General features: G+C 43.4%; 1 protein-coding gene, 1 long non-coding RNA gene and 1 pseudogene across 6 annotated transcripts; all 3 read left to right on the forward strand.

The window, feature by feature from the left end:
* Positions 1-29,102: 29,102 nt before the first annotated feature.
* Positions 29,103-109,161, forward strand: LOC147445387 (putative protein phosphatase 2C 43). Its single transcript, XM_086524897.1, has 4 exons — positions 29,103-29,847; positions 31,142-31,503; positions 75,066-75,302; positions 108,686-109,161. Exons 1-4 carry the CDS (start codon positions 29,559-29,561, stop codon positions 108,884-108,886), a joined length of 1,089 nt encoding a protein of 362 aa, XP_086381023.1. The 5' UTR covers positions 29,103-29,558; the 3' UTR covers positions 108,887-109,161.
* Positions 52,474-61,728, forward strand: LOC147445388 (uncharacterized; annotated as a pseudogene).
* Positions 109,162-132,420: 23,259 nt separating the features above from the next.
* LOC147445389 (uncharacterized) lies at positions 132,421-135,937 on the forward strand. 5 transcript variants are annotated; one of them, XR_015189771.1, is made up of 4 exons: positions 132,421-132,615; positions 132,846-133,036; positions 134,108-135,023; positions 135,218-135,878. It is a non-coding gene; the product is annotated as an uncharacterized LOC147445389 (long non-coding RNA). The 5 variants fall into 5 exon arrangements; XR_015189770.1 differs by lacking the exon at positions 132,421-132,615 and having other exon boundaries at positions 132,673-133,036; positions 134,108-134,880; positions 134,963-135,146; positions 135,218-135,934; XR_015189769.1 differs by lacking the exon at positions 132,421-132,615 and having other exon boundaries at positions 132,676-133,036; positions 134,108-134,880; positions 134,963-135,023; positions 135,218-135,925.
* The last annotated feature ends 8,242 nt before the right edge of the window (positions 135,938-144,179 follow it).

Here is a 144,179-nt window from a genome sequence, read left to right on the forward strand (position 1 = left end):
CCATAGCGTGTCCCGGGATTTATCAAATCCGTCTAGCCACTCTCCAATGTACACTAGGGACTCTGATACCAACCAACCTTCTGCCATGCTACCCTCCGGACGTGCCTTTTGACGCACATATCCCTTAAGCGTTTTCATGAAACGCTCTAAGAAGAACATCCATCTGGAATGAACTGTGCCAGCTATTTCCACCTCATCAACTATGTGAACAAGAAGATGCACCTGAATGGTTAGCATTGTAGTAGGAAAATGTTTCTCAAACATGCACACAAGCTCCGCAACATTTAGTTTGGCGAATGGTATGGAGTCTACGTCGATCTCCTTTTGTGAGATCCATTGCACCAGCTTTGCAAGTTTGTAGATTGTGTTACGGATGTCGAGAGACAAACATCCCTCAATGGCAACCGGTAAGATAAACTGTAAAGTATGTGTAGCAATGATATTAAAGTCCACATTTTATGCAATGATATTAAAGTCCACTATGAACGTACCTGACACATTTTATGCCAATCGTGTGACTTCAAACCAGTAAGCTTTCCTTCTTTAGTAAAACACGTTCGGAGCGAGTGCATTACGCCAGTGGGGGTCCGCAAAGATCGAATGGCCTCTTTTACTTTGCGTTCTTGGGCTCCTGTGAAAATCCATGGTGCTTTAGGGAGTTTTATCGATCCATCAGATGCTGTTTGCGGCCAATATTGCTCCATACGATCCACATTTCTAAGGTCAACTCTGGCTCCCAAAGTATCTTTCTTGCCGGTCAAATGGTCCCATAGTAGATTACCCACATTCTTGAATATGTGCATTGGATCGAGCAAGTGATTGATCACGAGTCGGGGCCAGTATGGTAACTCGTACCATAGAGATAGTCTCTTCATCCCTGGAGGCAATCCGTCATCGCACATCTCCTTCTGCTCTAACCATGCTTGTGCAGACATCCTTGGTGGCTCTCTTCCCAAAAAGCCGTCGCGTAACACATGATTCTCTGGAAGATACGCTTGATGACCTTCGTAGATTTGCTTCTTCAGTGAGGGTGCCCTACGTGCATTCAGTCTAGGTCCACATGTGACACATGCTCTGTATCCGCTTGTTTGAAGCCCTGCATATATACACATGATAATAGATCAACTATGGGAAAAAACAAGATTTACAGTGTCTGAGTGAGGAGTGTCAATAGATCACCTGAGCATTCTGTTAGCCCGGGATAGTCATGCATGGTCCACATTAGAATACCTCTGATCAAAGCATTCCGTCGTCCTGTGTGTCGGCTCATATCCACCACCTCTATGCCAATCCACAATTGTTGTAGCTCTTCCAATAGTGGACGAAGATACACATCCATATTCCCCACTTTATATCGCCCTGGCACAATCAAGCTTAGCCATAGGTGCCCCTTCTTCGTAGTCAACCACGGGGGAATGTTGTAGTTGACGATGACAACGGGCCATACACTGTAAGATGTTGATCTTTGACCAAATGGATTTACGCCATCCATAGCCAGGCCTAAGCGCAAATTTCGAGCTTCCCTGGCAAAATCCGACCATGTTCCATCTATATGTTTCCAGGCTGCGCAATCTGCAAGAATTCGTAGCACACCATCCGAAGATTTATTCTCCTCATGCCATGATGCTAGGGCGGCCATGGACTTACATTCGAAGAAATGCTTGATGCGAGGAAGCAAAGGAAAATGTCACAAAACCTTTTGTGGAATTTTTGTCCCGTGGAGATCTACTCGATATCTTTCGGAATCACATTTCGGACACTTCTCCATGTCTGTGTATTCCCCTCTGAAAAGAATGCAGTCATTAGGACAAGCGTGGATAGAATTGTAATCCATCCCCAAGTTTCGCAAAATCTTTCTTGCTTCATCTCGGGAATCTGGCATCACATTGTCAGCTGGTAGTATGTGCTCTTTCAGCAATCTACACAACATAAAAATATGATACAGTCGTGTAAAAATCTATCAGATCATTATACATTTAGAGTTCTATTAAAGTAAACTAATTGTAATAGATCACCTGAAAAGCGCTGTGACGCTAGTGTCACTCCATCCAAACTTTGCCTGCATGTTGAGAAGAACCAGGAGTGCTTTCAATCTAGACATACGTGCTCCATTATACAATGACGTATCGGCTTCACTTTTCATATCATCATAGATAAGCCTTTCTGAATCCATGATCGTCTCGATCATTTCATCAATCTCGGGCTCAGACATTGCCTCGTTGGGAATGTGCTCTGCATGATCATCCCCCGAGCTGTCAGAGGCTACATCTTGTGGCCTCACATATGCTGCTTGACCAAAGCGCCTGCGAACACGTCTATTGGGTTGCAAGATTGCTGCTTGTTGGCCAGCGTCAGAGTCCGACGAGTTATAATTGGCAACAACTCGATCTATAATAGATGGATCGAACTCGCCAAATTCGCGAACGTGCTGCAAAGAAACACGTCTTGTCCGTCGCACAGCATGCTTGCATTGATTACAAGGACATAAGACCCTCGTTGAGAGATAGGTGTTTCGATTGGACGGTCCCACATCCTCGTCGCTACTCATAATGAGGATAAAAAACTTATAACCTGGACAACAAATTTAATATTCTATTGGCATTCTTCGTCTTATCTCTCTCTCTCTCTCTCTCTCTCTCTCTCTCTCTCTCTCTCTCTCTCTCTCTCTCTCTTTATCTCACATTCTCTAGTCATGTCCAATCCCCGCACACCTCGGTCTAGAGGTGCACGGAGATCAGAACCACCGGGTTATCATCTCGTCTTTATTGGTCAATACCTATATTTGTGGGTACAAGAAATCTACACACCCACGTCTACATGATACTGCATGTAGTGGACAAAATCCCTTTGCCTCTTCTCTAGCTGTAGCACTTCACTTCATCTTAACATCTTTTCACAGTAGATCTTTTCACTGTTCGTCTAACTCTAAACCCTAAACCGTAAGTAATTCTTGCGTGGACTCGATCTAACGTAAATAAGCGTAAATCTAAATAAACGTAAATCTAACTAAAAATAAAGCTAAATCTAATTTAACGTAAGTCTAATGACTAGAGGTTGTCTAGATGGTCATTGTGTCGGGGATGTAGTGACTCTTGCCGCCCTGAAGATCCACCTTCTTCCCTATCTTCTGAAGACATTTCACCAGTACTTTTGGATCGACGGAGCCCACCATGAGTGAAGACAGCAATACCCTATATTCCATTGAGGGCTTTCTTCACCCGCTTCATGTAGGCATCGCAGTCTATGGAGACCTAAATCTAATCTAATATAACATAAATCTAAATCTAGCTTAAATAAACGTAAATCTAGTTAAAAATAAACCTAAATCTAATTTAATGTAAGTCTACATATAACCTAATCTTTAACGTCTTTTAAGATAGTTTCCTACGACGTTATAACTCTCTTCTTCTTGTGTGTGTACGCGTGTGTGGATGTGTGTGCCAATAAAAAGAGATAAACGGTATAACCTTTCTATCACCCATGCCAAGTATGATAGATTGATTATGCCATTTCTCTCTTGAATAATAGGTCTTCAGTTCAACTCCTCGTCGGTTAGATCTTTAGGTCTTTTAATTTTAATTAGTTTCCTACGACGTTAAATTAGTTTCTCTCTCTTTCTCTTTCAATGTGTGTGCGTTTTTTTGGATCGTATGCATGTTTTCTCTCTCTTTTCCTCTCTCAATGTGTGCGTTTTTTGTTTATGCATGTTCTCTCTCTCTTTTCCTCTCTCAATGCGTGCGTTTTTTGTTTATGCATGCTCTCTCTCTCTTTTTCTCTCTCAATGTGTGTGCATTCTTTGTTTATGTATGTGTGTATGCGTTTTTGTTTTTGTATGTACTCTCTCTCTCTCTCTCTCTCTCTCTCTCTCTCTCTCTCTCTCTCTCTCTCTCTCTCTCTCTCACAAAACACTGTGTGTGTGTGTATGTGTGTGTGTGAGAGAGAAAGAGAGGGAGAGAGAAAGAGGGGAAGGGAACATGAGAATGAGGAGAGGGAAGGAGCATACCTGGCTCTCCTTCCTCTCCTCGTGTGTGTGTGTGTGTGTGTGTGTGTGTGTGTGTGTGTGTGTGGAGAAGAAAAAGAGAGAGAGTGAGGGAGAGCGTTACCTGCTCTTTGCTTGAGGGCGTCGAAAAACTCAGATCTGAGATCTGAGTTTTTGGGCGCGCTCGGTTATTTTTTTTACCCCAGCCGGCGTCGCTATGAGCGTCGCAAATTTACAAATAAATTTGCGACGCTCATAGCGACGCCGGGAAATTTTTTTTTTGAGCGTCGCTGTGTGAGCGTCGCTAATATGAAGAACCTCTTGTAGTGCTATTAGCCTCAATCTCCCTTTCTAGATCTTTGTAAATATTTTTAGCATCTTTATTTTCCTTCTGTAGATCTGTTTGTAGCCTTTGCTTATCCTTTTACAGACTGTCCACTAGCTGTTTAAGCTCTGCTATCTCTTGATTTTCTTTCGCCGTGGCAACTTTGGCCTCTTCTGCTTCTTTGATCCAAACCCCAGTCACCATTTTGTGAGAGTTGAATTTAAGTTCTAACATGTCGAGGGTCTCACAAAAATCAAACTTCTTTAGTGTCCTTAGGGCCACTTTCTCATCTATTGGCTGCAAAGGAGGAACATCTTTTGTCATCATCTCTTTCGTTTCTTGTGATTGGTTGGCATGTCCTTTTGGTTGTGGAGGAGATTTTGGTACGTTGGCAGCTTCGTCTTGTGTATGGTGATGCACTTCAAGATGAGAGGTTCTATATCGAGTCAATCTTGCATCTCTTCTTCATTTAGAGATTCCAAAATTTGCTACTATGATTTAATTTAAGCTTGGAAGTCAAGCTGTGTGGAAGCATGTCCTTCGTCGTGTCCAATTGTAGGTGGTGGAGAAGGTGTTTTGGGAGATGTGGTCTCCCCTATTCTCTCTACTACATTTGTTGTAGTTGCTATTTTTGGAATATCTCCTTATGTTGTGTAGGTGGACTATGAGGAGAATCCAAGATGGAATCTAATTCTATGGTCCATTGTCCACCTCTCTCTCATGATATCTGTGATTCAACACTGTATGGATTCTTTGTCTTACAGCGTCAACCAATTTGAGGCCGTTTTTCACAATCTTTCTTCTCTCTTCTTTGAAATTTTACAGCCTCACATCTAGTTGTGAGTCATCCAAATCTAAGGATGATGAAATATAATGTGTTGCCACATCTTTCTTTTGCTCTTCAGCTTTCTTTTCTAGCCTTTCGGCTCTCAACCCCATGGATCTTTCCATTTGCGTCCTTGGAATATGTTCTTTGTTACCATATACATGTGGTAGTGATGTGTGTGAACACACTCGGACCGCCGGGGCATTTTTTCCCTCTTTAGGAGGTTTTTTCCCCCGTGCATTGTATATACGCCCATCACTCTAGGGCTATCTATCTTTCCATTGCACACTAAGGAATACACTCTCTATTGTGTACCTTGAGCTTCCTTCGTCTTCTCCAAGCTGTGTGTGTTTCTCTGCAACCCTAATTCCAACAATTGGTATCAGAGCAGGTCACGTCCTCCCGGGCTTAGTCGCCAGCTGCTCCAGCACACGCCTGCTCACTTTCTCCGATTTCAGTGAGCTTTGGCAAGCGTTCGCAAGTCGACAAATATTTTGGGAGAGCTCGAAGAGCTCGGTCTGCTCAGAATTTTGATTTGGGCTCATTTCGGCTATGGCTGAAAATGTCTCAAAATGTACTATGGGCACCCTCCATTCCGATCGAGGGGGGGAGTATATGTCTCATGAATTTAATGCATTTCTGGCTAGTTGTGGGATAAAACACCAATGTACAGTGCCTTATACACCTCAGCAAAATGGTGTTGCTGAGAGGAAAAACAGGTCACTAACGGAAATGGCACGATGTATGGTCAAAAGTCAAGCTTTACCGCATTCTTTTTGGCTTGAGGCCATCATGTGTGCCACTTATGTACTTAACAGGTGTCCTACGAAAGCTTTGCAGTCTATTACTCCATATGAAGCATGGCATGATAGAAAACCTTCTATTGAGCACATGCGTGTTTTTGGCTGTTTGGCATATGCTTTGGTGCCACAAGTGCAGCGCAGAAAATTGGATGATAAGGCTGTCAAATGTATTTTTGTTGGTTATAGTGCTGAAAGCAAAGGTTACAGGTTGTATCATCCGCAAACAAAACGTATTTTGGTTTCACGGGATGTAGTGTTTGTGGAAGATTCTGTTCAACCCTTGCTGTCATGTACTAGAGACAGTAATGTAAGCTCACAGGACATTTATGACACTTTGTTGCCTCTTTTCAGTGGTGGAAATACGAATGTAAGTTCCAATGAGGCAAATGTACAGCCTATGGGGGTTTCTGAAAATGTTTTAGAACAGCCTATTACTGATGCAGATGTACATGATGTACTTGATGAGGAAAGGGCTGAAAATGAGCAGGCTAGAGGTATGCCAAAATGGCTGGTGCACACTTTGCGTGACAGTAAATTGGATGCACCTTTATCCAGTCGTACTCGTTCAGGCTCTCGCCATGCATCTTATGCATCAGATTGTTATGCTTTGGCTGTGTCTAGTTTACATGATGTTGAGGAGCCTCTCTCTTTTGATGAAGCACAGAATTCAGAAAATTGGATTGCTGCCATGAAATCAGAATATGATGCACTTATAGAGAATGACACATGGACTTTATGTGATTTGCCTCCTGGCAAAAAGGCCATTGGTACCAAGTGGGTTTATAAGTTGAAACGCAAGCCGGATGGTGAGATCGATCGCCATAAGGCTCGACTTGTTGCAAAGGGTTATGCACAACAAAAAGGCATAGATTATGAAGAGACTTTTGCTCCCACTTGTCGTATGACTACTGTGCGTTTTCTATGTGCATTGGCAGCTCATTTTGGTTGGGATGTACATCAATCAGACATTGTTACTGCTTTCTTGAATGGTGACATATTTGAGGAAGTTTATGTAACGCAGCCTCGCGGTTTTGTCATAAAAGGACAAGAGGACAAAGTGTGCAAATGTAAGAAGGCTTTGTATGGGTTGAAGCAATCTCCTCGTGCTTGGTATGAGAAAGCTGACACTCATTTGGTTAAACGAGGCTTTCGTAACAGTCCAACAGAAAGCACATTGTATGTAAAGCGTGAGGATGATGTATTTCTCATTGTGGTTCTTTATGTTGATGATTTGCTGATCACTGGACCAAATGAGAGACATATTGCTGAATTTAAGGCTGATTTGAATGCTACTTTCAAGATGAAAGATTTGGGGCTGTTGCATCATTACTTGGGTATACAGTTTAAGCAGTGTGATGGTGGTATTGCCTTGTGTCAGAAAAGTTACATAGAGACATTGCTATGTAAGTTTGGACTTGAGGATTGCAAACCTATTGCCACTCCCATGGAAACAGGTTTGAAGTTGAGTCTACATGATGCTGGCGATCCTGCTGATGTCACTCTTTACCAAACTGCTGTTGGCTGCCTCATTTATGTATGCAACACGAGGCCAGATATTCAGTTTGCAGTCTCGCAGGTCAGCAGATTTATGCATAGCCCAGGGTCTAAGCATTGGCAGGCTGTCAAGAGGATTTTCCGCTACCTTAGTGGCACTTTACATCTTGGCTTGTTTTATCCCAAGGGGGGATCATTGCCGCCAGACTTACATGCTTTTTCGGACTCAGATTGGGCTGGTTGTTTTGACACGCGAGTGTCCACAAGTGGTTTTTGTTTCATGCTTGGCAGTTCATGTATATCATGGTTGAGCAAGAAGCAACCTACTGTGGCCACTTCGAGTTGTGAGGCTGAGTACAGGGCAGTCTTCACAGCTACGGTTGAGTGTGTATGGCTCAGACGCCTTATGGCTGACTTGGGTGTTGGACAAGACACTGCCAACACTATCTACACTGACAGTCAGAGCGCATTGGTAGTTGCGAGGAACCCAGTTTTTCATGCTCGCACAAAGCACATTGAGGTGCATTACCACTATGTCAGGGAGAGGCTCTCAGCAGGAGAGATCAGCTTGGCTTATGTGCCAACACAGGACAACCTTGCAGATCTTTTCACAAAGGCATTGTCTCGTGAGAAGCTTGAAGCTTTCCGCAAAGCTTTGGGCTTACTCCCCTTTGTGGACTGATCCTGTCCTCAGGGCATGGCACTTCCCTTTACTCATGTGCCAGCTCTCGTTCACCGCATCACTCCAGGGGGGATTTGTTACCATATACATGTGGTAGTGATGTGTGTGAACACACTAGGACCGCCGGGGCATTTTTTCCCTCTTTAGGAGGTTTTTTCCCCCGTGCATTGTATATACGCCCATCACTCTAGGGCTATCTATCTTTCCATTGCACACTAAGGAATACACTCTCTATTGTGTACCTTGAGCTTCCTTCGTCTTCTCCAAGCTGTGTGTGTTTCTCTGCAACCCTAATTCCAACATTCTTCTTGTTGTGGTTTCTTCTTAAAAAGGAAATCTCTATTTCTTTTTCCTCTTCAATTGTTTGATACTCTGAAAGGGATATCCTCTTTCCTCATGATCTCTCCATGGAGCTCTTTGTTGAGGACTTCATGGCTTTGCTAATTGCGCTTGGTGCTTTCAAGCTAGATCCACGCATCTTTCTCTTTGTGGGCATTGTAGAAGCACTCCTCGCTGCTTGGACACTATCCTTTGACTTGTGTAGAAAGTCTAATTGGAAATCTGCTTCAAAAAGGTCCTCAATCATTTCAAGAGCCTGATAAGCAATGTGGGTGATCATCGGTTCAACATTCATGTAGCTCTTATTCTTTTTGTTGTTCTTTAAGCTAGCTTCGACCAAATTTTCTAGAATGTAGTTGTCCAAGTCTCAGTTGATGATAGGCCACTCTGATAAGCCAATGGCCATCACCACCGCCAAGTGTAAGAGTGGCTTGGTGTATTTGGGCAGCTTTTGCACTTTGAGATGTTGTGAGATGAGCTATAGTGAAAGATTTTCTTCTGAATAGATCAAGTCTTTATATGTAAGCTTGTGGCCCTTCGGCTTGATGAATCCTTTTTTGTTATCAATTGAATTTATCTTTAGCAGCAAGTTATGGTGGCATGCCGGCAAGTGGAGTGCTTGGCAAATGATCTCACCGGTGATCTTCACTTGCACTGCTACTCCATCTTTGTCTATGAGAGTTGCTTCTCCATTGTATTGGATGCTTGAATCGGTTCATGTGCTCTCTAAAATTTGGTACCCCGTAGTGGTAGGAAAAAAAATTGTTTAGTTGCAGGAATCTCGCACTATCCATCACTTCAAGCTTCTGGTGTAGAGTCCATAGCTCTTTTAGGAAAGATGGTCACCTTTACTTTGATTCCATCCACTACTTGGAACTTTCCAATGAAGATATTTGCCGGAATCTACTCCAAATCTTCATCTTTGATGTGGGCCTTCTCATTGGACAAGATGTCCACAATCTCATAAGGTGCAGCTCCACATTCCCTTGGTGCATGTCTGCTTGGCATCCTGCTAACAAAGTTTATCATTTTAATGCCAAAAATTTGGTCGAAAGCTTGTTAAAAACTCCGCTTTAGCATAAACTTGACCATAAACTGAAAATTGAGCATAACTTAAGCAAATGTGATCCAAATTTGACCAAACTTCACCAGCGTGTCTAAGATAACTACATGCACTAGGAAGAAATGGTTTATGTCAATTTTGGGTTAGAGGAGGTACATGGATCACCGATTCATGTTTGGAAGCTAAATTAAGTTTTCTTGGTACCATCAGGTCCGACATGATTGGTAGATGCTATGGTAGCAAACTTTTTGGATTTGGATGTTTGGTTTGTAGTCAATTTTTGCCTCCTTTTTTTTCAAACTTCAAGAAATTTAGGATTTTCACGAGGAATTTTGTATTCAAATAGCCTGAAACTTTGGGGTTGACCAATGATTATCATGTGGATCAAGATGGCTAGATTGTTAGCTTAGAAATCTAGGATGGATACATGGATCACAATTGTAATGGAAATGGCCTATTAACTTTGAGAGTAGCAGAAATTAGAGAAAGTACTTTTGTGAAATTACTTTGTGAGCATAGCCGGTGAACTTAATTGATGGTACCAACATAAACATAACATTTAGTTACCTTGGCATGAACAATACTTTTGCAAGAGAGAGAGTTTAGAAAACATGACAATAGTTGAGGACCGGATTTATGTAGAGCCGATCCCCCCTCCAATAGGTATTTGTATTATAGTTTCTCCCTTCAAGAGAGACTTGTTACAATACAATCTTTGGGTTCCTTGTGACCTAGGTGATGCAATGAAGATGGAAAGCTTCATGCATCACGAGCATAACATAAACTTTGTGGAAATCATTCACTATCCCAAGCCTCAGTCCCAAGGCCTCAAACACCTTCGAAGGTGGAGAGAGCTAGCAGGGAATGAAGGTAGGGAAGAGGCCCAGAAGAAACATTTCATAGGAGAAAGAATTAGTTCCTCACTTATCATCACTCTTCTTGCTAGCATACATAATAGCATAGTAATGAAGATGGAGAAGATGGTGAGCTTAAGCATTGAAGCATGGCTCTTGGTTGGATTTGCATTCCATAGCAAACAGTGTTGGTGTAGGCTCTCTACTTCTCTATTAGCTTGGAGAAAGAGATGGAGCTCTTGCACTTTGCACTTCACGCAATGAGGGTGTGTGTGAGTGTGTGTGGGAGAGTATACCCCTCAAGCAACCCCCTAGATTGCTTTGGTCGACCCCCCCTTGTAGCCCATGCTTCAGGCTCATTGGACCCCTCCATGCTTAGCCAATCACAAGCAAGAGGCATATCAAGCAAGCATGCTAGTCTTGGGACAAGTGTCCCCCGTTCCCCTTTGAGAGTGAGGACTTGATAAATGCAAAAACAATTAATTGAATTAACTAATTTATTATTGGACCCCTTGGGAGGCCAACCAATAGGCTTTAGGCACTCCATAGAGGGCAACATGAGGAGGAGCTTCCCTTTTGCTTTCTTTGTACCAAGCTTGCCTTGTGTGAGGGTGTGTGTGTTCTCTCTCATCCCCCCTCTTGTAGGGCTCGCCCCCTCCTTGTAGGGATAGTTGTTGAATTTTGCACACCTTACCCCCAAGCACCTTAGTCAGCAAGCATGACAAAGCACCCTAAGCCTGGGTAGTGTTCCCACAAGCACCTCATGCTCCCTTAGACGGTAAGCACGACAAGCACCTCAAGCATCTTAGTCATCAAGCATGACAAGCACCTCAAGCACCTTAGTCAACAAGCACCTCAAGCACCTTAGTCAGCAACAAGCACGATAAGTGCCTCAAGCTTGGACCGGGTTCCCACCTCAAGCTTAGTCCTAGCTTACCTAAGTCAAAGGACTTTTAACACTAACCTTTGGAGGTCTTTAATGAAGCTAACCCTAAGGTCTTTTAAGCTCCATTAGTTAACCTTGATCTTTGACAGATCATCTCTCATTTGGGCCCCTTTACCATTGGCCCCGTGTTGAGATAGACCCGAAAGCACATGTCTATACTCTAACCCTTGTTCCTGTCTATTCTCCCATATTAAAAGATCAGTCTAATATGAGAAAATCATTTGGGTTGGTTAGATATTAGACTTTATGACAGCAATCCATGTTTGTTAGATATTAGATTTTATGACAGCAATCCATGTTTGTTCATAGAATGAGTTAAGAATTGGGGGATGTGTCCTAATAGCTATTCCTAGCACACTGATGAAATCTTTTCAAATTCAGATCTAAATTTGCTAAGTTAACCCAATTTTCTAATTTATGGCCATATTTTTTTGACTTTCACCAAAGTTATTTCTTGGAGCGTTCCTGCTTTCAATTGTGTGGTTAGTAGGCGTTAGTTTTCCTTGATTTGTTGTATGAATCTTGTAGGATAGTATCTTGGCATGTTTCTACAGTCATTGGAAACCAACTTTTGGATTTTACACCAATTTTCCTTGCTTTGAGTCAAAATGACCATTTGGACCCCGAGTTTTTGCATTTTGGGATTTTGAAATTAAACTATGTCCCAATTCGCCCAAATTTGAGGAGGAACTTTCCGAAGCTATGCTCTAGGTACCTGCAAGATTTCCCCTAATTCTTAGAGAGTTGGGGACCTAGATTGCGATCCATGCTAGAACTTCTTTTTTCAATGTTATTGCTGAAGAGTATTGGCGCAAGGTAGGGAAGTCTCGTGCTGAAATCTTTTTGAAGTTTTGGTACTGGGGAATAAGGATTGCGATCCATGCTCCTCCTCCAAACTGGGAACTGATTATATAGCCTTGAAGTACATAACTTGTTGACCATTTTGCCCAACTCTTTTGGAGTTTGGACCTTTTTTAATCCTTCTATTAGCACTGAACTCTTTGGAAAAATTCGGATTCAATTTTGATTGATGTGATCTTTCTGGTGTTTTTTGTGTTGTGCAGACCACACAGACATGTCGAGTAAGAGATGTAGACCGTATCTATCGATTATGGTAAAGAGTGGTGGCCTCGGTGGCTCGTAGCAGTCATAAAAGTAGCACATGATCTAGGTCGCCAAAAGCTCGCTCTCTCTCTCTCTCTCTCTCTCTCTCTCTCTCTCTCACACACACACACACACACACACACACACACACACACACACACACACACAAATGCAAAGTTCTCTCTCTCTCTCTCACACACACACACACACAAATGCAAAGGAGGCCTATTTTTCCCTACTTTGGATATATGAAGTCAACTTACCTGGAACCCCGAGCATACTTTTAACTTCCTTGCCTTGATTGCTCATGTCATATCACTTGTGGCTCAAACGATGCGTAATTTGGATATCTTATCGTTGTTTGCCCTTAATTTTGTGGGTTTGATCAGTCATAAGTTTGTCAAAATTTTGATTTACACCAAATCTTTCGAAACTTGCTATGCTTAAAGCTCTTGTTATGCTGATTTGACGTTTGCTTTTACAACTCGATTTCGACTCTCTTGGATAATTTTTTTATTTTTTATTCTTATTATCTAAAAATAAAAAATATTTAAATTTATTATTATTTGGCTAAACATTAGCAAAAATTATTCCTTACACTCATATATACATACTCTCACTATAAGCATCATGATTGCTACAATTTGATCAATGTGGCTCATTAATACACTTGATAAGAGGTAAAAAACCAAATACAAAGTAAAAACTAAGCAGGAAAATACACTTTGTACATTGTACACATGAATACTCATCATCTTGGAGTAGCCATAGGATGCTACTCCCCCCTTTCCATTCTGAGTCATCTCAGACAAAAGGCTGTGCAATGTGCATGGGCTATAACGTTGTGTCTATGCAAAGCTATGTAATGTGGCCCTATTATGCCAATGAAATAAATGCATGGGGTAACACTATGATATGCAAGATGTGGATATTGAATTGTTTGTTTAGAGATCTTCGGTGTCGAGGCTTCATCTATGCTACTTTTGCCAAACAAAAGTGTTTGAAGATGTCACACTTTCTCTCTTATTATTGTGGGTTTTAAAAGTGCATGTGTTGTTATTGCATTTGTCTTCGGTTGCTTAGGCAACCACTTGAACTTGGTGGTTGTGGTTGGTGGAGACAACTGAGTTTGGTGTTGAGTCTGTAGTTTCGGTCTCCATTGCCTAGTTGTTTGCATTGGTTGGGGTTAGGTTTGTCTTTTCTTTGGAATCCATTAATACTGAGGTAGGCTTGCTTTGGATTTTGATGTCCATTTCGGCTGCCCCACTGCCAAGTACAACTACTTTGAGGTTGCCGAGATTTCGTAGGAGAACTCTACCATTTTGTTTTGGCTGGAGGCATGGACGTAAGCATCAAACTATACCTTTTAGATGGAGCGACAGAGGGCACACACGGACACTGGAGCAAGAGCCAATGTCATCAATTATTCAACATGCATGAAGATGACAAATGTACCATCATCAACAAATTAGATAGAGCTAAAGGTTGCAAATTGAGGGAAGATTGTCAACTTAGGCCAAGGCAATTTGTCAATCAGTATCGCGACGGCCATCAATCCCACATTGCTTTCATGTAAGGGTAGATACAAACCTCAATGAAGTAGTCATCCTAGGTGTTCCTTGAATGCACACATACAAAGAAACTATGGATTGGCAAGAGGATGCATTAAAGTTCATCATAAATGACACCTCTTAGATCCCTCCACTAGCTAAGAGTGATCATGACTGGGAAGTACATCCCATTTTTGCAGTTCCAAAGCAATTGATGACACCTATGCTTGTACGACTTTCCAACGAACAATCCACAAGGCAAGTATGGATGAAGAAATCCAAAGAAGAAGAGGCCAATTGACTCAAATTACAAAGATGACAGGAAAGAAAAGAAGCTCATATCCATGGACGGTTTAGTGCCGGATATGGTGGAGGGTAGGCCAAATTTTGGTGCCAGTGAGCTATGCACAACATTGGATAAAGTCAGGGATCAAACAACACTTATTTTCTTAGATTCGGGTGCAAAGACAAACTTTATCTCACTAGAGTTGGCTATCAAGTTGTATAATAAAGCTGAAGAGATGGGGCACAATGTTGAGGCAGGCTTGATATGCCCTGGCCATTTAGATTGTGTAACTCCCATCATTGGAAAGATGGGTCTACATATACAGACAGTCATATGTAGACACAGAAGAGTTTTATACCATGCCTTTGGAAGGGTGCGATAATTTGCTCAACGCTTCTCTAGACCTCGCCAATCAGAGCAACAAACCTGGTAGCCATGTCATCGACCTCCGTATACGGTTAGCGTAGCCCAACAATAAGAGATTATGAGCCAAGTAGAAGACCTGTTAAAAAAAAGGGTTGATTCAACCTAGTTCTTCACCCTTTTGATCTCCAATGCTCTTAGTGTATAAGACAGGTGGTTCTTGGTGCATGGGTATTGATTATTATGCATTGAATAAGAATACCATTAAGAACACGTTTTCTATTCCAAGGATTGATGATATTCTTGATCGCTTGGAGGGTGCTTAAGTGGATACCATCATATTCGTATCAGGCCACAATTTTTCTCTACTTGAATTGCTTCGATTTGAGGAGGTGCCATTTTTTTATGTGTCAAAATTTGCAAGTTGTTTCCGCATTCTTTGCACTTTAAAATCCGTAACTTAGCTTCCTCTTGAGCCTTTAATTTCTTAGCCTTGGCGTGCTTCTTCCTTTCAATAACTTCATGGATCTTCTCCAACATTTTAGTGGTTAGTGGCAAATGATACTTTTTTAACCTGCATCCACTAATCCAATTGGGCATCTCTTCTCCCGCAAATGTAGCAAGGTTTATGGCTCTAGTCTCTGACCCTGATTCCCAAATAACACTCATTATTTGGAAAGGTGCTATATCATATCTCTCTTCATCACAAGTCATGTTTGGTCAAGATTCTATGGAGGACAACTAGAGCGAAAAAGGTACCACAGTGCTACTACTTTCCTTCCCTAAATGTAGTGAGAAATTGTTACAGTTACCCCATACTACCAAGTTTTAATCTTACTTAATGCTACTCCTAATGGTGGTAGAGATCTCAACCATTGGGGAATGCAGGAGCACACCACAAGCACATGCAATGGTGGTCTCCTAGATGAACCTCGGTACTTACTCTTTGGCAACGACACTGAGAAAAGGTTGTGTAGTCATCATTGCATAGTGCTCACTACAATCCACTAAAAGTCAAAACTAGGAGCAAGTAAGCTAGCCCTAACCTACAATATAGAGACTATATAATCCTACTACCACTCAAGAGGTCCACCATACATTTGGGTGTGAGCTCAATCCCAACCTACTCCCTCAGAATGCAATGCAATGCAGTGCTTATTATCTCATATGTCCTATCCACTTGCTCTTTGTGTGGTTACCTCAACTCAACTAGATACCGAGGGTTTATCACTTCCTTGAATACCTAAGGAGTCAATGAACAAGCCCCAATGAAACCCCTCTTTCCTCTTCCACTTTAAACCTTATATGATGCATGCACATCCCAAAAAGAGCCTAAAAACAAGAGAATTTGCAAAGAATCTCAAGCACCTTGATTAACCAAACACACAAGCATGAACTTAGTGATTAAAAGCTTAACCAAGACTCATGAAAACATCAAATGACAAAAAAACATTGATTATTTATTATGCTTAACCACCATGCATTAAGGAGCATGTGGGAGATATTGAATACAAGTGACATGGTATAGAGAAGTGATGAGAGCTACATAATTTCCTTTGTGCTCATGAAACTCTTGGATCCATAGCATAAACTAGGTCTCATGAACTTTGAAACTCTAAAATGACAAGACGTTGGCTATGTATATTAATGAGGTGATAAAATTAGGGCTCACATTTAGTCGTCTGAAGCTAGTTAAACATAGTGTGGTCCTCTAGTTTTAGGCTTTATGAGCATGGATAAACTACATAAAAAGCATCCCAAGGCTTTGAACCATTCAAAATGTCTTTCTTATACATAAAGGAGAGTTTAATGAAACAATCATGGATAAACATGGTTCTCATAGCTATAACCACCTTGGGCAAAATAGTAGCTTTCGACCAAATTATGGCCAAATCCTCGTAACTCCACTTAGACCAAAGTGTCCCTTAAGTTCTTTTTCACTTTATCCTTTGATTCATATATTTTTTTCTCACTTTAGTTGTTGTTCCGTAGCTTTGGCATGCATATTTCCTTTTGTGTGCACTTGTGGACAAACATGTCTAGAAACAATGCTAAAAAATGCCTCTAGCTGGGCTAAAAATAGAGAGATTGGCCAAGCCACATAAATTGTTATTCTTAATAGATTTTGGAACATCCAAAGTCCACAAGGTAGTTTACTAGGCATTTTGGCAAGCCATTACGAGCGTAGAACAAACTAGAAAAGCCTTGAAATGTGACTTTCTCTCTCTAGAAGTGGTGGTCAAGGGAGCTGAGTGGTGATGCTAACAATGAGATAAACCACCAAATCTAACAAAATTTTAGCTGGATTCCAATAAGGCATTTTGTGACAAAAGGGGTGAAAATGGCCCCAAAAAGTGGTCATTTTCTCTCTCTAGCCGTACCCAAGAATGAGAAAACATGGTCTAGTAAGTAGATATGGGTGGAGATCAACATGGGTGATCATTCTTTGGTAGTGAAGTGCCCTAGATAGTGTTGATCAACCCCATAAAAAGAGGAGAAGAAGAAAAAAATTTAGCTTTAAAGAGATGATGGAACATGGCTTGCCACCTCATAGTCCTATCTTGCAAGAGTGAGGGCACCCTCTCTCAACTTTGGGTATGTCTAGGCTAAAGAATCTCTACCTAGGCTCCTAGAGAATTTAAGGCTTATATAGAATCTCTCCTCCTCCTCTGCTTAGTTAGCTCTCTCTCTTAGATTAACAATGCATCACATCCTCATTAAAATGTAATAATGATGATTAGTAATCATCCATAAGGATTACTAAAAGAATCAAGGGGAGCTCTGGGTGCTCTTCTCCAACCAACCACTTCCTTTTATAGGCCTCTTCACCTATCTTTAGGAAACATTTTGAGAGTCCCCCCCCCCCGCCGTTCTGCATTCGCTCACAAAATATTCTACGATTATTGGGCATTGCTCATTGTGACATCACGATCCACATCTCAAAAGACATCTTAACTTAGAATGCCTAGCCAGTCCTACTTAGGATCTGTGTCCTACCCTTGTCATGACATTCCTTGGTCCTACCCTTATCTTGACATTAATCCCCCTTTTAAGGAGCGTTTTTATACTAAAAAACATCAATGTAAAAAATCTTCTTAAGAACATGAATGTTTTCCTCGTTCATCTTAACTTGCATCAGGTAAACAAATCCACTTGCAAATCTAGTATTCATATGTCGAACTATTTGTTCAAAGAAAAGGTTGAAGAACGTTATAAAACTAAATGATTACGATCAAAATAACCCCTAAAGAGATTATCCCTTTGACCAAAAGGAACCTCTACCTCAGACTAATAGAAGATCCTACCTGAAGCGAGATGCTCTAATTGAGCAAAACATATTGCTCTTACTCTTGAAGAAATTCCTCTATGGAATGCTTAGTACTCATGTACAAATGCGGATTAATCAAGCAATTTATTATCATTTGGACATGCTTATGACACATAAGAAATTTTGGTGCATGGTGTTTAAGTCCATGGGTACATTTACTCTCCACATGTAAAGTAAATCCCAAAGGTGTTGTTCTCCAAAAAGAAGAAGAGCCTGTCGTGGACTACCTCTATTAAACTGAATGGGATCTCTAAAATATCTTAATTCCACAATCTGATGGATGTTATAGTGTGTTCAATCATGACAACATAAAAATTAAACCTACATACCTTTGCTTAAATGTGTGTGTGTGTGTGTAGGGCTGTACATTGCTTCTAGTTTGCATTGCCAAAGATAACCCCAGATGTGACCAAAGCTAACATCAATGTAGACACTTGTAAGGTGAAGCAATCCTATGGCTTTAACCTACACCCATCACTTCCATGCAATGTGCAAACTGCTCAAAGGTTAGGCTCTTCATGAGAGCATCCGCAGGGTTGTCATCCGTATGAACCTTGACTAACTCAATGCGCTTGCTAGCCAATATGTCACGTATCACATGATGATGAACTTCTATGTGTTTCGACTTGGGGCAAGATCTCCCACTAGGCCATCTACCCATGTGGCTTCCTTGCTAGCATAAAAAACTATCACATACTCTACCTTTGTGGTGGAAGATGACGTGTTGTTTTGGAGACATGATATCCATGACACACCTGCTCTAGAAAGTAGGAAAACATAGTTAGGCATGGATCTGCAACTATCCACACAACCTGCATAATCCACATGCGTGTTACCCACAATGGATGCATCATTAGTCCCAAAGCATAAACACTTGTTTGTTGTACCTTTCAGATAACTCAAAATGTGCTTCACTTCTTCCCAGTGCTTTCTGCCAAGTTTTGTCAATAAATTTGCTAACCACTCCTGCTGCAAAGGCAATGTCCCCGGTCTCGTGGCTACTATGGCATACATAAGGCTGTCAACTACTAAAGAATATGGCACCTCGGCCACTTTTTCTTTATGAGCATCAGACTTGGGAGCATCATTCTTGATAAGTTTTTCATATGCCTGCATTGGGGTACTCAATGTAGCCTTCCCCCCTGCAAATTAAAATGTTGCAAGACCTCGTGGACATATGTTTCCTGTGACAACTCAAGTATTCCACATTTTCTATCCCTCTAAATATGCATACCAAGAAAGTGGCTTGCATGTCCCGATTCCTTCATAGAAAACTGTGTGCTAAGTCACTTCTTCAAGATGGCAATCTCATCTTTAGACTTCCCAACGATGAGCATATCATCGACATAGAGTATCACAATGATAAGTGAAACTTCTTGGTATACAAGCAGTGATCTGTATGGATCCTTGCATAAGCTTGGGACTGCATGTACTTATCAAATTTCTTGTACCATTGCCTTGAGCCCTACTTTAGTCCATACAAAGAATGCTTTACACAATCTCCTAGGGAATCATGTAATGCAATGGTGTACTGGGAGATCTATTGATTATATGCATTGATGTCATAACAACTTCTCCCCAAGACTCTTGAGGTAAAATTTTCATAAATAGCATGGAGTGACTCTTTCCTGGATAGTTCTATTCATGCACTCAACAACTCCACTTGAAACAGGCATGTATAATGTAGTAAACTATCTTTCAACCCTTGTTTGGTACAAAAGTCCTTAAACTCGGCGGAGACATACTCTTCCCCATTTAGTGCGCAAAGCCTTCAACTTCTTGCTTGACTGGTTCTCAAGCATAGCTAATGCTATGAACTTTTGGAAAACACTAAAGACTTCATCTTTCCTCTTCAAGAGGTAGACCCCACAGCTTTCAAGTAGAGTCATCTATGAAAGGCAAGAAATATAATGCCCCCCCTCATAGACTTATGTGGCATAGGCCCACACAGATCACTATGAACCAAATCTAGAGGATTCCCTAACTTTCTATCTAATGGAAAAGTGGAAATCCTAGTATGTTTTTTGTTTATGCAATGTTCACATAAACAAAAATCAAAATAGTTTAACATTGGGATATATCCAAAACGTTGTGACTACTTCATTCCTTTTTTACTCATATGATCAAACCGGCTATACCATAACTCAGTAGAAGGCAGTTTAGCTACATAGATAGAATTTTCTTTTACAGAAGAGAAATGCAAGGAATATAATGAGCCATACTTTTGGCCTTTAAGCATGACCAAGTTACCTTTTCTTATTATCCACGAACCATTGCTAAACATTGTAGTGTATCCACGATTATCAAGCTATCATGTTGAAACCAAGCTCTTAGTTAGCTTTGGCACATGTCTAACACCTCGCAACATGAACTTGGTACCATTGCGCATACACAAACTTCACATCTCCAATGCCACTCAGCTTAACAAAACCATGTGTAGAAGCATAACTGAAGAACCACTCCGTGCGAGGAGTAACATGAAAATTGGCACCTGAGTTTATGATTCAATTTTGCACATAGCATTCATCAAGAGCTAATAATGCCTCTAGACTCAAATCAGAAGTGAAGACTAGTACATCTAATGGCTACTACATGTCAAGAGCAAAACATCAACATGTGGAGACTCAATGACATTGAGCTCCTCTATCTTCACACTACTCTTAAGAGGTGCAGGACCTCTGATAATGGCTTTACCCTTTTCTTTTTGCAACAAATGAAAATCCTTCTTTATGTGTCCTTTCTTATGACAATGGTAGCATTCAATGTTCTTCGTGTCACATCCATGATTCTTGCTACATGCATTCTTGCAATCCTAAGAACGGTCGTGATTACAACTGGCCTCTTTGCCATTGATGGTTTTTTTGGCTACTTCCACTAGCAATATATGCATCACCATGCCCACTAGTGTCCAAAGAGATTGACATCAAATCTCTTGCATGAGTAAAGCACTAGTAACATCACTAAAAACAAGCTTGCCTTAAGGAACATCAAAATTCAGCCCTTTAGAAGTAAACTGTGTGAAAACACTATTGAACTCGTTCAAATGCGAACTGACACTACTACCTTCTTTCATATTGAAACTCATAAGCTTCTTCATAAAAAAATGCTTTGCTAGAAGCACTCTTACCATCCCATTGTGATCATAATGACTCCCATAATTCCTTTGCAGTAGTCTTGTCCATAATCCTAAAGAAAATGGACTCACCAAGGTGTAGTTGAATGGTCCCCATAGCAAGAGCATCAAGCTCCTCACACTCATCATCAATAAAACACCCTCTTTATGCTCTTTCAATGGCATTGCAAGGTCTCATTGACCAAGACATCATGAATACATTGCTTTCATATCATGAAGTTTGTGCCATCAAACTTCTTGATATAATACTCTTCATTCTCAGAAGTTTCAGTCATTATTGACCAAAGAGAATGCATGAGAGTGAGACTAGGAATTTATGGTAAAATTTTTGCAAATTTTTTGACAGAGTCCCCTTTGTATAGAGATCAAAATCTCAACCAAAAACTAGCCAAAATCACTACGATGTTAATGCAAAAGAGTACTATAAGCAAGCTAGAGGAGATACATGAAAAATTCAACAGTCTCCTCTGTATGGAGATGAAAATCTCGAGCAAAACTCAAGACAAAACAATGCATAAAATATCACGTGTGGGCATAAACTGGCATGTATTGCTCAAAAGGATGGTCAACAAACAACTGCCAACTTGGCATCAAAGCACCTATACATGTCTATACATATCCTCTAGCAAGGCCACGAATAGGGATCTCCATCAACCTAATCCACCTCACATTGTGTAACTCGGCCCCCACTACTCGGCTTCAAAACCTAACCTCACGCAATAACCCTCACAAAAGGCGATGCAAACACGACTAGCCACAGTCTCAGAAAGGACTCTTCCAGACTGAATCTCGAAAATGGCCGGGACTGCCAAAACAAGCCAAAATCGGCTTCACAATGACTTACAATGGTAGTATTCGCAACACAACGTACATCCAAAATGTAGAATCGTCACTGCAGAACTGTAGAACACGTGCTCAAACAGACGCCAATGAGTATGCAAGCAAAAAGCACAAAACCAACCCCCTATAAGAAGTAAAATTCTCTCAACAGAGCACAAGTACTCTCGAGTTCTAGTGACACATACACCATCTGTATCCAAACTCCCACTGGAACTATAATGTCTATCACTGCTAAAGATGCTTACCAATCTGATGTGTCCAATAAACCTGTGATTGTCTTGTGTGTGACAAACCGTATTTGAGTGCTATCTCTGAGAAGCTATCAGCAGCTATACATAAGCAATACCACAAAGAACATACATCATGGACAAGCACGCATATGGAAATCCAAATCCACTCTTAGGAAATGCATAGAATTGCTGCTAACAACAATCTATAACATGTCTCCTTGTGTGCGTCTCTACAATGTTAGAGAAGAGGCACCTCACATGTGCATGTCGATGTCGGAGGAGAAGTCAAAGTTGCAAGCTGGGAAAACTGGTTGCCGATGTCAAGAGAGAGTGTGTGTATATGTGTCTTACTATGCACACAATCCCTCTCTCTTTCTGTCAAATCCGTTCTCTCTTCTTTGTCAAGAGTATGTGTATTCAAGGCCTTCAATGTTGAAGTTGAGATGAATCTATCTCTTTTTCTCTCTCCTCTCTTACTCAACTCAAATGCACAATCTGTCTTGCCAAAACAGCTTCCATCTTTTCGATTTTAGACATATCTTCACTTTGAACCGGTTGGCTACAAAGTCATAAACCTCAAAGAGATCTACGTTTTGATAAAAAGTTATGTAGCTCAAGTTATGAGCAAAAGAGTGACCTGGTACTATCACTCTTCCCTAACCTAAGCAAGTTGCTTCTCTTTCTCTCTCTCTTTGAGGTCATAGAAAGCTCAATTTCTCACCCCTTGTGGCTTGTAGAGTTTAGCCCCTTGCCACCTTGATGCATGAGCTCTATGTGTGGAGCTCACAATGTCTCCATAACCATGCAAGCTCCGAGATTCTATTTGTTATCGATGTGAAGCTCGCCCTGGAGGAAAACATTGAGAGAGAAGTAGCACTGGAACCTTCGCCACTTGAAGAGTGCATGGTGCATGTAGAGTACGAAGGAGAAGAAGAGCAGAAACAAAGTGTTGGTGGAGCTCTCATTGAGGGTTCGAATGCCTCACTACTCATTATTTTTCTATATGATCAAAAGAATAGATAAGGTTAGTATGGTCAATGTGATGTGTGTCCGGCCAATTGGCTGAACACCAACAATGCTAACAAGAAAACTCAAAATTAGCAACATAGTGCATACTTTCTCATAGCCATATAATTACATCATAATATTCTAAAACAGAAATACTAATGTGAAAATTTGAAATGTAAATACATGTATAGCACACTTTGTGTAAAACAAAGATTGTATATAATTCCAAAGAGAAACATATGATAAAAGATCATCTAACCAAACTTTAAGAATCAATAGCGTCTATTGTAGTTGAGGTGATAATCTAAAACTAAAATGATAAAAAAGATCCAAACTTGAGAGATTTCTTATGACTATGGAGATTCTAGTTGATGAAGGGGGCTCTGATTGTCATCTTGCTCAATTGCCCAAAGCATAGGGAAACCTCTTTTGGTATGTGAATCTGACAAGTAACAGAAGCACAAATTTTATCTCCTAGCTCATGCAAAATCAGTTGCAGATAGAGAACTTGTAGAGCCTATGGCCCTCCTGGGAGTTTTCGTATTTGAGATATGTTGTGTCTAATGCAACTCTTTCTCATATGCATCATATATCAAAGTTTGTCTAATTGCATCTTCCAATATCTTTGGATGCAAATGAGTAATTGAAGATATGATATCAGGATGTACATTGTGAAGAAAACCTCAAATTTTGTGAAACTCGTTTAGCTTATCTTGTGATACCTAGAGATACAGAAGAATTGTGTGTGTAACAGTTGCCCATGCATTCCAATTCTTCTATGCTTCATTATTGAGAAAAAATTATATCAAACACAGATGGTTATTCAAGTATGGTTATGCACTAGGATTGGCCAGTTTGGTGGTAGCTTTTTACATTCTTGGGATCATCATATTTAGTATTGGCTATGTAATTTGCAACTTCCATTCTATAGGTAATTAAGGTACACACAATCAAAGCCAAGCTTTGCTCAAAACCAACTAATCATGCGCAAACATACATAATGCGCACACATACATAAACCAACTAATCATGCAATACACACAAATTTGTGCACATGCTTTCTTTTGTAATTGTACGAGCCTCTTTAACACAATCAATCCGAGCTCTTTAGGCACAATCAATATCCAAAAGGAGGAAGGTGACCTAGTGGGAGGTAGAACAAAGAACCTATGATTGCTTTTTGTTGCATATACGAGTGCGCAAGTACATGAAGGACTGTGGGGTACCATAAGTTCTACCTATACTATAAATATGCACCAACCACTTCAAGCCCCCTTTACTTAATCATTGTTCAAGTCTTAAGCTTGCACATCTCACCACCCTCATGACTGAGTGACTCAAGGGGTAAGAGGGGGCATTGCGGCAAGAGGGGGTAGGGGAGGAGCGAGGGGAGGATTAATGAAGCATGAGTGCCTTTCAGATCCCCAAACCACATTTGTCCTCCAATTTGTGGGGAAATAAACTTGACCCAAAACGAAAAGTAGGCACAAGGTCCAAAGTTAGGGTGAAAATAGGCGTATGGAGCATCTCAAGAATAGATCATGTGGGCAATGCTAGTTAGTTTTGACTTGTTGCCATGTCTAATATGCCCAAAAATGTAGAGTCATACAAAGTCAGCCATGGATCCCCGTGCCCCCCTCATAATGCGTGATGGCTTTAGTGTGGAGGCATCAAGTGCTCACAACCAAATTTTGATTGTAAATGAATTACACATCTATCTATCTATACTATAATAAAAGGGGGAGGGATCCCCCCCCACCCCCACTACACGTGTCACCGTTCCTTGAGTCCGCGCCTTGTGGTAGAGAGCTCTGAGAGAGAGAGAGAGAGAGAGAGAGAGAGAGAGAGAGAGAGAGTATTTCTCTAATCTCTAAAGATAATTTTTTTTGTAGCTTTTCATGAGAAGAGTGATTGTCTATCAACACAAGATGCTAAAACTAGAATTTGAGTTGGTTATGTAGGCTTTGGAGACGAATCACTCCCTTTTTTTAAGACATGCTAAGCACTCAAAAACGGATTTCAAGTATCAAATAAAAAAGGAATAAAAATTAGAAGATCTTGAACGATCCGACCAAAATAGATAAAGGGTATTTTGGGAATTTCCACAAATTAGAAGGGTATCCATGGTAGCCTTGGTGCTGGCTCTCGAGAAGTGCAAGGTGTCGACCTCCACAGGTATGTAGACGTTGTGTGTGCCCTCTAGCATCCAGTCGGTTTGCACGGCCTGCATGTGGAGAGAGAGAGAGAGAGAGAGAGAGAGAGAGAGAGGAAGAGAGCAAAATGTTGCCACTACATGTTCGTCTTCTTCTTCGAAGATGTGAAAGCTCAAAGCTGATGGTGTAGCTACACGTGGAGCTACGTGCCACTCTCAAGAATCCGGACTATAGGGACCTGCAATTGCTCTGCGATGACTGCATAGTGGTGCACACGCTTCAATCCCTGCTCACCACTCGCTCCCCCTTCTTCCACGCCACTGTTCTCTCTCTCTCTCTCTCTCTCTCTCTCTCTCTCTCTCTCTCTCTCGTTTGTAGGTTCCATTGCATGAGGAGATAAAGATAACATTGAATATTTCTATGGACGATACAATGTCATCAAAAGTGGACGAGGCAATTGCAAAGCTTATGGTGATTGTGATTGTAGCGATGGTGGGTAGATTGTGTAAATAGAGGAATGTAATAACAACGGAAGCAGATGGTTATGAGGCAGATGTAATGTTGCCTGTTGAGGAACCGTTCAACGTCTTGACAGCTCGAGATGGGTTTTGCCGTATTAAATTTGACAATGGGCCCATGGATGTTGTTGGCAATGGGTCTTTGCAAATTTTAGGGATGGTAAAAAAGGTAGAGGGTTCTTTTGTATGTGATTGTGTGACAACGTTGAAAGGTAAGAGACTGGTTCTCTCAAATTTGTCCATAGATTGTGGTGTTGATGAGGATGAGTCAATCGTAGTAGTCGTCACATTTGGTGAAGAACCCCACAATGAGCGAATGCTTGATATCCCTAACCGCAAAAATCGTGATGTCGATGTGCACACATTCAGCTTTGATATGGAAGAAGGGCCAACGGTGATGGCATGCAAGGGTATGTATAAGCATCCACATGGATTTTGCTAGCGATCCATTTGCAGCCCACGACTCAGAAGAGGCCCAACATAGAAAGAGGAACAATAATGTTGGGAAGGTAAGGGATACCCGCAGTGCAGATGGCAAAGAACATGGTTTTGTAGTTGGGGGCAATATGGGTGGTGTAATCTATGAAGCGTGACCCACCGAATTCCTCCCAAACCATAATACATTGGTGTTGTAGGAAAGCTTCATGCACTTGGAAGTCTATCGAGGCATCATGTAGTTGCCCTATCTTCAACTCCACCCAAATGCATTCACCAAGCAATCTAGCTTGCCTTTGGTAACATAAGAAGCGCCCGAGAGTCCCCAAAAGCACAATAGGAGTCTCTCTCTCTCTCTCTCTCTCTCTCTCTCACACACACACACACACACACACACACACACACACACACACACACACACACACACACACACACACACCCACACCCGTGGTTGTTGCTCACTTGAATGGTAGCGTAGTGTGTGGGCACAATCCTCGGCTACATTGGACGTCTCTCTCTCTCTCTCTCTCTCTCTCTCTCTCTCTCTCTCTCTCTCTCAACTGTCTTTCATGGCCACTCCCCAGCCTGCCCAAAGGCATTGCCAAAAGGGATTCTTCTCCCCCCCTCCCCCTAATACACAAGCAAGAGAGAAATTACATACACTGCTTGTGTTGGAGAGAGGAGGTGACGAAAATTGTTTTTCCATGCATAATAATTGATGCGACAACCATTGCTATCACGGAAACCAAGTGAGATGACTTGCATTGAGCAGCAAACGGGGAGATGTGACTCTGGGGAAGCAAATTCAGGACTCGAGGAGGACCACAAAGGTCAAAGTCGTGCTTTGCAGTGCAAAAGCTGCTCTCATAAGACTATTATTTGTATCTCTCTCTCTCTCTTTATTATCCACAACTCTCTCTCTCTCTCTCTCTCTCTCTCTCTCTCTCTCTCTCTCTAGTCAGCATGCTTCAACCACTGCACAAATGCCATGTATGAGGTAGACCCGTGCAAGCTCTTATGCGCTGAAGGAGAGGGACGTCAATGTTGTTTTCAAACCTGGCGTTCAAGTGGCCTAAAAAATCAAACAAAGAGAAAGCAATCAAAAGACTCCCCTCCTAAGTACGTTCACATCACAAACACACGAATTGCCCCAGCACCATATCAGTGCTTTAATCTCATTTGCTCATCCAAACTTGGTCATCATTTCTTATTTACTCCTACTTTCAATCACTGTCCGCAAAAAAAACCAAGGTTTAGTATATTTGCAACCGATTAGAATTGCAAAGTCTCGGCTAGATTCTTGAAGTGCGGACTGCCAATTTTTTGCACATGTCAGGTTGCAAGCTCTTGCTGCAAGGATGAGTGGGTTGGGATCTTGGAAGGCAGGGTGGGGGCAAGTGAGGGAAAGAGGGGCCATGCCGCCGCCGGAGGTGGCATCGCTTTACTAATGGTTCTTCATATACACTTGCTATTTTAGATTCTAGAATATTTTGTGTAGTCTTCTTAGCTTAGTTTGTTACATCTATACTATAGCCAATAGAAAAATTGGGACAAGAGGAGTTTGTTGGGTTGGGAGTGTCCTTTAAGCGTTTTGTTGTCTCCTCCTCTCTCACTCATTCTTGTTCCACTTTTGATCTCACATACTCCTTAGTTTGTTGAATATATTAGAGAGAATTTCCCTCATCGATAAGATAGGTAGACTCTCTTTTGATGCTTTTGCTTGTGGACAAAGAATAGTCACACAAGGTCTTTTGGACGACATACAATTTGATAAGAGGAGTTTTATAATCTTTATAGATTGAAGACTTTGCTTAGGCTATGGTCACGCGAGGCTTAGTTTCCACAGACAACATTCGACCAAGTCTGACAACGTGTAGCTTTGCACCGGCATAGTGGTGTGAAATTTTGTAACTATGCCTTTTTTGGTTTAGTTTTCAAACTAAGCCCGTTGCTCGCCGGTGATTTCTCCTTTTCTCTCTCCTATCTACGCCTCACACTCCCTCTCACTACTGGCTGCTCCCCATTACCCTTTGAGCTGCCGTACTTGCTGTGGTCAGATTCTGTCGCGAGTTATTGAAAACTAAGCTTCGCGTGACCATGCTCTTAGTCCTTATAACGTGAGGGAGTAAGTTTGACTCGCTTATGTTATTACAAGAAGCACACTTGCATGTGTGTATCGTAGGGTCTTTATTGTAATCTATGCGAGATGCAAGATCTTTTTTCCTTTGAGAGTGGATTAACACCTTTTTACTATTCAATCTATTCTACTATCTCAATCACAATTTGGCATTTGCGTCAACTATTGTTGCTGATGCACGCGGATTATAAGGAGTGAGAGTCGAGCAAAATACAATTTTCCATCTCTTTCGCACCTCTCTCTCTTTCGTTTTCAGTATGGTCAATCTTCCTCTCCCTCTTTTCATCCATGTGATAAGCGAATGATGAAGGAATCCTCTTTAGCTATTAAAGCTAGTGATGGTGTTGGTCTTATGGTGTAAAACCAAGCAAGTTGCATCTACTAACATGATATGGCGGAAGGGGGAGCCCTTTACATGTGTCGTAATCTACTAACATAATATAGCAGAAAGGGGAGCCTTTTACACGTGTCACAATCTGCAACCTGAAGGTTAAAGTCCAAAACTAAAAAAAGCCCCTTTGCACATGATAAAAAGGAGAGAGAGAGGTCGTCTTCGGATGACCGTACTGGTGATTATTAATGGGTAAAACCAAGCAAGTTGCATGAAGTATGGTTACGAATACAATGCGTAGAGGTTAGATGTGCAATACGTAGGCCTATGTAACAGATACAAATGTTGAAGGTACGAAGCATGTGGCAGTGGGAAATTTATGAGGTTACTTGTAAATATTTTAAAGGCATCCCTGATTCCCCTAAGGTGCGAACAATTTGAAGGCGGGTGCTCCCGCGGAGAGTTTGCCTTTCCAACTGCACTCCTCGCTCGCTTTTCATTTTCTGCTTGCTTTCCATTTCCGTAGCTCTTGATCTTCTGCATTCGCAACCTTCGTCCATGGCAGCTCGCTTTTCCATGTTATGTCCTGTCCTTCGCTCACTTCTCTGCACGTTCCTCCCCGCGTTCTCTCAGCACGTTTCCCTCCGTTTGATCGCATTGTATAAGATTGCTCACTTCTAAACCCGAAACTTTTGTTCGCTCCTTCCTTTTCAACTTGTACGCTCCTTCTTGTCAGTTCTGGCTGCTGCAATCACAGGAAGAATGAGCTTATCAGCTGCTGGCTCTTGAAGCCAGAGCTCTGCTGCACCTTTGCCTTGCGGAAAATGAGGGATGCTATCTTGGCTAGGAAAGCTGTTTTCGGCATGCTGGCGGCCCGTTCAAACACGCTATGCACGAATGAACAAGGATACGGGTGATCATGCACTCATGCGGTACAAGGACCTGGTGCAGCATGCTTGTGGTGCCATTTCCATGGCTGTTGTCCAAGGTAACAACGTCATGGAAGATGAGAGCCAAGTGGAAATAGGTGCTGCCGGAACGTTTATTGGTATCTATGATGGTCATGGAGGACCTGAGGCAGCTCAGTATGCTTGTAATCACCTTTATAACCATCTTCAAGGTAACAATCTCTCTCCCTTTCCTGTTTACTTGCATCATTGCATCTTGGCACAGCGTTTTACAATCTTTGAGGTTAGTACCACTAATTTTCAGCGAGTTAATATGTGCCGAGTGCCACAATGTACATAAGACAATTGTAAAGTGTTTCCGCTATAAGTCGACTTTGAATGTTGAACAAAGAAACTAGTGTGTATTTGTAATTTGTGACTCCTTCATTCTGCTAAAGTTTTAGGGATAATGTCTCCTTCATTCTCGAAAGTTGTGGATGTGAGATATGACTACTCGGCACTTGTTTCTGTTTCTCAAACATGCATTTATAGTTTTAACACCCTCTTATGGCATTCATTTCATAAATGAAGGACTCAGCACGCAGTTCTTGTGGCAGTTAGGCATTCAAAATCAGGAATGACTTGATCGAAGTTGCATAAGTCATCTTCGTTTTATTGTGGCAAAAGAGTCTGTAATGCCTGCAGTCAAGTTACTGTAATCAAGTGATAAAAGCTTGATACTCTTATGCTTTGTTGTTTAAGTCATCTTGTTTCTATCGTGGCAAAAGAGTCTGTAATTAAATAACAAAAGCTAGATATTCTTATGCTTTGTTGTATACATATGGCATATTCCATCACATCAATAAAATTCTGCCCAATGCCCAGTGGAGGGCTTTCTTCAGTAATTTATGTGTCAGGAATGATTTCAGAAAAACTGCTATATGTTTTTGACAATCGTCTGTAAGACTTGATCGATCTTGTTTTTAGTGTGGCAAAAGAGTCTGTAATGCCTGGAGTTAAGTTACTGTAATTAAGTAATAAAAGTTTGATACTCTTATGCTTTGTTGTGTAAGTCATCTTGTTTCTATTGTGGCAAAAGAGTCTGTAATTAATAACAAAAGTTGGCATATTCCATCACATCAGTAAAATTCTGCCCAATGCCTTCTTCAGTAATTAATGTGTCTTGCACAGTGGAGGGCTTCATTCGAGAGTATAGAGCGGCTAATTGGAAATTTCCTTTTGACAAGCAATGTGTCATGCTCAGGGCTTCATCATTATCTTTGTGTTGCCTCTCTCAGAGAGAGAGAGAGAGAGCGGGGGGGGGGTTGTGGGTGTTGGTCAGTGGTCTTTCATGCATCGAAATGAATGGAAAGCCAATATTGCTTATTCTGTGGTCATTGACTTTGAAGAGGTTAACCTTTTTTTTCCCTACACCTGTAAATAGACCTTTAGAATTTGAGATTTCCACTTGTATATTTGGTTCATCATTTGCTACTAAGTATTTGGCTTGCTCTATTACGTTTGAAGGATTTGCAACAAGTGACAATGGAGGCATGTCTGAAGATGCCATGCAAAGAGCTTTTCAGGCCACTGAAGAGGGGTTTTTAGCCTACGTAAGGCGGTCTAGTCAAGACCTAATGACGGTTGGAGCTTGCTGCCTAGTTGGAGTCATTCAGGGGCATCTGCTGTACATCGCCAACCTTGGAGATTCACGAGCTGTTTTGGGGAGTGTTTCAACTGTAACTGGTGACATCATGGCCACACAATTAACAGCTGATGATAATGCAAATTATGAGGAAGTTCGAGAAGAGCTGAAAGCTAAGCACCCTGATGATGAACAAATTGTATCATTCAAGGGGGGTTCCTGGAGGGTGAAGGGTATCATTCAGGTAAAACGAGCCTCATTAAAAATGTATATTCTCTTTTTTTGAATAGGTTTGTTGTTGATCAGGGTTTGGAGTGTAGTCGTAGCAAGGGTGATTGTCTTTTCTATAGCATTATTTTTGTCAATAAAACTTGAATAGCAAACCTCATGGATTTCTGAACAATCTTGGAGATTATCTGCCCCATGAAAAATATTTCGCCCAGGTGTAGTGTCTAGTGCAGGTTACCAGGTGTGTCGGTTCCCTGTTGTCAACTTTCTGGACTCTAAATAGAATTCGCAGTTTGATGAGCAAGGTTTTTGGACTTGTGCATTAGCAATACAATCACGTAAGATTTGTGAGAGGTTAGGGATGTGTGTTGGGATGGGTCGTGGGTGCTTCTACCCTCAATTATGACAAGTTAGCGAGTTCAAAAGTACAAGCATTCTCCAAGGCTTCTACAAGACCCTTTGCACAGCTTTACCATAATCTAACAAGTAAGATGGATACCATTGCATTTGTTCATGGCTACAATAATATAATGATATTTCTTTTCTATGACATGAAATTGATACTAACAAAGTATTTCTTGTATCTATGCTGTGCGTGTTTCGAAGATGCAGTATCTAGATGAGAAACGATTTGAATATGATGTAGCTTGTGAGGAAGTATCAATGTTGGATGAGATGTCTTCATTCACCCAGAAGTGGGATGTTTTTCAAGAGGACCGTAAGAATCACTCTCTGTTAGGCGTAGCCGAAGTGTTGATGGTGATAGCTTAGGATGAGTGCTCCACACGTATACAAGGTTTTTTTTACTTAGTGAGAGATGTGCATCGAATAAAGAGAGAAGAGAGAATGAAACTGTGAGTGAAGGTTCTGTGAGTGAGAGAGGGAGAAACGAGGGACGGAGATGGCCAGGGACAGAGGGGGATGGGGCTGTTTCCGGCGGATGACAGGGCTGGCTGTTCGGAAAGCTGTACTGGAACGGCAGCTGGTTAGTAACGGCAAGGGATGACCAAATGGACATATTTTTTTTGAAAAAAAACTGAACTTCAATGGCTTTAAACGGTCACTTTTTGGGGAGTTTTAGGGCCAAGGCCAAGGGGCTCTTTTAGGAGGTGTTTTGTAGCCCCTTTTAAAAGAAGGCCTCCTCAATGCATTATGCAATACTGAGTACTCAAGCCTCAAGGTCAAGCTCTCTACTCTCGAGTCCTATGCTTTAGCTCAGGCCTCAAGCCTCAGTTGTTGCCTCCCTTTACTCTTGCAAGCTTTCAAGCTTCCTCTACTCTCTCAAGCATCAAGCTCCGAAGGCTTGATCTTCTACTCTCTATCTAGTATCTAGTATTTACTCTCTTGAGCATCAAGGCTTCAAAGTTTGAGCTCTCAAGGCTTGAGCCTTGATCTTTCTATCTACTCTAGTCTCTATCTATCTACTCTTTATCTGGATTCCGCATCAATGGCGTCCTCTCAATGTGGCACCTCTCGAAGATGCGCTGCCGTGCAAACATGGACACAGTGGGATGAGGAGGTGAATCCAATGGTCAAGGCCAAGGTGGTAGTGCTTGGACTTGCAAGCTTTGCAACTACAAGAGGACCGCCGGCGCCAACAAAGTGCGCGCTCACTTTTTGCATGAAGACGGCCAGGAGGTGAAGTTTTGCATGCGCATCACCCCTGAAAAAAGATCGGAGCTTCTTGAGAAGCTCAAGGTGTTTGAGGCCGTCGAGGTGGCGAAGAGAGGCCAATGTACGTGTTGCGGTTGATGAGACCGAGAGAACAACCGGCGCCGATGGAGGTGAAGGGTGGCTTCAATTTTGAGGAACCTTTGAGCTCTCAAGCACATCATCATGCTCCTTCCACATTGGGTGTTTCCGTTGCCAATCATTCCCATCGCACAATCCACCCTCAAAGAAAATTGAAATCCAAGATTGAAGGAAGAAGTGGATAGGTCGGTCGGTGGCTTGCTTCTTCTACCACAATTACATTTCTATCATGTGGCTCAGTGAGCAAAATATATAGTTCTATGCAACATTGCAAGGCCTCTTTGATTGCATACTAATTGGAGTCTCTATTTGTAAATTGAAATAAGTCTCCATGTTTCAAGGCTATAGCTACAAAAATTGGGGAGTATGGGTCCTCTTATATGCCCGCATCATCGGAAACACTCCGCACGACTTTGCTTGATGTGGAGAAGCGGAGTGTAGAGCAAGCCGCGCAAACAACGAAAGAAAATTGGGCTACCAACGAAGTCTCCCTTATTGTTAGGGTGGAGTGACATTTGCAAGAGGTCCGGCCATGGAGGGGAGATGTACTTCAACGACTCTCATGATGCATTCGACAATGGAAAGGCCGCCAACGTGCTTGCTGTCGAAATAATTGATGACCATTGAGATCATTGGGCCGGAGAATGTGGTGGACATGGTTGCGGATGGAGAGGCATCAATTAGGGCGGCTGAGGCTATCATCCATAGTTACTCAGAATGGAAAATCGGAATGGGGAACGGGGAATGGCAACCGGTATAAAATGCGATTCCGTGTTTTGGACACTCACATTTGAAACACGAAACGGGGTTTCGAAACAGGAAGCTAGATTGGGAATGGGGAACAGCGACCTGAAAAGGGCCATTCCCTGTAACTATGCTATTATCGAGCGTATGTATGGGCAACTCACCTTCTCATTTTGCATGGCGCATTGCCTCAACAACCTTCTTAAGGACATAGGAGCATTGTCATTGAAACCGGTCCATAGGGTGGTAGACTTTAGCTTTCACCCGATTCTTTACTTGAACTTTACAACGCAGAGAAACTTGGCCCCAAAGTCTGGCACCCCTTACGGTATTTCAATTTTCTTTATTCTTATTGCAAATACACGATCGGAATGCTTTCACCTAACTCTCACCAAGCTGTCCAAACCTGTCCATGACTGTAATTGCAGGTTTTTGACCCAATTTCGCCAGCATAACAGAGCAAAAACCCCCGTAGGTCAAAAAAGCACACATCAAGGACATTTTCCCTTGCAATTTGGAAGCTTTCCAGTGAGCTGCAGGTCAACTTCAGCATGCTGTAATTCTCTGTTTTGTCACTGTCAGGTGCCTAAAGCCCTGTTTAAGCATCCCAAGGCTTTCCCGAGGCTCCTCTTGCGATGTCCTGCAGTTTAGGTGCGAAACCCTAAACCTACAAAAAAACACAGCAGGCTATAATTTTCTGTTTTGGATCGTTTTGGGTGGAGGAAACACGTCTATGCGTGTCTTAGGTGCTCCTGCACGCAATGGGACAATTCCCCTTTGAATCGGACGAGTTTTCATGCTAGAAAACTTTCTGATTTTGCAATCCTTGCAGTGGAACTGTGCGTACCTGTGGGGGATTAGCAATTAGCTAATTCGATTCCTATACAAAAGGCTCTTGCCTTGGTAAACACGCATAAAGCCTTGAGAAGTGTACATGGTCATCTGAGAAGCCCAACTAGTGGGGCATTACCATACGTGCAAAGGGGAGAGAGATGCACGAGAGCAAATCATCGTGCTACATGAGACAAGGGAAAAGGCAAGCTTTTTGTTAAAGCTGTGATCACTTGCATCCACTACTCGCGCATACATACCGGAGTCATTATGAACAAAAATCAGCCTCTTCTCTCAATTTGGGTGCCCCCTCTTCATGCAAATCTGGCAAAGCCCTCACAAACCACCTAGAATGTCATTGTGCACACAAAGATCGACACCTTGTAGGCCCCAAAGATTGGCACCCCTCTCGGTATTTCTTTATTGAGTTAAGAACAAACGAAACGGACACGTAGATCAAAGTATCACAAAGCTGTTCAAACCTAACGAGGGCTGAAATTGCATGTTTTTGACCTAATTTCGGCAGCATAACGACGCCAAAACCCCTGTAGGTCAAAAGCACATGTCTAGGACGGATTCCCTCACCACTTAGAAGCTTTTTGGTGAGCTGTCACAGAATTTCAACGTGCTGTAATTCCCTGTTTTGTCATTGCTAGGTGCTTGAAGCCTTGTACACACATCCCAAGGCTTTCCCGAGGCTCTCATGGTGCTAATTTGCAATTTAGGTGCGAAACCCTAAAGCTGCAGAAACTCCTCATTTTTGGGCGCCTCCCTCTTGGGATGAGAGCCTAGAGTGTGTGTTGACCTGCAGGTTGCTCTCCTACTGCCACGTGTCTAGTTGGTCCCTTTAGTTTAAAATTTCTAGTTCCCACCAACTTATAAAGCTGGAAGTGACTTGTCGAGTGGCCCAAATTCCATTTGGTGCACACATGCTTCCATACTCATTAGAATTTAGTGCTAACTGGCCTGACGAGTCCTAGACTGACCGACCTAGATTGCTGATGTGAGAAACCCGTTCGGGCCGCAGTCGTTTCACACTGGCCATGCAATGTCCACTTGCACCTTTTCAAGGGTTTTGGGAAAAACAAGTAAAAATAAAATAAATAAAAATATATAAAAATATATAGTACATATTTAAAGAAGGCAACAGGAAAAATACACCTCCTGGTGACACAGCCCACCCTTGAAATCCTGCAAGCGACCTCGCTTGCATGCCAATAATACATGCTGATATCTCCTGATATCACATTTTTTCTATGATGGGAATCTAAGATATATGCTTCCGGAAATGTAGCGTTCGACGATTAGACAATCCCATCAACTTGGCTACCACACATATACCAAGCATAGAAGTCTTCTAGTGTACTCTCTAGCACAGACTTCTCTAGCCAAATTGTGTATGGAAAGAGTAGATACAATTGCTTAACTACTCCTTTGAGCATCATGAACCATGCTCTTACCTTGCTCCAAAGGGCTAGATCAAGTCACTATAGGTTCCATCTGAAAGGCTTCAAGATATAGTTGCAATAGCTGAGGTGAATCCACCAGTTTGTTAGATTTACACCACTCTGTTGCTTCACACAGGTCTAGGGCACTTCCTTGTACGCTTGGGAACTCCTATATATGGGGCCAGGAGGGTACCCATTTCACATATATCATTTGATGTATTGAGGGTCTCTTGTTTTGGTAGTCATGGGGAGCTGATCGCCCCCTCTTCCACACGTAGCATTTTGTGTTGTCTACTCTCTCTCTCTCTCTCTCTCTCTCTCTCACGCTTTTGCACACGCGCACTCACATAGTATCAGAGCTTCAGGCTCTTCATGATCCAAGGCGCTTCACATGCGTGAGGTTCTTTGTTAGGTGCAACGGAAGTGAATCTTGAACTTTGCTCAAGATGAGTGCTCCGAACTGTGCTCAAGGGTTCCTTTTACTTACGGAGAGCCTTCCATTCATTTAGTGAGAGAGTGAAAAGGACACAAACAAAGTGAATGGACACTGTGCGTGAAGGTACATGAGATTGAGAGATAGAGAGAGAAGAATACGACACCTGGAAGTTGTCAAACCTTCCTCCGAAGGCCCCACTCTCTATGGCGAGAGCGGTCTACTTATGATTGCACAAATCTCTACAATGCTTGGACTTGCCGATGATGTCGACGACGATGAGGACGACGACAAGACGGGCTGAAATCTGAAAATGCCAATGGCTGAAATCTGCAAATCTTTATCTGCTGAATTCTGACTCTATGTCGGTGACGACGTCGATGACGACGTCGATGACGACGATGACGTCCTGAAAAAGTAGATGCTGAAATCTGTGTTTTCTAGGCTGAATCTGCAAACTTTGCGGGATTTGACCGTGCGGCGAGGATCTACTGCGAGAAGGTGAGATCTGCGAGGTTCGGGGGTTCTACTGCGGGATCAGACTGCTAAAAACTGAAAACGCTTGTGCTATTGTTGATTTTGTCGCGAAGGATCTGCAAAACGCTAGGTCGCCTGTTGCTCCAAAAACGCTAGGGCTGAATTCTGCTAACTCTAGGGCTGATCTGTTGTTGTGGGGGAATTTGCTAACGCTAGGGCTGATCTGCTGTCTATTGTCGCCGTGAATCTGTAAATGCAAAAACACTGGTTGATCTGATGCAAAAACGTCATGCCTTCTGCAATGCTGAAAACGCTAGAGTTGTCGTGGGGGTTGGTCTTGCTGAGAAGTTGCCTGTTGAGCAAGGTGCTCTTGCTGCCTCTTCTGCCAGAAAGTGCTAGCGCTAGGTTTCTATATATACAAATTTAGCAAAATTGCCCTACCTACTTTCCAACAAAAGTCAATGAATAAGTGAAAAATGTCAAAAATAGGGAAAATAGGTTTTAATGCACTGGAAAATTCCCTTGATGGAATCTGATGGTCATGCTATGTGCAACCGGAGGATATGCATCTAAATTAAGCATGCATGGTCTACGAACAGACTCACAAAAGTGCCAGATTGACTTGACTGAACTGAACCCTGGTCATGTTGTAGCTTGTCCACGGACACATAGGGTTGGATGTGTCACGTGACATCCCCTCCTTTTCAAAGTGAGGTACTGTTACCGAACTGTATGGCGTCGAGGGAGATCGCCAATAGCATTCGGAATCCTGGAAAGGACTCTTCGTCTGTCCACTTTGATGTGTGGGTCGTGCGATACTTGAACTTCAGAAAGGTCTGCAACGCTTGCTTCTTTGGGCCGTGCCGAAAGCAACTCAAAATCATCTATAGCTCCTTCAATGCTTCAACTTTGTCTATGGACGTAGGTCCATCTTCTTCAAGAATCTTCAAGGTTGAAAATTCCTGAAACCACTTCCAACACAAAAACATGAACATACTTATTCCATGTAAAGTGACTAGAAAAAATCTCGTCTTCCTCAAAGAATGTGCATGCAATGTGGCTGAACAAATAGACGGAGTGCCAAACCGTTCACCAAACACATGTAAACAATGAGATCGAATCTTGTCTTTCTGATCGAAATCAATCAACTGTGGCAAAACACAATGGAAATGCCGATGCTGGATGCCAAGAAAGAGACATGGAATGTGACTTCCTTAAATGCAGACTTTTCAGCTTTTCATGAATAATCCGCATACATCCGTGCTCATTCATGAGTGAAACATGTCCAACGTACAATATGTCATGCCTAGGAAAAGGGATCACATAAAGACTTTAATTAAAATACAGGAAACGATCCTGAATGTGTAGGCGAAGATTGAAGAGATTCGGGAAAAGGAAACTCTCCTTCTCCCAAGCATGACACATAGGATTTGCATGATGATTTGAATGACAAGCATGATGATTTGCATGATGATCAAGATGTGATTTCTCACAAGCATGATAATTTGCATGATGATCAAGATGTGATTTCTCTCAAGCATGATGATTTGCAGGAAGATGATGTGATTGTTCACAAGGATGATGGTTTAGTTGATACTTTCTCTAGTGAAGCTAACCTCATTGCAGATTCGATCAATCATGAAGAACCGATCTTGGCTCTCGAGTCGAGATCCACAGAACCCCAACAGGAAGATTCGATCAATCATGAAGAACCAATCTTGGCTCTCGAGTCGAGGTCCAAAGAACCCTCACAAGAAATACTATGTGTTCGAATGATTAGTCAGCATTAGAAATGAGAGATGGAGAATGAACAACTTGCTCGCCACGAACGACAAGGGGAGAGTCACTTTTGGCATTGAAAGTGAACGTATTTTCCGCCCAATCAATGAGAGGGTTATGCTCACGAAACCATCGAATGCCCAAAATCATATCACATCCGGAGAGAGGAGAGACTAAAAATTTTCTATAGAAAGCAGCTTGTTGATCTGTAAACAACACATCAAGGCACTCTGTTGTGACGAGAGAGTCCATACCGGGAGCGAAGCTAGCGACCTCAAGAGGAGATTTCTGACTAACCTCTAGGCGGGCTCTCTCAATAAGAGAGGGACTAATCACATCATGCATATTGCCTGGGTCAAACAATATGCCAAAACGTTTCCCCCGTCATATGACCATAACATTTAATGAGAGACTCATCAATCGGAGGGTCATGAGAAACTTGGGGTACACTCGTGTTATTTATTGCATTGACAGAGGAAGTGGGTTCTGTGGATTCTTTAGATTCATTAGAGTCAAGCTTAGGACATGTTGTTTTTTGTGTGACCCTTAATGTGACAATGAAAACAACGACCTTCCTTAGAATAAGTGCTTTGCTCTTCCGACGTGATGTATCCTCCTAAAATTCCTTGTGCTACCTTTTTATCTGGAGTGAGCTTAGGTTTAACAATTGTGTTAGCTTTTACCCTTAGGGTCATTGGAAGAGTTCTTTTCTGAGAGACTATTGGAAGATTGGTTAGAAGAGTTACCGTTCTTACCATTCTTACCATTCTTACCGTTCTTACCATTCTGAGGGTTCTGAGAAGTCTGAGAGGTACTTGTGGAAGTCTTGTTTTCCTTAAGCTTTCCCTTGTTGTGCTTCATCTCCTGTGCGAGAGCAATCGCTACCGCCTTGTTGAGATCGATTGGATTGAGTACCTCGACATCATATTTGATATACTCGTCTAATCGATAAAGGAGTGCCTCCTTGCGCTCCGCATCCGATTTGCGTAATTGAGTGCCGAGCTGCAAAACACGATTAGAGAAAGACATAACTGGCATACCATTTTGCTTGAGACCGAGCCAATCGTCCTTCAGTCGTGCGAGGTACTGAGGTGGCATAAACCGCGCCTTGAGCTTGTCTTGGAAATCGGCCCAATTGAAGGAAAGGGGTATGAATTCGTTGGCTTCCTCTAGGCGCACGGCTAACTTGCCTCTTGTCATGCGTGGTACCAATTGATGGCATCACCGGCAAAATACATAACTGCCGTCAAAACTTCGTTATTTCCTGTCTTCTTAGTTGTCGCAAAATAAGCATTTAATTGATGCAACCAACAATGATTAACCGTAGCATCCATCTTACCATCATACTTACTGAACTGGATCTTCTCTGTGACTGGGTTGTTGGAGTCCGAATCTTGGCTTGCGCCAGTTGATGAACTATCAACATCTTTGGCTGGCTCGGACTTCGAGGCGAGAACATGTCGTACCAACTCTTGCATGCGTCGTTCACTCTGTGCCGCACGCTCTACCTGTCTTTCTTCAGCCGCCAAACGATTTGCTTCTTGTTGTGCGATCATGTCCAGCATTGTCTTGACCAAAGCCTCCATAAGATTTGATACAATCCGTGGTGTAGATGGGGAAGGGGGAGGGTCGGGAAAACCTCTTGGTGGGGAAAGCTCTTCTTCGCCACTCCCATGCTGACCACCTCCATGCGAAGTATCCATTCCGCTTTGGGTGATGACCATGCATTGTGATCGTGGTTCTTAAGTTCTCGAGGAACTTGGGTTCTTGTGGGTCTTGGGTTCTTGGGGGTTTTGAGTTCTTGAGGTTCTTCTTTCGCTTGCAATCTGTGTTAGAGAAGGATCTTCTCTTCACCTGAGTTCTGCTCTTTTCCGCGGGCACCCCTTGGCGGCCTTGCGCTCACACCAAGGTTGCTTTTTTCCACCTCACGTCGATTGGCCGGCCACTAAGTGCACGGTCCGCTCTCAATGAGTGAAAAGAGGCACAAGGGGAGGTTGGACAAGCCCTTCTTTCTTGGGTTTCCCGTCACTCTTCAAAAACACGGTTAGGAATCGACTCGCCCAAGTGGTCTTGGGTTATGTGCGACCGCAACAAGCAAAAAAAATTCTGTGGTTCTTGTGGTTCTTTCCTTGAGTGATACAAAACACTACCAAAGCTCTGATACCAATGTAAGGTGCAGCGGAAGTGAATGTTGAACTTTGCTCAAGATGAGTGCTCCGAACTGTGCTCAAGGGTCCCTTTTACTTACGGAAGGGAGAACCTTCCGTTTTTTTTAATGAGAGTGCAATGGACACAAACAAAGTGAATGGACACTGTGCGTGAAGGTACATGAAACTGAGAGATAGAGAGAGAAGACGACACGAGGAAGTTGTCAAACCCTCCTCCGAAGGCCCCACTCTCTATGGCGAGAGCGGTCTACTTATGATTGCACAAATCTCTACAATGCTTGGACTTGCCGACGATGAGGACTGAAATCTGAAAATGCTAATGGCTGAAATTTGCAAATCTTTATCTGTTGAATTCTGACTCTATGTCGGTGACGATGTCGATGAAGACGATGTGATGACGACGTGCTGAAAATGTAGATGCTGAAATCTGCGTTTTCCTGGCTGAATCTGTAAACTTTGTGGGATTTGATCGTGCGGCAAGGATCTGTTGCGAGAAGGTGAGATCTGCAAGGTTCGGGGGTTCTATTGCGGGATCTGACTGCTAAAAACTGGAAACGCTGGTGCTGCCATGGATTCCGTCGTGAAGGAACTGCAAAACGCTAGGTCGCCTGCTGCTTCAAAAACGCTAGGGCTGAATTCTGCTAACGCTAGGGCTGATCTGCTGTTGTGGGGGAATTTGCTAACGCTAGGGCTGATCTGCTGTCTATTATCGCCGTGAATCTGCAAATGCAAAAGCACTGGTTGATCTGATGCAAAAACGCTAGGCCTTCTGCAATGTTGAAAACACTAGAGTTGTCGCGGGGGTTTTTCTTACTGAGAAGTTGCTTGTTGAGCAAGGTGCTCTTGCTGACTCTTCTGCTAGAAAGTGCTAGCGCTAGGTTTTTCTATATACAAACTTAGCAAATTTGCCTTACCTCTTTCCAACAAGTCACTTAATAAATAAGCGAAAAATGTCAAAAATAGGGAAAATAGGTTTTAATGCACTGGAAAATTCCCTTGATGGATTCTTATGGTCATGCTATATGCAACTGGAGGATATGCATCTAATCTAAGTGTCTGGTCATGCATGGTCTGCGAACAGACTCACAAAAGTGCCATATCACTTCTTATTCTAGACTGACTTGACTGAACTGAACCTTGGTCATGCTGTAGCTTGTCCACGGACACATAGGGTTGGATGTGCCACATGACATTCTTCTCCCATGATTAGATCAGCCAGTGTTTCTGGCAACGTTTTTACACCAAGAGGGGGGTGCCATCAGTTGGAGTCTTTTCATCGTAGAGACACCCTTCTTCCCTTGGGTTTTTGCTGGAGAACACTAGATCTGCATTCCCCACAACACGCGCTAGCAGCAGAACAATTTTCCTCTGTATGGTCCGTGCCGCACAACAGAAAGGAAGAAACCTACCACTGTATCCAGAGCCTTAGTGCCTCGGGCCGCTAAGAAGAGGACATGAACTTGAAAGCAAGCTTCCTCCAGGTCGGAAGAAGGGTCGTCAAGGAAGCGTGTGAAGCTGTAGTCGAAGAAGTCTCATCATCTGCGAATATTGAAGCTAGTCAAATCACGAGGGACTAGTGCAAAAGGAGAGGTCTGGACCAAGAGATACGTCTAGGTGGGGCTGTCCCTCTCGAGCCATGCGACTTGAAGCAAAAGCACTACCAAGAGAACGTCTCGCTGCAGATGTGTGTCCAGTCCCTGTGTCTAAGGAGTGTGGGATGGGTTGGAAGATGAGACTGAGAGTCCCACTGGGGCAAGAGGAGCGGGAGGAGGGGATGGAGGTGGGAAAGGCGGAGTGGAGTCGTCTGAAGGTGGAGGCAGTAGAGGTGTTGCGGTGGAGGGGGCCTCCTCAGGGGGGACTCCTACTGTTGGAGGGAGTCAAAACGGTTGCTTGTCGGAACCAAATGCTCCTTAGTTGCAGGAGGACAACCATCGGGGGTGCAATGTGGCGAGCCCGTCCCTATCGACGGCGGCCGGGCACCTGTTGTCAATCGTCAACTGGTTGATTGTTGGCCTCTGTCGAGATACCAACTTGTGTCCTGGGTACTTATCTGCTGGGCATGCTCAGCTTGAGAGGCTGCACATGCGCTGTGGATCAAGATCTTTTGCAAGGACATGTCTTCGCTAAGTGGCCCATCTGTCTACAAATGAAGCACTGGTTCGGGAGCCTCGAATACTCCACCCTCTGGCGTCACGATCCCCCATTCTCCCTAGGTAGGACCACCTTCAGGGGGAGTGTCTCATGAACTAGGATGCGAATTAAAGGCACACCAACAGCCTTGGCTGCAACTAAAGCTTCCGTGCGCGGGGTCTCCAAGATTGTCCCGATCTCGGAACCAATCCTGGAAAAAAGCGGTAAGTACTCCCTTCGCAGGCCAGGGAAGTAGACCGAAATAAGCAAGTTGATCTCCTCGACAAGAATATCCGATGCTCGATCGAACCCATGGCGTCACTGTCGGAAATGAGCTTTGATCACTCGAAGGGCCAACGGGCTCATTAAGATGGCCATGGCAGCCATCTTGGGAGTCTCAAACTCTATTTGATAGTATCCTCATCCAAGAAGCTGATCTTTCCCATCTCTGCTTGAAGGTCGACGAAGGTCGCGTACCTCTCCTCAACTGGGACGATTGCCAATAATCTTGCAGATGACACAGGTGGCGTGGAGACGCTCCACCTCTGTTGCAAGGCTCGCTTACTCTACTGGCGACAGAGTAAGTCGAATGGTGGGCTCTGCTTGGTCGGTCGAGGGGGCTTCGTCAGAGTCCCTCTGTGGTGTAGCACGAGTCTCCATTTCTGTCTGCTACAGTGGAAGAAGGCGAGTGACAGGGGTGATGGAGCGTTTGCTGATGAGCTAAAATCAGCACACCAACATTGCTGCCGAAACGAGAAAAGGGGCAGGGGGGTGGATAAGGCGGGCGGGGGCACGCGACATTGGTTGGGGGACTGTGCTGCTGGGTTGGCGCGCCCTGCAAAGTGCACAAGCAAGCTGTCAAGCGCACTCTTCGCTATCTGTACACCACCCAACACTACGTCCTCACTTACGATTACGACCCCTCTAGCCCTATTTCTATTTCAGGATATGTTGATGCCAATTGGGTTGGCGATTACCCTAGATGTTTTTCTAGTGGGAGCTATGTGTTCACTTTGGCTGGTGGTTCTATTCTTTGGCAAATCAAAGGGCAATCTTCTATTGCAAGCTCTTCTACTGAAGTGGAATATGTTGTTACTCCTCTTGCCTCCTGCGAGGCTCTTTGGATCTGAATTAATTAAGAGTTGAAGCTACCCTTCAATGTCTCTTCCGATTTAATCACTCTTTTTTGTGACACCCAATCTACTATTGCACTCACAGAATCACCCTTCTCCTCCAAGCTCAAACGCATTAAGTTAAGTTTTCATCTTTTGAAAGAATTGGTTGCAAATGGTTTTATCAAGCTGATGTATGTACTATATGTAGAAAATTGGGTAGATTTTCTCACCAAGTCTGTGCCTGTCACCAAACAAAAAGCTTCATCTCGCGGTTTGAGTTTGATTCTTACTGGATGAGCTTCTCTTTGAGGGGGGATCTCATCAATCTCAATGTGTTGCAACGAGAAGTCCACCCTTAAGGGGGGATATAAAAGTTACATAGTAACTTGGTAAGGGTGGAATCTTTTCACCCACCTACCTCAATTCTCACTCTCTCCACCCGCCTATCTCAATTTCCATATGTACTATTTTACATACCTAACTTTCCACATGCGCTATCCCACCTATTTAAATTTCCACATGTGAGATATATTCAATGTATTGAATCTATACCTCAACTTGTATATAAAGCACATATGCTGTCCTCTTTTGTACACAATTGATTTTTCACTCATGAAGTGCAATCTAGTCTCATTGCTGCAATTTTATCTTGCACTCTCTTCTTATTGGTATTAACATATTAATTTGCATTAGTATTACTTACATTAAGCTAATCTTTAAGTATCATGTGAGAACTTAGAGATTAGCTTACATAGTACTTAAAGATTAGCTTAATGTGAGTAATACTAATGCTAATTAATATGCTAATACCACTAACAAGAGAGTACAAGATAAGATTGCATCAATGAGAGTAAAATCAACTGTGAACAAAAGAGGGCAGCATATGTGTTTTATATACAAGTTGAGGTATAGACTCAAGACATTGAATATATCTCACATGTGGAATTTTAGGTAGGTGGGATAGCACATGTGGAAAGTTAGATAGGTTGAATAGTACGTATGGGAATTGAGGTAGGCGGGTGGAGAGAGTGTGGGAATTGAGGTAGGTGGGTGGAAAGAGTCCACCTTTATTAAGTTACTAGGTAACTTTTACATCCTCCTTTAAAGGTTGACTTCTCGTTGCAACACATTGAGATTGATGAGATCCCCCCTCAAAGAGAAATCAAACTCAAACCGCTATTTGTTTGGTGGCGAACATATACTTGGTGAGAAAATCTGGCTAATTTTTTACAAATGATATATACGTCAACTTGATAAAACTATTTGCAACCAATTCTTTCAAAAGATGACATCTTAATGTGTTTGAGCTTGGAGGAGGAGGGTGATTGTATAAGTTTGATAGTAGATTGGTTGTCAGAAAAGAGAGTGATTGGTTCAGTAGAGACATTGAAGGGTAGCTTTAATGATCTAATTGATTCAAAGATCCAAAAAGCTTTGCGGGAGGCAAGAGTAGCAACAACATATTCCGCTTCGGTAGAAGAGCTTGCATAGAAGATTGCCGTTTGGTTTGCCAGGAGATAGGACCACCAACCAAAGCGAACACATGTCTCCGAGTAGAAAAACATCTAGGGTCGTCGCCAGTCGAATTGACACCTACATATCTTGAAATAGAGACGGGGCTAGAGGGGTCGTAATAGTATATGAGAACTAGTGTTGTGTGGTGCATAGATAGCGAAGAGTGCGCTTGACAACTTGCTTGTGCACTTTGCAGGGCTTTGACATAGAGCGAGGTAGATTGTGACTAGTGTAGCAATGATCAAAGCGGGTGTAAGAGATAAGGTAGCGTATTTGTTTGCAGAATTTTAGAAAATGAAAGGATGGACAGTCACGGCAACTGTAATCATGAAATTCGGGAGCAAGCTTGTGCTTAACAGGCAAAGAGGTAAACTCAGGGGCTGAAGCAGACATACCATAGAAGAGGAGGAGTTCTTCAATGTATTTTGATTGGGATAATTGAATAAAGTTACCTTTTGGATCTCATACGACTTCAATGCCAAGAAAATAAGTCATCGGTCCTTTATCGGTCATTGGGAATTCGTGAGAGATGCAATCGATTGCTTGCAAAAGCGTGTACTCCGAAGAGGGATGCCATCTACAAAAAGGCCTTAGATAGCCATTCTGTAAGGTGCAACGGAATGAATGTTTGAACTTTGCTCAAGATGAGTGCTCCGAATTGTGCTCAAGGTTCCTTTTACTTACGGAAGGGAGAGCCTTCCGTTCCTTTAGTGAGAGAGAGCAATGGACACAAACAAAGTGAATGGACAGTGTGAATGGAAGTGCATGAGACTGAGAGATACAGAAGAGAATACAGCACCAGAGACGTTGTAAAACCCTTCTCCGAAGGTCCCACTTTCCATGGCGAGAGCGGTCTACTTATGATTGCGCAAATCTCTACAATGCTTCGACTTGTCGACGACGACGACGACGACGAGACGGGCTGAAAACTGAAAATGCTAAGGGCTGAAATCTACAAATCTTTATCTGCTGAATTCTGACTCTATGTCGGTGATGATGTCGATGGCGACGATGCAACGACGACGCGCTGAAAACGCAGATGCTGAAATCTGCGTTTTCCGGGCTGAAATTGTAAACCTTGTGGAAACTACCGTGCGGCGAGGAACTGCTGCGGGAAGGTGAGGTCTGCGAGGTCCGGGACTTGATCTGCGGTGTCCAAGGACTGAAAACTGAAAACGCAAATGCTTCTTCGTGTTCCGTCGCGATGAATTTGCAAAACGCCGGGGCTGATCTGCAAACCAAAAATGCTAGGGCTGAAAACTGTTCTACTGTCGTCGGATGTCCTGCAAATGCAAAATGCCGGGCTGATCTTCTCTTCTCCCGAGTTATGCTCTTTTCCATGGGCGCACCCCTTGGCGGCCTTGCGCTCACACCAAGGTTGCTTTTTCCCACCTCACGTCGATTGTCCGGCCGCTAAGTGCACGGTCAGCTCTCAATGAGTGAAAAGAGGTACAAGGGGAGGTTGGAAAAGCCCTTCTTTCTTGGGTTTCTTGTCACTCTTCAAAAACACGGTTAGGAATCGACTCGCCCAAGTGGTCTTGGGTTACGTGCGACCGCAACAAGCAAAAAAACAAAGTGGTTCTTGTGGTTCTTTCCTTGAGTGATACAGAACACTGCCAAAGCTTTGATACCAATGTAAGGTGCAACGGAAGTGAATGTTGAACTTTGCTCAAGATGAGTGCTCCGAACTGTGCTCAAGGGTTCCTTTTACGTACAGAAGGGAGAGCCTTCCGTTTATTTAGTGAGAGAGTGCAATAGACACAAACAAAGTGAATGGACACTGTGCGTGAAGGTACATGAGACTGAGAGATAGAGAGAGAAGAATACGACACGAGGAAGTTGTCAAACCTGCCTCCGAAGGCCCCACTCTCTATGGCGAGAGCGGTCTACTTATGATTGCACAAATCTCTACAATGCTTGGACTTGCCGACGATGTCGACGACGATGAGGATGACGACGAGACGGGTTGAAAACTGAAAACGCTAAGGGCTGAAATCTGCAAATCTTTATCTGCTGAATTCTGAATCTATGTCGGTGATGATGTCGATGGCGACAATGCAACAACGACGCGCTAAAAACGCAGATGCTGAAATCTGCGTCTTCCGGGCTGAAACTGTAAAACCTTGCGAAAACTGACCGCGCGGCGAGGAACTGCTACGAGAAGGTGAGATCTGCGAGGTTCGGGACTTGATCTGCGGTGTCTAAGGGCTGAAAACCCTAAACGCTGATGCTTCTTGGTGTTGCGTCGTGGTGAATCTGCAAAACGCTGGGGCTGATCTGCAAAAACGCTAGGGCTGAAAACTGTTCTGCTATCACCGGATGTCCTGCAAATGCAAAACTCTAGGCTGGTCTGCTGTGTCGTGATGACGCCAGGTTGATCTGCTGTGCACAAATCGCCAAGGCTGGTCTTGTAGATGAAAAACGCTAGGGCTGTCCTGCTGATGCAGAAAACGCTAGGCCTCTTAGGTTCTGTTGAGAAGTTGCCTGTTGAGCGAGTGCTCCTGCTGCCTCTTCTGCCAGAAAGTGCTAACTCTGGTTTGCTTATATATTAACTTAGCAAAATTGCCCTACCTACTTTCCAACAAAAGTCACTTAAAAATAATAAGTGAAAAATGTCAAAAATAGGAAAAATAGGCTAAATGCACTGAAAATTTCCCCTGAAGGATTCTGATAGGAATGTTGCTAGATCACTTCCTATTGTAGACCGACTTTACTTAACTGAACCTTGGTCATGCTGTAGCTTGTCCACGGACACATAGGGTTGGATGTGTCACGTGACACATTCCTTTAGAGGTCTGCCCCTAAGTTTACCCCTTTACCTGTTAAGCACAAGCTTGCTCCTGAATCTCATGATTACACTTGCATTGATGCATTGTATTGCCCATCCTTTTATTTCTTAAAATTCTACGGGCAATTATGCTACCTTATCTCTTGCACCCGCTTTGATCTTTTCTACACTGGCCACATCCTATCTCGCTCTATGTCAAAGCCCTGCAAAGTGCACAAGTAAGCTACAAAGCGCACTCCTCGCTACCTACGCACAACCCAACACTACGCCTTCACTTACTATTACGACCCCCCCAGCCCTATCTCTATTTTAGGATATGTTGATGCCAATTGGGTTGGCGACGACCCTAGATGTTTTTCTACGGGGGGATATGTGTTCACATTGGCTACGTAAGAAATAAAGGCTAAGTGCCTTATGGCCGGCCGGACGGGTGTGAACACCCTCTAGGTTACTTATTCTTTTAATGAAATAAAGAATAAGCCCATAAACACTTATCGTGGGCAGCATTTACGATCTCTCTCTCTCTCTCTCTCTCTGTGCTCATCTTCTTGCGCACGTTCCTCCTCTCTCTCCCTCCTGCTTCCATCGCCCCCTTCTCAAGCACCTTGAGCACCGGCTTCTACTCCAATAACTGGTATTAGAGCTTGGTTTCCCAGAAGAGTCCCTTTTTCGCGAGCACAGATGAGAATTTCCTTTTTGCTCGTTGCGCGTAGGGAATTCAGCTAATTTGCCTCAACTTTGTCGCGAAGGAGTCTCCTCACCGTGTAGAATAGACCTACCGTGACCGTTTTTGAGAAATTAGGGCTTCAAAAACTGGCACACAACAGTCAATTCTCACTAAAATTGACCGATTTCGGAGATATTTCGACATAATTTCAGCAGGACAAGTCTCACAGGTCATTCTTATAGGTATTTCCACGAGTACCGGACTGAAAATTCAGCAAAATAGGTGTTTACAGGTCTGATTTTTGCCCTGAAACAGTGAATTTCAGCAAGCAAGAGATGTATTACACCTTGTGGAAACCTTTGGTAAGGGTTTGACAGTGAATGTAAGCCGTTCTTCAGGGTGTTTTTGAGTGAAAATCGAGGGTGTTTTTGAGTGAAAATCGGTTGCTGTTTTTATGGTACAGCAAGCTGTTTTTAGCTTATTTGTGCATATTTGGGCGTGGTTAAGCCGTAAAATCAGGGTTTTAGCGTTTGCACTCACTTGCAATGGCTTCCGGTAGTGGAAGTGGCAATTTGCTGCACATCAAGAAGCTTGAAGGTGTGCATAACTATGCCATTTGGAAGAAGCAATTGCCAATGCTACAATGTGATGTCGCAAAAGAAACAGGCGAAGCCTATCAAGACAGAGGGTGAGAAGCTTGCATACATGACAAATGAGGAATGGGAAGAGGTGGATGAGTTGGCTCGCTCCACCATTATGCTTTTTGTGTCTGACAGTTTGCTTTTTCAATGTAGAGAAAAGGACATTGCATGGGGCATGTGGAAGAGGTTAGAGGATCTCTATGCGCAGCAGACTGCAGCTAGTAAAGTTTACTAGCTAAAGAACCTTATGGATCTCCGCATGAAGGAGGGTACGCAAATGTCAATACACCTCAATGAGTTCAACTCAATTTTCAGCCAGTTGACGAACTTGAAATTTGAGATTGAGGATGAATTCAAAGCTACTTTTCTGCTATGCACATTGCCTGAAAGCTGGGATACTTTCCAGACAGCTTTGAGTACTTTGTCTTATACGGATGTAGAGAGCTCTCTTCTTATGGAAGAGATGAACAGGAAGAATAATGCTTCGGTGACTACTTCTAATGCATTGCACTTGAGGGGCAGGTCCCAGCAGAGGGAGAAATTTGACCATAAGGGCAAAAGGCGTAGCAAGTCCTGTAGTAAAAAGGATGTGGAGTGTCATCATTGTGGCAAAAAGGGCCACTATAAACGGGAATGTTATGCGTGGAAGAAAGAGAAGAACAAGGGTGTTGACACAGATGCAAAGGACAAGGGAAATGCAAAGAAGAGCAATGTTTTGATTGAGGAAATAAACGTTGCAAGTAGCTGTGAGTGACAGCAGCAATGATGTACTCAATGCCTCTTCTTTTGATGCACATACCTTGGCAATGGGTTTAGTGAGGACATGCATACATGGATCCTTGACTCAGGTGTCTCTTTTCATGTGACGCCTCACAGGGATTGGTTTTCTTTGTACACAGGTGAGGTGCAGGGCACTGTCTATTTGGGGGATAATTATGCATGTAATATTGCTTGTATTGATAGCGTGCAGTTATCTTTTGCTGATGTTATGACTTTTGTTTTGCATAAAGTGTGTTATGTGTCACAACTCAAGAAGAGTTTGATCAATGCAAGGCAGCTGGATGATGTAGGCTATCACACCACTTTTGGTGATAGCAAATGGAAGATTTGTAAAGGGTCACGGATTGTAGCCAAGGGTTGCAAAGTGGACACCTTATATCCTTTACATGTATCCAGTGTACGTGACCATGTTGTCGCCGTAACCGAGCAGCCAAGTGTTTCTTTGTGGCATGGCCGGTTGGGACACATGAGTAAAAGAGGAATGGAAACTCTGTTTCGTTGTGGTTATTTGCCGTGTTTGAGGTATGCTGATTTTTCTCATTGTGAGCACTGTATTTATGATAAGCACACTCAAATACCGCACAAGAGATCTCTTTCTTTAAAGTCTGACAGGTTAGACTTAATCCATTCAGATGTATGTGAAATGCCCTAGTTGTCCTTAGGGGAAAGAAGTATTTTGTCTCGTTTATCGATGATGCTACACGTGAGGTGTGGGTGTACCCAATACGTGCTAAAAGTGATGTTTTGGATACTTTTAAGAAGTTTCTTGCGTTTGTTGAGAATCATATTGGCAAGAAGCTTAAGTCTTTGCGCTCAGATAATGGTGGAGAGTATGTATCAAAAGCATTTATTGACTTTTATGCTGCTAAAAGCATTAAAAGATGTTAGGGAATAAAGGCCTAAGTGCCTTGTACTTATTAACTTATAAGTTAAAAGACTTATAAGTGAGGGGACCCAAGTGTGAATGGCCCCCTAGTCACTTACTCATATACTCAAAGGTGAAGCCCAAAAGAAAAAAGCGTGACTTCTCCCAGATTTTGACGAACGTTCTCTCTCTCTCTCACGTTCTTTCTCTGCGTGTGCTTCTTCAGCGCCAATCTCCTCTTCTCCTTCACTCTCATCACATAGAGTAGCAAGTGGGCTCTCTCTCCTGCTCCCCCACACATGGTATCAGAGCTTTAGGGTTTCCAAGAGAGCCATTTTCGCAACATAGATCAGAATTCTGTTCTTGCTCGCTGCGGGAAGGATATTCAACCGTTTTCGATCAACTCTGTCGCGAAGGGATCCTCTCACCGTGTAGAATCGACCTCCGGTGACAGTTTTCCCAAAATTAGGGTTTCAAAAACTGGCGAACAGCAGCCTATTTCTGCTGAAATTGACCAATTTCGGGGTCAATTTGATGCAATTTCATTAGGGCAAGTCTCACAGGTCAATCTTACAGGTGTTTCCACCAACGAGGTTCTGAAAATTCAGCAAAACTGGTGTTTACAGGTCTGATTTTTGCCCTAAAACAGGGAATTTCAGCAAGCAAATGATGTATACACCTTGTGGAAACCTTTGGTAAGGGTTTGGCAGTGAATGCACGCCGTTTTGGGGTGATTTCGCGTGAAATTTGCTCGCTGTTTTTCTGTAACAGCAAGCTGTTTTTTGCCCGATTGCGCACATTTGGGCGTGTTTAGGTCGGCAAAACAGGGTTTCAGTGTTTGCAATCACTCAGAATGGCTTCTAGCAGTGAAAGTGGCAATTTGTTGCACATTCTCAAGCTTGAAGGTGCCCATAACTTTGCTATATGGAAGAAGCAATGTTATAATGTGATGTTGCAGAAGAAACAGGCGAAACCTATTAAGTTACAGGGTGTGAAACCGGTTGATATGGAGGTTGAAGAATGGGAAGAAGTGGACGAGTTGGCTCGCTCCACGATCATGCTTTCGGTGTCTGACAATTTACTCTTCAATGTAGAGAATGAGCAGACAGCATGGGGCATGTGGAAGCGTTTAGACGAGTTGTATGCACAGCAGAGTGCTGCAGTAAAGTGTATTGGCTTACGAAGCTTATGGATCTCCACATGAAGGAGGGAACGCACATGTCAGTGCACCTCAATGAATTCAATTTTATTTTCAGCCAACTGACAGAGCTGAAATTCATGATTGATGAGGAGTTCAAAGCTACTTTTCTGCTATGCACACTGCCCGAGAGTTGGGATGTATTCCGGACAGCTCTTAGTAACTCAAGTGCGTCACTTAAGTATGCAGATGTAGAGAGTTCTCTCTTGATGGAAGAGATGAACAGGAAGAACACCACAGGTGGGTCTTCTAATGCATTGCACTTGAGAGGCAGGTCTCAACAGAGGGAGAAATCTGACAGTAAGGACAGGGCACGCAGCAAATCTCGTAGGAAAGATGTCGTGTGTCATCATTGTGGAAAGAAAGGGCATTATAAACGGGAATGCTATGAGTGGAAGAAAGAGAAGAACAAGGGTGCTGAAACTGATGCAAAGGACAAGGGAAATGCCAAGAAGAGCACTGTGTTGATTGAGGAAATCAATGTTGCTAGTAGTTGTGACAGTGACAGCAGCACTTATGTACTCAATGCCTCTTCTGTGGATGCACATACCCTTGCTATGGGTTCTGATGTGGACATGCATACTTGGATTCTTGATTCAGGTGCCTCCTTTCATGTAACACCTCATAGGGATTGGTTTACACAGTACTCAGGTGAGGTGCAGGGCACTGTTTATTTGGGAGATAACTATGCATGTGACATTGCAGGTATTGGCAGTGTCCAGTTTTCCTTTGCTGATGGTATGACTTTTGTTTTGCACAAAGTGCGCCATGTACCACAACTCAAGAAGAGTTTGATTAGTACAGGGCAGCTAGATGATGCAGGCTATCACACCACTTTTGGTGATAGCAAGTGGAAAATTTGTAAAGGGGTTCGGATTGTAGCCAAGGGTTGTAAATCGGACACTTTGTATCCTTTGCATGTATCTAGTGTGCGTAACCATGTTGTCGCCGTAATCGAGCAGCCAAGTGTTTCTTTGTGGCATGGCCGGTTGGGACACATGAGTAAAAGAGGAATGGAAACCCTGTCTCGTTGTGGTTATTTGCCGTGTTTGAGGTATGCTGATTTTTCTCATTGTGAGCACTGTATTTATGGTAAGCACAGTCAAACACCGCACAAAAGGTCTCTTTCTTTGAAGTCTGACAGGTTAGGCTTAGTGCATTCCGATGTATGTGAAATGCCACAGTTGTCCTTAGGGGGAAAGAAATATTTTGTCTCGTTTATCGATGATGCTACATGTAAGGTGTGGGTGTTTCCAATACGTGCTAAAAGCGATGTTTTGGATACTTTCAAGAAGTTTCTTGCGTTTGTTGAGAATCAAACTGACAAGAAGCTTAGGTCTTTGCGCTCAGACAATGGGGGGGAGTATGTATCAAAAGCATTTATTGACTTTTGTGCTACTAAAGGTATTAAAAGAGAGCTCACGGCTCCTTTTAATCCCTCTCAGAATGGAGTTGCAGAGAGGTTGAACCGGACGATCCAAGAGAAAGTTCGGAGTATGCTGTCACATGCTGCATTACCTCATGGTTTTTGGGCAGAAGCTGTACAAACAGCTATTCACTTGATTAATCGCTCACCTAGCAAGGCTTTGGGTGGAAAGGTGCCTGAGGAGGTGTGGTCTGGCAAGCCACCCTCATATGCACATTTAAGAGTGTTTGGTTGTGAGGCCTATGTTCACATCCGGAGTGAACTGCGCACCAAACTAGAACCAAAGTCTCATAAATGCATTTTCCTAGGATATGGTGAGGATGGTGAAATGGGGTATAGATTATGGGATCCCGCATTACGGAAAATCATACGCAGCAATGATGTCATCTTCAATGAGAATTGCATGCACAAACAGCCCACAAAGGTCGAGGAAGTGCGCTGGGTTGTTTTTCGTGAAGATGTTACATATGGACAGCCAAGAAGGCCCAATGTTCAGCAGCCTTTACATGCTGAAAACGGTGCTGAAAATCAGCCATTAGCTGCTGAAAATCAGCCCCAACAAGTTGCCATTGATGCACCACAGGTAGGGGAATAGGTTGATGCTCCTAGACCGCCCGTTGTTGCGATGCAACCGGCTGAACAGCCTGTTGTTTTTGATGGTTTACAGGCTGAAAATCCACCTGTTATGGATCATTGGGTGCGTAGATCTACTCGGGTGACAAGGCCCCCCGATAGATATGAACCGTCTTTGGACTATGTCATGCTTACTGATTGTGGTGAGCCGTCTTGCTATAAAGAAGCTATGCAACGGGAAGACAGTAAGAAATGGTTCAAAGCAATGGTTTCGGAAATGCAGTCTTTGGAGAAAAACCATACATGGGACTTGGTTGATTTGCCTAAAGGGCATAAGGCTCTGCCATGTAAATGGGTTTACAAGACCAAGGTCACATCTGATGCTTCTTCTAAGTACAAGGCACGTTTGGTTGCTAAAGGGTACAAGCAAAAGCATGGTGTTGATTTTGATGAGATTTTTTCTCCTGTTGTAAAGCTTGCCACATTACGTCTTGTTTTAGGCCTGGTTGCTTCTGAAGATATGGAGTTAAAGCAAATGGATGTCAAAACAGCGTTTTTGCATTGCGATTTGCTTGAGATGATCTATATGATGCAACCAAAAGGTTTTGTGTCAAAGGGGCAAGAGAAGAAAGTATGTAGACTCTTGAAGAGCTTGTATGGTTTGAAACAGTCTCCCCGTGCATGGTATCACAAGTTTGATACATTCATGAGGTCTCAAGGATACAAAAGAAGTAATTCTGATCACTGTTTGTATATCAAAACGGCAAGTGATGGATCTCGTCTATTGCTGATTTTGTATGTTGATGACATGCTTATTGCGGGTAAAAATGTCACGGAGTTGGATGCATTACAGCAAAGCTTAAAGAATCGCTTTGACATGAAGGATCTTGGTGATGCTAATCATATTTTGGGCATGCGTATCTCTCGAGATAGACCTAACAGGCGTTTGTATCTATCTCAACGAGATTATGTTAATAAGGTGCTACATCGTTTTCATATGGATGGGGGAAAGGCACTTGGTACTCCGCTGCCTCCATATGTAAAACTGACTGCACATGACTGTCCAAACACAGATGATATGCGGGCTGAAATGGCCAAGATTCCTTATGCATCAGCCGTTGGCAGTTTGATGTATGCTATGGTTGCTACACGTCCGGACATTGCATTTGCGGTGGGAGTAGTAAGCAGGTACATGAGCAATCCTGGCAAAAAGCATTGGGAAGCAGTGAAGTGTATCTTGAGATACTTGAAAGGCACTAAAGACTTGTGCATTTGTTTTGGGAAGAGTGAGACATCTGTGCATGGTTTTACAGATGCAGATTTTGCTGGACATCCAGATTGCAGGAAGTCTACCTCTGGATATGTGTTTACATTCACAGGAGGTGCAGTTTCTTGGATTTCTAGACTGCAAAAATGTGTTGCTTTGTCTACCACTGAGGCTGAGTATGTGGCTGCCACTGAGGCATGCAAAGAAGCTTTGTGGCTCATGCGTTTGGTAGAAGAGCTTGGCATTAAGTCACCGGTTCCTGTGCTACACTGTGATAGTCAGAGTGCTATTATGCTTGCAAGGAATCCTGTTTTTCATGCCAAGACAAAGCACATAGAGGTGAAGTATCATTTTATCAGGAGTGTGCTTGATGACAAGAGCATTACACTTGTCAAGGTGCACACAGATGACAATCCTGCAGATCTTTTGACCAAGAGTCTTCCAGCAGAGCGGTTTGCATATTGCAGACAGATGATGGGTGTTGGATGAGTAAGTGCATGATCAGCTGATGTATCATAGTTAGTTGATTCTTTGATCTCCCAAGGTACATTGCCTTTAGGTGGGAGGTTGTTAGGGAATAAAGGCCTACGTGCCTTGTACTTATTAACTTATAAGTTAAAAGACTTATAAGTGAGGGGGCCCAAGTGTGAATGGCCCCCTAGTCACTTACTCATATACTCAAAGGTGAAGCCCAAAAGAAAAAAGCGTGACTTCTCCCAAATTTTGATGAACGTTCTCTCTCTCTCTCACGTTCTTTCTCTGCGTGTGCTTCTTCAGCGCCAATCTCCTCTTCTCCTTCACTCTCATCACATAGAGTAGCAAGTGGGCTCTCTCTCCTGCTCCCCCACAAAAGAGAGCTCACTGCTCCTTTTAATCCTTCCCAAAATGGAGTTGCAGAGAGGTTAAACGGGACTATCCAAGAGAAAGTTAAGTTCGGAGTATGCTGTCACATGCTGCATTACCTCATGGTTTTTGGGCAGAAGCTGTGCTAACAGCTATTCACTTGATTAATCGCTCACTGAGTAAGACTTTGGGTGGAAAGGTGCCTGAGGAGGTGTGGTCTGGCAACTCACCCTCATATGCACAATTACGAGTGTTTGGTTGCGAGGCCTATGTTCACATCCGGAGTGAACTGTGCACCAAACTTGAACCCAAGTCTAGTAAATGTATTTTCCTAGGATATGGTGAGGATGGTGAAATGGGGTATAGATTATGGGATCCCACATTGCGGAAAATCATACGCAACAATGATGTCATCTTCAATGAAAATTGCATGCATAAACAACCCATAAGAGTCGAGGAAGTGCGGCGGGTTGTTTTTCGTGAAGGTGTGACTTATGGACAGCCAAGAAGGCCCAATGTTCAGCAGCAAATGCATGCTGAAAATGGTGCTGAAAATCAGCCCAAAGAAGTTGCCATTGATGCACCACAGGTTGGGGAATAGGTTGATGGCTATAGGCAGCCCGTTGATGTGATGCAACCGGTTGAACAGCCTGCTGTTTTTGATGACTTACAGGCTGAAAATCCACCTGTCATGGACCATTGGGTGCGTAGATCTACTCAGGAGACTAGGGCTCTTGATAGATATGTTCCTTCCATGGACTATGTGATGCTTACTGACTGTGGGGAGCCGTCTTGTTATCAAGAGGCTATTAATAGCATGGACAGTGAGAAGTGGTACAAAGCAATGCTCTCTGAGATGGATTCCTTAGAGAAAAACCATACATAGGACTTGGTAGATTTGCGAGCAGGGGCAAAAGCATTGCCATATAAATGGGTCTACCAAAAGAAAGGCACTACAAATGCTTCTTCTAAATACAAGGCACGTTTGGTTACAAAAGGGTATAAGCAGAAGCATGGTGTTGATTTTGATGAGATTTTCTCTCCTTTAGTAAAGCTTACTACATTGCGGATAGATTCAGCCTTGGTTGCTACTCTGGGTATGGACTTAAGGCAAATGGATGTAAAAACAACGTTTTGACATGGTGTTTTGAGGTCATATATATGTTGCAACCTGAAGGTTTTGTGGTCAAGGGCAAGGAGAAGAAAGTATGTAGACTCCTTAAGAGCTTGTATGGATTGAAACAGTCTCCGCGTGCATGATATCACATATTTGATACTTTTATGAGATCTCAAGGGTACAAGAGAAGTAATGCAGATCACTGTTTATATACAAAAAGGGCAAGTGATGGAAGTCTTCTATTGCTTGCTTTGTATGTAGATGACATGCTTATTGGGGGTACAAATGTCAAAGGGCTTGATGCATTACAAAACAGCTTATGTGAGCATTTTGACATGAAGGATCTTGGTGATGCAAGTCATATTTTGGGCATGTGTATCTTTCGAGATAAGGAGAAGGGTCTTCTTTATTTATCTCAGAAAGAATACATTACCAAAGTATTGCAGCGTTTCAATATGGAGGGGCGAAAGGCACTTGGTACATCACTACCTCCATATGTGAAACTTAGTGCAGATGATTGCCCAAAATCGGATGACATGCCGGTTGGAATAGCCAAGATTCCCTATGCATCAACAATTGGCAGCTTAATGTATGCTATGGTCGCCACACGTCCAGACATTGCATTTACGGTGGGAGTGGTGAGTAGATACACGAGCAACCTTGGCAAAAAGCATTGGGAAGCAGTGAAAGGCATCTTGAGATATTTGAAGGGAGGACTTGTGCATTTGCTTTGGGAAGTTTCCTTTGAGTGTAGATGGCTTTACAGATGCAGACTTTGCTGGACACCCAGATTGCAGAAAGTCTACTTCAAGATATGTGTTTACTTGCACAGGTGGTGCAGTGTCTTGGATATCTTGACTGCAAAAGTGTGTTGCTTTATCCACCACTGAGGCTGAGTATGTAGCAGCTACTGAGGCCTGTAAGGAAGCTGTATGGCTTATGCGTTTGGTGGATGATCTTGGCATTAAGGCAAAGGTTCCCGTGTTGCATTGTGATAGTCAGAGTGTTATCATGTTGGCAAAGAACCCTGTCTTTCATGCCAAGACAAAGCACATTGAGGTGAAGTATCACTTTATCAGAAGTGTACTTAAGGATAAAGCTATTGAGCTTGTCAGAGTACACACGAATGACAATTTTGTAGACCTTTTGACAAAAGCCTTACCAACAGAGCGGTTTGCATATTGCCGTCAGTTGATGGGCATGGTGTGAGTAAGTCACAAAATCAGCTCTTGTATCATAGTTAGCTGATTTTTTATCTCCCCAAGGCACATTGCCTTTATGTGGGAGTTTGTAAGAAATAAAGGCTAAGTGCCTTATGGCCGGTTGGACGGGTGTGAACACCCACACCCTCTAGGTTATTTACTCACTTATTCTTTTAATGAAACAAAGAATAAGCCCATAAACACTTATCGTGTGCAGCACTTACGATTCTCTCTCTCTCTCTCTCTCTCTCTTTGCTCATCTTCCTGGGCACGTTCCTCCTCTCTCTCCCTGCTGCTTCCATCTCTCTCTCTCTCTCTCTCTCTCTCTCTCTCTCTCTCTCTCTCTCTCTCTCTCTCTCTCTCTCTGCTCATCTTCCTGGGCACGTTCCTCCTCTCTCTCCCTCTTGCTTCCATCGCCCCCTTCTTAAGCACCTTGAGCACCTACTTCTACTCCAACTGGCTGGTGGTCCTATCTTCTGGCAAACCAAACAACAATCTTTTATTGCAAGCTCTTCTACGAAATATGTTGCTGTTGCTCTTGCCTCCTGCGAGGCTCTTTGGGTCTCTGAATTAATCAAAGAATTGAAGCTACCCTTCATTGTCTCTATTGATCCAATCACTTTTTTCTGTGACAAGCAATCTGTAGCACGGATAGCGTGTCGTGCTCTCTAAAGTGGGTGCTCATTGGTGCAATGTACGTGACATCCCACTCAAAATAGTATGAAAACAAAGGAAACAATAGATAACAGCTGATCAACGCAGACACACAACAATAGACCAGAATATATGGACTCGACTATCTCAAAGAACTATAGACTCTGGCGTGGCAACACACTCAGCTCCAGCCCAAAACTCACGGGTACTATGGGGGTGTCGAGGCTCAATGTGCAGGGAGTAGACGACGACGCTGAACCATATATAAAGAAGATGATAATCTTGACCCAACAGCTACTACTTACATGTACCATCGTAAAGAGCCACCAACGGCTCATAAATGTCAGCCATCTAAGTCTATCTCCAAACTGAGTGGTGGTGGTGACCTGGCCACGATGTCCAATAGACCACCGTTCGTATCCCTGTCACGTGTCACTGCTCAGCCCAGAGAGTTCGTCCAGTGTGAACCAGACTAGACCAACTGTACTAACTGTGTGTCTTGTGAAAGTGACACTGTAGCTTGCTATAGGTTGCCCACCACAAGACCGCTCACCGTCTCGATGAGAGGAATACTGAAAAACTATGAAAGAAAACCACTAGGTACCGCATCCGTACATCTTTCGTGAAGAAGGCCAACCATGACCTTACATGCCTCAAAATTGGAGTTAAAAACACTGCACTGCTTGCAAATGCCTTAAGCCTTTGAATAGGCAGGAACCCAGTATGATTGCATAGTCCAAGAATCCCAATTGGCAAAATAGAATGAGGCTCCACAACAAAGAGATATGCTCGGTTTGTATTCAGCGCATCTTTATCCTCCATAACCATAGTGAGAGGAAAATGACCTGGTCCATGCTTGCAGATGAACCTCGCAACACTTTCTGCACAACACTCTTCTCAAAAGAGGGATAACCATAAGGTGGAGTAACACTACAAATAAGGTTAAGCTCCATCGTGATGACAGAACGAAAAGCATTAACAGCAACAGGATGGCAACAAGGTGAATGCTTGAAAGCCACAAGGAAACAGCCAAAAGGCTCTTCATCTTGCTCGTGTGTTGTGAAACACCAAAAGACTTGCTTCAGAACTCCAAAAGCTAGCAGCCCTTGCAGAGCAGAGTGTACTACATGAGGTGTACAAATGCTTTCTTTTTTCTGCATTTTTTTCTAGAGGGGAAGAGGTGGGTGGGGCTAGATAGGGGCGAGAGAGGGAGATTGGGTGGGTAGGGGCGAGGGGTGGGTAGGGGACACTAGGGGCGAGGGGGGAAAGGGTAGGGGCGAGGGAGAGAAAGGGTAGGGGCGAGGGCAAAGGGAGGGGGTGGGTAGGGGGGGGCGAGAGGTGAGTAGGGGGCGAGGGCTGGTGAGGGGGAACTAGGGGCGAGGTTAGGGAGGGAGAGAGGGGTAGTGAGAGGTGAGCCTTCTGATGGTACTCCAAGGGTCGTGGGTTCTAGTAGGTGAAGAGGTTGGAATGACATGGAGCAGAGAGATATTATGAGCATGAGCAGGGAATTTATCAAGCTTGAAATCAACATCTTTTTGGTTGTATCCCGTCTTAAGGAAGCTCTGTGAAGGGAGTTTGCTAGACACAGAGGAGAGCTTTGTTTAGGTGGGAGAAGCAGACACCGATGGGTTGATGTTGAAGGTTGTTTAACTTCTCTTTCTTTCCGCTTCTATGATTCTTCATAGGTTCACCAGATCCAAAGGCTACCACCAAGGGCACACAGGGAGTAGCTTCTGTGACCTTCAACCTTTGTGCTGGCTCAGGTGGCCTATTAGGTTTAGTTACTGTGGAAATATTGGAAGAGGGTTTACCTTCAGGCAAAGAGTGAATAGAGACTCCATAACAAAGCATAGATTTGGTAGCGTCCAACCACTCCAACAGATCCTCATCTTTTGACCCGTCAGGTGGAGTAGGCTGTTCCAATTCAAGGCTGGTTGCTAGGGACAAAGAACTATGTTGCATGATGGGATCCATGCCTCCTCCTAGGCGAATGGGTTGCATCGGGGAGCCAGGAGTATGTATCCACATGGCATCAAGGTGGAAAGGTACGGAGTGTACGATACATAGTCAGTATGTAAGGTACGTACTTCTGTACGGATCGGCCTTTAAGGTATGTGACCAGTACGTAACATTTGTAACAACAAAAAGAATAGCGACTTTAGCCTTTTTCAGCCTATACATACTAAGAACTACATAGAGTCTAGACATAGATACTACTTCAAACATCCACCATTAGATACTGCTTCAATATGGTTCCTAAAAACAATCTCAATGGCTGTGTAACGGACAACAACGTTTTCTTCATCAAGTAGCCATCCCGAATGGAATATCCCGCTACTACCTCCCCATTCTGTAATCGATTGATTACGTCTAAAATCTAGATACTAATGGCAAGATGTCCCTAAAAAAAAATAAAAAACAAAAAAAATTTGAAAAAAAACGTACACTACCTATCTATACGTACGGAATCGTACCGTACGGATGCAACCTTGCATGACATCATTTCACCAATCATGAAGTGCTTTAGTGTGTCGCAGCCATGGTCTACCGATGAGCAAGGGAAATCCGCCCTCCACCTGTGGAAGACGAATCACAACAAAATCCAAACTAAAAGTGAAATCTTGTATCCGCAGAGGCACCTTTTTCACTATGCCCATAGGGTATACTGTCCTCTGGTCGGCCAATGTTACTGTGAAGGGGGCAGGTTGAGTAGATTGCAGGCCTAAAGCTATCATAGTGAACTCAGGCATCATATTGATGCCAGATCCACCATCCACAACTACTCTTGAAAATTGTTGCCCCAAGACGGACTCGGTGAGACGAGGGCTTCTATAATCCGTGAGGAGAGCAGCGTGATGGGATATCATAAGGACTCGGATGGCTGCACTAGGAGGTGCCCGCCACTAGGACGTGCTCCGTGGTAAAGTGATTGAATAACTGTAAGGGTGTCACTTCGAAAACTCACATCTAGCCGCAGCTGTCATAGAGCGACACTTGTTGAAAAGTGTTCTTTAAGATTGTCTCTGTTGTAGGCTTTTCTTTTTCTTCCAGTGGCTTTTCTGGTAACTTGATCTGCTGTTGATCAGCCACTACTTCCAAGAAGGCTTCATCAATATTGGAGAGCAAAGATTTGGATTCTTGCTTGTCATTGAGTGAGGGCTTGGCGCCAGCTGAAGGCAGAGTATCCACTGTTGGGAGAATGTGTGGGGGAGTTGAACGTGTTGAAATACTAAGACCGAGTGCGGCTCTCTGGGCCCGGGTGAGGACGCCTGCTGGCTTCTCTACCAACTGCAACTTCTCTTGAGTGGTAACGACATGGGCAGAAGGGGGTGGTTGAGGAGTGGTGCTAACTGCTATCAAATTGAGCTTCGGAAAGGTAAACTCATTTTGGCTTTGACTTATGTTCGTAGCCGTGGATGCACGAAGTTTAGGGAAACCTTTACTGTAGTGATCCTTCGTTTCAGGGCAATGACGGCAGGGAGGGGACCCTTCGGGCAGAGGGAATTTGCTTTGGTAATGACTATATTCCCCGCATATGTAGCACAAAATGGGCCGATTCAATGGGCGAGTCGAAGGGCGAGGTGGTCCTTGCTCCTGTTGCATGGAGTTGGAGGTGGAGGCATAGAAGTTTTGAGGTGATGAGGGAGCATGGGTATGATAAAAGCTCTGAGACGGAAAAGTACTTCGCATACCTTGCATAGGAGGGGCTATCAGCAAAGGTGGCATATCGACATCACAGGACATCACTTGACATTCAACATTCATTCAGATCTTAGACCATGATTTATCGGCAATGTAGCTAGCAATCGCATCTAGATCCAGTCGGGACCTCATTGATGCTCGGGTTGACTAACTTCTATTGCAACCACGTCTATTTGAGATCATTTAGACCAAAATGCTGCAATCATTTCATCTATAAGTTCCTGCACTTAAAAACAAGTCAAGAATAAATCAGTTTCATATTTAGAAATTCCATTTCATAAAGTCATACAACAGAATACTGTCAGCTCTCAGTAGTCGTGAAGCTCAAAGAGACATCAGTGACTCTAGTATTCTAAAAATCAAGGCATCTGTTGACAAAGGAGCAGAGTAACTCCCCTCTTGTGCATCCCACTGCACCAGATCTGCGGCCAAGCTGAATTCTGTGTTCCATTTGGAGTAAACCATTTTAAACCAAAAGTTTCAAGGTAAAGGTTTACGCTCTGAGAAGTATTTGCTAGGTCCTCCTCCTCCATCCACTTTGCATCCAATGCAGGATAGTTCTTGAATTTAACCAAGAATCGCCTTCTTACTTTACCCTTATTCTTTGTGTCCTTATGTGCCAAAATTTGTTCAGGAACAAGGATCTCCTCGTTTTCCTCCACTTCGGGTTGCTCATCGGGCTCCTTATTATCAAGCACATTACCTTTGAAAGGTTTCAAGAGACTCACATGAAATGCATTGTGAATCCTCCAAGGTAAACCGCTCAATCTGCTCCTTGAACAAGATCTTCTTAAATGAAGAGACGGGTAGAAAACAGCTCCAGAATCTCTCGCAATAAGCGTCCAGTGTATCTTTCTTGGTCATCCGAAGATGGTTCCAAGCAGTTCGAATATCCCGTTCATACTCTCGAGTCAACCAAGAAGAAATAAAAAGCCTCTTGAATTTCTGCCATTTAATTGGCGTAGTCTTGCTTTATAGAAGCATACACCACTAAGTTCGAGCATTCCCTTTAAAGTAAGAGGCAGCTCTCCGAATCTTAGAGTGCTTTGAGGAACGTCCTCCTGCGAAAGCGATGTCAAACTGTTGTACAAAAGACAAAGCCTTGAAGCATCTCTATATCTTGAAAACGTGTCAAATTTAATTGATTGTCCACCTTCCTTAAACTCTCGGACTTTCTTGCTTTTGTCTTCGAGAAAGTCATATTGGTTGGCTTTGTAAAAATTCTTCTTCTTTGCATAAAAGTTGCTCTCATCAGAGTTTGAACTTTCTGTAGACCAGTCCTCTGTAAAACTGTCACTCACGGGGCGAGATTTAGACGTCTTTGCCTTTTTCTTGCCCTTTCCGAAGCGTTGCTTCTTGCTTCGCTTTTTGCCTTTTCGGTCTTCTTCGCTCGAATCAGATGAGCTAGAAGAACTGTTAGAAGAAGAAGAATTGGGTACTCCTTCAAATCGAACACGCTTCTTCTGTTTTCTTGCTTTTTCAAAAGTAGACTGACGACCCAAATAACCCGGGAAGTCAGTGCCTTTCTTCTGCTTTTTGCCGTGCTTTTTAGCTTTGTTTTTGCGCGTCAAAAAGCTGAGCAAGTCGTGCATCCTTCTTTGTATACTTATTGGGAATAAGAGGTTTCTTGAGAGCGGGTTTTGGGGGTTGTGGTGTGGTTTTTTGCCACTGCGTGTGCACCTCGTCCAAAGAGGTCTTGCTCATATATTTTACCATTTTCGGGTCCTTGGGGCAAAATTAAGCATCATCTTTGTTGCATCGCCGATCAATTGTCGGTGCTCCATCTCTTGACGCTCCGCCTGAGTAGGCTGAGGCGGGCCATACTCATCGCGTGAATCTTCGTTGTGATCCCTTCCCACATCTCCCGGATGCAGAGGCAGTCGACTTCTCCTTGCCTGAAGCCATAGATGCCGTGGAAAAAAAAAAATTGGGATCGGATTTCCCGTAGAAGAGAAATCGGCCGTGCTCTGATACCATTGTAACAGACTTGGACACTCCAAGCCAAGAATCTACCACGACAGCACCAAATAACAACTTCAAAACAATTCACAATTTATTCGACACTGGCCCGACGGAGTTTCGTGCCTAGAGATATTGGCCCCAAAGACTGGCGCCCCTTTTGGTATTTCTTTTTGTATTAATCCGAGTTCAAAGTACAAGAGTGCGGGCAAGCGCTCACACTCGGACTTTGCGTCCAGATGCTCTGAGTTGTGATAGGTCTGCCCACAAATTTAAACGTACAAGGGATGTCAAAAGCAGAACCCCAAAAGCTGAAAATCAAAAGCTTAAAAGCTTTGCAAAAATAAAGCAGTTTCTCTTTCTCTCTCTTGCTAAAATAAAGCAAAGAGGTTTCTCTCTCTCTCTCTCTCTCTCTCTCTCTCTCTCTCTCTCAGTAAATTAAAGCAAAGAGGCTCTCTCTCCCAATTGCGTAGGAAAAAAGCAAACCAAAAAGTTGCCCAAAGCTTCCGTGAATCTCCCGCAAATCACAGAGATCTGTACAGCTGCTACGTCAGCAAAATCAGGGTTACTGCAGTTAGGGTTAGGATTAGGGTTAGTGTTTTTGATTTTAGGGTTAGGGTTTCATCAGAATTAGGTTTTTGATTTTAGGATTAGGGTTTCAACAAAATTAGGCTTTCTGGCAGCCACGTCATCACTTTGTGACAATATGGACTCAACTATCTCAAAGAATTGATACAGACTCTGGCGTGGCAGCACACTCAGCTCCAGCCCAAAACTCACGGGTACAATGGGGGTGTCGAGGCTCAGATGTGAAGGGATGGTGCAGACGTGTTGTGTATAGTCTCGCTATCCTAGACGATGATGCTGGACCATATATGAAGAAGATGATAATCCTGACCCAACAGCTACTGCTCATATGTACCACCGCAAAGAGCCACCAACGGCTCATAAATGTCAGCCATCCAAGTCTATCTCCAAACTGGTGGTGGTGACTTGGCCACGATGTCCAATAGACCACCGTCCGTATCCCTGCCACGTGTCACTGCCCAGCCTAGAGAGTCCGTGTAGTGGACCCAGACCAGACCAACTATACTAATTGCGTGTCTTGTGAAAGTGACACTGTAGCCTGCTACACAATCTACTATCGCACTTACACAATCACCCTCCTTCTTCTCCAAGCTCAAACACATTAAGGTAAGCTTTCATCTTTTGAAAGAATTGGTCGCAAATGGTCTTATCAAGTTGGTGTATGTACCATTTGTAGAAAATTGGGTAGATTTTCTCACCAAATCTGTGCTCGCCACCAAACAAATAACCTCATCTCGCGATTTGAGTTTGATCATATTGGATGATCTTCTCTTTGAGAGGGTGTTGATGTATGCTCATGTGTGTGTGCATGTGGTGTGTGTTGTGTTGGGGAGCATATGTTAGTATCTAGTTCTACACCCACTATTGGGCATTGATTGTTAGGTGCAACGGAATGAATGTTGTATTTTCTCAAGATTAGTGATCCATATTTGCTCAAGGTTCCTTTTGTTCTTATGGAAGGTAGAGCCTTCCGTTCTTAAAGAGAGAATGCTATGATCACAAACAAAGTGAATGGACACTGTGCGTGCAAGTGTATGAGATTGAAAGATAGAGAGAAGAGAGATACGACACCAGAGACGTTGTAAAACCCTCCTCCGAAAGCCCCACTCTCGTTGGCGAGAGTGGTCTTCTATTGATTGCACAATCTGGTACAAATGGTATGCATGAGACTAATGCAAGTCTAGGCTATGTCGACGATGACGACGGTGATGACGAAGTCGACCTAAGGGCTGAAATCTGCAATCTTTCTACTGTTGTCCAAAAATGCTATGGGCTGAAATCTGCTAATCTTCTATCTGCTGAATTCTGACTCTATGTCGGTGACGATGTCGATGATGATGCGCTGAAAATCTGGGACTGTTTTGGGTGGCTGAAAAATGCTGTTTTGGCTGCATTTTTTATGGCTGAAAATGCCGATCTTTTGCAAGTGGCTAGGGTTGAATCTGCTGCTGTTCCTAAGGCTGAAAACGCTGGTCCATCTGCTGCAACAAGGGCTGAAAATGGAAAACGCTGGGGCTGCCTGTAGCGTTAGTAAAAACGTTGGCCTATCTGATACTATGGCGATGAAGGGACTGAAACGCCAGGGCTAGGGACTGTGGTGATGAACAAAAACGCTAGCTGAATGTGTTGGCGATGAGGCAAAGCTGAAAACGCCAGGTGCTTGTGGGTGTTGAGGGGTTCTTGCCTGAAGGCCTGTTGTGCTCCTTGCTCATCTGCCCAAGAGTGCTAGTCTAGGGTTGCTTATATATTAACTTAGCAAAATTGCCCTACCTACTTTTGTTGGAAAGTCACTTAAAAATAATAAGTGAAAAATGTCAAAAATGGGAAAAATAGACTAAATGCATTGGAAAAATCCCCGAACTGATGCTAATGGATTCTAATGGGAATACTGATGATCATGCTGTGTGCAACCATAGGATATGCATCTACTCTAAGTGACTGGGCATGCACGGTCTACGAATAGACTCACAAAAGTGCCAGATCACTTCTAAATCTAGACTGACTGGACTCACTGAACCCTGATCATGCTGTAGCTTGTCCACGGACACATAGGGTTGGATGTGTCACGTGACATCCCCTCCTTTTCAAAGTGAGGTACTGGTATCGAAATGTATGGCGTCGAGGGAGATCGTTAATAGCATCCGGAATCTTGGAAGGGACTCTTCGTCGGCCCACTCTGACGTGTGGGTCGTGCGGTACTTGAACTTCATAAAGGTTTGCAACACTTGCTTCTTTGGGCCGCGCCAAAAGCGACACAAAAGTCTTCTATGGCTCCTTCAATGCTTCAACTTCGTCTAGAGACGTACTTCTTTCGTCTTCAAGAATCTCCATGGTTGAAAATTCTTGAAACCATTTCCAACACAAAACCATGAACATACCCATTCCATGTAAAGTGAGTGGAAAAAATCTTGTCTTCCTCAAAGACTGTGCATGCAATGTAGATGAACAAAGAGACGGAGTGACAACCCGTTCATCAAACACATGCAAACAATGAGATCGAATCTCTCTCTTATGATCTAGAGCAATCAACTGTGGCAAAACACAATGGAAATGCCCACGCTTGGTGCTCATACTTTCATGTGCTCTTTCGGAAACTGTGTCATGCCAAGGAAGAGACATGGAATGTGACTTCCTTACATACATACTTTTCAGCTTTTCATGAAAAATCCGCATACATTCGTGCTCATCCATGAGAGAAACGTGCTCAACATACAATATGTCATGCGTAGGAAAAGGGATCACATAATGATGCTGACTAAAATACATGAAACGATCACGAATGAAACACTCGAACAATGCGTGCGTATCAATCATGTGAACACATAATACTTCCTGTGAGGGTTCTTTGGACTTAGGCTCGAGAGCCAAGATCGAATCTGCAACGAGGTTAGCTTCGCTAGAAAAAGCGTCAACTAACTCATCATCCTTGTGAACAATCACGTCTTCTTCCTGCAACTCATCATACTTGTGAGAAATCACATCTTGATCATGCAAATCATCATGCTGCTCACAAATATGCAAATCCTGTGTGTTAGGCTTGGGTAAAGAAGAGACTAAGAGACTCTCCTTTTCCCGAATCCTTTCAATCTTGTCCTGCATAGCAATGAGAGGGGGAGAATGAACAATGTCTTCTCCATGAATGACAATGGGAGAATCACTTTTGGCATTGAGAGTGAAAGTGTTAGCCTCAAAACCAATGAGAGGGTTATTATCACGAAACCATCGAACGCCCAAAATCATATCACATCCTGAGAGAGGAGAAACAACAAATCTTCTAGTGAAGGCAGCTTGTTGAATTGCAAACAACACATCAAGGCACTCCTTCGTGATGAGAGCGTCCATACCGAGAGCAAAGCCAGAGACCTCGATAGGAGATCTCGGACTAACTTCGAGGCGGGTTCTCTCAACGAGAGGGATTGATCACATCATGCATACTACCTGGGTCAAACAATATGACAAAACGTTGCCCCGACGTACGACCATAACATTTAATGAGAGAATCATCAACGGGAGGGTCATGAGAAACATGGGCACACTCGTATTGTCATTAGAGTCGAGCTTAGGACATGTTCTTTTTATGTGACCCTTAATGTGACAATGATAACAACGACCTTCCTTAGAATAAGTGCTTTGCTCTTCCGACGTGATGTATCCTCCTACAATTCCTTGTGCTACCTTTTCATCTGGAGTAAGCTTAGGTTTAGCAATTGTGTTAGCCTTACCCTTAGATTCATTGGAAGAATTCTTTTCTGAGAGACTGTTGGAAGATTGGTTAGAAGAGTTACCGTTCTTACCGTCCTGACGGTTTTGAGAAGTTTGCGAGGTACTTGTGGACGTCTTGTTTTCCTTAGGCTTTCCCTTGTTGTGCTTCATCTCCTGTGCGAGAGCAATCATTAGCGCCTTGTTGAGATCGATTGGATCGAAGACTTCTACATCAAACTTGATATAGTCGTCTAATCCAAAAAGGAATGCCTCTTTGCGTTCATCATCCGACTTGTGTAATTGGGTACCGAGCTGCAAAACACGATTAGAAAAAGACATAACCGGCATACCATTTTGCTTGAGAGCACGCTAATCGTCCTTCAATCGTGCAAGGTACTGAGGTGGCATAAACCGCGCCTTGAGCTTGTCTTGGAAATCAGCCCAATTGAAGGAAAGGGACGTGAATTCGTCGGCTTCCTCTAGGTGCGCGGCTAACTGTGCCTCTTGCCATGCGTGGTACCAATTGATGGCATCACCGGCAAAGTACATAGTTGCCGTCAAAACTTTGCTACTCCTTGTCTTCTTAGTTGTCGCAAAATAAGCATTAAATTGATGCAACCAAGAATGAATAACCGTAGCATCTATCTTACCGTCATACTCATTGGAAGTTAACTTCTCTGTGATTGGATGGTTGGAATCCGCATCGTGGCTTGCACCACTTGAGGAACTCCCAGGATCTTTGGGTGGTTCGGTCTTCGAGGCAAGTATCTGTCGAACCAATTCTTGAGTTCGTAGTTCTCTTTGAGCCTCTCGCTCGATCTCCAAGGCCGCGCTTTGTGCGGCCGCTTCATCCTTTCTTAGTTCTTTTCTTTCTTTCCGTGCGTCGCGTTCGCGTTCTAAAGCAATGCGATTGTCTTCTTGTTGTGCGGCAAGTCTTGCGTTTCTTTCGTCGCGCTCACGGTCCTTAGTTGCTTGTTCTGCGGTAAGTCTTGCGTTTCTTTCGTCGCACTCACGGTCCTTAGCTTTTTGTTGTTCTGCTTTGCTTGCGAGTTGTGCCAACGCCACTCGATTCGTTTCTTTTTGTTGTGCCATCATGTCCAACATCGACTTGACCATCGCCTCCATTGACGTGAGTCCAACTCGTGGCATAGATGGCGAAGGGGGAGGGTTGGAAAAATCTCCTGGTGGGGAGATCCTTCGTCGCCTCTCTTATGCTCATCACCTGTATGCGAAGTATCCATTCCGCTTCGGGTGACGACCATGCACTATGATCTTTGGTTCTTAAGTTCACGAGGAACTTGGGTTCTTGAGGGTCTTGGGTTCTTGAGGATCTTGCGGTTTTCTTTCGCTTGCAAACCGTGTTTGAGAAGGATCTTCTCTTCACCCGAGTTCTACTCCTTTCTGCGGGCGCACTCCTTGGCGGCCTTGCGCTCACACCAAGGTTGCTTTTTCCCACCTCACGTCGATTGGCTGTCTACGAATAGACTCACAAAAGTGCCAGATCACTTCTAAATCTAGACTGATTGGATTGACTGAACCCTGATCATGCTGTAGCTTGTCCACGGACACATAGGGTTGGATGTGTCACGTGACACTGACGAGGTTAGTGGGGATGTCGTGGTATTTAGTCAATACTATGCGTGATGTAGCTGATGGTTTTATTGTCTTGTGGTGACTATCATGGGTCTGTACCCCGCACTTTCCCTCAAAGGTGAATCTGGGCATTTAGGTATATGTCATCAATCTCAATGTGTTGCAACGAGAAGTCTACTCTAAAGGGGGGATGTAACTTAATAAGGGTAGACTCTTTCCACCCATATATCTCAACTCCAATATATACTATTCCACCTACCTAACTTTTCACATGTGCTATCCCACTTACCTAAAATTCCACATGTGAGAAATATCCAATGTCTTGAGTCCACCCATATATCTCAACTCCAATATATACTATTCCACCTACCTAACTTTTCACATGTGCTATCCCACTTACCTAAAATTCCACATGTGAGAAATATCCAATGTCTTGAGTCCACCCATATATCTCAACTCCAATATATACTATTCCACCTACCTAACTTTTCACATGTGCTATCCCACTTACCTAAAATTCCACATGTAAGAAATATCCAATGTCTTGAGTGTTTACCTCAACTTGTATAGAAAGCACATATGCTGCTCTCATTTGTACATGGTTGAGTTTTCGCTTATTAAGTGCAATCTCCTATCTTGCACTCTCTTGTTATTGGTATTAGCATATTAATTAGCATTAGTATTACACACATTAAGCTAATCTCTAAGTTCTCACATTGAGAGAGAACGCTTTGCTCTAGTGAATGCCTTCCAACCGAAGGAAGGTACCTTGAGAGGATTGGCGACCATGCTAGGACAAGTGCAAGGTAATAGCCTTCCAATCAACAACCAAGGATGAAGTAAAGGGACATTTTGGTATATGACCCTCAAGTTGCCCAAAGATGTCCTCCCAATACGAGGGGTGTCAGTGAGACCAAAGGAAGACGTGACAATACTACCACATAAATGCGAAATCATAAGCATCAAGGGCTGTTGCTGCTCCACCAAAACAGGCAAGAGCATGGCTTTCTTGGTGAGAACATGTGGACGTAAATCCAAAAAGAATTATTTGGAGGCACGCCCCTTCTCAGCAAAAGTATGTTGCCATGCACGAATTTGCCATTTAGCCAATTTTCTCTCATCATTATGTTGTATAATCGTGCGGGCTATTAAGTTCGGCTTGCGAAAGCGGGAGAAGTTAGCCTTATGCATTAATTGTTGACATACATCTCGTGTGTGCTGAACATTGCCCCACAACTGAGACATATAATACTTGCTATAATCACTAAAAATACATTGAATACACGTAATGAAACGGAACCATGCAACATCCATATCCATGTGCATCTGCAAGATCAAGGGTGGAATTATATTCCTAATCATATCATGAAAAGCTTCATGCTTCGGATACGCATTATTGACATGTAAAAGCTACTGCCGGGTAAAGAAGCAGCATCAAATGACGGGCCGAAGCACAAAGTCAGACATATGGGAGATGAGTCGAAAGGCCTAAAGTATAATCAATCCTCAGATCACACACAAAGGCATCATACTCCTGTTTGTGAAAAAGATACCAACGAAGAAGTCGGGCTCTGTAAGAGGATTGAACAATGTGCTGGAAAGTGAATCCTGCATCTTCATCGTGTAAAAGCGGCCACAAGTCCAATGCATCACAAGAGCGCATCATATGATCCCATGCCTGACATTCTACATGCAACATATGCGATCTACCAGTAGTATTATCCACATGGTTTAGAGCATTATTAAAATCTCCAAAATGGAATGCATCAGAACGCCAACAGTAAGAAGAGATGTCACACCATAATCTGGCACTCTTGCTAGAGGCTGTGAAAGCATATACTCCTCCAAATTCACCATGTCCCATTTGGGTGTTAAAAAACAAGGGGATAATTCCAAGCTGGCATCTCTGGCTTCATTGTCGGTCACCAAAACCTCATAAAACCCACGGGGCCCGAAATAAACTCCTTGATTCACTTGCCGCTTAAGCAAAAAATCCACCCATTGTCCCACATCTTGTGCCGTAGGCATTTTAACAGGAAAGAAAAGTATTACCTCATTCAACGTGTATTGGGCAACAAGATCCATTAACTGCTAGACTGAAATGAAGACCTCTTTCTCAGGTTCTAGACCCTCCCATGATCTACAAGCATCCTCAAAATCCTCATGCAGGCACTCCCTTACTGAGAGACAAAGCATCCGTTGATGATGAGCCCATTGCTTTATGCTGTTTGTAGATGCAAAAGTGATCTGTCATGTATCTTCAAAATTCGAAATGCAGCACCTTCTCTGAAGCAAAACACACTCTGGAAGGAGGCCCTCACTTCACAATCAATCACTTCACTCCTTCCAGATGCCTAATACGCACTCTAACAGATGTTCACACACACTCACTCTTTTTTTATTTTTTTTGCTTTTGCAAGTTCTCTCTCTCTCTCTCTCTCTCTCTCTCTCTCTCTCTCTCTCTCTCTCTCTCTCTCTCTCTCTCTCTCTCTCTCACAAAGCTTAGGGACATGCACTCAAAGCTGTACAAAAACTGATGACGGAAGGCTGTGGACTCTCACCACACACTCTTTTTGTTGTGTATATTTTGATTTAATTTACAAGTGGGAAACCTCAAAGTGAGGAAAACCCACAATAACGGAATACAAAAGACGAGCATTGTGATGCTCCGAAAGCTAGAGACAATCAAAGAAAATCCTATATGCTTCAAGAGAGATGTCTCCCACATCAGAAGCATAGTGTAGTGTTGCGAGCGTGCAAAGGCAAAGAAAATCCTATAGGCTTCAAGAGAGATGTCTCCCACATTATAAGCACACTGCCGCGAGCGCGCAGAGGCAAAGACAACGCAGGAGCAGTCGATACTGCAAATACTCTCACGCACGCGCGCGCGCGCGCACACACACACACACACACACACACACACACACACACACACACACACACACACACACACACACCACACACATGATGGTATCAGACTTTATTTGTTTTTCCATTGCATTTAGTACGGTTTGCAACAATCACACTTGGACGTCTCTCACATGTTGTGAGTCATATATTAGCTGTCATATACTCGTATCTCTTCATTTTCATATGCTTGTGCATACCTTCTTTTGAGTACTTGAGATTTAAAAAAAACTTGGATCCTTTGTATTGCCAATCTACTTTGATTTCCCGCATGCTCTAAGTGATGCCCATTTTGCTCATTATCCCCCTTTTCATATGTTTGTGCATACCTTCTTTTGAGTACTTGAGATTTTTAAAAAACTTGGATCCACATCTTTCGGATTTCCCGCATGCTCTAAGTGATGCCCATTTTGCTCATTATCCCCCTTTTCATCAATATTTTGATTATGGTTGCTAATGAAGTTCAAGTTTTTGCGTTATCCTCATGGGTTTTTGTTTTTTGTGTGTTGAGGAACATATGAACGAAATCGTGAAGTAAGTCCCTGTCAAATGAGATTTTGCTTGAGGCAATTTCATTGACGTGATACATAATGAACAGATTAACTTGTTGTTTTTTATGTCCTCAAATCGTGAAGTAGATCCCTGTCAAATGAGATTTTGCTTGAGTCAATTTCAGTGACATGATACATAACAAACAGATATTAACTTGTGCAGGTAACAAAGTCGATTGGAGATCTTTATTTGAAGTCTCCAGATGTGAATGGACAAATACTGCAGGGTAACTTTAGACTTGCTGAGCCTCTGAAGCGGGCCGTCTTGTCAGCTGACCCAACAGTGAAGGCCTGGAACTTTCAGCGACATCACAAGTTTTGCATTTTTGCTTCTGATGGGCTATGGGAGTACTTGAGCAATGAAGATGCATGCAAGATTGTGCACAATCATCCAAGATCAGTAGGTTATAATTAGCACTTTCTGTTCTTACAGTGGCAAACAATAAACCAGCTCTAGTCTCTAATTAAGTTTTTCAAGTTGTGAAATCCTACTAGCAATGAGGGAAAACATAGCAATATGTTGGAACTCCTTTTTTCTTGCGCATAGAATATTTTCTGAAATATGCATGTGGAATGCTAATCTAGGTGCTGGCATAGTTTCTTTTCGTCTTTCAAAGAGTGAGTGAGTCATAGAAATAGCTGGTCTTTGACACCTGATGCAAGGCTATGTATGTATGTGGCTGTGGGTGTTTCGATGAACTATCGGAAACTTGCGGAGACGTAATAGCATTCACTGGTCTATGGCTTTTACGAGACCCTTTAAAGTGCAAGAGCTATAAAAGAAAATCTTCTTCCCTGCTGAATATTTTGACAGAACTCCTATAAATGATTCGGAGGGCATACATATTTATTTCTGTAGGCTTGTTTCCGACGTATTTTAAGCATACATCTCAGGAAGGTGTAAAAACCCATGAAGAAATGCTGTCTCCTTATGAGCCTACACCTCCATTACGTGCAGATAAAAGTCATCAGTCAGCATAATTTGGAAAGCTTTCCTTCATTTCTCTGCTGAATGATCTTGATGGTAAATCCTGGGATAATTCTTGTTGATTTTTTAGACTTTTCTCCTTCATTAGTGACAGGGAAACAAGGGAGAGAGAGATGAAATGAAATGTTATATTATCGTCTTCAAAAGGCCAAAATGACCTATGAGGCTTAACTGTTACAAAATTGTGAATCTGATACCATGTCTGGGTACAAAAAGACTAGAACAAAAATACTACTACTACTAGAATCCATCCTCGTAGCCGTCTGTATCTCCGTAGCTCCAGTGCTCGGCCGATGAGAGTGCCGGTAGTGGTCAAATGAGTGTGGGCCGAGCTCTGCAGTGATGGCTGCTCCTCTGGCTGTCTCATATCTAGTGAAAAGAAACCTGTAATCTGTCTCTGGGAGTGTCTCTCTCTAGCTCTTCACAGTAAAGTGTCTATATCTGTGTAACTCAAGTATAGCCCAAGACATCTCTGATCCTCATAACTCATGACCCTAGAGAAAGGACCGAAACCCTCTCTGAATAAGGCCATGAATCTCATTGTGCAATGACAAGCTCTGTCTCTCGCTCTAGCTGGCATAAGCGGCATATCCTGTTGTCTGCCGGTATCCCTCTGAATCTACCAGTCTCAATCTCCAGCTGATGTGAGTATGTGCGTATCTGACCAATGAGAGAGAGAGAGAGAGAGAGAGAGAGAGAGAGAGAGAGAGAGAGAGAGAGAGAGAGAGAGAGAGAGAGAGAGAGAGAGAGAGAGAGAGAGAGATATGAAATGAAATGAAATGATATATTAACGTCTACAAAAGGCCAAAATGACCTATGAGACCAACTGATTACAATGATGAGTCTAGTACCAAGTCTGGGTACAAACAAAGAAAACTACAAACAAGGAAACTGATAGGAGTACCGACTCCTATGGGTGGCTGGTAGGCTGATCAATGGTATCATACCATAAAGGTACAAAGTGGGGATAAATGTCACCATGATACAATATAACAGTAGCATGAAGCCTATCCTGATCGACACTCTGGGTGTCGTGCTAGAATTGTGTGGATCCTCTGCCGCAATCTCCGCCGGTGCTGCGTGGCTCCCCTCCTCATCAGTCGCGGTCGTCTCGATCTCCCTAACTCTATAGCTCGATCAATGAGAGTACCGTTGGTGTGTGTATGGATGGGAACCGAGCTCTGTGATGGTGGTGTCCCCTCTGCCTCTGTGGTACTCAGACTGAAGAAATCTGAGATGCGTCTTTGGGACTGTCTCTGTCTTTGCCCATTCAATAGAGCGTCTCTATGTCTCTGTATCTCAAGTAGGAATAATCCGAGACATCTTTGATCCTGATATCTCATGACTCTATCTAGCGAGTCAAAACCATCTCTGAATAAACAATGAAAGCGTCCCCGTATCTCATAGTAGACTGTGCAGCGACATATGTAGTGAAACTCTGTCTCTGGCTCTACATGGCATAACTGACATATCCTACTGTCTGCTGGTATGCCTCTGAATCTACCTGTCTCAATCCCAAGCTGGTGTGAAGATGTGCGAATCTGGCCTATAGCACATCGTAACCCATGAGATAGATGTGTGTCCATGTAACTGGCCCGTGTGACAAATCCGTCTGTCGTGAGTTGGAGAAGATGCTCTCTATAGAAAACCCTCTTCGTACCCAACTCCCGTGCTGGCTCTATCCATGTCCTCTTGCTATCAAAAGGTAATGGCGAGAGTTCAAAAGGACGGGCTCTCATTTTGTGCTTTCCCTCCATGGAAGAAAAGAAAGAATTTTTAAAGAAGAGGCCAACCCTCAAGAAAACAGGTATCTTTTTAGGAGATGATCTTATGCTCTCACAGCTTGCACATATGAGAGAGGTCATGCCAGAGATTATAGCAGCAAGGGAGAAGGGAAAGTTAGCTTTCTACAGAAATGGACGAGTAGTGATTACAGAGCACCGCTCTACATGACGGTGCGAGACCTATGGGACCACTCTCAGGATGGCGGTTTGGAACTGTAATGGTTCGTATAGACTTGATGTGGGGGCCTTTGAGGACAGCTTCAAAGACAGAGACATTGTTTTCTACTCAGAGACTCATCAGGCTCCAGGACAGTTGATGCCGCACATATCAGGATACAGATGGGAGACAGCTTGCCGGACAAGCACCAGATCTGCGCATGGGACTAGAGGATCAGGAGGTGTAGCAGTTCTTTTCAGAGAGGAGCTCCAACCACTACTGCACATAGTTCGGAGAGATGATCAAGCCAGATACTTGTGGGTGAGGTTGAGGGCAGAGACTGGACGTTTCTTGTACATCGCCATATGCTATTTTCCTCCCAGCACTTCAGTATATGCTTCACCCAGAGGACAGTCTCCTTACTCTGTACTTGATGATGATATCTGGGAGTTCTCCAGAGATGGAGACATCATACTCCTGGGGGGATTTCAATGCCCGTACAGGCAGCTCACAGACGGTCTTCTATGACACCTCAGAGGAGATGCTTAGAGAGCTGGAGCCAGAGGAGATGGGACTTGAGAGATGCTCACACGACAGAGAGCATACAGAGTATGGGAGATAACTGAGGGAGATGACGACTACTCACACAGTTTAGCCATAGTGAATGGCTTACCGACTTTCCCATTGTCTACAGGTTTTACTTGTTTTCCACACAGGCATGGGTCCAGCACTGTAGACTATGTTCTGACACATCCGAGCTTTATCTCTCACATTCAGGATTTCACAGTGGGGCCCAGGCCTCTAGGGATAGCAATAGATTATGCACTTTTGACATTATCAGTCTCCTTTGAGTACAGTACATCTCACGCCTCACGGGGTGGTAGACATCCACGCTATACTTTTACACCAGAGACTGACTCAATCTATGCAGAGGAGATACGTAGGCTTTTATGCACATCAGAGCTAGTATATACAGTGGAGGAGATCACATCTATGCTGACAGTGACATTACATTGGGCAGACAGAGGCATACCCACACACTCAGCCTGGTCAGAACGTCGTTCTGGGCACATGCCTCAAAACAGCTGGTATGATGAGGAGTGTCGACAGAGTAGAGCTCAGATACAGCGCGAGCTTACATTGGGAGTGATCAGGTACTTATAGACAGTCTCGTATTGCTACACGACGACTAGTGCGACGGAAGAAGCGAGCTTTCTTGGTCTAGATGGAGCAAGATTTATATCAGCTCTTCCTTAATAGAGATTCAGGAGAGGCTTGGCGTCTATTCCATGAGAAGTCTCCCCCACCAGTGATTACTTCTACAGAGATATGGGGGCAGTATGCAACATCTTTATACACTGTACCTGGACAACCACCACTACTAGACCCACCACAGCCATGTCCGGCTACGAGCACCTTCTTTACCACTGAGATGGTAAAGGAGGCCATTGACAGGATGAAGACCAGACGGGCAGAGGATCATGAGGGTTTGGTAGCAGAGCACATTATACATGCTGGGGATTTGTTGGCAGAGATGCTTGCACGGTTATTCAACCGTGTCATGTGTGAGGGCTTCCTTGAGTCTTGGAGATTATCTACTATCGTACCTATCTTCAAGACAGGAGACCCCACAGTGCCGGGGAATTACCGTACTATCATGGTAGGACACACATTGGCACGTTTATATGCATCCATCCTTGAGCATAGGCTGAGCAGTTGGGCAGAGATTATGGGCATACGGGCACCTGGGCAGGCTGGTTTCAGGAGGGGTTTCTCCACACTAGATCATGTCTTTACACTCAGAGCTATCATTGAGGAGGGTCGAGCACATGGTAGACGGATATACTGCAGCTTTGTGGATTTCCGCAAAGCTTTTGACACAGTACCGAGGGCCAGATTGATGCGCCGACTTATAGAATTGGGGGTACCCACAGAGCTGATATGGGGGATTATGGCATTGTACAGTTCAGTGATGGGCCATGTACGCACATCAGAGGGGATATCTGACATAGTTCACAGAGAGAGAGAGAGAGAGAGAGAGAGAGAGAGAGAGAGAGAGAGAGAGAGAGAGAGAGAGAGAGAGAGAGAGAGAGAGAGAGAGAGAGAGAGAGAGAGAGAGAGAGAGAGAGAGAGAGAGAGAGAGAGAGAGAGAGATGAAATGAAATGATATATTAACGTCTTCAAAAGGCCAAAATGACCTATGAGACCATCAGATACAAAGTGGTGAATCTACAACGTCTGAAGTACAAGTACAAAAAGTACTGAAAGTAAAAATGAAAACTGAAAATGAGTGTGAAATGTGAAAATGTAGAATAGACCCTCAATGACAATTTGGGTGTCGTGCTAGAATGCCTCTGATCCTCTGTTGGAGTCTCCGTCGATGGAGTTTGCTCCTGTGTCTCGGTCGTGGTCGTCTCGATCTCCCGAGCTTAGTCGCCCTGTCAATGAGGGTGCCTCTCGTATGAATGCGGGTACAACTCTGTGCTGGTGGTTGGTCTCTTGGCTCCCTCGATCCAAAGAAGTCTGTGATCTGTCTCTGCGACTGTCGTGCTCCATGTCTCCTCAACAGACTATCTCTATGTCGGTGTAGCTCAAGTAGATATAAGCCAAGGCATCTCTGATCTTGATACCTCATGACTCTATCTAGGGGTCCAAAACCCTCCCTGAATAAGCAATGGAAGCGCCCTCGCCCTCGTATCTCATAATACATAGTGCAGTGCAGAGAGAGAGAGAGAGAGAGAGAGAGAGAGAGAGAGAGAGAGAGAGAGAGAGAGAGAGAGAGAGAGAGAGAGAGAGAGAGAGAGAGAGAGAGAGAGAGAGAGAGAGAGAGAGAGAGAGAGAGAGAGAGAGAGAGAGAGAGAGAGAGAAATGAAATGATATATTAACGTCTTCAAAAGGCCAAAATGACCTATGAGACCATCAGATACAAAGTGGCGAGTCTAATACAATGTCTGAAGTACAAGTACAAAAAGTACTGAAAGTAAAAATGAAAACTGAAAATGAAGTGTGAAATGTGAAATGTGAAATGTGAAAATGTAGAATAGGCCCTCAATGACAATCTGGGTGTCGTGCTAGAATGCCTCTGATCCTCTATTGGAGTCTCCGCCGATGGAGTGTGCTCCTGTGTCTCGGTCGTGGTCGTCTCGATCTCCCTAGCTCAGTCGCCCTGTCAATGAGGGTGCCTCTGGTATGAATGCGGGTACCACCTTGTGCTGGTGGTTGGTCTCCTGGCTCCCTCGATCCAAAGAAGTTTGTGATCTGTCTCTGTGACTGTCGTACTCCATGTCTTCTCAACAGACTATCTCTACGTCGGTGTAACTCAAGTAGATATAAGCCAAGGCATCTCTGATCCTGGTACCTCATGACTCTAGCTAGGGGTCCAAAACCCTCCTTGAATAAGCAATGGAAGCGCCCTCCTATCTCATAATACACAGTGCAGTGGCATATGTAGTGTAGCTTTGTCTCTGGCTCTCTACCGCATAGTTGGCATATCCTAGACTCCGGTGGTATCCCTCTGAATCTACCCGTCTCAATCCCCAGCTGGTGTGAGGATGTGCGAATCTGACCAATAGCAGATCGTAGACCATGAGACAAATGAGTGTCCATGTAGCTCGGACGAGTCACAAACCCATCTCCCGAAAGTTGGAGAAGATGCTCTTTGTAGAAAGCCATCTTCGTGTCCAACTCTTGCATCGGCTCTACCCATGTCCTCCTGGTGTCCAACTGTATAAGATCCTGACGAATGAGTCTAGTGATCTCCGTCCGAGTGACTGGCAGGGAGGGTGCATCCAGGGAATATTGAAAAGGAGGCAATCTATCCATGCTGAGACCATGCCTCTGAAACCATGAGGTCATCTGCGCATACCAACATGATGCGTCTTCGTGCATCGCTAACTGTCTAGAGGACTCAAGAGCCAATCTAGTATATCTGCCTCTATGTGTATCCCATAGACTGTGCATAAAGGACATTGATCTGGTAAGAGCCTCAATCTCTATAGGAGGGGCGGCTACCTCCGCTCGAATAATCGCATGTGGTACGGAGACCTTGGCTCTAATCATCCGGGATATCATAAATACCAAGGGTCTTTCCATGTTCCTCCAACTGTCATGATTCACAGATGGTCCCCAAACCTGGACCCCATAAAGCATAGCTGAAGCAACCAAAGTATCAAAGAGCCATAGCTTTGTCCGTGGTTCTTGAAACTGAACCTGCGAACACATCCTCTCTAGCCCTCCCAAGGCTGCATAGGCTCTGAACAGTCTAGTCTCTGTTGCTCTCCTCAGAGTAAACCTCGGTCCTGTGAATACCACCCCCAGATATGTATATTCATTTGCGTACTCCACAGTGTCCTGACCATATACGAGTGTAGGTGCCGATCTCTTGACCCATTGTGATGTGGTGTTAAACACCATAACCTTGGTTTTACCAAGGTTCATAGACAGTCCACTATCCTCTGCAAAGTTGTGCAATGCATCCAACTGTCTCTGCATGCCTTCTGGCGACTCTGATATTAACACAATATCATCAGCATATAATAATAAAGGGATCCATGTCCCTGCTAGCTGAGCGCCTCTGTCACCCTCTCTGTCAATGTAGTCAGAGACCTCATCTACATACATACCAAAAAGTGTAGGGGACAAAGGACACCCCTGTTTCACTCCAATAGTGGAATGAACAATGTCAGAAATCCCCTCAAGGGTGCATACCTGGCCAGTCACTGAGCCGTATAAAGCCATGATCCCCCATATGATCTCTGTGGGTACTCCCAATTGTAGTGACCTGTGCATCAATCTCGCCCTCGGCACTGTGTCAAATGCTTTGCGGAAGTCCACAAAGCAACAATACATCTGTCTCCCATGTGCCCGATCCTCCTCAATAATGGCTCTGAGTGTAAGAATATGGTCCAAAGTGGAGAAACCCCTCCTGAATCGAGCTTGTCCTGCTGCTCGTATGCCCTCACTTTCTGCCCATTTACTCAGTTGCTATTTAAGAATGGATGCATACAACCGTGCCAATGTGTGCCCTATCATAATAGTTCGGTAGTTCCCTTGCACCGTGGGGTTCCCTGCCTTGAAGAGAGGTACAATTGTAGATAACCTCCAAGACTCGGGTAGTCCCTCACACATGACACGGTTAAACAACCACGCAAGAACCTCTGACAGTAAATCTCTAGCATGTATCAAGTGCTATGCCACCAAACCATCATGATCATATGCTCGCCTAGTCCTCATCCTGTTAATGGCGTTCTTCACCATCTCAGTGGTAAAGAAGGTACTAGTGGCTGGACATGGCTCTAGAGGGTCTGGTAATGGTGGTTGCCTAGGTACTGTATATAATGATGCTGCATACTGACCCCAAATCTCGGGAGAAGTAATCACTGGAGGAGGTGAGTGCTCATGGAAGAGACGCCAGGCCTCACCTGAATCTCGACTCAAAAAGAGCTGATACAAATCATGTTCCATTTGGGCTAAGAAGGTCCGCTTCTTCCGTCGCACTAAACGTCGAAGGGCAATCCGAGACTGTCTATATGTAATGACTTCAAGTATAAGCTCGCTTTGAATCTGAACTCTCATCTCTCTGCACTCCTCATCATACCAACTATTCTGAGGCATGTTCCCAGAACGTCTTCTCTGATCTAGTTGAGTGTGTGGGTATGCCTTTGCTGCTGCCCCATGCAAGATCTCCATCAATAAAGTGGTGATCTCCTCCACGGTATATACAGGCTCGGCTGCCCACATCCGTCTGTAAATCTCTTCCACATAAATTGAGTCCGCCGTCTCTGGTGTAAAAGTATACCGTGTGTGTGCAATCCTCCGTGGTGTCTGAGAGGCACTATACTGGAAAGAGATTGAAAAAGTCAGGAGAGCATGGTCCACTGCTACTCCAACAAGCCTAGGACCCACATTGAGATCCTGAATATTAGAGATGAAGCTCGGTGAAGTCATGACATAGTCCACTGTACTGGCTCCATGTCTGTGTGGAAAGCATGTGAATCCCCCAGACGAAGGAAAAATCTCTAGACCATTAAGTATGGCCAGACCATGCGTAGTAGTCATCTCCATGAGATATCTCCCATACTCTGTGTGCTCTCTATCCTGTGAGTGTCTGTCAAGCCCCATCCCCGATATATCCATCTCTCTAAGCATCTCCTCCGAGGTATCATAAAATACCGTTTGGGAGTTGGCCGTCCTGGTATTAAAGTCTCCCAAGAGAATGATATCTCCATCTCTAGAGAACTCCCATATGTCATCATCAAGTATAGAGAAAGGGGATTGCCCTCTAGGTGAGGTATAGACTGATGTGCTAGGGGGAAAGTAACATATAGCAATGTATAAGAATCTGCCTGTCTCAGCTCTCAGTCTCACCCACACAGAGAGAGATGAAATGTTATATTAACGTCTTCAAAAGGCCAAAGTGACCTATGAGACCAGAAAGTTACAATGTGGTGGATCTGATACAAAGTCAAAGTAACAAGATGACAAAAATGACAAAATAAAATACTATGGATTCGTAAACTGCTAGGTGTGGACTAAGCAGCTAAACAGCTAGCTGGGATAGCTAGATCACAGGAGATCCAGCATTGGTTGTTGGCGGATCTCATCAATCTCCTCCATGGTCAGTAGTCTGATCAAGTGTCGTGCATGTCAAGCCAAAGTGACCCGAATCCTCTGATGCAGCCTCCGTTGATGCTGTGTAGTCCTCTGCAATCGTGGGCGTCTGGATCTCCCCAGCTCAGTCGCTCGGTCCATCAGTATGCCTCTGGTGTAAAGCGACGAGCTCTGCTGTGGTAGTAACTCCTCCGGGTGTCCAATGGCAGCTCTAAAGAAGTCTGTGATCTGTCTCTGAGATTGGCTAGCCTCTCCTCTCATCAAGCTCTCTGTGTGTGCGCAGCTCGAGCAAAAACAAACCCAAGCATCTCTGATCCTCGTACCGCATGACTCTAGAGAATGGGCCAAAGCCCTCTTTGAACAAGCAATGGAAGCGGCCTCGTATCTTGTAGTAGATGGGGTAGTGGCAAGTGTAGTGCAACTCTGTCTCAGGCTCGATGTCACACAGGGGGCATGTCCAGGGCTCTGCTGGTACTCCACTGTATCTCCTTGTTTCGATCTGCAATTGGTGTGAAGATGTGCGTATCTGGCCAATAGCACATCGTATCCCATGAGACAAGTGGGTGTCCATGTATCTGGGCCTAGTCACAAAACCATCCTCCGTAAGCTGGAGGAGATGCTGTCTATAGAAAGCCATCTTCGTGCCCAGCTCCTGTGCTAGCTGTATCCATGTCCTCTTGGTGTCTAACTGAGTCAAGTCCTGGCGAATGAGCCTGACGATCTGTCTATGTTGAACCCATGCGCTTGAAACCATGATGTCATCTCCCCATACCAGCATGCTATATCTCCCTGCATGGCTAACTGTTGAGAGGACTCAAGTGCAAGGTGTGCATATCTGTCTCTGGGAAGTTCCCACATGCGGTGTATGAAGGAGACAGATTTGGTGAGCGCCTCAACCACCAGTGGGGGGCAGCTAGCTCTGCTCGTACAATAGCACGTGGCACTGAAGCCTTGGCATTAATAAGCCGCGAGATCATAGAGACCAGAGGCTTCTCCATGTCCCCCATCCATCACTGCGGCCTGTCCTCCCTTGAAGATTCAGTGAAGGTCCCCAAATCTCAGCTCCATAAAGCAATGTGAAGCCACCAAAGTGTCAAAGAGCCAGAGCTTTGTCCGAGGCTCCTGAAACTGAACCTGTGAACACATCCTTTGCAATCTACCGAATGTTGCATGGGCTCTGGTCAATCTAGTCTCTGCTGCCCTCCTCAATGAAAATGCTGGCCCACTAAAAACCACTCCATGGTAAGTGTAAGCATCTGTATACTCCACCTTCTCCTGGCCGTATGTGAAGGCGGGTGCTAACCTCCTGATCCATTGTGGGGTGGTATTAAATACCATGACCTTGGTTTTACCAAGGTTGACGGACAAACCACTTTCTTGGGCAAACCTATGCAAAGCATCCAAGTGACGTTGCATCCCCTCCGGAGAGTCGGAGATCAACACAATATCATCAGCATATAACAATAGTGGAATCCATGTCCCTGCCAGCTGTGCACCTCTATCACCATCTCTCTCAGTGCAGTCAAAAACCTCATCTACATACATACCAAATAGAGTAGGAGAAAGTGAGCAGCCCTGCTTCACCCCAATAGTGGAGTAAACCGGTGTGGATAGACCCTCTGGGGTGCGTACATGCCCCACTATTGACCTGTATAATGCCATGACCCCCCAAATGAGCTCTGTGGGTACTCCTGTCTGCTGTAATCTGCGCATCAATCTAGCTCTGGGCACTGTGTCAAATGCTTTGCGGAAATCCACAAAGCTACAATAGATCCGTCTCCCATGCGATCTGCCCTCCTCAATGATGGCTATGAGTGTCAAGATATGGTCAAGAGTAGAAAAACCCCTCCTGAAACCTGCCTGCCCGGTTGCGCGTATCCCCTCCCTCTCTGCCCATCTACTCAGCTGCTGCTCAAGAATAGATGCATACAACCGTGCCAATGTGTGTCCAATCATGATAGTGCGATAGTTCCGAGGCTCCATAGGGTCCTCCCGACCTGAAGATAGATACAATAGTAGATAGGCTCCAAGTATCAGGCAAGCATTCACACATGGCACGATTAAACATAATTGCTAGAAGCTCTGCTAGTAAATCTCTGGCATGTGTGAAATGCTCAACCACTAAGCCATCATGATCATATGCTCTCCCAGTCCTCATCTTGTCAATGGCCTTCCTCACCATCTCAGCGGTGAAAAAAGCACATGTGTGTGGGCATGGATCGGGGGGGTCGGGAAGGGGGGGGGGGGTTGCTCAGGGACTGTGTACAAAGATGATGCATACTGGCCCCAGGCCTCTGTAGAAGTGATGGCAGGGAGGGGGGGGGTAGTGCTCATGAAAGAGCCTCCATGCCTCATGTGAGTCCTGACTCAAGAATAGCTGGTATAGATCCTGCTCTAGGCGAGCCAAAAATGCCCTCTTCTTCCGTCGCACTAGGCGTCGAAAGTCAATCTGTGACCGCTTGTGAGTGATGTCCCCCAAAAGCACCTCCCTCTGAAGTCTAGCTCTAGTGTCTTGGCATTCCCCATCATACCAACTGTTCTGGGGCATGCTCCCCGAATGACGTCTCTGCTCAGGCTGGGTATGTGGATTTTTCCTGCTGTTGCATCATGTAGTGTCTGTGCCAGTATAGTAGTAAGCTCCTCCAGAGGTCGCCCTGGCTCCTCTGTGCACAGGCGTCTGTAGATCCCATCTATGTATACAGAGTCCGTCTCCTGAGTGAAGGTGTAGCGAGTAGGGGCTGTTGCTCGTAGCCTGTGCGCTAGAGAGAGAGAGAGAGAGAGAGAGAGAGAGAGAGAGAGAGAGAGAGAGAGAGAGAGAGAGAGAGAGAGAGAGAGAGAGAGAGAGAGAGAGAGAGAGAGAGAGAGAGAGAGAGAGAGAGAGAGAGAGAGAGAGAGAGAGAGAGAGAGAGAGAGAGAGAGAGATGAAATGAAATGTTAAACGTGTTCAAAAGGCCAAAATGACCTATGAGACCAAATTGATACATCTTGGTGGATCTAATCCAAGGTCTGGGTACAAAAATAAAAATGAAGTAAAGTGAAATACTAAATTCATGAAGATCATCATCAATGCCCGAGGATGCCCGGCATCAAGCATTGTCTAAGAAAGTATTGCATCGATCGTTGAAGAGCTTCGTCAATGTCTGCCTCTGTAAATAGTCTTACTAGGCATCTCCCATGTCGTGCTAGAATAGTCCCGATCCTCTGATGGAGCCTCCGTCGATGTCGTGGTCGCCCTTGTAGACGTGGGCATCTAGCTCTCTTGAGCTCAATGGCTATGTCGACTAATATACCTCTGGTATAAGTGGGCTTTGAAGTCTGCTTGAAGCATGCTCATCTGGTTGCTGAGTCCCTGCTCTAAAGAAGTCAATGATCTCCCTCTGTGAATGTCTCCCACTGCCTGATCTCCTCCAAGAGACTCTCCCTGTGTCTGCGCAGCTCTAGCAGAAACAACTTGGGGCATCTCTGATTCTGATATCTCATGACTCTAGCCAACGGTCCAAAGCCCTCTCTGAATAGACATTGAAAGTGGCCTCGTATCTCATGGTATACCGGACAATGACAAATGTGATGTAACTCTATCTCTGGCTCTATATGACACAAATGACATATCCTAGCCTCTGTTGATACTCTCCTAAAATCTGCAAGTTTGAATCTCTAGCTGATGCGATGATGTGCGCATCTGACCAATAGCACATGGTATTCGATAGGATAAATGAGTGTCCATATAGGCAGGTTTGATCACATATCCATCCTTTGTTAGTTGGAGAAGATGCTCTCTATAGAAAGCCATCTTCGTGCCCAACTCTTGTATCGGTTGTGTCCATGTGCTTTTGGTATCTAGCTGAATCAAACCTTGACGTATGAGTCTAGTGATCTCTATCCGTGTGAGAGATAGGGAGGGTGCATCCAAGGAGTACTGGAACGGAGGTAGTCTATCCATGCTGAAGCCATGCAACTGAAACCATGATGTCATCTGCCCATACTAGCATGCTGTGTCCCCTTATAGCGCTAGTTGTTGGGATGACTCAAGGGCTAGCCGAGTCCCATAACTTATGCATGGAGGATACTGATCTAGTAAGGGCCTCGACCACAAGAGGGGGGGCAGCTAGCTCGGCTCGAATCATCCAAGAGATCATAGAGACTAGAGGCCTCTCCATACATCTCCATCCTACCAGATCTGCCATGGTGGTCCACCAAGGGTCCCCAAATCTGAACCCCGTAAAGCATGACTGAAGCCACTAGAGTGTCAAAAAGCCATAGCTTTGTTCGAGGTTCTGAAACTGAACTTATGAACACATCTTCTCCAATCTTCCCAAGGTTGCATAAGCTCTCGTCAATCTATTCTCTGCTGCTCTCCTCAATGAAAGTACCGGTTCACTGAAGACTACCCCAAGATAGGTGTATGCATATGTATACTTTATCGTCTCCTGGCCATATGTAAATGCGGGTGCTTTCCTCCTGACTTACTGTGGTGTGGAGTCCGAACGTAACCGCGAAACGTTTCACCCTGAAACGTGGCGTTTCACCACGAAACGTTTCAGTCCAAAATGAGAGCACAGTGAAACGTGAGACCGAAACGTGCATTTGAGGACTTTGAAACTAAAACTATGGTAACTTCTTGTTAGTGAAACGGCTTGTGTTTCACTTGGTGAGCGAAACGTTTCAAGGCCCGAAACGTTTCACCTGTCCTGACCTATCGAAACGCGTTTCATGGTGACGCTTGGTGTGGTGTTAAACACCATAAGTTAACATTGGTTTTCCCCAAGTTAACAAAAAATCCACTATCGTGGGCAAATGTGTACAAAGCATCCAAATGATGTTGCATCGCCTTCGGGGAGTGAAAAATCAACAATATCATCAGCATATAACAATAGTGGGATCCATGTCCTTGCTAAGTGTGCTCCTCTATCACTATCCCTCTTAATCTAGTCAGTAACCTCGTCCACATACATGCCAAATAGTGTAGGAGATAGTGTGCAGCCTTGTTTCACCCCGAAAGTGGAGTGAACCAAATCAGAAATCCCCTCTGGAGTGCGTACATGCCCTACTACTGGCTTGTATTGAACCATGATCCCCAATCAACTCTGTGGGTACCCCCATCTCCTGCAACCTGCACATCAATCTAGCTCTGGGCACTGTATCAAAGGCTTTGCGGAAGTGCAAGCTCTCGTCAATCTAGTCTTTGCTGCTCTCCTCGATGAAAATGCCGGTCCACTGAAGACTACCCCAAGATAGGTGTATGCATTTGTGTACTCTATCGTCTCCTGGCCATATGTAAAAGTAGGTGCTCCTCTATCACCATCCCTCTCAATGTAGTCAACAACCTCATCCACATACATGCCAAATAGTGTAGGAGATAGCGGGCAGCCCTGTTTCACCCCAATAGTTGAGTGAACCAAATCAGAAATCTCTTGGAGTGCGTACATGCCCCACTACTGACTTGTATAGAGCAGTGATCCCCCAAATCAACTCCTTTGGAACCTCCATCTCTTGCAGTCTGCGCATCAATCTAGCTCTGGGCACTGTATCGAAGGCTTTGCGAAAGTCCACAAAGCAACGATAGAGCCGTCTCCCACGTGATCTCCCCTCAATAATAGCTATGAGTGTGAAGATATGATCAAGAGTAGAGAAATATCTCCTGAAACCCGCCTGTCTTGTTGCTCGTACACCCTCTCTCTCTGCCCATCTACTCAACTGTTGCTCAAGAATAGATGCGTACAACTGTGCCAATGTGTGTCCAATCATGATAGTGCGGTAGTTCCAAGGCTCCATAGGGTCATTTGACTTGAAGATAGGTACAATCGTGGACAAAATCCAAGTATCAGGTAGGCCCTCACACATGGCACGGTTGAACATCCTGCTAGAAGCTCTGCACGCAAATCTTTGGCAAGTATAAAATGCACTGCTACCAGGCCATCGTGATCATATGCTCTCCTAGTCTTCATCGTGTCAATGGCTTTCTTTACCAGCTCAGCGGTAAAGAAAGCACATGTGTGTGGGCATGGCTTTGGCGGATCTGGAAGAGGTGGTTGCCTCGAGACGCTGAAGAGAGATGATGCATACTGACCCCATACCTCCGTGAAAGTGATGACGGGTGGGGAGGAGTGCTCATGGAAGAGTCGCCATGCCTCGCCTAAATCCATACTAAATCCATGTTGTCACAAGACGGGCACTACGTGCCAAAAGAAAAGAACAGACTGAACATACTTTTAGCACTTCAATAACAACTGGATTGAAAGAGAGATGACACACAACGCGGAGTGGCGGAATTTCACCCCAGAGAGTATTGGCCCCAAACCTTGGCACCCCTTTCGGTATTTCTTTATATTGCATCAACACAGTACAAGCCGGTACTCTAGACTCCGCACCTTCTCCAGGAAGCTGCCAGAGAATGGGCCCTAGCCTCATATTTAAAGGCCCTAGGCCCCAAAAGCAGTTTTACATGAAAATCCTTCAAACTGAAAAGCTTATGGTCCAAAAGCAATGCAAAAAAGCTGCTAGCGTAAATCACAAAAATCCGTACACCAGTCAGCACAAAATGCGGAAATCCGTACAGTCTACCACGTCATCATGTCAGGGCAATTTTTGAAAATCTGCCACATCATCAGTTTGTGTGTGTGTGTGTGTGTGTGTGCGTCCTGCTTTATTTTAATCCTTTATGTCACTTGGGGCCCCATCGGATAGGGTCCCCATAAGTTGGTAGGACTTCTTCTTCTGTTACTTGTTCTTCTTAGGGTTTAGGCCCCTCGGCCGACATCTGCAAGTAGGCTCCCTTCTTCAGGGCTTTGACGCGTCAGCAGTTTGTGACACATGTAGCCGAAACAAGGATGTCATCTGTGCATACCAACAAGATGTGTCTCCCCGTGAGGCAAGCTGTCGAGAAGACCCCAAAGTTAGGCGAGCATATCCATCTTTGGGGAGATCCCAAATATTATCTATAAAAGAGATTGGACCTGGTAAGTACCTCTATGACTAGCGGGGTAGTAGCAAGCTCTACACGAATAATCTCATGTGGTACAGAAGCCTCGGCCCTAGTCATCCAGGAAATCATAGAGACTAGAGGCCTCTCCAAACATCTTCATTCATTGGTACTTCCAGCTTGGCTATGATGATCTAGTGATGGTCCCCAATTTTGCACCCCATATAGCATGGATGAGATAACCGATGTGTCAAAAAGCCATAGCTTTGTTCGAGGTTCCTGAAATTGAATCTGCGAACACATCCTCCCCATCCTCCCTAAAGCTGCATTTGCTCTCGTTAGTCTAGTCTCCGTTGCTCTCCTCAAGAACATTGGATCACTGAAGACCACTCAAGGTAAGTGTATGCGTTTGTATACTCAATTGTCTGCTAACCATATGTGAAAGTCGGTGCAGATCGAGTGACCCATTGTGTTGTGGTGTTGAACACCATAATTTTGGTCTTGCCAAGGTTCACGCCTGTAACATTGGTATCAGCTCAGAATGATTCTTCTTCTATAGAGGATCCGATCCTTTCTACAACACACATGGGTTGTCGTGGAGAATCCGATAGAGACGACACCCCTTCGACCTTTGGTCTACGGGGAGATGAAGAAAAGCTGAAACCCAATGTGGGAACATAAGAAACCAACGGAGATTTTGGTAAATTTTCGGCGGGGAAACTCAATATCTACGGGGAGATGAAGAAAAGCTGAAAACTAGCGTAGGAACAAAAGAAACCAACGGAGATTTCGGTAAATTTTCAGCGGGGAAACTCGATAGAGCGGAGTAGAAACATTTGACACGTGTATGAAAAGATTGATTAAGTACTCCAAAGACCCGAAATATGTGAATCACCTAAAGAATTACCAAGATCCACTCTAGATGGTGAGAGGCCGTTGATTCTCCTCTCAAGACGATAATGAATCAGAAAGCAAAGCTGAGTGTAGAAAAGCGAAAACTCTACTCGAGAAAGAGTTTGACAAAGCTCTGAAAAAGAAGGCGAATCAATGAATGAAAGGCTTGAAGCACTCTCGAAAGCAAAAGGAAATGAGCAAATTTCCCCGAATATTTATGCCGGAAGTTGACTTCCGATGTGGTAAGAGGATCCAAGAAGCGTGTTCATTTCGAGAACGACCCAACTTTTTCTTTGTCTTCAAAGAGTTCCGACAGTTCATCGTCCTCTAGTTCCAAAGAGGATGAGAAAAAGCGGAGAAAAGTAAGAGCAACAGATTTTTGAAAAAGCCTAGAAGGCAGAGGGAGCCAACTAGCAGTTTAGAGGAGGATGAATATCCTCCACTGATAGTTCAAACAATGAGCAAAAGAACAAAAAGACTAAGGAGTTTAAGGATGGGAGTCCAGTAGTCAAGTTTGACACGTTTTCAGGCTATTAGGACACCCATCAAGCCCTTGCAATGCCCGCCTCTCAGTTTTGCCACCACAATGTATGTTGCACGATTTGTAAGGCCCCCATATGAGGAGAAGCCAATAGTGCACATATATTTGGTGGATTCCAGCTTGGTGGTCTACTCTGTTGTTATGTAGAGAAGCACCTAAGAAGTGGGTAAAATTCAAGAGAGTTTTCACTTCTGCTTGGATAACGGAAGAATATGAAGAAGATGTCATCGCGGCTTGGAATGATCTGAGAATGACTAAGAAAGACACTTTAGATGGCTATTGCCAAAGGTTTTGGGATACCTATTTGCCAGTGTCCTCCTTTCGGCTCCTTTTGGAGGATCACTTTGAAGGAGCAAATTGAGCGGTTTTGTTGTGGTTTGCAAAAAGAGATTCGAAGGTATTGTTAGTAACTGAAGTCTGACTCCATTCAAAGACTTATGGGACATGCCAAGCAAGGTTTTGGTATGCATGCCGGCTCATTGACCTATCCTATGACAAGCCAATGTCCACCTCAATTGGGCAAGAGTCTTCTAAGGAAAAGAAAAGAACCAAGGATCCGGATGTTAGTTCATCAAAGAACTCCAAAGAGGTAAGGGAATCAACCGATAGTGCATCCAAGGCTTCTGACGAAGCAAGGGAATCTACTGATGACTCATGAGAGAATTCCGACGATTCAAATTGAGGTGTCAATGGACAAGGGAGAGAAGCGGGGCTATCAACAGGCTACATGGCACAAGAAAAGAACATAAAGATGAGCTAGGTCCATCTTGGATGCAAAGTGGATGGAAAAGGAGAACATCGCTTCTCCTCATTTTGAGTTGTGCCTTGAAGCTTTTGTATTATTAGCAGTGTCTATGCCAAAAGTTACTGATGAATTAGTAGGTTGAATCTGGTGCAATGCGGATTGCACAAGAGGGGAGCCACTTTACTCCTTCGTCATAGATTGCCTAGATTAAATAAAGTCACTAAATTCTCCTTGAGATTTTAGGGATACCGACAAGTTGACAGTATTTTGTGGAATGCCTTTATGAAAATATGTACATTGAATTGGAAATTTTCTTGATTGAATTGAATACATGTGCTCTTTCATGTGTGTATTGTTAGAGACACGTAGAGAAAGATGAAATGTATTTTGTGTGATAAATGATTTGAACTTGGTCCATCTAGACATTTGTTTGAGATCAACAAGATCTGTAGTGATGGCTAAGTGAATGAGAATTGAATGTGATTCTAGGGCATCAAGATTTCTATCTAGATGAGATGACTGGATACTATAACAAGAGCATCAAGAGTTCCGAAAGGATGAGATGGCTATACATGGATCTAGGGGATCAAGAGTTCCTAGACGGGATGAGATGGCTAGATTGAAAGATTGAAACTATAGCGCAGATAGTGTGTCGTGCTCTCTACAATGGGTGCTCCTCAGTGCAATGTGCGTGACAATCTCACTCAAAACAGACTGAAAATAGGAAACAATAGACAACAAATGAGCTCACAGAGACACAACAGCAACAGTAGACCAGACCACAACAAATGACTCCACCATCTCAAAGAACTGATACAGACTCTGGCGTGGCAGCACATGCAGCTCCAGCTCAGGACTCTCAGGTACAATGGGGTGTCGAGGCTCAGATGTGCAGGGATGGTGAAGAGGTGCCCTGTGTATAGACTTACTCTAGACGACTACGTAAAGATCCTCCTGACCAAACCGCTACTACTCATATATACAACCACAAAGAGCCACCAACGGCTCATAAATGACAACACCTAAGTCTATCTCCATTGAGTGGTGGTGGTGACCTGGCCACGATGTCCACTAGACCACCGTATTCGTGCCATGTGTCACTGCCCAACGAGTCCGTCTAGTGTGAACTGACCATCCAGTGCGAGCCGACCAGAACAAAGACCAATTGTAAAGTCCAAACTGTACTAACTGTCCTCTGAAAGTGACTGTAGCTTGCTACAGGTTGCCCACCACAAGACCGCTCACCGTCTCGGTGAGAGGAAGAGTGAAAAACTGTGAAAGAAAACCACTAGCTACTGCATATATGCAATAGTGAGCTCCTGAACCTGTCAACCAAGAGATAGAGTGGTGGCCACTGTTGCACCCGAAGTATCAGCCTCTGGAGGTGGAGCCATTAAATCAATGGTGGGGCCCTGCTGTATGTGAGCTCTCCTGTCCGTAACTGGGCCCCTTGGGAAGGGACCAGCCACGTGCTGCTGGGCAAATGGTAGCACCTATCCTGTAGTGTACTGAGGACGTCGAGTAACACAGCCATGGCGGTGTGCTTCAGCAATTCTGTCGCAGCAAGTCACATTTTGCATCTGAGGCAATGTTGATGACTGAAACCCCTGAGGAGGATACTGTTGTTGATTGTAGTATTGAACTGGAGTCTGTTGGTAAAGTCCCATAAATTGCTGAGAAGGACCCATTGCTGCATTCTGCACTGGTGTACCTGCTCAAGTCCACCCATACCCCATACCCATCATCATAGGCTGGGTTGCCCTATTTTCATGTAAGAGCAGTTCTCTAAATCCTTGTACTTGATTTTGAAGGTCACCAGTGTGACATGAAACGTTTTGTGGTTTCGGTCGTTTCAGGGTTTGGAGGTTTTGAAACGTTTCATTTCATAAAGTCAAAAACATGAAACAGGTTTCATAAACGACATTAAATTATATATTAGTAAAATATGATAAATATGTATACAATGTAGCACACATGACTCTAGACTTTAATGTCCGAGAGAGAGAGAGAGAGAGAGAGAGAGAGAGAGAGAGAGAGAGAGAGAGAGAGAGAGAGAGAGAGAGAGAGAGAGAGAGAGAGAGAGAGAGAGAGAGAGACGTGCTCACTGCTTAGAAGCGACTTCAAGCGAGCACAATCAAAGAGATGTTCAGTATTGATGAAAGTTAAAACACAACCACTAGTTTCATGAATCATAACTGATGCATCATTGATTCATTTAGCAAAGTACTTCTATTGAACAAAGTTAAAACTTAATTCAATTTCACAAACCATAAGTTTTAGGGACCACAATCATCTGTTAGCTGGAGCTAGACCTCAAAAAAAAAGGAAAAAAAGCCCCAATTTTAAACGTTTCATAGAAAATGCATGTCCGTTTCATGCGTTTCGGCAAAACGTTTCATAGGTTTCGGGGTTTCGAGGTTTCATCTGCATGAAACACGTTTTTATGTCACACTGAAGGTCACTAATCACTTGAGACTTTAACTTCAAGGCCTGTTGGAGTGCGAAAATAGTAGCATCCAGATCAGCGATGGCGCTCTCAGCAACTTGCAGAGATCCCTCCATAGCTCCGTAAGTAGCTGCGTGACGCTGGTGTGTAGCTGCTAACTGCTCTGCTCCAAGCTCAATGGTGGCAATGGCTTGTCTGGACTCCTGCAATATATCCTCAGATAGCCGAAAAAGTGATGTAGAGTCCGACACTGTGGAAGGTCCTGTAACAGTGTCAGGGTGAAGAGAGCTGGCAAGTGGTACAGTTGGTGGCACTGGGGTGGCAAGTGGCACTGCTCGTGGTGGTGGATTGGGAGCATGCCTCTCTGGCGGAGTAGAGACGGTGGGAGTGGTTGCAGCAGGACTAGGCATAGGGAAGAAGCAACTCTCACTGGGGCTTGGGAGCTAGTCATTGTGGTAGGAGTAAAAATAGCAGCAGTAGAGAGAGGAACACATATTGTATAAGCCACAACTATGACATGCATAGTGTGATCTGCAGCGCTTGAACTTACCATCGAACGAGTAGCAGAAGTATGCGAGGAACGTCGAACACGTTGCTGCACTCGAAGCTGTTGGCTTTCCGAAACTGGCAGTGATATTAAAGATTCTACTGTGTCCTTCACTACCTTCGTCCTCTTTTTCTTAGGCTTCCGAGGTAGATCCAGTTTCCATTCATTATCTTTCCCTTTTCCCTTAGAGCTTTTACGCCGCATATCCGGATCCACATCCATAGGACGAACAGGTATGTTAATGACCCAGGCAAACATGGGAGTTGCAAAGCATTGAAAGCTAGATTGCACAGATTGCACCTGAGCTCTGAATCTTTTTGCCCGCAATTGTAAAGAGGTAAATAGAATTTGATGAAAGCCACACGGGATGGTGTGGATGAGGCAGTATAGGCCTTCGCAGTGCGAGAATATAGTAGGGACGTCACATTTGCCTTTGCTTACTTTAGCAGCTCGGACCAAAAAGTAGTACTTGAAAATGGCCCAGATCTTTTTATTCCTTGCATAGTCAGCATGACTCGTACTAAGTAGCTCTTTGCATGCCTCGATGGTCGCATTTTTCGAAAGTTGTGAATAGGTTCTTGTAGCCGGTTAAACTGTAGGAAAGGTTGTTATCCCCAAAGCGTGACCAATGCGTGTAGTAGTTAGTGGGTGCCCTCTGACTTTGGGAAAAAACTTGAGAACCTCATCCACCATATCCATGGGAATATCAGAAGGCAGATCGGCCTCTGCTAATGCTGACAGACCTAGCATATGTAGCTGATCTTTTGATAAGACTTCTCGAAGAGACGGATGAGGCTGCTGCAGATGGAAGTTCAAAGTGAATTTGGTTTGAGTTTTGGAAGAAGGAGGCCGAGGAATTCGATGGCTCAGTACCTGCGTGATGGCCTTCCTCTTCTTTTGGTTTTTCATAGCATCTTCGTGTTCATCATCTTCCTCTTCCTGTTGTCTAGAAGACTCAGAGTCAGAGTCAGAAGCAGAGCCTGAGTCAGACGCTTTGTAATTCTCATCACTGTGATCAGTGGAGGACAGATCGGTGAGGCCATGGCTGGAGGTATCCACATCCTCTTCCTCTGCAGAACTTTGGGATGTTTTAGTTGGCCTCTGTCGAGACAAAGCTTTCTTCTTCCTAGTTTGTTTGCTTGTACCAGCCATCGTGAAGTGTGCTTGAAAATTTCAAACCTGAAAAGCGTCAGTCGAAGATTTTTGAATAGTTCTTGTTCGAAAAGCTAGCTGCCTGAATCAAATCAGTATAGAAGAGCAAGCTGCAAGTGCGCTCCTCACAGATGTAACGCTCTCTGACGAGTGTGCAGGTGAACTCTACTCCCAGATTCCCAGATGTAGCGCTGCACTTGGAAAAAGCTTGAATATGCAAGGAAGAAGAGGTAGCGGCAGATGCAGGAGGAGGGCAATAACAGGTAGCAGATGTAGGAGGAGGAGGGCGATATCAGGGAGGGATGAGGCTATCGGCGAAAGGTCTTAGAGATGGACGATATAAGGTCGAGGGAGGGTTGGTTAGGGACGAAGTTAAAATTAGATTGGGTAGGGGAGGCGAATATGCTAGGTAGGGTACGTTGAGTAGGGATTGGTGAGGGGGGGTTGGTGGGTAGGGGCGAGGGGATTGGTGAGGGGCGGGTGTTTGGTGGGTAGGGGCGAGGGGGGGTATGTTGGGGGGGGGGGGGGGGGGGGGGGTTTGGTGGGTAGGGGCGAGGGATACTGGTGAGGGTGGTTAGGGACGAGGGGGATAAGTTGGGTAGGGCGAGGGGTAATTTAGAGAGTAGGGGTGAGGTTGTTATTTTAGGGGGTAGGGGCGAGGAGGGTGTTTTTTAGAGAATGGATGCGAAGGGATTAGTTTGTAGGGGCGAGGGCAATAGAGTGTGGGGCGAGAGGGGGTTTAGAGGGTAAGGACGAGGGAGAATTAATGAGTAGGAGGGAGGGAAAAATTAGGTGGAATTGGAGTGTAGGTGATTTGCAGCAAAAGTACGTAAGATCTATAGAGCACCAGAGAGATAGGAAAGAATTGAAGTTATAATGTGAAGGAGAGAAACGAGAAAGGAAGAAAACAGAAGTTGTAAAGTGCTGCCAAGTGCTGCTAGTATAACAATTTGCATGCTAGAGCAACCATTCCCAGACCTAGCCAACTTGACTGTAAGTGTAAGAGCAGAGCGATGATGAGCAATGAAGGAGTAGGCAGCAGTGAAACTACGAAAAAGAGGTCGCACCAGAAGGGCAAGGAACTAGATGTATATTTGTGAGAGCTTACCACAAGAGAGAGGGGAAGGAAGATACATCAGAGCAGGTTTGAACGTGCTAGGAATAATACTAAAATCAAAGCTCTATCGACGAGATCTTCAACAAATCCATGAGGAGAGAGATGCAGTAGAAACAACAGAGCAATAACGTTGGATCGTAGCAGGACTCCAAAAATCCCAATCTCTATCAATGAGAGGAGAGCAGAATTTGATGCACTCAATCAAACGAGGAGAATTTGAAAGATAACACTGATTACAACTGAGAATGGACTGACATGAGAAAGACCTGAGAATAGGGAAAAGGGAAAGCCAGAGAGAGCTGAGACGAGACAGTCATCAAGGTTGTTGGTGGGATGGATAAAATACCAGATTCCTAAAGAGTCAGGGAAGCGAGTGATACTCTTAATTCTTGATCCATGTACCAGTGGCAAAAGAACGCCTGCCAGAGTGACTAACTGGACAGCCCCCTGTGGCAAAATCTCTTGTACTATGAATGGCCTTTGCCAGGCTGGGACCGACTTCTTAGCTTTCTTTAGATACTTTGCTTGATAGAGTAGCATCAAGGAACCCTGCATTATTTTCGGCTTTCGAAGATGACGATCATGCCACGCTTTGCGACGAAGTTGCTCGGCTTGGAGAGCATATGAAGCTAACCTCCTGCTTTCTTCTAACATTGAGAGACGAGAGAGGTTTGCTGAAGCAATCCCTGCTATGACACGAACACTGTGTGATAAGCCCAAACTGTGCCGAGGATAGCCCGAGCCCAAGATGTTGGATGCAGGTGACAAGCTTTCTTGAGAAGTGCGATTAGCACTTTGTTAGTGCTTTCAGCCTGCCCATTTGCTCTAGGATAGTAAGAGCAAGACTTGCGATGAACAATCTTGTAATTCGTGAGGAGTGTGGAGATCAGTTTGTTGACAAAATGACTACCTCGATCACTGGTGACTTCTAGAGGGCACCCAAACCTGCAAAAAATATTTTCATACAAAAATGTTGCGACAGTGGCGACTTTACAGTCGATGGTAGCCACCACTTCGGCCCATTTTGTTGCATAATCCGTTGCTACCAGGAGATACTTACGATTGCCTGGTTGAGAAGATGGCGTAACTGGACCAACAAAGTCTAAGCCCCATCGCTCAAAGGGCAACCATGCCATAGATACCTGCAGAGGATGATTTGATTTCTTACTAGGCTTGGGCGCACATTGCTGGCAGACATCACAAATCTTGACATGAGCAATAGCATCTCTAAATATATAGGGCCACCATAAGCCTGTCTGTAAGATTTTTTGCGTCGTGATGTGACCAGGGTAGTGGCCACCTGTAGGACCGCTGTGTGCATCCTCCAGAATGTGGTCTACCTCATGAGGGGAGACGCACCTGCCCAGCACACTATCTTGCCCAGATCTGTAGAGCTGTCCGCCAATCAAAGAAGAAGGGTCTAGACTTCAGCAAGAGTCTTCTTTTTAGCAAGGGAGAAGCATTCTCAGGATATAGGCCAGTAGAGAGCAGATGTAACACATCTCCATACCAATTTGGGATTGTGTCGACCTTAAAGAGATGACTATCAGGAAAGTCATCCTCAACCCCAGTATCGGGCTTACCTGTGTGTATGTGAGAGAGATGGTTGGCCATGACGTGCTGCTTGCCTGGACTAAGAACTACTTCGAAGTCGAACTCCTGGAATATCAGTAGCCACCTCCAGACTCTTCCTGCAACTTGGGGTTTATTCAGAAGATAGCGTAGCGCATGATGATCTGTGATGATAGTGAAGTGAACCCCTAACAAGTAATTTCGAAACTTTTGTAAAGAATACACCATAGCCAAACCTTCCCTGTCTGTGGTGCTATAGTTGCGCTCTGCTTTGGTGAGCAGGCGACTTGCATAGTGAACATGGCGATCCATGTTGTACTCTTTACTAGGCCGAGTCAGCACATCCCCCACAGCGAGTTGACTGGCATCAGTATGCACTTGAAAAGGGAGAGACCAATCTGGAGCCACTAAAATAGGTGCTTCAGTGAGGCGCTTTTTGAGGTATTCAAATGCTTCAGCCTTAGGTTTTGACCATTTAAAGGGTATTGTAGCACTAGTGAGTCGGGTGAATGGTTGAGCCACCTGTGCATACATTCGTATGAACCTAGGATGATAGCCTGTGTGGCCTACAAAGCTCTGAACACCTTTTGGGTTGATGAGAGGTGGTAACTTCAAGATTGCCACAATCTTCTCTGGGTCAGGTGCTAAACCTTTGGCAGACACCACATGGCCTAGAAGTATGCCCTCAGTGACCAAAAAGTGACATTTGTTAGGATTGAGTTTTAGCCGTGCCTCTCTGCACCTGAGGAAGACAACAAAGAGTTGAGCGAAGTGCTCCTCTAGATTTTCCAGTGGGGTTGAACATTGGGCACCTGAGAAGGTCGAAAAATCGTCCATGAAGATGCAAATATGATCCGTAAGTAAAGGACAAAATTTAAGATATATTGCTCGATTGAAGGAAGGCGGAGCGTTTTTCATCCCAAACAACATCCTAGTGTAGATAAAAATACCCCAAGGAGTCACAAAGGCCGTTTTAAGCTGATCACCTAGATGGATGCCCAACTGATTGTATCCACTGAACCCATCCATGAAACTGTACAATATATGCCCTGCTACGTCTTCGAGCACACAGTGTATCTGGGATAGTTATCTTGTTCAGAGCGCGGTAATCTACGCACACACGGATTTTATTGGACTACTTCTTGGGTGCTATCACCATGGGTGATAACCACTCAGAGTGCTCCACAAGTATAATGATCCCTATCTCTTGTATTTTTTCGAGCTCTGACTTGACAGCCTCTGCATACTTTGGGTTGAGCTTGTAAGCTCGGCCTCTGACAGGCTTAGCCCCTTCAACCAGAGGGATAGTGTGGAGACCCAATTTTGGTGGGATCCCTTCCAAATCCTTGTAGGACCAAGCAAAAACATCCTTAAAAGAGTGTATAAAAGAAACTATCTGATCAAGTAATACGGGATGCTTCCATAACCAAGTTGCTAAGAGGACGTGTTGAGGGTTGTTAGGGTCGCCCAGGTTGACTTTTTTGACCGGGTCAAGAGGTGTAACTATGGAGGGTACTTCAAAAGTTGAGAAGTGAGCTGCCTCTTGGAGCTTCGAGACATCATGTGCTCGTGTTTGATCGATTGGAAACTCCGCATACTCTTCTTGTAACCATCCTGGTGGAAGCTCCTCGAAGGGTAAATCTTCAGACACAGATATAACAGAGTTCTTTTGAGGGGGCGGGGCGTCCGACTTGGGAGATGCTAGAGGAAGGGGGGAATCATTGGCGAGTTCATGCAGAGGAGATTTCTTTCTCCTTCAGTGATGTGTTATAGGTTCCCCGAGGCCGACGGCTTTTATTAGAGGAGCATTTGAATCATGAGAATCAGGGACTAACACACTTACTTCTTCGAGTGGTACACTGTCTGCTGTAGAACTATTGTCTGCTGTAGGGCTTGGGACATTGGTGTCCGCCTGAGGAGTTGGGAGAGAGAGTGTTACAGGCACAGGTGAGTTTTGAATAGAGACCACATAGCATGGCATCGAGGTGGTAGCTTCCAACCACTGCAGCAGGTCTTCGTCAGACCCGTCAGGTGGGATGGGATGCTCAGGGCCGGGGTTGGACTGTACTGACAATGAGTTGTGATGAACCATTGGATCCATACCTCCTTCGAGCCGAATTGGTTGCATGGGGGAGCTAGGAGTATGTATCCACATGGCGTCGTTTCCCCAATCATGAAGTGCCTTAGTATGCCGCAACCATGGTCTACCGCTCTTCCACTTGCTTCAACCCATCGAGAGGCAACTACAAGAGTGGAAGGTGGGGCCTGTGGAATGGTGCTTACTGTGTTGAGGTTAAGCTTTGGGAATGTAAACTCCTGCTGGTTATGGTTTGTACTTGCAGATGTGGATGCTCGTTGTTTTGGGCAGTCCTTACTATAGTGATCCTTAGCTTCAGGACAATGTCAGCAAGGAGGGGACCCTTCTGGCAATTGACATTTGCTCTGATAATGTCCATACTCTCCGCAACTGTAGCACAAAATAGGCCTATTGCAGGGGCGAGGTGGTCTCTGCCCTTGTTGCATGGGACCGGATGCTGGCGTGTAGAAGCTTTTGGGAACTGAAGGAGTACTAGCATGATAAAAGCTGGGGGATGCAAAGTTGTTGTGCATACCTTGCTGCATAGAAGGTGTTGTCAGCAGAGGTGGCAACGGGTTTTACTGGCCATAGGGCGAGACCATGTTGGATGCAGGTGCTAGCCCTTGTTGGAGAGAAGGACCTAGACTTTGTTGTATTTGCCGCAATCCCTTGATATAGTAGCAATCCTTGTCTTCGTGCCCAGATTTTTCGCAGAAGTGGCAATAAGCCCGAAGGGGACAGTCTTGTGGAGGATGTCCTAGAGAGCGACAAGAGATGCACCATACCATAGCTTTAGTCTCCTGCTGAGACCGAAGCTCTTCTATCTCTCTCTTGATTTGATCCAAAGCCTCAAGATGTGGTGGTTTCTCTTGTCTAAGAAAGAGTGATTTCTCTTCTTGGAGAGCGCGTTGTAGTTTTAGGGCTTCAAGTTCTCTGCGCAAAGAAGTCAATGGATCAGCATGACTTTCCGAAAACACAGAGGGAGTCTCTATGTGAGGGGGATTGGTGAACAGCTTCCTAGCCCTCTCTATCCTATTAGCAGCTACGATGAACTCCTCCAGAGTGGCGTCGGGTCGGAGATCCTCACGGAGTTTTTGCTAAGAAGTTTTGGGAAGCACCTTCTCTATCCACTTCTTAACCATAAATTCATCGGGTTGCTGGGCAACCAGAGACTTGGTTTTCGTCATAAGTTCTGCAAAAGTCTTCTTTGGCTGGAGCACCATGTTGGCCAACTCATCCAGAACCTTCTCCTGATAGTCACCTGGCCTGAATGTTGCACATAATTGTTGCCTTAAGGCTGCCTAAGTTGCAAAATGGTTCTTTGCAAACTGGTTGTACCATTTGTCTGCTAAGCCATCCAAGGTCGATGGAAAGAGTACCAAATAAGCATCCTCTCTATTGACCACGACCCCTACAGAGAGATACAAACCTCTTTGCATGGTCATCAGCATCTTTTGAAGAGTCCTTTGAAGGTAGGGAACTTGATGTTCACCTTGGCCAAAACACTTGCTAAAGCCTCCATGGCCCCTTGCTCATGAGCCCGTTGATCAATAGCTTGTTGCTCAATAGCCTGCTGTAGCAGAATAGGAGAGAGCTTTACTGGAGAAGGTGATCTGGAAGATGTGGAACCGAATGGAGGAATGGGAGATGTCCTGTGTGGAGGTATGGGTGATGAGGTTGATGGACTTCTACTAGGTACCAAGGGTCGTCTTCCGTTGTAGTACTTCAGAGGACTCAATAGTGCGCTTTGACGCTCGATTGACCGCCGTGTATGTGTCATGCAGCGACCACCAATCCAACCAAGCTTTTGGCAAGAAAACCTTGAACTGGCTGAAGATTGGTCTAGACTCTCCTAGACCAGGCAAGTGACTAGACCAGGCTGGACCAGGGACGAGGAGGACTAGACCAGGGTCAAGGAGGACTAGACCAAGGACGAGGACTGGTTGGACCAGGGCGAGAGATGACTAGGCCCTAGGGCGAGAGAGGACTAGACCAGTTGGACCAGGCGAGAGGAGAACAGTTCAAGGCAAGGTAGGCGAAGCTAGATAGACTCAACTAGCTTCAAGATTTGTACCTCACAGAGTGAGATTTCAGTTGAGATCCCATCGTGGTCGCCAAAATGAGAACATCTGTAGTGCAGATAGTGTGTAGTGATATACAATGGGTGCTCCTCAGTGCAATATGCGTGACAATCTTACTCAAAACAAACTGAAAACAGGAAACAATAGACAACAACTGAGCTCACAGAGACACAACAGCAGCAGTAGACTAGACCACAACAAATGACTCGACTATCTCAAAGAACTGATACAGACTCTGGCGTGGTTGGCGTGGCAACACACACAGCTCCAGCCCAGGACTCTCAGGTACAATGGGCTGTCGAGGCTCAGATGTGCAGGGATGGTGAAGACGTGCCCTGTGTATAGACTCACTCTATACGACTACGTAAAGATCCTCCTGACCAAACCGCTACTACTCATATATACAACCATAAAGAGCCACCAACGGCTCATAAATGACAACACCTAAGTCTATCTCCATTGAGTGGTGGTGGTGACCTGGCCACGATGTCCACTAGACCACCGTATCCTTGCCACGTGTCACTGCCCAGCGAGTCCGTCCAGTGTGAACCAACCGTAAAGTCCAAACTGTACTAACTGTCCTGTGAAAGTGACATTGTAGCCTGCTACAGAAACACAGTGTTCAATGTGAACTAAGTGTGTGGCATGTGAATGTACTGTCTTATGGGGATGGTCATGAGCATGGTTTCCTTATAAAAGGGCCACCAAGAGGCACACTATATGACACTGTCACCAATATAGGAGGGGAAAATCAATGGCGGGAACATGCCAAAAATGACAAAACTACCTCACATAGGTCGTACATAGCCACATAATAGCCCTCACTTCCTATGAACAACTCCTGGGAGATACTGGAGCACTAGCAGCTTCACTAAGACCGGCTAGAGAGGTGGCAAACTCTAACACCCCATCTTTACTCCGGGTCGGTCTACACAATTGTGGAGCTGCTAAGTGACATCTGAAGAAGAAGCTCGTCCATCCCGAGCGCAAGAAGACAACAAGGCAAGGCATACCTCCATCTACTGTGCATCAGAAACTCTACTGTGTAACTATAACTGTGACCGGCATCTGCAAGTGTCGACACTGGCTCGCACATCTGGTAGCAAATCTAACTCGCCTGAACCCCAAAGAGTAGCGGATATGTACTTGAGGATTTCTGCCATCCGCACCTTATGAACTAGAGTACACTGTTGGTCTCCATCGGTCTTCGAAGAACATGGCTGACTCTATCCAACCTGGTGTATTCCTTTGTAATCTGTTGCCAAAGCCTCAGTTGAATCAGAAGATCTTGATCCAACTCAGTATTTGAGGTGCTTCTCTGGTCCTCCCACGTAATAATATTCACTCGTCCACTTGTAATCAAAGAAGAATAAAAACCCGAGTAATATGGTGGTAATTGGGACATCAAATAAATGGCTTGCAATGTTCTTCCCTATGTGAAGAAATTTCTTGCAGCAGTCATTGCATCTTGTTGATATGAAACCTCATGGAAGTGGCTTTGGCTACATCCAGGTTGATCAACTACACTTGTAAAGCAACACGTTTCATAGCTTAGCTTGTCGTTGCCTTTACATGATCCAAAATATCTAGGTACAATTTAAGATGTGATAAAAGACCGCACTCGAGCATTGACATGCTCCCAAAGTGCACCCTCTTCCTCTATAGACCATACGACTCAAATATCGTCATCGTCGTTATCCACCAAGTACTATAGTTGGTACCATCCAATTGATGGTTAGCTGGAAAAGTCAGAAGGGTAGGTATCTTGGCCGGTTTGTCATGGATCTCCTTGTGATACACATCCCATGTAGCACTTGACGGTAGTACATCACCACCATTTGAGTCATTATCCGTCATGTGGGCAAGAAGAGTTTGGTCGTGTGAAGAGGAAGGGGGTGGGTACTTGGAAGAAACCTAAAACTCCAAATCAGCCTAAAACTCCAAATGTGAGACACATTGGACAGCCAGCAAACTGACCCTCTCTAAATCCGGGTCCAAAGTCCATGAAAATGACGGCTCTGAATCTGAAATTTATTGTAGCCAATAGTCAGCCTCTCTGTATTTGCAAAGCTTGCACCAGATCTTCAAACACACGCACCGGATGCGACAAAACCAGTTCTGAATCTGGAAATACAGCAAGCTAACTTCTCTCCAGAAACGCCAGAAAACCACCAAACACGCTGCACAAATGCTGCAAGGTTGGATCTCAAGACCGGAGCTCTGATACCATGTGAGAAGTGGCAGCTAAAGACGGACGAATCTAGCTGAAAACAGTGGAAACAGGTGCACAATCCCTCGGATTAGCATGAACATTCTCAGCGTAAGAATTCTCAGTGAGCAAGAGAGACAATGTTTGTACACCCTTGTGTGCTACTTTTGTCCCAGCTCACTGTTTTGCCCTTGATGTACCTGCACGTTTTCTATCTCCTATGTGCTGCTATTCAGTACTCTAGTCTATCCCTGGCCTACGCTGTTGCCGTCACCCCAGCCTATTTGTTGGAGCTCCCATTACCCCAGCCTTTGTCACATCCAGCTCTTGATTTCCCCTTGCTGCACTGCTTGACATAGGTGTCTGCTGTGGCCGTGCCAGTTTTGCCTCAGCCAGAGTAGCTCAGGTTGCACTGCTACACAGAACACTTTTTCCAATTGAGCTATGAACTTTGAAGACGTTTTGTTTGGTGCCGTAGCATAGTCAGTGCCTCAGTTAGCATCACAAAATTGATGGAAACCTCATTGCATCGGAGGGATTGACATGTGGCAGAGATTGATGATTGGCAATGACATGTGGCTCCTGCCCCATAAAGTACATGGAGAAGGGACTTTGGAAAGCAACTTACTGAACCCAGTTTTCCAAGAGAGGGCTGTGAGTGGTGCATGCAAATTATCTGTATACTCAGAGAACAACTCATTAGCAAGTCTATGCCAACCTGGGATTTTGGTTTTGAGCAAGCGATAAAGGACATCCTCAACCTCATACTATTTAGAGGGACTTCCTGTGTTGCCTCCGAAAGAGCCCTGAAGGTGCCGCTGATTAAAAGTACTGGAACTGTAGGCCTGCAGCTGGTGTAGCGGGTGGTCGAACCACCCTCCACAAAAACCTCACACCTCTAGAACCAGCTCCTGCCCGTGAATGGCTGCCCTACACGACTGGTACTGTGGACTGGCGTAACCGGAGAGTCGGCATGAATGGGAATGCATCAGAAATGCTAGACGGGCCCCAGGGTCTTGTTATCCAGGGTAGGGGAAGGCACCCTCAAGTGACAGCTATGTCAGGTGACACATTAGCATCCACCAAATCATACATAGAATTCCCGGCTGCGGTCCAGTAAACATTTACAGGTGGATCTAACAAAGATTCAAGGAATACACGCACATAGAAGTTATCTTAGAGCTATCCACGATCATGTATCTTGCATCATTTTGCAGCTTAATAATGTCAGGGTGTAAACCATGATAAAGGTGACTTGGTAGATCACTCGTAATTTTTGATCCAGTAGTGACCAGGTCATAGTTGTCACTCTTGCCTGTTGAGGGTGAGGAGTTCCCAAATCATCAATATGTTTTGACCATAGAGTCTACAGCCGAGAGAAGGGCGTCGTCACCAATATCATAAACTAGTTGTGCAAAAGTCTTGTGGAGCAAGGCTTGCAATATGGACATTTTCTGGCTTTGGTGTGCGCACTTAAGCAAGATGGATTCTATTGCTGTTCCACCCTTCCCATATCAGCAACATGTCTCCCAAGCTTGAAAACAAAAAGAGGAAATGGAGGAAATGGGGAGAAACCCCCCCCCCCCCCCCCACCCCCCCCCACACACACACACCCACCCACCTTGTCCCTTTCAGGCGTTCCATGCCACTGCCATGGGGTGCCCCAGGTGTGAGGATGCGAGGGACAAGCAAGCAAGCATACATCAGGAGAGCCCAGCTTTAACACCATTTTCGTGTCACTCTGTCGTCCTCTCCAAGGTAGCCTCTTCCATGTATATATCTCAAGATAGAATTTGTGACAATCCATGGTTTTTTCCATCTTTAGAGAAATACTAAATGAGCAGCTAAAGGGATGTTTTTGAAATTCTTTTGGCTGGCTCTACATTAAAAACACATTCCCAATTGTCACAAAATTCTAATCAAGGTTTCTCTATCTGCTACACAGGGAATTGCAAGGAAGTTGATTAGAGCAGCCCTTACTGCAGCTGCTAAGAGATACAAATTGCGATATGAAGATCTGAAAAAAGTGGATAAGAAATTCAAGAGATCATATCACGATGACATTACTGTAATTGTTGTTTTTATAGATCATGGTAAACAGGAAAGCGTTCAGGAAGTCTCTTTTAGAGGTGGCATCGACCACTGAGTACACAATACATGTCAATAGCAGGTGATACACAGGGTGCCCTTTCTCTTCGAGGTGGCATCAACCACTGAGTACATAGTACGACTTTCGACAGCAGGTGATACAGGGTGCCCATGGAATATGAACTTCTGCAATCCTCCCCTCCCAAAGTTTCTGAGTACATGTTTCAATAGCAAGTCAGTCATACATGGGGTATCCATGAAATATGGACCTCTGTAATCTTGCCAGAAAAGTTTTGTTAATATTGAAGTGGGTGACCTCATCTTTTTGTTGTCGGTGATAGTTGCAATTGATGGTGGTGACTTAAAAATGCTGCACTTTTCTTTCAACGAGTAATTCTGCATCATTTTTATAAAATACTACTGTAGCTCATCTTGCTAGAACAGACAGCTGATGACAGACCGGATCTTTGGCTGTAAAAGAAGTGATACAAGAACCACTTCATCAGCTTCTATCTCACTAGTATATTCCCACCAAAAGTATTTCAATGTTGATGAACAGATTCAACTCCAATGACTCAAATGACATTCCTCTCTGGGACGAAATTTTTTCTGTGTATGCTTGTTGAACATTGATTAAGAAGGCGTCTTAAATTTCAAACGGGAGATAGTTTCCAAAAGCACACCTGCACGGTGCACAATCTGTTAATTCTAGAGGTCATCTCTTTTAAAGAGCACAAAGAAGCTAAACCTCATGTATAGAGGACGCTATGCCTATTGGGTTTTTACTTAATCCCGAGACTTTTGGGTTTTTTCTCATCGAGCAAAGAGTCTAGCTCTTCGTAAAGAATGCTTTGTTAGTATCTTTGTCTCCTTGAGCTTCGTCTTGAACAGCAGCTACTACTTACAGAAATTTGCACCCAACATTCGCATCAAGAGTTTGCATTCATTCCAGCGGGTCAAATTTTTACTCGCGCGTGCTCGCATTTTGTCAGGCAAAAGTTGAAAATTCAGAGGCGTAGATGTTCTGGCACTCTTAAAGCTTCTGGAGGACATATGTTGTGCTAGTGGTGCGTCAATCCTGCCCATTGTCCTCGGAAGTGCTTGCTTTTTACCATGATCATGTACTAGCACCAACTAGTTTGCCTTGATTGCTTCATTGTGAAAATGGTATGAGTAGTGTCTTACCTTTCACCTCTTATCCATAGGCTTCTTAGCATCTCTCCTTGAAGCTTTAAACGATGTGTCAAGGAGAAGATTTTGGAGATAAAAATGCAAACAGATGCATTTCGCGCATGAGGATGCTTGTGCACATCAAAAACAAGAAAAGGTCATGCATCGTATTGATGAGTTGACACCGTCCACATTGTTAATAATACCATAGGGAATGTGCACTTTCCTAGCTACTTTTATCCATTCTTATTATAAGTATATTGCATTGTACAATGAGGAGTTATATACTATTGAATACCATACTGTGACACCCTCTCTATGTGCCCATTCGTTGGACACCATAGAAACTAAACCGAGCTATCACTTGTTACTTGAGTCCTTGTCACCTTAACCTATAATCTTTTCAATAAAGATGATGTAAATTGGTTGCTTTAATTCACACATATTTGAGTACTTTTGAGAACACAAACAAAATTGAAATACGGAGTGTAAATTTACCTTTTGTATTGGTTGTATCTTTCAAGGCACAACCTTAGATGGATCAACACCTAAGACTTCCATTCGCTATTCCACCACCTGGTCATTGATATGTTTTGGTGATGAGTTTAAATGGTGTCGAACGCTCTAGACCAAGAGTGTCGTTGCGGGTTTGCGAAAGGTTAGTCCTTTTTGGGACTTTTACCTTCCGCACCCTTGAACGCTTGGCTGCTTTGGCTATAGCACCCGCGAACGCTTGGCTGCTTTGGCTATAGCTCTCACCCCTTAAGGTTTGCTGCAATCGAACCCTCAATTTGGTGATGAGTTTAAATGGTGTTGAACGCTCTAGACCAAGAGTGTTGCTGCGGGTTTGCGAAAGGTTAGTCCTTTTTGACACTTTTACCTTCCGTACCCGCGAACCTTAAGGGGTGAGAGTTGTAGTCATTGATATGTTTTGATAATAGCTGCCATCAAACCACAACCTTGGATTGCTAGACTCGTTAACCTTCCACTTGTTGTTCCACCACCTGGCAACTAGTCTACAATCAAACCTCTTCTCCATAGTTATAGAGTTGGTCTTACTCTAACCAATAAGTTTATCCTTATTGGACTTTACTTTTTTTAGAGTTTTAAGTAGTGCTTGCTTATCAAATGGTTTAGTAAACAATCGTGCTCTATTTTCTTTGAGGCATACAATTGCGCCTCTCCTCCTCCTCTATCACAAGCTTCCAAACTCCCACACTAACTCTCTCCCATGGCTCTTCAATCTCATCCACCTCCTCCCTCTTGTCCACACAAAACCCCTCAACTATAATCTTCTATTTTCACGTTGTCTTTGCTTGCCATGTGTGATCACCCTTGCTATCATGATTGACCAGCTACACGAGGTTCTCATCTGCAAGGAAGCTGTCATTGGTTGAGCAATTGGCATGCGACCTATTCTCCTTCTCCTCTACTTGCGTGGCAGCATCCTCACATAGCTTGTGAGACAGTCAAAGACAATGGCAACGTAATCCTCTATTGCATCGAGCATGTGGACCAAGGCACACATTAGGCCTCCCACAATGGCTATCAAGATAGGATTAGTGCTTGAACTAGTGCAAGAAGCTATAGTGCATTCTACCAAGCAAGGTTATACTTTCCAAGATTCAAGCCAGGAAAAGAGAGCATCGTTACTAAAGACCACGGGGTCTTGAATGAAGACTGAGCTGTAGAATCAACAGTGGGCAACACAAGCACGATTTTCATGACAACGGGCGTCCGTTTGGTTAGTTTTGCCTACGCATGTTCACCTTATTATGTTGCGAAGTGGAGTGCTTGACAACCAAACCCACATGGGCACGCGGGTTTTACACTCAGCTAGGGAGTGAGAAAATAAACACGGTCCCTATTTTCTGGGCCGTCCACCCCCTTCGAGATCTGTGAGAACCGCTGGCCGTCGTTGACCCCATCTCTCAAGCTCCATTGCGAGGCACAAGGAACTGCTATTCATTTTTAGGTCGTCTTTTCTATGCTATTGAAGCCCCTGAAATCCAAACTCGTTCATTGTACAGAAATGGTTAGGACTTGATAAAGCAATATTTTTCTTGTTGCTCAAAATCTTACAAGTGCTTCTAGGTTGGAAACAGGAGCATGGAGAAGATGAGATGGAAAGACGTCATGAGCTGAGCAACATCATGCCTTCTAGTGTACACTTCTTCCCCTTCCTCCTTCCTTGGTTCAATTGCCCAACGATCCTAGAGTGCTTATATCTGAGACCAAGCGGGGGCATCATTCACCCGGGGGTTACATCTCATTGCGGATCCACTTGGCTGGATCTTCCTTTGCTCTATGGATCAAAATGGCGAATGTGACCAAAGTTAGAGAAGCAGAAAACAATCTCATCCATTCCAAGCTGGGTGTAACTTTCCATAAGAGCGCTCCATGAAACCAAATTCTTGATAGGTAAAGAATCAAATACTCCTTGGTTTTTTGCAAGCACGCCACATGTAGTGCTCATGCATGTCAAAGATCGCTCCTGAAGGTAACACTACTATCTCGTCAAGGTGGGGGGCAGGGAATCTGGGCCCTCCATTCATTCTCGATTCCTGGCTAGTGGATGGCTGCCAACTCAGCGTGTGGAATACAAATATTTTACATGCAAGTGATCGCAAGCCACATCAGCACTAGGAATGTCCCCTCCTACTCAACACACAGAATCTGTGATAGTGACCATTGTTGGAATCTGCCCCCCACCCCCCCCGACCCGTGATGGCCGAGAATGGTCCTGCAATCAGAGTGCCCTTGGAATTCTATCGTTGGTGGTGATTTTAAAAACGAGGGTGCTTTTATACCCCCAATCCAACTAGTAAGCCAAGAAACCTTCCCTATTCAAGGTAGGCAGACATTCCAGATCCTTATTGATGACTTCCATATCACTCATATTGCTATGTATGTATGTATGCCCGCCCAAACCCAGGCTCCATACACCATGAGATAGTAGGCCCACAAAGCATGGGCCTATTTCCTCATGAATGTGATGAGCATATCAATGTCTGTCCTTATTCCACACCATAGTCCATAAATTTACATATGGTTTAGATGAGATCTTTTCTATTGAACCCATTGGTCATGAATTTAGTAATGAGTTTCAATTATCTTCAAAGGCAATAAAGTTGTCAGCCGAGGAATATAGTATAAGATAGACCATGCCCAAACATGTTTTATGGAGTTATTGTTATAGGGTCGGTTACTTTTTGGTTTTACAAATTTTGTAGACGTAAGCATCGGTTTATCTCTCTTCCACAAGTACCTTGTAGTAAACTGCCCAATGTACGACAGTATTAGTGTTATTTCTAAATTAAGAAATGAAGTTTTTGTGACCTTTTAATACCCTGCTATGGCAATTTCTTCCACATTGAGAGTCAATTTAACCTTAAGTACATTTGGGTAGATATCTTTGACAATTGCTTCAAAACAAGAATTATTAATGTTGAAGATATCATCCATGTATCAAAAAGTATTATCAAAGGATTGAAGTAATTCTGAGGTTTCAAGTTGCTTCATCATTTTGGAGACCCATTTGAATTCAAAGTATGCTAAGTATAGATTACACATTATAGGAGATCAAGAAATACCTATAGGGATTCCATGTACCTGTTGGTAATATGCATTGCCTAATCTGACATAACAATTAAGGAGTAGCCATTCAATAAGATCAACCAACTCACCCAATCCATAATACGTAGTTATTCTCTTAGTGGACTGTTTCATCCATCTTGGTTATTTGATCATAGAGATACTGGAATATCTCTCCTTTCTTCTCTAGTCAAATACAATTTTAATAAGTTGTTGAGTAAATCAATAACTTTAATTGAACTTGTAAGAGGAATTTTCTCATAGCACTTCATGATATCAACAATTTAGAGATGCGTAATTCCTTAAGATAGATTGAGAAATACCTTCGTATAATTCCCTACTAACCAAAATGTAGAAACCTCCTTAAATAGGAAGTTTTTATACATTTATTTCTTGACAACACAAATCTTTTCAAAATCTTGTATAACTATATTTAGACACATAGTAATGACGTCAGTAACAAGTGTAGTTTAAAGTTTGAATCATTAGAGATCCACCTAAAGTTGTGCTTGTGGCTTTTGTATATAGGGGAAAAATGGGTATTTAATTCCTAGTTGCTGTCTACCTGAACGCTTCAAGGCATTCTCGAATAAAGCTAATTGTATTAGAGATTGGCACACGTTAGGCTCAAATTTGCTACCATCAAGTCTATGGATAGTTATAATCTTAGCCAAACATTTTCAAATCAGTGTTGGTATGTTGGGTGCTTTGTCTAACCCCACAAAAAACCAATGGTCTTTTAGCATATTAAATCATGCTATTGCTTCAAGACTGATCCCAACTAGTTTCCTCCTTAAGCTAGTAAGAAGGTAGGAGAGATATACTATGTTTAAACACTCCAAGAAGTGTATCAAAAATCTGAGACTGAATGTTATTATTGAGATTTAGTAGATTGGCTATGTCAGCCAAACAGTGTAACAGTGCGACAAAAGCCACATGTGGATTCATGGGATGAAGTGGAATATGATTCAACCCTTTACTGCGTAGTCTACGAGTATGGTCATCTGCAATAATCCTGAGATCCGTTGTGCAAACATGTAACCCATAATCACCAAACCCTTTACAATATTATGAATATTTATCGCAATTACTTTCACTTCCTAAAGGTTTGGATAACAACTCTGTAGAGTATAGATTTTTTTTAAAAAAAATCCTCATATTTCTAGCCAATCTTAATAGCTTCAAGAAGAGAGTGACTACCAAGCACAATGTTAAAATACTCTGAAAAAATATGGTTAGGAGGAGAATACTATAAAATCCTTCTTGTAAACATACAATGAACTTACAATTTTTGCTACTAGGGCTCCTTTTGGATACATACTTGCATGCTGCATTTTTGTTTACTTATTAAAAAAAGTCAAGAGTTAAGGAGTTGTCATACAGGATACCCTTTTCCTCTCCCTTGAATATTGCTTTTAGCTTTACCTCTCCCATTAGGAAAAGTTTGGACTCAAAAAAGGACTTTTTGGTGTTAGAGAGAGAATGATGTTCGACCAATAGAGTTTGAGTCACCACAACGGTAGCTCTAATTTATTTGATTTTTATCTCAAATTTGTGCGTTTTCAAAAAAGAGTTTTTTCTGTTAAAAAGATCTCAATAAAAAGATACGACGCGATTTATGCAAATTATTATCCTGCCATGGACGACGAACGCCGAATGTGCCATAACTCATATTCAATGAGGAACGTCTTTTGATGAACACTTTTCAAGCTACTACTTCTTGTGTAAACTAGTGAGCCTCTTTTCTTTTATCGTTTTTGCGTAGTGTCACTTCATAGCTAATAGAAGCAGAGATGGAAGGAAGACGACCACGACGACTATCCGCCTCTGTTAAATCTGTGGAACTATTCAACAGCTTTGACTTAGACCATGGTCGCTGGATGTCTACCACAATCACCATTGGTAGTTGGGTTCTGCTTCAAACAAGAAGAAGAAAACGGATGTCAAATGAATTCATCAACAACTACAAAGGACGTGTGAAAGATTTTCGTTTGTCTCAAACGGGAAAGACAGTGAAAGAGGTGCTCATTGAGCATGCATATATACACTCCGAACTACGACTACAACAGTCGCCTTTGGGGTTTCCTGCTCATAGACCAAACTGTGTGACTACTATATTGCTAAAAAGTCTTTAAAGATCCTTCAAGTTATTTTGTTGACTATTTCTTGTGACCATTCTCTTATCTTTTGTTTTTGCAGATATTTATCCTTCTAACAAAGAAGACTGGCAACCAGTTGAGTGCGTAATTGGTATTTTTTATGCTTTCCATGAGAACTTATGTACAGAACTAGTGCGAGAAGAGCTCTCGCAGAGAGGGGAGTTTTCTTTTACGACTACTTTTACAACGCCCCTTGCTCTGTCCATGGATTTGGAACTTTGAAACCTTTCCCTCTTCCCCAACAAGATTCCCCAAAGTGGCCAGTTTCAACTTCAGAAACCTCTGAGTGTTTTAAACTCAAGATTCATCAGGAAATTTTGAAGTGTTTGCGGCCAAACATTGCAAGCAGACAAGTACGAGTCAGTCTATTTATGCCATTACATGTCTTTATAGATTTCTTCCACGATGAGGAGGTTAGAAAACCAGGAACCATGTTCATTTGAAAATCCCAAACTTGCCTTGATTTTTTGGATGATAATTGGGATGTCAGTGATTCTGAAGGCATTTTGTGCAAAGTTGATAAGCGCTCGGTTGTGTGCAAGTGTATGATAGCATCACAGAATTTTATAGTTTCTTTCTACTACATGAGGTGGCATCGAGTGAATGGTCAGTTGGTAGCTATGGATCAAGATTTAAGTGACGATGCTTTTAATCCCTTGATGTCCATCGAGATATGGTTTTCAAATTATTTGCTTACAGTTGTTGTGGTTAGATCAAATGTCACTTTAAGATAGGTTCGAGAGGATCTGTTAAATGAGTTCGATCTCAATTTGCCTTCAAAATTTGTTTTCAAGTGTAACATGCGAAAGGTACTAAGCTACATGTATTACTTTTATACGTTGATGTCTCTATCGTGCTCATGTATCCCAATGTCTTATCGCGTACGTTGCATTGCAGGTACCTCACAGACAAGAAAAAACGACTCATTTTGTGCACAAATTACCAGCGACAGACTTGAAATAGTGAACTAACTTTACACAATGATTCAAATACTATTCTCAAAGATTACTCGACAAAAGCAGCTCTCTACATTACCAAACACCATTGGATCCTCACTCTCTCATTTTTTTGGAAAAATGTACTTAACATTTTGTAAACTTTGAACCATAACCAAAACAAAAGTCAAATTTCAATCCACTGCTTGTAATCAATTTGTCAAAAGTACATTTCATAATCTCTTTCTAATCTTGTGCGTGCGGTGATGTGGGGGCTGTTGGAGGTTGAGGAGAGGTGGTGGCTTGGGGGTTTGGAGGCTTTGGAGCTGCTTCATGAGTAGGAGAGCTGCTGGGTGGGGGGTTTAGGGGCTCCGGAGCTGCTTCATGAGCAGGAGAGGTGCTGGGTGGGGGGTTTGAGGGTTCTGGAGTTGTTTCTTCAGGACAAGAGCTGGTGGGAGCTTGGGTTGGGGAGGCATCTGTGGAGATATTGATATGTGCTTGTGTTGGTGTGGCAGACACGAGGTATCTTGTCGGCGGAGGCCTAGGCGCGGGCCTTGGTGCTGGTGGGATAAAAGCATCACGTGCTCCGTCTGGACGCATGTTCGCGCAATTGATCAAGTTTTCAATCATTCTGTTTCTAAACGAAGAAACATCAGCCTTTGAATAATCTGCCAAATTTCTTACCTGCGTTAAGAACATCATGTTTATTAACATAGCTACTAACTTATTAAAATACAAATCTGTAAACGAGTGTCAAATGCTTACACTTCTACGACTTCCATCAAGCATGACCCCTAACAAAATTTCTGCATTGAATAACACCCTCCATCCACAAGAGTAGGCATCGTCCTGCTTAGGGACTTTGCAACTAATAATCGTAAGATTCTCATATATCTGCTCTTGCGTTAAAGCTTCAAGAGCAGACAAAAGCTTCCGAACAGATCTGCGGAAAATACAATTAAATTTCATAAACGACTTTTAACAAAATTCTATGCGATGTCGAATAAAATACAAAACCTCTTACCTACATACTTCACCATGAAATCCATGGGATGGATTAGCAAGGTAGCACCGGTTTCGTTCAAGGTGTAAGAGAACAAGACTCCAATGAGATCTGTTACAAATAAACATAAGCAAAACATATGTCATCACAATAAATTAGAGTTCAAGATAAAATAATTTAACTATTGAAAACATTGCGTACTCTTCATGATAAGCCAGAACAAAAAAAATTTCCGTATCCATGTTCACAGACTGGAACCAGTCAACTACTTCCACTAAAGATGTATCCTCGGACGTCAAAACGATCGAGAGGTTCGAGTCAAGGACGACGACATCATCTTGCATATTCCAGGGCAAATTTGAAACTACAAAACTGTAAAGAAATTTGTGTCATACAAAATTGAATATATTAAAAGAATTTATTGTGAAAAAAAGAATAGCACGCACCAAAGCAAGCAATTGATGATTGAGTCTGTGAGTTCCCTCGTCCGGTTCTATAAAATTGCAATCTCCTGGGGGTGATAAGGAAAATACAGAATGCGTCCCCACACAGGAAGGCCAACATGGAAGTAGGGAAACAGCAATGACAAATCATCAGCGTTGGCGTCGCTGATGGCATTTGCCATTTGTTCCTCCATCATCTCAAGGCGTAACAGCTCCAATCTCTCACTATCGTCTTCTGTTGTGTCTCGCTCGGTGTTGAGACGGGTGCTGTATTGATGCATTTGTGTAGACACTTCATGAACTTTGACCTTGTCAATAGGTGGTATTCTGAGAATAGTGTCCATCTTTCGGTCTGAAATATCGGCAGGCGGTATTGTTTTGTCATACCTGAACCTGAGAAGGCAAAGTGTGTTGATGTCTCACGGCATCAATGTTGTCCTATGGGCATGGGCCGAGAGAATGTAGCCGTCCTGGAAAAGCTCTACAAAAAAATCCTCGGTGGCCTCTTGCAAGCACCCCATTGCACTTCGAGACCACCGGAAATTCAGGTTGTTTTGCTCGCAAATCTCGCGAACTACTCTCTGGAATGGCAGTTTAGGTATTGCCAATGAAATGTGCTTTTGGAGCTTACGAAGTTCGAGTAGAACGCTCCTATTCTGCTCGTATCTTCTTCTTCGCATTGTTGCACGTAACTGCGGCATGGTCTTGCTCGGAATCACATGCGATGTTGACGGTTTCACAGTAGACGAGCTAGCCTGGCCTTGTGGAACAGACTGGCCAGGATAAACCTTCCTTGCTGTTTGCTTTGTGCGGGCCATGACCTGAACGAGAAAAATGCGAGGATATATGGAAATCTGGATGTGGGTAAAAAGGTAGAGTGACTAGAGACACTTCGAAAAAAACGGTGAGAAAAAAATGGGGGGGGGGGGGGGGGGGGTGTTTATATTAGCGGAATAAGTATAATGAGAAGAGGCGGCTGCATTAATCATGACATCGCGAAGTATGACGGGAAGCGTGCGAGCATAATGATTACGCACCACGTGGCACATCAGGACAAAAGCGTCCCAACGGGTTGCCCTAGCGACAATGGTATGTCGCGACACAACGCGAGGAAGCGGACCAGAATACTCTACATTGGTCGTATTGCGTTATGACGCGACAATTGGCTGTCGCGCCAGAACACGTTCGCGGTGCTTTTGTATAGCGGCGGCACCCATTTCGCGTTGTCGCGCGACCGTTCCACGGCGTCTGACACGTGGCATAATAATCGCATGATGCACGCGTGGTGCGATAAAAAAGGCATCGTGGCACAACACGAGGAGGCGGACCGCAGTACTCTTGACTGGCCGTATCGCGTTATGACACGACAACAAGTTGTCGTGCCAAAACGCGATAGCGGTGCTTTTTTTGTGTGGCGGCACCAATTTCGCGTTGTGGCGCGACCGTTCAACGGCGGCTGACACGTGGCGTAATCATCACGGCGACTGCATGATGCACGCCGGCCCCATGATGCACGTCAATCAATGTCATCATTGTCCTCGGGAGTCCTATAAATATGACTTGCTCTCCCTTTGTTTGGATGTTGTGCTCTCTCGTCTATCTTCGCTTTTGAATTTCCGTTATGGACCCCTTCAATGTTGAAGTAGAGGAGGAAGTGCCTTGCTCTGAGGATGCCCCCCAAGACAAACTATCTCATTTTCTATACCGCATTGGGCTTCAACAGCGCGAGACAGAGATCAAGCCGATGTTCAATCTAGATTTTTCTTTGCATGAGTGGATTGTCTCTGCGCAACATTACCTATCAGGTTTTGAGCAAACCTACCAGCAGCAAACGTCTAGTGGCATTGTCAAGATACAAGGAGTTCGTTTTGTTTACATGAAGGATATCAATTCGGACTCCTCCAAGAAACACATATTTTCTAGGAGTTGCCTTAAGCTGCTAGTGCACTTGCGGATAACAGACCACAAGTGTACACTTCATAACCGCAAGTATCGAGTGGTTGATTATTATGCAGGTTTTATTTTATATTTGCAGTTAATTTTGGATGAGCATGTTGATGCTGCAGAGGCCTCGCTAGAGGATCAAACTGGGGAGGGTCAAGAGCCCAAGTCTCGGGGAAGCCTTGCCTTGCAGGTTTCAGAGGGAGTGCAGCTTCCGGAGGGTGCTTTGCCTACTAGTGTTCTACCTACCATACCTATTGGTGATTTGCAGTATGTCTTTCTTAACGACATAATGGAGCTTTTTGACCTTCGAGAGGACTATTGCCTTGCCATTGTGGCACAGAATCTCGAAGAGAATGATGCTGTCATTGACCCTGAGCACGACAAGTATTCTGTTATAGATGCCCATGTAAATGACGATGAGTTCGTTGACCCCGTAAGTGCACTTGTGATGATTTACAATGATGTTGCTAGGTATGAGCGCACGCTTCCAACAGAAAAGGAGTTCATGGAAGTGCAAAAAAAGCTAGGGATTGAAGAAATGGGTAAGGCAAGCACTTCTTCATCATCTTTGGCCTCAACCTCCAATGCGCCCACTGGAGGTCAGGGCGGCATCAACCTATGGAATGAGGACTTACTTGAGGAAGATGAAAACCAGAAGGTAATCTTTTTTTATTTGCCTTACCTTTTTGATTTCTACTTATCTCATTTCATAACTTTAATTTGTTGCAGTTGGTGGTCTATGATGATACCTTCATTCCTCGCCCTCGTGGACGAGGCATGGGAGATTTAGGGAAGAATTCCTCTCTAATTGGCCAATACTTAAAGAATCTTAAGTATCCGAGTTTTTTGGTCTTCCATTCGTCCTTCTCCAATGACAACGCGGAGCTACCCTTGATGACGTTAAAGACACTTTCAAGATATTTAGGAGGGGCCGTCATCAGGTGGAACGCAGATAAAATAATGCTTTTAGAAAAAAAGGCCGCATTGTATATGTTTGAACAAGTGCCAGGAATGTATGGTTTGCGTAGTCGCTATTTTTTGACCCAAGCAGCATATGGTTTGGCATGCGGAATCACTGACCCTGCGCAATTACTAGAGTATGACAAGCATGCTATGTTTCGCAATAAACAACCAATTGCGCATCTGCCTACTGAAGAAATGTCTCTTGTGGCTGTGGAGGTGGAGGCAAATGTACTGTCGACAAACGAACCTGCAGGACTAGGTTGCAAAAGACCAAGGCAAGAAGAAGACAATAACACACAGCAGGCAAAAAGGCCATAATATTTTGTAACTTTTCCTGATGAAGATGAAGAATAGAGAAGCTCCAATGTATATTGTCGATGCCAAAAAATCGTACGTTTTCTATCAAAACAATGAGTACATTATGTTTCTCACTTTTGTGACTGGTTGTCTTCTCTTGGCACAAAAAATTATATTGTGTTACAATGCGCTATGTTTAGGAAGTCTCAAACAACTTGGATCGGAGTTGTCCAAGTTTTTCTAGTGCATTCGTGATGCCACAGAAGATGCCTCCCATATTTCCTTCTTCCATCGTTTGCTTGCTAATCTCATTGCTTGGCCAATCTGACTGTCTTTGACACATTCCTTTCGATGTGTTCTATGCATAAGTTTTCGATAAGTCCATTGATGTAGTTCCTCCAAACTGTTGGCTTTGTTTGCACCACCTCCGTGACGAGTGTGTCTGAAATAGCCAGTACGGGCTTCGTAGTGAGTTTTCTCCATACCTTGTGTAGACCATATAGCCAAGCTACCATACTGCCTAGCAAACCAAGGCATGTGGTTGCATATGATATGCTGCAAAAAAAAACCAGCCTATTGTTTATATGTAAATATATAATCACAATTTTATCAAATAAATTAGTTATGTGTTGATTTGTCCATGCAGCTATGAAAGACCTGTGGAAGGTCTCGAGAGCGTCTTGAAACAATGTATAGTTAGTATCTCTCCAAGTATTGAGCTCACAAAACTTGAATATGGAATCCAAACTTTTCCACACGTTCGCTTTGCGAGTCCTTGCTGCACCATTGTCTGCGTGGTCAACCACTGCATTGTGCAGGTTTCTCCACCGGTTGTATCTCAATGTCAACCTTTCCTGAGCACTTTGGCTTTTGTGTTGTCTGCCACTTGTTGGCATCGACAAGAAGAGACGGGCTTTCACACCGCCAGTAGACAACTTCTCATTAGAAAAATTTTGAACTCATTTTTGGGCCTTTTAAGAGTGCCACATCATCAAAGTTGTACAAAAGAAAGCAATCCAGTAGACCCCTCTAAATATTGCTTAGAACCCCATGATATGACCTATCATTGGAAAGTTCTTGAAAAATGGATTCTAAAGAGCCAAGGTCCGAAAATTTTGGATGACTTCTATGAAAGTTATGCCATTTTTTTTCAATCAGCCAGGTTTTGTTACCGTTACGGTAATCTAAAATCACCTTTTTCTAGATCTACATGAAGGCAATGTCCGATACATGCATGCTATATATCAATAGATAGCATTTGAAGAGTAGATTCTAAATATCCAACCTCCGACAAGTTTGGATCTTATTTGCCAAAAAATTACCAATCCCCACTTTTTGAAAGCTATGCCATATCAACAATTCTTACAAGGCCCATTTTTTAGTCCAAACTTTTCCTAATGTTGGCACATCTCGACCATTCTTAGACCTCTTCTCGTCCTTCTCTATTTTCACATGTCCTCCATGCAAGCCCATACCTGAGAAAACTGTTTCCAATGATAATATAGCCCTTTGTTTTGTTGATGCTGGCCGAGTGGTCCAAGCAAAACAAATGTACAGAAACATAAGTTTCTCAATGATTCTGCAGAGTGCATGCATCGTGCAAATATGTACTTTGGATAGTGGAATATCCAACACTGTGCAGAAGTTAAGGTCCTGCAAGTGCCTGTCCGGTGCTCTCCTCCAATTTCTTTTGTCAAGACCAATGACTCCTCCCATGCAATACAAACAAGGGCTTTTACTTGTTGCTCCTTTTGAGATGTTGTACATACACTTTAGGGTTTTGAGATCTCCAGCCATATGCCACTCTACTGTGTATGAACCCATGCCTAATACATCAAGTGTCTTTCCATTTCTCTGTTCGCTTATGACTTTAGGAATACTTGCTTGATGGAAAACCTAGTTAAGAATATCGAAATTCTCTCCAGGCACCTGAAATGGGAAAACCAAACCAATCAAATGAAACATGTCTAACCATTTTTTAAAGCAAAAACTTGTTGATATCAAACCTTGAATGTGGCTAATAAGAAAATATTGTTTTCGGATTGCACGCTAAAGTTTCTAGGGTCGTCTGAAGCAATGCTTTCATCTAATGCTCTATTCATAAGTGTTATTGTGACACGCTCAACCTTTGTCTCTTTCACGAGCTCGCACTCATCCAGTTTAAGCACAAACTTTAAGACTCCATTGCATTCCTCTTGAGAAACCTCGAACAATTGAACAATATATGTCTGCAAAGCTACTAAATCATAAAATATATTATTGTATTTGTCATAGACCACTTCCTCTGCTTTGATGGCGATCTGTACATTGCTTCAATGTGAAAAGGAGTGACCAATGTCCGAAGCACTTCCTGGTTGACCTCCAGTCTTGTCTTTCGAATGGAGAAAGGATTTGGCAGCAACGTGTGCTTGAGATTTAACTTCTTACTTTGTTGCTGCATAGTTCTGTAAACAGAAAATTAAGTAAATGGACTATTTTCAAGTTTTCAAATGGTACACATATCCAATATACCTAAAAATTGCAGACATTTGATTTGACAGGTGAAGACAATTGATTCAAACACCAGACATACCTAAAAATTGCAGAATAACCTTTGTTGGATATTTCGGCTTCATCCAAAATTGACTGAACATCACGTGTTTGGAGTTGATTCTGTTTCAAAAGAGTGTCAAGTTGCTTAGCAACAATCTTGCAGTAGCGCTTATCGTCCAAAAGTCCGCCGACATCTTTGCGTTTTAGTATGAGACCATAAGGAATTGAAGAAGTTAGTGTGTTGCTGTCAATATTTGACTGAGAATGTAACAACGATCTAAGCATAAATATGAAAAGTAAGATATAAAACTACAAATATAAAGATGAATTAAACCTGCTTGAATGATAATCTTACTTGATTGCTTTAACCCTCTTCTTCAAACCCCCAGAACCAACCTTCAGTTGTTCAATGTCTCATAAGCGTCGTTCTCTTAACCGAGGACCCAAGACAGTGTTTTCTTCTTTGAGATCCTGCGTGAGCTGCGTGATGCTTTCGTCCTTGCCTTTCAGTTGTTGAGCGCACTCTAAAAAGTTTGCTTCAAGCAAAAGTTTTCTTTGTGTGCAAGGTCTCTCTCAAGCTTAAGAATATCACTTTTGGCCGCCAAATGCTTGGTGTAGCCATATAAACCAGAATAACCATCTCCTACATAGTTCAACAATGACGTTATATTTCTGAACGGCGGAGTTGAGTTGGTGATAGGATGCTCAGGATATATCCTGCCATCCACCCAAAGATCGACGCTTTTTTTACCTTGAAATCTGAAGTTCTCTTTTGAAGCTTCGGAAAGGATGCCTCACTTATTCTTCTTGTGGAGGGGCTCGTATTCTCTGGACAGTTCGATATGAATATGATACACATCGTTTTGACTCCTCGTCTGAGTTCTATGTGAAGATGATAATGACATTGAGATGACTTGGTGAATGAGAAAGCTCAAAACAGAGGAGAGCGCAAGAGTGAAGCAAATGGAAGAGAGATCAAAGGAGGAGACTGCGCACAGGCGAAAAGCAAGAGAGACGCAAAAATGAGAAGAAGAATAACATTCAATGCACCTCGTTGAGCGCCAAATCTTAGTTTTGAAAAATCCAAAAGATTGAGACAATCGGCGTTCAATTCGGAGCCGTCGTATGTTATCATTATCTGAACACTTTTTGAGAGTTTTAATAAACGTATCCCCCAAATCTGATATCGAGTTTTTTTGAAAGTGAATATCAAAAATGAAATTAGGGACTTTTTATTATCTCTCTCTAAGCTGACCTGGCATTTCTTACAAGGCCCATTTTTGAGTCCAAACTTTTCCTAATGCCAAGTTCGAATCCGAAGAAGAAGAAGGAGTGAGGAAAGAAGTAATAGAGTGAGAAGGGATGGAGAGGGCTAGAGGGCGTTTGAGAGATGGCGCATTATCCTCTTCCACGCTGGGTTGGAGGAGGCTAACAATGTGTTTTACTCCTTTGAAGTTATCGATGGAGATGATAGTGCTTCCAGGGTTATCTTCCTTGAGATCTTTCAATACATCATACATAAGCGGTCTAAATTGCATGAAGGAAATTTGAGCTTTTACTACCTCTTTAGCTTGTCCGCCTAGCTAGGAACATATCAATGGAAGGTGGTGGAAAATAGGGTAATTAGGAAAGAGAAGACCAAGGTGGTTAAGCAGAAACCAAATTGCATGTTCAAACCAGAGAATATTTGACTCAGAGTGCCTTGGGATCTTGAAATTTTACAACCGCATTTGATTTACAACATCTACACATTCCAGGTAGATTCACTGTAGAATCTATTTTTACTTCTAGGAAGACTCATTGTGCCTTTTTTTCCTGACATAAATCCCCACCATTGAAGCAAATTTTTGTCATCCAAAAAATTCACGTTGAATGGTGCCTTTATCAGTTTACCTTTGTCCAAGTATTGTACACCTTTGAGAATTTAAAGTCGACCATCCTCCAAGGTTGAAGCAACCAAGTTTGTAAGGTAAACCAATGACTCCTTGGGAATCGTTGCCAATATAGCTTTATTCTTAAAGGTCCATATATAGTTGAAAATATGCCCTCCCCCCTTCAACTTCAATCTGTCGATTGTGCAATAGAGGGAAAACTTAGAAACCTTGAGAATAAGTTCTACCAATGATGAATCACTTATAGAACATAAACCAGTATGGATTTACCTTTAATAGCTTCCAAAGTAGTTGCATCATTGCAAAAAATACCACCCATGGGAGGAACAACATGAGTGGATTGAGAGGAGGCAAAAAATGGGTTAAGCCCACAAAGCTTTTTTTGTAAGTTGGCCAATTCAGATAGAAATTTTCCAAGTCTTGATGGTGGGACTTAGCAATCTGACTTACACCATTGATTAAGTTGGACATGTACTGCATGCCCTCCTGACCATCCTTTGCAAGAAAAACATGAATGATGAAAAAATCATTGAAGGTTAGAAGATGTATGAATGACTCTTGATGCTCATTTTGTTGGGTTGCAAGCCGATAAGAGTGATAGAAGTCTCATCCTTGATACAACTAAGTATAAGAAGAGAGGCAGGTGATAACAATGCCATCTCAAATTTGAGCTCATTATCCAAGATAGAGAACTAAAAGTATCAATGCAATCAAAGGTAAGAAAGGGTAAAAGAAAAAGGTAATAGTATCCATCCTTCAACCATCAAGATTTGCATCATGATTGTTGTGTGGATTTACCCCGTAGCTAGATTAGTAATGCACAAGAACAAAATTTAGCTGACCCAGAAAGACCCATCTATACCACTAAAATACTGACGCATCATGGGTCAAGGAGATAGAGATTTATCTCTCCCTCCCATGTGATTATTATGTATGTATTTAGGTTACATTACTACTGATAACACAAACGACTTTAGAAACAAAGTACAAGAACCAAAAAAGAATCGGTCAATACCTGTGAACATATTATCTTTTGAGTATCCAAAATAATAATACATCTCAAAGTAAGGAGGAGATTTAGTAGTGAACTTCCTTCAAGTAAATAGAAGAGTTAAGAGATTTTTCAAAAACTAAAAGTCGTCAGTAGCATATCATTAGATAGACCTTTACATTCTTGCATCCATAGTAAAAACAAACGACCGCTTGATTAGTGCCTGGACAACATTGTAGGTAAATGGGTCTACCAGTTGTTATCCATGTACATCCCTCAACAAAAGAAAACATAACTGTTAAAAGTGAAAAAAATGTAATTTCAAAAGAAACTTTATATTCCACACAGTATAACCCTTCCATACTAGGGTATCTAGGTTATTATAATCCCTTATGTGATGTCAAATCCTGTCATATGCTAGCCAAAACAATAGGCACTCACCACTGTGTTTCTCCCAAGTGCTCTCTATCAGTGTAAAAAAAGGTCAGAGGCAATGCAAGGAGAGGTCTTACAAAGCTTGTGTATAAGCAGCCCTAGATATCTTATGTATATACTTTCCCTACTATAACATGACCTAATCCTGAAGCTTAACAATTTCAACTATGTATTACGATTGTCAAAGCATTTTAGCATTGTTCATTTGTGCTATACACACTAGCATACCACATGTATAATTAAGAACATGAGTGAGCACCACCTGTACTTTGTGTCCATGGTAACGCCATGTATTGGCCCATATACCTGATGATCCCATTTTGGAATACCAAAACCCACACATACTTAGTAATTAACCTTCTGATAATAGTCCATACAAGATATTGTGATCACTTACCAACCATTCACCTCATTAGGATTGACAATACAAGTCAAAACAAGGTCTCCCAAGCCAATCATTGCCCTTATGTAGGCTCAAATATGTGCTACCTATCCAGGTCACTGCCTATACACAAATAACCCTAGAACTTGCATGTTCTAGTCTCTTCTTCATGCCCGATGCATAGTGCAAACAAATACTACAATCAATCATGCAAACGTATACATGCCTATGCATGAGTCTATTCGAGAAAGCGTCTCAATGCCTTATCCCAACAACCACCATCACATGAGCTAGACAAGAATACCACCTATACTATTCATTTTATTTTCCCAGCCACTGTAATTGTTAGAGAAAAATCCATGAAATTATGCAAACTTTTGTGGAATTATAGCCATTTATATGATGCAATCTATTGTATACTCCCAATTGGAAGCATTTTCAATATTATAGTCATCAGACCTTCGACCAACAGTCCTGACATTTGTTCAATGCTAACATTAAGCATGATTTTTGCTAGTTTTATCAAGGTACAAGGGCATTCCAATCATACTACAAAAGGTATTCAAGACCATGCAATAGAAAATTGCCACAAGGTATGAATTTTTCTAGAAACAAATCAGTAAGCACCAACCTCGGATGATCTAATATCAATGATTGTAGTTCCCTTTTCCATAGTGTAGAGTGTCATGCTACTCCTACTCTAAAGCATGTGTTCTCTTTCACACACATTAACATGCACTAAGTGTGTACTTCACAAGTACTCACCTCCCCTTTAAGTAGTGGGTGCCGGCTCGTTGTGGATGCGTGTCCGTGGTCTGCCATGGAGGTTGTATTACATTCTACCATGTACAAGGTCCCACAATCCATATTACAATGTTCAATGCAAGGTAATCTTCTATCCATTTTTTTGTGCGAATCTGCATCGTTTGGATCTCTGTATCATGCATGTGAGAAGAGACCTCATGAATGCACGTCACATGATAATAAGTAACTTTCTCAGTCGTGTTGGGAGTCTCCTCATTAAAGGAGAATAGAAATACCTATTTAAGGTAATCAACCCACACTAGCCATCATAATAGAGGAGGGAACTGAGTACACCTAGAACAAATGCATTTCTTGGTTAACACTAGGATACACTAAAAAAAGGTTCTAGTTCAATAAGAAACCTATGTGCCAATTAGAGTTTCCTTGGAATTCTATCCGGGGGTGTCTATACCCCTGGTCCAACCAAGAAACCTTCCCTACTCAAGGTTGATAAACATTCCAGATCCTTACCAATGTGGTAATAGGATTCCATGTTGCTCATAGTGCTATATATATGCATGTATGTATGCTCTCCCAAACCCAGCCTCCATACCCCATGAGGTAGTAGGTCCATAGAGCATGGGCCTATTGCCTCATTAGTGTGATGAGAATATCAATGTATGTCCTTATTCCATGCCATATTCTATTTTTCAAAAACTTCCAAATGGTGTAGATGAGATCTTTCCTATTGAATTCATTGGTCATGAATTTAGAAATGAGTTTTGGAATGTCTTCAAAGGCAATAAAGGTGTCAGTCGAGGGATATAGTATAAGATAGACCATGCCCAAACATGTTTTAATGGAGTTATTTAGGGCCGATTACTTTTCCTTTTTACAAATTTTGTAGAAGTAAGCATCGGTTTATCTCTCTTCCATGGTACTGTAGTAAACTCCCCAGTGTATGGCGGTAACATTGTTATTTCTAAATTAAGAAATGAATTTTTTGTGACCTTTCAGTACTCTGGTATGGTAATTTCTTTTACGAGAGTTGATTCAATCTTAAGTACACCTGGGTAGGTATATTTGATAATTGCTTCAAAAAAAGGATTATTGAAGCTAAAGATATCATCCATGTATCAAAAAGTACTTTCAAAGGATTGGAGTAATTTTGAGGTTTCAAGTTGCTCCATCATTTTAGTTGCCCATTTGAATTCAAAGTATGCTAAGTATAGGTTACACAATATAGGAGAGGAAGAAGGACTACATGTACCTATTGGTAACATGAGTTACCTTATATAACATAACAATTCAATAGTAGCCATTCAATAAGATCAACCAACTCACCCAATCCATAACGGGCTGGTATTCTCCTAGTAGACTATTTTATCCACCTAGGTTCTTTGATCATATAGATATTAGAATAGCCCTCCTTTCTTCTTTGGTCAAATACCATTTTAATAAGTTTGTTCAGTACATCAATATGTCCAATTGGACCAGTAAGAGGAATGTTGCATAGCACTGCGTGGTATCATCAATGCATTTGTTCAATATAAACATTAAACATGAGTTTTTCTAGTTTTATAATACGGGAATTCCAACTGTACAACAAACGGTACTCAAGACCACACAACCAAAAAATGCAACAAGTTACAATTTTTTCTAGAAATAAATCAATAATCACCAAACTCAGATGATCCAATCTCAATGATCGCATTCCCCTTTTCCATAATGCAGAGTGCCATTCTACTCCTTGTCTAAAATAGGTGTCCTCTCTCTCACACACTAACATGCACTAAGTGTGTACTTCACAAGTACTCACCTCCCCTTTAAGTAGTGGGCATCGCCTTGCTGCAGATGCGTGTTCATCTACCACCATGGAGGTTGTATTGCAGTCTACCATGTAAAAGGTCCCACTTGCCATCCTATAGTGTTCAATGCAGGATAATGATCTCCCATCCATTCATTTGCACAAATCTGCATTGGTTGGATCTCTGCATTGTGCAGGTGAGAAGAACCCTCATGAATGCCTGCCACATGATAATAAGTGACTTTATCAGTCATGCTGGGAGTCTCCTCATTAAAGGAGAATAAACATACCTATTTAAGGTAACCCACGCTAGCCCTCATAATAAAGGAGGGAACTACGTACACCTAGAACAACTGCCAAATCTCTGTTAACACTAGAATACAGTAAAAAAATGTTGTAGTTCAATGGGAAACCATGTGCCAATCAAAGTGCCCTTGGAATTCTATCGTCGGTGACTTTAATAATGAGGGTGTTTTTGTACCTCCACCAGTCCAACCAATAAGCCAAGAAACCTTCTCTATTCAAGGTAGGCAAACATTCTAGATCCTTACCAATGTGGTAAAAGACTTCCATGTTGCTCACAGTGCTATGTATGTATGTATGTATATATCTCATCATTGTTTTGTATGTAGATTACTTGCTAATTATTGGTCCAAATGAGACACACATTGCTTAAGTCAAGGCTCAATTGAATGCTACTTTCAATATGAAAGACTTGGTGCTTTTGCATCATTACTTGGGCATATAGTTAAGTAATGTGATGGAGGTAGTGCTTTGTGTCAAGAAAAATATATAGAGAAATTACTATGTACATTGGGACTTGAGGACTGCAAACCTATTGCTACTCCAATGGAAACACATTTGAATTGAGTCTTCATGATGCTAGAGATCTTGCAGATGTCAGTCTTTATCAGACTTCTATTGGATGCCTTGTTTATGTATGCAAAACTAGGATGAAGATTCAATTTGCAATCTCACAAGTCAACAAATTTATGCATAGCTGAGGGTCTAAGCATTGGTAGGCTATGAAAGATCTTTTTCTACTTGAGTGGAACTTTACATCTTGGGTTGTTTTATCCCAAGGGAGATCATTGCCACCACATTTAGATGCTTTTTTGGACTCAGACTGGGGTGTTTGTTATGACACACGAGTGTCCACAAGTGGTTTTTGTTTCATGCTCAGTAGATCATGTATTTTTGTGGTTGAGCAAGAAGCAACCTATTGTGGTCACTTCTAGTTGTGAGGCTAAGTATAAGGCAGTCTTCACAGCTATGGTTGAGTGTGTATGGCTCAGACGCCTTATGGATGATTTGGGTGTTGGATAGGACATTGAGAACATCATCTACATTGACAATGAGAGCACACTGGTAGTTGTAAGGAACCCAATTTTTCGTGCTCTCACAAAGCACATTGGGTGCATTATCACTATGTCAGGAAAAGACTCTCAGCACGAGAGATCAACTTGGCTTATGTATCAACACAGCATAACCTTGCAAATTTGTTCACAAATATATTGCCTCATGAGAATTTTGAAGTTTTCCACAAAGCTTTGGGCTTGCTTCCCTTTGTGGACTGATCATGTCCTTAGGGCATGGCACTTCCCTATACACTATGTGCCAGATCTCACTGCACCACGGGCATTTGTTACCATATATGTGATAGTGATGTGAGAGTAATAAAGAGGAGCACTGCAACTTCTATGTCTTCTTTCAAGGTAATACATTTGTCCATTTTTGTTTGCTAGTAAGAATTTTTATGCTAGACGGGGTTTAAACATCCTGTTGCACAGCACACCCACTGAAACTTATGGGAAAGAGGCCCTCTTTCCCTTATGTTTCCCTATAGCTAGGTGCGGGGGGGAAAGTGGGTTGGGGGGGATGACAAACCCTTGCAAGAAGATTGGAGAAGATGGGGGGGAAGGGGTGGGGCGGATTCCTTTACACACAAGAGGTGGAGGGTGAGGGGTCTGAGGTAGTGTCCAATTGCAAAGGTCCATAGTGGTTTCTCATGGGGAAACCCATTTTTGTCTATGAATAGTAGAACTACCACTAGAGAAAAAAGCCTAGAGGATACTTCCATAGGAAAGGCATCCTTTGAAGTGATTGAAGGAAGAACCAAGCTCCCATTTATAGGCAAGACAGATGGAATATCTTTGTGTGTTGATGATGAGTATAGTAGAGACCTTAAAGAATCTTGTAATAAGATTAGGAAAACTATATTTATCATGCAACAAAAGAAAAAATCTGCTACCTATGCTAATCTATACACCCTCCCTCGGACATGTGGCAACATTTGCTTGCTCCGACACCTTCAAGCAGTCGCCAGTGTGCCATGCACAAACACAGTGAGGCACCATGCGGATTGAAGAGAGGGAGAAATTAGAATAGAGCACGTTGGTTCTCAGAGTGAGAAGGCTGCTTTATTATCATGAAAGAAAACATGCGACAGTGCAGCCTTCGAGAGTTCCACACGGAATGCAGTGCTGGTGGGCGAAGGTGAAAACGAGGCCATTGCTTTATGTGGTGTGTGTGTGTGTGTGTGTGTGAGAGAGAGAGAGAGAGAGAGAGAGAGTAAAGTTCTGTGTCTAAACTTCCTTGCCTACGTACGTAAAGGTCTCTCTCTCTCTCTCTCTCTCTCTCTCTCTCTCTCTCTCTTTTTGATGAGGAGCACCTTGTCAAATAAGCAACCCACAATTGCCATCCGAATTGCCTTGGCTACAAAACAGGTTGTGCCATTTTGTTTAAGCTGAGAAGCTCGCGTGAATGATGCATCAGAGCAGGTCTCTCGACAACCTAAGGACCGTGGTGGTAAGCTTGTTATGCTGGGTGGTAGGTGAGTGGATCTCATGTGGGCTCGACGCTTGGGAGGAGGAACACACCACGTTCTATGGAGGCAGCAACACATCGGGCACAATTGGTAAGCAGCAATATATGTTGATATTGGTATACACCTGCATAGCAAGCATGTGAATGGGGTTGTGATTAATGTTGTGGTGAATAGTGTCGCAGTTGCAGCGTGTGGCTATGGCTATCTATACAATTAGGGCTATGACACAAACACGACAACATTGAGCACAACACTCTTCAATGGGGGTGGGACATGCGGGGGATGTTTTGAGCTGGCATGCGGGAACGATATTCAGTTAGAATGGTGCCTGCCTGGTGGAAAATCCATCATCATCACAGCCACCAACTTCTCTCCGTCCAACTATGCACCAGCAAATGACAACGTTGGCTGTTGCAATCCCCCTTTAAAGCACTTCGACATGGTGTAGCCGGCATTTGAGTAGATTCCCAAGTACAGGGGCAAGATTGTCCCATAGTGATATAGGAGGTGAGTCCTGGCACACAAGCACAGTACTCTGTGAGACCGGTAGGCTAATTGAGCTCAAGAACAACAGATTGGAGGCAAGAGGAGGAAGGGGTGGTTCTTGCCGCCTCCCAATTGGAAGGCTAACCATGCTCTAGAACAGCAGACTAAGCAGGCTGGGGACGAGAGAAAGGGATGGTTCTTGCGCATGATTGGAATGCACAAATCTGCAAGCGAGGGGTGGCTCTTCCTCTGTGCTCCATGAAGCTAATGGGATTTGTAGCTCGTGAAAATTAATCATGGATAGATAATGAGGAGAAGCAAGGATGTTGCAGACCTTCATGTTGAGCCCATTCGCATGCTTTTGATCATCTCTCTCTCTCTCTCTCTCTCTCTCTCTCTCTCTCTAGCCTCTCTTAGCTTTCCAGCTATGACTTCCTGTAGCTATTGTGGAAAATAAAGGTGCTAGGATGGATCTGCAAAGACCCTTCTATTCATGTCGGCATCATAAGTTGCAAAGGGTTAGAGGTTGATCTTTGTTTGTTGTTAAATGCATGCCGTAAGGGGTGATCCGGGCCGTTTATTTTGCTTGCCCATTGGCTGCCAAATTAGAGGGTGACTATTTTGTTGAGGCTTGATCATGAGTTGGTGGGTCCAAGGCTGATAATGGTTTTGCAGGTTGCACACAATATTGCAGGAGTTGGGGCCGGTTATGAAGTTGGGGTGTCCAATACTCAACAAACCGATGGCCAGGTTGTCAGAAGGGATGTTGAGGTGGAGGTTAAAGAGGATGTTGGGGTTTCCAACAAAGAGGCGGGTTTGCCTCCCGGTTGATCCACCTTCCCCAATGACCTCGCCAACCCTTGAGAGCTATGGAGGAGTAGTAGCTCAAGCAGCTAGAAGGCCATCAGCCTCTTTACCACAACCTACTTGATGGTGTCCGGTAGACTAGCACCTTCAAAAAAAATTGTCTTTGTGATGATGAACATAGCGAGTGTTATGAGTATTTGGTTGATTCTATATGTTTTGCATGCAACAAGGCTTTTGAACCTAAGGGCAAGTATCCAACATGCAAACATCCTTCTTATCATAATCAAACCTGATCATAGTGCAACATCAAGTAGAGCCAGTTGGAATGAATTGTTCAACCATATATGTGGTAGTGACGTGTGTGAACACACATCCTAAGTGTGAAAACACTTAGGACCATTGATGTACTTTTCACTCACTAGGAGGTTTTTTTTCATGCTTTGTATATATTCCCATCAAGGCTATCTTATCTTTCTAGTTGCAATAAGTAATATCTTCTCTATTGTGTGCCTTGAGCTTTTTCTAATTCTCCAAGCTATGTGTGCATCCCTACAACCCTAATCCCAACAATATACATTGAACTTGACAATCCAATAGTGTGGACTCTAAATTCAACTCAAGGAAGCCATTCATAACTAAAGGTGTGAGTATTCAGATTTTGAAATTAGTATTTTATGGGTTTGCAATTAGTATAATTTGACCAGTCATTTTTTGTGTTTGCAGCTACATAAATTGATTGTTGCATGCATATGGAAAGCTTTCTGGCAACTATGAAATGTACAAGGTAGATATAAAAGAATTCAAAGTGCTAAATGAAACAAATGCAAACTCTTATGGATGGATATGTCTCCTCCATGTGGAGTACATATTGCAGAGCCTCTTTGCATTAAAGCCATTAATGTCAAAGGTAGCCATTTTGCAATGCTCTATAATGATTATAGATTGAAGGATTGATCCAAAACTTTTTTAATTTTGTAGAGTGCATTGGAGATATACATTGCTCCATATTTACAATGAAGCCATGCTACAATTGTCCAATATCTACTAGCTATCTCCCAACCTCAACTTTCAAATACAAAAGATAGCTTTTGTATGACGTGGAGGTAACAATGAATGATGAGGTCATGCCCAACAAGAGCGAGGGACCTAAGCCAATAAATGAAAAAGTGGATCCAATGGATGATGAAGAAAAGAAAGAGTTATCTTCAAGAGACCAGGTCTTTGAAAATACCAAGGAGGAGGGAGTACAAAGGAGAAGCCTATGGAAGACGAACACACTACCAATGAAGAGGAAGATGAAGTTGAGGAACACAATCACCATTCAAATGGAGGGGCTAAGGAGGAGAAAAGAGAAGTACGCCAATTGGGGGTTTAAAGTTAAGCTAAACAGAGAGGAACTAAAGGAGTGTAAAGCTTATGGTGGATAGACCAATGATGCATTCATGGTTGCACCATTACCAATAGATAATTAGGATTAGACTAGAGAATGAGCTCAATACATGATGTAGAATGAAAATAGCTTGCTTGGTAGATTGAAATCAGAGAAAGTTTTTACAATCTTTGCGTATTGGCCATATATGGACTCAATGTAGAGAAGTACAATCAATGGTTGAATGGATATGCACCAGAAGTAGAAATTGCAAGGGTAGTGTGAGCTACCACAAGTGGCATGTGGCCATCAAGTGTGTAGCATGTGTGAGACTTTGTAGGTTTCATAGGGAAAATGTCACTATGTACTTTTATGGTGTATGCTTGAATTTTAGGGAGTGTTCTCACCGTGAGTGTAAGCTAAGCTTACCCCAACAGATGCCCCTGTAAGTTGAAGCTTACACAAAATGCATGGATTTTGATCAATGAGTCTACCATGGGTTACATTGGGTAACTTCACGGGCCTCATAAGATGAAATCTGATGAAACAATATTGTAGGTCTTACCTCCAAACTTTATGGTTTGGGACAGTTTCTAAATACTTACAATGTAGGTCATCATTTTCCTTTAGGGAACTTCGTTAGGGCCTCATCTTCTATGCTTTTATTTCCTTGCTTTCAGAATCTAGAGGATTATGTCGATGGTGCACATATGGGTTGCACATAGTTTGATCCATATTAGGTGCATATACATCATGGAAGAAAATTTTGGGTATGTGTATGATGATTTTGGTGCTTTGGCCATGGGGTGGTCCTACCAATATATATTGGTAGTGTCTATAACCCCTTACAATCTCAAAATTTGTGTATGACATACATGGCATGAATGGTGTGATTGAGCTTTGATGACTTGAATATCTGCATACATTACACTTATTACCAAAGCTTGAATGCGTGAAGGCATTCTCATGCTTGAATGCCTTGCGCGCTTGGTGGCTTGAGTGCTCTTTACTGTAGACTGGGGTTTCAATGTTGAATATAGCACTAATGGGAGGGATTTTGACTTAAGGATGTAAAGCCAAGGGATGGCTTTAATGAGCGAATAGACTTTAAGGTCAAGGCTTGACCACCATACGTAGGGTGCAATGCCATGGGAAGGTGCCCTTAGATAAGCTATGGAGTGTAATGGCAGGCTATCATGGAAACTCATGCTTGAATGAAATTGAATTATAACAAAATAAAACTAAAAAGCATGTTTTCCAACCGTTGATGAGGTGGGTGTTGAGGTGGAGACAACAAAGTATGGTGGTAGGTAGATGAGCTATGAGCTGCCAAGGGAAGGTGGGCCTGGGCAAGAAGGTGTGCAAGCGTGATGATGTGGGCCTGGGCAAGAAGGTGTGCAAGCGTGATGATGTGGAAGCATAGGAGTGATTGGGGATGATGATGTCAGCTGGTTCGACAATGACTGATGACGAGAATGAGCGGATAATGACAAGCTATGGTGGCAACAGTTGATTGATAAGTAGTTGATGAGGGTTGCAGAAGGCCTTGAGCTACTGATGACAAGGGTTGACTTGTGCTCAAGATGGGCGATGAGCATTGAGTAGGGCTTGGCGATTGCAAGGCACTATAGGTTAATCTATTATCCCATTCATGAGCGACAGGTAGTTGAGGGCAAAGTGAGCAAGGGGCCAAAAGCAAATTAAGACAACGTTGCATTGGTAGGGTAGCTCGATTTTCTCTTTTGGTGAGTGCGGCGAGTGATAGCCGCTTGGTATGGAGACTCAAGAGAAACCAACATAAAATGCCAATGTGAAAAGTAGATACATTAAAAAAAAGTGGTTCCCACCACACTCAGGGTGTCAACAGCCTTTCAAAACACCATTGCAGAGTTCTTGTAATGGAATTGGCCTATTTAACTTGAGAGTAGTGGAAATTAATGAAAGTACTTTTGAGAAATGACTTTGTGAGCATAGCAAGTGAACATATTTGAAGATAGAAACATAATCATAGCAATTAGTTAACTTGGCATGAACAATACTTTTGCAAGAGAGAGAATTTAGAGAACATGACAACAGCTGAGGACCGGATTTATGTGGAGCCGGTCCCCCCTCCAATAGGCATTTATATTATGATTTCTCCCATTAAGAGAGACTTGTTACAATACAATCTTTGTGTTCCTTGTGACCTAGGTGATGCAATGAAGATGGAAATCTTCATGCATCACAAGCATAACATAAACTTGAAGAAAGCTTTAACTATCCCAAGCCTCACTGCCAAGACCAGCTTGAGGTGGGAATCTGGCCCAAGCTTAAGGTGCTTGAGGTGCTTGAGGTGCTTGTCATGCTTGATGACTAAGGTGCTTGAGTTGCTTGATGATTGAGCTGCTTGACATGCTTGAGGTGTTAAAAGTCAAAAATTCAATCCCTACAAGGAGGGGGTGAGCCCTACAAGAGGGGGGATGAGAGAGAACACCCACACACTCACACAAGGCCTACTTGGTACAAAGCAAGCAAAGGGGACCCTGCCAAGTTGCTCCTCATGTTACCCTCATGGTGTGTCTGAAGCCCATTGGTTGGTCACCCAAGGGATCCAATGATAATTTAGGAGATTAAATTAATTGTCTTTGTGTTTATCAAGTCCTTTCTCTCAAAGGGGAAAGGGGGACACTTGTCCCAAGGCTACCCTTGTTGCTTGTAATACATCCTGCTTGTGATTGTCTACGCCTGGAGGGGTCCAATGAGCTTCAAGCATGAGCTAAAGGGGGGGGGGGGCAACCAAAGAAAGATAGGGGGTTTCTTAGGGGATATACTCACCCACACACACTCTCATTGTGTGCTATGCAAAGTGCAAAATCTCCCTCTCCTTCTCCAAGAAAGTAGAGGTTGAGAGCCTACACCAACACTCTTGGCTATGGAGTGCAAATCCAACCAAGAGCCGTGCTTCAATGCTTAAGCCTACCATCTTCTCCTTCTTCATTACTATGTTGTTATGTATCCTAGCAAGAAGAGTTATGATAAGTGAGGAGCTAATTCTTTCTTCTATGAAATGTTTCTTCTTCCTCTTCCCTACCCTCATTCCCTGCTAGCTCTCTCCACCTTCAAAGGTGTTTGAGGTCTTGGGACTGAGGCTTGGGATAGTTAAAGCTTTCTTCAAATTTTATGCTATTCTTGTGATGCATACGGCTTTTCATCTTCATTGCATCACCTAGGTCACAAGGAACACAAATATTGTATTGTAACAAGTATCTCTTAATGGGAGGAATCATAATACAAATGCCTATTGGAGGGGGGACCGGCTCCACATAAATCCGGTCCTCAACTGCTGTCATGTTCTCTAAATTCTCTCTCTTGCAAAAGTATTGTTCATGCCAAGTTAACTAATTGCTATGCCTATGTTGTTATCTTCAATTATGTTCACCCGCTATGCTGACAAAGTAATTTCTCAAAAGTACTCTCATTAATTTCAGCTACTCTCAAGTTAATAGGAGAATTCCATTACATTATGGCTCAAAACATTCTCACAAGTTAAGGTTGTTTGCTCAAATTTCTTGCTCGGCCCTCTCTTGATTTTCTCCGTCCGTCTTTTTTACTATCTCATCAAATCACCAACACATTCACATGCAATCCCATCCGAACCGAATATGGGAACCCTTTCCTCTTGTGTGTTGTGTACCCTTTGCCATGCTCGTGGTGAGTTCATAACAACTACCAATATTGGCAAGGTCTAGGTTTAGTTAACTAGTTGCTATGATTATGTTTCTATCTTCAATTATGTTCACCCTCTATGCTCACAAAGTCATATCTCAAAAGTACTCTCATTAATTTCCGCTACTCTCAAGTTAATAGGACAATTACATTTCTCAAAAGTACTCTCATTAATTTCCGCTACTCTCAAGTTAATAGGACAATTACATTTAATTGTCCTATTAACTTGAGAGTAGCGGAAATAAATGAGAGTACTTTTGAGAAGGACAATTGTCCTATTAACTTGAGAGTAGCGGAAATTAATGAGAGTACTTTTGAGATATGACTTTGTGAGCATAGAGGGTGAACATAATTGAAGATAGAAACATAATCATAGCAACTAATTAACTTGGCATGATCAATACTTTTGCAAGAGAGAGAATTTAAAGAACATGACAACAGTTGAGGGTCCGATTTATGTGGAGTCGGTCCCCCCTCCAATAGGCATTTGTATTATGATATCTCCCATTAAGAGAGACTTGTTACAATACAATCTTTGTGTTCCTTGTGACCTAGGTGATGCAATGAAGATGGAAAGCTTCATGCATCACAAGCATAACATAAACTTGAAGAAATCTTTAACTATCCCAAGCCTCAGTCCCAAACACCTCAAACACCTTTGAAGGTGGAGAGAGCTAGCAAGAAATGAGGGTAGGGATGAGGAAGAAGAAACATTTCATAGGACAAAGAGTTAGTTCATCACTTATCATAGTTCTTCTTGCTAGCATACATAATAGCATAGTAACGAAGATGGATAAGATGGAAATCTCAAGCATTGAAGCATAGCTCTTGGTTGGATTTGCACTCCATAGCCCAGAGTGTTGGTGTAGGCTCTCAACTTCTCAAGGAGCTTGGAGAAGGAGATGGAGCTCTTGCACTTTGCATAGCACACAATGAGAGTGTTTGTGAGTATGTGTGGGTGAGTATACCCCCTAAGCAACCCCCTAGATTGATTGGTTTGACCCCCCCCCTTGTAGCTCATGCTTGAAGCTCATTGGACCCCTCCAGGGCTAACCAATCACAGGCAGGAGGCATTACAAGCAACAAGGGTAGCCTTGGGACAAGTGTCCCGCTTTGCCCTTTGATATAGAGGACTTGATAAATGCAAAATCAATTAAATAAATCTCCTAAATTATCATTGGACCCCTTGGGTGGCCAACCAATAGGCTTTAGGCACACCATGAGGGTAACATGAGGAGGAACTTGACAAGTGTCCCTTTGGCTTTCTTTGTACCATGCATGCCTTGTGCGAGTGTGTGGGTGTTCTCTCTCATCCCCCCTCTTGTAGGGCTCGCCCCCTCCTTGTAGGGATTGAATCTTGACCTTTTGACACCTCAAGCCCCTCATGCATAGACCCAGTTCCCACCACAAGCTTGGCCCTAAAACACTTTAAGCTTGAGCTGGGTTCTCAGCTCAAGTACAACCCTAGCATCTCAAGCATGACAAGCACCTCAATTAGCATCTCAATCATCAAGCACCTCAATCATCAAGCACCTTAAGCTTGGGCCGGGTTCCCACCTCAAGCACCTCGAGCTTGGGTCAGGTTCCCACCTCAAGCTCATCCCTAGCTTACCTAAGGTCAAATGACTTTTACACTAACTATTGGAGGTCTTCAATGAACCTAACCCTAAGGTCTTACTATTGGAGCTTGGGCCGGGTTCCCACCTCAAGCACCTCGAGCTTGGGTCAGGTTCCCACCTCAAGCTCATCCCTAGCTTACCTAAGGTCAAATGACTTTTACACTAACTATTGGAGGTCTTCAATGAACCTAACCCTAAGGTCTTATGCTCCATTGGCTAGACCTGATCTTTGAAAGACCATCTCCATTTGGGCCCCTTTACCATCGACCCCATGTTGAGATAGATCTATAAGCACATCTCAATATCTTTACCCACCCTTGTTCCCTTTATTCTTCCACATTAAGTGATCAGCTTAATATGAAAAAATCATTTGGGTTGGTTAGATATTAGTTTTTATGACATGGTCATCTTCCTTGCAATCTTTCTATGATAGATTAGGATATGGTTGTCTTTATAGTGGCTCTATAGAAATTTATATTGGCCTCTATATGGTTGTCTCTATGACTATCTACATGGAAATTTATATAGCCCTCTATGTTGGCATCCATATGGTCATCTAAATATAGTGCTATCCTTTTTCCATAGACCACATGTATATGAAAGTCTATATGGTCAGCTCTATGCTAGTCATTATGGTCAGTTCTATGATCTTTTATAAAGGGATACATATGGTCATCTATATGGTTGATGGTATGATCCTCTATATAGTCATCTATATAGCTGCTTATACAATTTCTCCAAGCCCTCTTAAATGGTTCTTTGTATGGTTAGCAAGATTTTTATCTATATGGTCTTTTAGATTATTTTCTATATCATCATCTATTGTGGCATATATGGTCAACGAGATTGGTGTATACTTAGACAACTAGTCCATAGTCTTTATAGACAAATATATTTTCATCAACTAAAATTGAAAACAAACTCTGTGTGTGTGTGTGTGTGTGTGTGGGGGGGGGGGGGGGGGGGGGGGGGGGGGGGGGGGGGGGGGGGGGGGGGGGGGGGGCGGGTTGTGTGTTTTTCTATTTATTTCTATCGCCAAAGGGATCCAAGGGGGGGTGACAAGGGAGTTAGGGGGCATTGACATAGAAAAACAAAGGAAAAAGGAGACAAACAAGGTGCTCATTTGGGCCACTTAAAATTGGGTGGCCCAAATGAGCACCTTTATTTTTTACCTGCATAAAACAATGAAACATCAATTGTTTTTGGGAAGAGTATTAAGAAAACCAAAGAATTGAAATTGAATTTACTTTAACTTGATAATTTAATATGCAGAAGATTAACTAGTTAAAAAATTTACAATAAAAAGTAAATAGTTGTATATACATTGTGCCACATTGGGACTTTATTAAAGTTTGGACAAAATATTTTTCTATCTAATCCTCCTCTATCTCATCGTCCAGAGGCACGTACTTTTGATCACTTTGACTCTACATAAACTTAAACCAAATTAAACAATTGATACAAAATTACTTGTTTAAACTTACTGCTTGTAGTGATCCAACCGCTGCGTCAGACTGCTCAGAAGAGATGTGGTTGTTTTCAAACAACCATCACCTAGTATCAAATTCTATATGTTGCTCCCGATACTTGACCATCTCTCTGGTTGGTCGAGAAAGAGTGATATTTTCTTAAGTCAGCAATAACAATAACAAATCATCAACCACAATCTTAATAATCATCGATCAACGTTATAGTTTAATCAATCTTACATATTTGTCCTTCCAAGCTCCCTTGCCTCCTGAGCCATAGTGCGTGGGAGTTTCTCTGGCGTGAGCCTCGCGTTGTTGTTTGTATGATGATCCTATCGTAGCTTGATCTCTCTTTTCTTGAATTGCCCACTTCCACTCCGCGTCTGCCACGTTGCCACCACGGTAGCTCTTATCTGGATATATGACCTGGTTGGCTGTTGTGCCTTGCACACTGGACTACTTGTTTTTCAGAACATGTCTTTATGTAACCCTCCAACCATTGTTGTGAAAAACATTGATCGGGGATATTTGGAAATCTATCTAACGCGCGTCCTCAATGTATTGTGCATGATCGAGCAGTTGATCTCTAAACTTTATAAAACAGTTCTTATACGTTGAATGTATAAGATGGAATCAAAATGCGATGCCATGTGCTATGCCGAAGTCCACCTCTCCACCATATTTAACCCTGTAGTAGCGCCCATGCGTGTCTGGCATGAGTGCGTTAGTATCCTCGTCCTCTGCATCAGGGGCGGCATGCTCTAAAAGTGGGGACTTCGTTTCCCCGCCACTACCAAAACAGGTGAAACCACAAGATCCACCGCTGCTTCATCTCTCACGTTGCTCGCTGCCCTGAGATGAGCCTCGACACGCGCTGCTAGAGGAAGTTCGTCGACAGTGTTTTGGCGAAGTAGGAGTGGAATGGAGTGGCGTAGGACCTTGTGATGCCATGGGAGTGGGACCCTGCAATGGAAGGGGAGTAGGACCTTGCGATGGAAGGGGAGTAGGATGATAAGAAGGGGTCATAGATTGAGGTGCCGCCGGTGCAAGTCTTTGTAGGTAAGGAGTCCCTCCCTGACTCCCCCATGGTGTAGTCTGCGGAGAAAGACCATAGGTCGCAAGCTGTTGTGGAGTGTAGCGTCCAAACAATTCCTCTGTTGAGAACGGAGGCAATGGTGTTGTAAAGAGAGAGCCCACTGTAGGTCTAGATCTACGCTTGTTGGAGGAACCTAAGAAGGGTAGTTGTAGGGTAGTTGTAGGGTAGCTGTAGGATGGCCATGCCTGCAAATAACAAAAATAAACCTATGACACTCATGGTTTAGGATTAACTAGCCAAAAACATTCTTTATTCCTTTGCTTGTTCTTGGGTCCACTGGAGGCAATGTCCACCTCTGAAATCTACATTACAAAGAGCAATATAAGATTTAGCTTTCCCCCTTACTCACTCCTCTATAAATACGTACACAAGTATATTAGCACACAAACACGTAGATACATATACATCCTAGTAGACCTAAGTAGAGGCTAGTAGAGCCAAAGGTCAAGTGGCACCTCTTTAGATATCATCACAGTCTCAACCGTGCTAAAACCAAAGGTACGTTGCGGTAATCCATGCAGGAGTGGACCAATAAACGCAACGTCAAGATTAAAAAGGGACTATACCCAAGAGGAAGCGTCTAACCTTTGTGTGCTATGCTCCCGTACTTCGTGCCTACCTGCATGCATAAACAAATATATATGTACACACAAATATATACACACATACGTAATGTAGCCAT

Source organism: Adiantum capillus-veneris, chromosome 12 (assembly GCF_014529385.1).
Source record: "Adiantum capillus-veneris isolate H3 chromosome 12, ASM1452938v2, whole genome shotgun sequence".
NCBI lineage: Eukaryota > Viridiplantae > Streptophyta > Polypodiopsida > Polypodiales > Pteridaceae > Adiantum > Adiantum capillus-veneris.

What these genes read in the sequence shown, in the direction of transcription:
- LOC147445387 (XM_086524897.1), top strand. Translation starts at nt 29,559, where the DNA reads ATGCTATCTTGGCTAGGAAAGCTGTTTTCGGCATGCTGGCGGCCCGTT. An exon ending in CCTTTATAACCATCTTCAAG is followed by an intron (nt 29,848 to 31,141) that starts GTAACAATCTCT and finishes TTACGTTTGAAG; the next exon opens with GATTTGCAACAAGTGACAAT. An exon ending in GGGTGAAGGGTATCATTCAG is followed by an intron (nt 31,504 to 75,065) that starts GTAAAACGAGCC and finishes TAACTTGTGCAG; the next exon opens with GTAACAAAGTCGATTGGAGA.